Raw genomic sequence first — 131,540 nt, forward strand, 5'->3', positions numbered from 1 at the left:
ATCAGTTTCAAGTTAAAGTTTGAGAACTAATGCGATGAATGCTGTGATGCTTCATATGTGCAGTTTTGATACTGTGTTACAGTGATACATCATCATCATCATCCCCCCCCCCCCTTTTCCCCACCCTCTTTTGGTGTGAGGTGAGGTCCAGAAAAAAAAAAAAGCAAGGTAGCTTGTGGGAGAAATAGTCAACAGTATGCATATTGATAATGACCACACACTCATTTACTCATAGAAAGACCCCAAGATCCTGATTTAACCTCAAAGGCATACCTTTCTTCTTTCTGCTTAAATGCTCTTCATAATTTTGTTTCAGACAGAGTTATCCAGTTACTGTCAGATTAAGAAAAGGGTGCCAGACCTGTGTCATGCACTTGTCATTCATCCAACAAGCTGGATCCCTTATCAGTTCCCTAGTGTACTGTTTTGAGTTTATTTTGTTGTGGAATTCTTAATTGTTACATTGATTTGCGGAACAGTAAAGCTAGCTTCATCAAGCTCTTCATATTAATTGATTGCTTTCTCATACACTCACCTGCCACATATATCCACTTTCTTGACCTACCACACGTTCTACCTACAAATTCATTCATACAAACCCTTTCCACCATAGTTCATATCCAAGCTTTCCACACATCTGTATCATCTAACCACATGCTCTTTGACTGTAGTGTCCTCATACTCCACATCTTTCACAGACTCTGTTAATCCTTATCCAGTCCACTCTGTGCACTCTACACACACTCCACAACAACCCCATTTCCACTGCTCCTACTTTTGATTTTATTTTCATGCCTCATGAAAGTCTTACACTCTTATGTTGATGTAGACACAGAAACTTCTTCATGCAAGCCTCTCACAGCTGTTACACCCAGACATCTGTTTCATATCAAGTTCTTCATAGCAGCAGCCACTTTCCTTTCCTGTGATATTGTATTTTCATCCTCATTTTGCATATATGCCTCTCTCTTTCACTGCATCCAGGTACTAAAATTCACCCAGCAACTCGTCTCTCTCTATCCACCATCATACCGGTATCACATTGTAGGTTACCTTCTCGCTCAGCAGCCATCACTTTCTTCTTATCTTTATTTACTTTCAAAGTATGACATTCACAGACCTCGGCACAACTCTGTACCTGTCTGCAAAGTTTATGTTCAGTGTTAGCAAGTAGCACCTTCATATATCAGATTTGAAATACTCCAGCCTTTGCCATGCAAAAGCAGTAATAGAGAAAGATGTTCACAGATATGAGAAATGAAGTAAGAAAGTGATGAATGTGTAGGATATATTGTGGGACAGAACACTACAGATGTAAGAGGGTGTGTGGGGAATGAATGTTTTTTTAGGCGATGTACACAGATAGGCTAAGGTGATTTAGACATCGTATGAGAACATGAGAGAGTAAATGGGTGAAAAATTGTACTGACCTTACTGGAAGGGGCAACCTCTGAGGGGAAACTGATGGAAATATAAGATGAGTACTAAGAAGGGACCTCAGGGTTAGGGGACTTGACCAGAATGCTGCAGATCATGCGCCTTATAAAGTAGCTATAATGTGAGGAAAAAAAGCTGACCCATTCAAACATGATGCAGTGCCTTATAAACTGTATGTATGTGTATGTACTATACTGTACCTATACAGTATGTGGGATGGGTAGGTAAGATGCAAGTTTCCATTTCAGGCAAGTCTTTGAGAAGCTGAAAGAGACCTACCCAGCTGTCTTCAAGAATCATGCGTTTGCCTTTGACTCTGACCGCAATGCCTATAGTGTTGGTGTTATTCCAGGCATGGAAGGAGACCCATACTTTGAGGTATTGAAGTGCTGTACTTGTACCATGCACTGTATGTAGCTATTTGTACATTACCTAATCTTTCCTCATGGAACTTGATGCACATTGTGGACTGTAATATCGATTCACTTCAATATGAAAAATAGCAAGTCTGTGAACAATGACTTTTGAAACTTAGTGATTTTATCTGTGAAGCACTACAAACTTTTCAGAGTACTGTATTGTATAAATGATTTACAATTCTTTTACCAAAAAATGGAATAATACTCTTGACTGCAACTGTACATTAGGTTGTCATTCATTAAGGAGCATGCCGTGAACAGATGTTTGCTAGGGTATAATCCTTGTTTCATTCTGTTTGTCTTTATTTGGTTGCTAAGTCAGGTAAGTCAAGACAAAGAATAGTCATGGTATGTATATTTGGAAGGTATAGTGTACTGGAAAAAGAAAAATGATTTTGGTAAGTCAGCAACAGATGTATGAAAATCATTCATAGTTTACAGTGTTGGTTCATTGATTATGTGTAACTTAATTAGGCTACTTCTGCTTACTTTTAAATATTGATGTAGAAGATTAGTAGTAGTTTGCATAAAAGTTCACTGTAGACAGATCAGCAGCTGTCACTCATTGATGGCACCATTCAGCTGGGTATTGTGCGATGACTTCTTGTATCATTGCATTTCATAGGTGTTTCAGTTTTTTTTTTTTTTTTTTTTTTTTAAATGCCAATTTTTACATAATCATGCAAGTCATGTTTATGTCATTATATATGTGCCAGACTGATATTACTGCAGACCACCCCAGTGATGTAGTGTTCTTTATACTGATCTGTAGGTGCATAAGTTTGTCATCCCCATTGATATTTAGCAGCAGTTGACCACTTCTCTATTTTATTAACATGGGTGTGAAACACCGCTATGATCTGAGTTTTTTTTCAGGGTGAGATGATTGGAAATGGGTTTATTAAAGGCAAATGTGTGGATTTTGTATAGAAGTTTATGAAAGATGTAATAAAAGGATCTTATTGGCTAAGTTTATAGAAGAAATTGAATGCCCTGGATGACTAGAGTGGCTAGAAATGGTTTATATGAGTTTGAGAATGGGAGGATATGTAGAAAGCCAAGCAGAAGATAGTCTGATATGTACAGTGAATGTGATATAGGGAAACTGATGAATTGAAAGAACTGATAAAATGAATAAATGAAGCAAGTATGGAGATTCATATTAAAAAGTTTCCACATCTTTTATGTAGGTTTGAACATTGACAGCCTATAATCCAGGAAGTTAAATGATGAGTGAGTGAATGTGTGGGCTACTTCATTAGGTATGCTGTTGATTAGAGTCTCTCTCTCTCTCTCTCTCTCTCTCTCTCTCTGTGTATGTGTACATGTACACATTCAAATAACAGTGGTGGGAAGGTTCACTTTGGTGACCTCAATCAGCATTTCTTTGGCTTGTTGGGGTCGTCATAATTTGGTGAAGAGCTGTCCAGTAGAAATACAGCGGACATCAAAAGATTTCCATCGAAAGTCAAAGAAACAGCCGCAGAAGGATAGAGTTCCTTTCTCAGAAACTGTTGGAGACTCCACCACTCAAGGTGGAAATAATTCTATCACTCAAAGATGACCATCAGTTTACGTTTACTGCCTTAAGACATACTTGACAGCACCCCAGTAAGTCTTGCCTTTTCATGTCCAGTGGTCTTGGTGTGCACAGTTACAAGATCTTTTCCACTTTTTAATTGTTCTGTATATCAAACAAGGAGGTTCATTTCATGTTCTGCAGAGATGTTGTAACTCACCCCCTTTCAAATGTTTTGTGCTAGAATTTATAGATTTAGATTGAAACTTGTACCATTCCTTATACTTTAGTTATCTTTTGCTCTGTTATACAGTACTTTGTGGATATGGTACTTATGTGAAATTTATAGGTAGGGTTCTTTTATGCCTGTGGCTTAAATCTTAGAATATAGAAGCCTTGAATGATAAGTCAAAGGATGTGTGGCCAGTTTAATTGAACACTTTTAGTAATTCTACATATGGTTTTTCATTGTTTTTTGATCTAGTCCACCCTGTTGACTAGTGGGAAGAAGGTTTAAATCCCCCCCCTCCAGAAGAAGGAACCAAAGACCAGGGGCCTGCAAATTGTGTCCTCCAAGAAAAAACAAAAACGAGGTAACAGAGAGCCAAATTCAAGATCCGTTCATTTCAAGATGCCTGGACACACTGCATTTGAAAGACTGGAGATCGTAGGCAATAGGAAACACTGTACAGACAGGGAGACAGTTCCAGAGTTGACCTGTTGCATAGCTACATGAAGGACTGGGAGTAATGGTTAACTCTTGCATTAGAGAGTTGGACAGAAAAGAGATGAGAGTTTGTTGGTAGATGGGTGTTATGTGTGTTTAGATGTGTGTGTATTTTATTAATTTAAAAAATGTTTATTTTACCACAGTTGGAGTTTGAAGGCCTTAGGAAATCAGAGAACTTCACATTGCATTTTCAAGAAAAAAGTCGAGCTTACTTAAGTGACCTGTTTAAAGCTTTGAGTGCCACCACGGGCTCCTGTGTGCCCTTACCGACAAATGCCTTCCAGGTATGTATAATGATTTAATGCCAGTACTGTATTCTGTAGATGGCTTGCTGTTCATGGGATTTTGCCCTTGGAACATATGTTCACATTTCATGGGAAAATTTGAGTTGGGTAATGATGTATATAAAGCTCAGTGGGGAAGATGATGTATGATTCAGCCTCAGTACTTGGGAAACATGTCAACCACTTGGTAGACCAGGACAGAAGAACAGTTTTAGTACTTAATTAGATCAAGTGTAAGATCAGTTAAGAACAGAGTCAGCAGGGGAACTTGACATTGAGTAGGGCTAGAACTACTGCATGACAGATTGTAAGTTAGGCTCTCTTCACACAAGCATGTTTTCACAAGGCAGGAAAATATACTTGGTTTAGAAATGCATGGAGTTCAGTGGAGACCCATCATGCAAAGTGTAAAAAAAAAAAAAAAAAAGAAAAAAAAAAGAAAATCGTGTAGCTTGGCCATCATCACACATCTGCTGTCCCATTAGACTGCTACAGTATAAAAAAAAAAAAAAAAAAAAAAAAAAAAAAAAAAAAAGCCAGATGTGCTGACATTATTCATGTGGTAATGGTTCCCTTTTCCCTTGTTTATCACCCCACTTCAGAACTTTCCTACATATTAATAGCCAGTGACCTCAGTGCAAAGATCCCTTCTGGTTCAGTGTGCGCACACACACACACACACACACACACACACACACACACACTAGTTATGAAAATTATGTGGGGGAGAGTGAGTGTAATCTTGTGGGCCCCGAACCAAATAAATTTGTTCCTGTTTATTGTTTTATTTGGTTGTTGTGGGCCTTCATTATTGTGATAGAGTGGGGACCAGTTAACTGTGATCACAGAGGGTTGACAGGAATAGACTGATGTGAATAAATAAAAGAAAAGGGGAGCTAGAAGGAAGGAGTACAAGTCAGTAAAAAAAAAGAAAGAAAGGAAGTAACATATGATGCAAGTCTGGTTAAATTTAAGTAACTAAAATGCCTTGAAAGGCTTAAGACAGTTTTTAGAGGACTGAAGCACTGTTAAAGAGAGTTAGGAAGCTAAATTATAAAGATTTAGATGAGGCTGTGTATAAATGGTATATACCTACAACATCATTGAGTGGCTGTTGGAGTTAGAGGCATTGAAATTCGAGCTGCTGATGATCATCTGGCAAATCATATGAAATATAGGGGTATCAAGGCCAGTGCTGGAGAGCTATTTTGATATAGAAAACATTATGATTTGAAATTTAAACAACCCAATACATTGTGAGGTTGTTCAAAAATTATTTGCTATAAATCAACTAACCTTCTTCTCCCCCCAGTAGTTAAAGGGGTACCACTGTGTGTGTATGTGTGTATATATAAATATATATATATATATATATATATATATATAGATAGATAGATATATATATATATATGTACACACTTAGTATATACTGTATATATATGCATACAGTAATCCCTTTACGACCCAGACACCCCAATTCCCGGACATTTTGGGCTTGGGATCTGGGACACCAAAAATGGCCAAAAAACATCATAATGCAAAATATAATGTATATATATGTTCATCCCTACTCTAAATTTGCCACGCGATGAAGAACAGCTGTGTTTTGGCACGAAGTTCCAGTAACCTCCACTAGAGTGCCCCTGCATCCTCCCCATTTCCCCTGTACCTACCGTTGTGACTGCATGCTCATTGCCATGGCTGCCCACATTCTCGCTTTTGTGAATAAACTTTAATACCTCGCCACTAGACCACATGGGAATTTACAGTGTTGTGCAGTGTTAAGAAATTAGAATTCGGAGTGCAAAATATTAAGTACAGAGTGCAACACTGGCATGTTGCAACTGGCATGACGCAAGTAAAAACAGTGTGTGCAGCGTTAAACAGTTATAATTCACAGTGCAAAGGATTAAGTGCAGTGCAACACTGGATTACTATACATACTTCAAGTGCACCTTCACCACTGTTAGAGCCATAGAGGAGGCAGGTTAATCTTCGCGATGGCCATAGACGTGTTGTAAGTACCCTGTACACTGCTAAATATTTTCCATACTCACTTCATGTTTCTCATTCTTTAGTTCCATTTCATTTATTTAATGGTTTCTGTTCCTTATTTGTGTGAATAGGGTCTTAAATAGATGCTGTGCATGTCCAGTAGGGAGTTATTTAGGTGGCTTACAAGGTTAGGTTGGGTTGGGGTCTATTAGTACCTGTCCAGGGGCATTTTTCCCAAGTCCCGGACAAGACCAAGTCCCGGACGTTGCTTGGGATCTATTACGTCAGATCTTGGAGGGATTACGTATATGTATGTATGTATACACTAGCAGGGGTACCCGGCATTGCCCAGGCCAAAAAGGTGAATATTCTAATCCTATTTGTTCTAGTTCAGTCTTTCATTCTACTACAAAAATGCCATGTACCTCCTATACTTTTGAAGAGAGATTATAAGAAGTCCAGGAACTTTCTGTTCAGCTTTCTTAGACTTACACACAGTATTTCTGCGCACATGTTTACTATTATCGGTGACCTCAAATGACCTTGGAGGTTAGCCTCACTTAGCATGTGTCCGAACTGGAGGTCATGTGAGTCTCCATGCCAAGAATTGGGCAGCTGGGTCCAGTTGTTCAAGTGAGGGTTACTGGTGACCTCAAATGACCTCGGAGGTCAACCTCACACAGCCTGTGTCCACTCTGGAGGTCATGTAGGTCTCCATGCCAAAAATTGGGCTGCAGGGGTACCCGGCATTGCCCGGGCCAAAAAGGCAAACACTCAACTTGTGACCCCAGGTGACCCAGATCTTAATTTTGACCTCCCTAAAACCATGCTTGGGTCACCTTGATTCAGAATATATGTGGGTTTGGGGGTCTCTGGCCCTTGGTTTGGGTGTGATTGAAGGACAGACAAACATTGTGGCTTTCTTATATACAGTGTACAGATACTGTATACTGAATACTGTACACATATATATATATATATATATATATATGTACACACAGTACCCCTGCATCTAGTACGAGTTTGTCCAGTACTATTATTGTCTAGTACGGTCAGCAAGAAAATAAAATAATTTATTACTGAAGTATAGATTTGTTGGGCTAGTACGGATTTGCTGCGCAATGTGGGCCAAATCCGAGGAGTTCTTCTCTAGTACTGACGTGCTGTGTCCAATACTATTACCTGCGCGCACGGGGAAAGTTGGCCAACACCGAGGAACGTTTCCCTAGTATTGCTGCGCCAGTCCAGTACACCTTCCTCGTGACTTGTGACAAGTGCCAGTCAAATGGCAGTATTGCACTGCCCTCTGATGACAAAGACGACAATGTGTCAGTGTGTGACTATGAGGGATTTATGAGGGAGGGTGAGGCAGAGAGGCTTCCTCAGGATCCTGAAGGCCCTCCTCCAGGGAGTCAGTAGGATCTCCTATAGCCTCAGAAACCCCTCCCCCTTCCCCCTCCAAACCCATCATCACTCACCTTAAAGGCTGGTAAAATCTTAGTTGTGTCAAAATGTACTTCAGTTGAATTTTAGGGGGACTTTTTCAAGGCTTGTCCGACATTATTCATTTTTCTCACAAGGTATGTTGTTTGTCCAGTACAGATTTAGTCCAGTATGGTAGTACTGTCTGACAAAAATATCTTACTGGATATGAGGGTACGGTATATATATGCACTTGCATATATATATATATATATATATATATACAGTAGAACCTCTCTCATTCGGACTGTATGGGGGGAAGGGTTGTCCGAATTAGCAGATTGTCCGGACCATCAGGGTAATCTCCAGTTCATACCAAAAACTATCTACATATGGTATGTTGTTTGTTAATTATTAACATATGTGGCATATGTCAACCCTACGTAATTGCAAAGGATGAAAGGATACTAAAATAACCAAACTAATCATGTACGATAGTTTTGTATTGCATAATTTACATGTAAGCCCATGACAAGAAACTAGCCTCCATTTTAAATTGTAGTAAGTGACTAAGGCCCGTGTAGACAAAAAAATAAATTAATTAACTGTAATATTTGGAATAAAAATAAAACTTATGTAGGCAAAAAATACATTGTCATCTTTGGCATATTGATAACACCCATATGGGCAAGAAGCTAATGTTTGATGTACAAGTAAAGCACATTTAAGTACAAAAAACAACCTACAGTAATCACTAAACCCTGCAGAATATTCTGACCCATTTTTATGTAAGCAAACTCCTCCTTTTAACACCTTTATTCATTGCAGAAGCTACACTTGCATTAAGGGGGATGGTAAGGAGGATTAACTTTTGAAATACAGCCTAAAAATATAAATGGTTGGTGAACTAGTTGATGGAACGAATGCTAGCATGTGTTTAAACAGGCACCCATGTTGCGGCCTAGCGTGATCCGAGACCAAATGAATGACGATCGCTTTCCACGCCGATACTGAAAATGACTTTAGAATTACTTTCAACATATTTTTGGAGCTTATTATTTTTAAATTTTGTCCGAATTAACAGAAATCCGGATTAAAGGGGTCCGGACCAAAGAGGTTCTACTGTATATATATATATATATATATATATATATATAAAACTTCAATAGACCGGAATTTGCTTTTATTGGACTCGAGGAGCTACTGGACTAAATTCCTATATATTGGAAAAAGTCCAGTAAAGCCAGCAGCAGTCCGGACTGCCTGACTACTTCAGCTATGTTCACCACAATAAGGTAAATAAAAGACATGCTTATCAGTGTACAGTACAGTATTCTTATATATATTGTACCATTTGATTAATGTAGTGAAGTTATAACACTACAGTACTGGAATAATAGTCAAAACAGTTTGAAAACCGTTCATGTGATCTGGACTAATGTCTTATATACTGGAAAAAGTCTGGATTAGCAGGAGGAAGTCTGGATGTCGCTTTTATCAGAATTTCGCATTTTTCGGAATGGCTTGGGCCCGAATTAGGGTAGTCCATTATAGTGAGATCTTACTGTATATATATATATATATATATATATATATATATATATATATATATATATATATACAGTATATCATCATCATCATCATCATCAGCTGTTTGAGTATCCACTGAAGGACCGGCCTATCCCAACTGAAGTTGGGACAATACAGCCAATGTATCTCTACCAAGTGGCTTAGGCTGTCTGGTAGAGATTGTATGTAGGGTGAGAAGTGCTTGTAAGTGTAGCTGTAGTGTTGGAGTGGTTTTGGATATGTGTGTGTAGTCTGTGAACCAAGTGTAATCGGCCCGCACAAGCCGACTGGGTGCAAGCATACCTTATAGTAAGTGACACTGGTTCAACCACAGCACCCTTTGTGTCCGCCAATGCAGTACGTGGCCGGGTGAATACTCCCAAAGTTTATTACCCTGGCGGGGCGCGAACCCTGGCTCACCCGTGTACGAAACACACACTCTACCACTGTACTACAGAGGCTCCATATATATATATATATATATATATATATATATATATATATATATATATAGATAGATAGATATATATATATGTATATATATATATATATATATATATATATATATATATATATATATATATATATATATATATGTTTTGTTATATTATAAAGAGAAGGAAGTTCTGTGATCTGAAGCACCAGTCATTGATTTGAATCTTCAAGAGGAAGCTTGAGACTTCAACACGCATGCACGTAGTGTTACGGGTTTATGCACTTGGTCAAGTTTGTAAGCAACACTATAGAAAAATTGTTAGATGGAATTGCACCATATTTATAGTAATGATTGAAAACCATAATAAAAAAAAAAAAAATCATAGGTTGAAGACAAGATCATCTCAGTTTTGATCTGGTTTTGACCAAACATGGTTGAGGGTCAGAAAGGATGGAGTGATTGAGCATTGGAAACAGTTGGGCATTGGTAACGGTCACAGGACAAGAACAAAAGTACAGCCCTTTTAATTGTGTCATTTTTGTTTGATTTGATGCAAATGTTGTAGATAGGTTCTAGTTCAGCCAGTGAAGTGATTCTCTTGTAGTAATAAGAGGTGGCAAGTCATGATCAAAATAAACACTCTGTGTTCGACTGTGGCCAAAGTTGATGGAAGGATTGAAGGTCAGGCATAATGAAGTACAGTAATCCAACTTTGAGAGGAGTTGGTCAGAGGGCAAAATCAGAGGTGTGGCCCTAGACTGGTTGTAGGGTGGAGGTGTTGCATTGTCAAGAGTGCACTTTCTTGTATTTCATTTCATGGCACCAGGGATGTAGCCAGTTACATGCCCATAATTGATCTGGACTGTCAGCCTAGACAGGGATCAGCTGTTACTGTACCCACCTCATCACTTAGTGGTTGTTAGGTTTAGATAATGATGTTAGAAATTATTATTATTTTTTTTTACAATGGATGCATGGATTTTTTTTTTTTTTTTTTTTTAATGAGATGCTGTTTTTTTTCCTGTAGTGCATCAACTTATGAAGCACTGGAAAATTAACTTAGTAAATTGAAGGTCTAATGTCCACGTTTCATAGAAAGTCCCAATTGTATTCCATTTTTAATTTTCCCTTAGATGTTGGAGGTAATGTTTCGCCACTATCGCTCATTGAAGTATGAGTTGGTTGGTCGACGTAGCTTCTACTCAGTGAGTGGAGAGTTTGGTGCGTGCTGTCCCATTAGCCATGACAAAGAAGGAGTTGTTGGTTTCTTTGGATCCATGCGCCCTGCTGCGTGGAAAGATGGCTCTCTTCTTCTTAACATAGATGGTAAGCAAAAATGTTAATGTTTCCCAACAGTACTGCATAAAGAAATTTAGATTTCTATAATAATAAAGGTGAGTGTTTGTATGTTTGTTACCTATAAGCTCGCCTCCCTTAGGGTCTGCCCCACATATGATACATATTCTGAATCAGCATGATCCAGGGAGTGTTTTGGTTTATAATTTATCGGGATTAATTGTATGTTGAAAAGTAACTTTAGGTTTATTGGCCGAAGGCCCAATCAGCCCTCCATAGGAGCTAGCTGAAAAAGACCGCCTGGAGGGTGGACCTTTTCGGCTAGTCATTCATTTAGTTTATGAGGGCACTAACATGCTTTTATGCATCAGCCTACTGTAGAGTAGTTTAGATATTTGTATGCATATTATTTTTTTAGATTCTATACCGGTAGTCAAAATTGCCTTTTTGTTACACTCCTACAAAACTTGAGTGGCACTATGAATTTTGATGTGTTATATAGATTTAGAAAAAAAGTCATTGCATAATAATACTTGATAACAATTCTAACGTATAGAAGTGAAGCTTGGACCTTGTTGGAAGGACACAAGTCAAGAGTGACAGCAGTGGAAGTGAATTATTTGAGGAAGCATGTGGAGTTACAGGCAAACCCTGATTTAACAGTGCAACTAGTTAAGTAAAAACCCATCGCTAGGCGGGGTATTGTATCTCAGGGTAGATATAACATGTAGAGAGATGCGTTTTTGAGCCTTGGGTTTTGTCCCCCTTCCTCCCCACCAAGTCCCAAACCCACCCAGATGAGTCCAAAAACAAGTTTATAGGCAATTTAAATGGCCCAACAACTGTAAAGGAAGCTAGCCTAAGCCTAAAACCAGTGCCTGTCTTGCTTGTACCCGGTTGAGGTCACTGGAAAATGTGATCTCCGACTCGTAGTCAAACTCGGTAGAGAAGCAGCAGGATTGTTTACAGTCCCACCATCAGACTGTCCCGGGACAATGTAATAAACATGTTATGCACAATAATAATGTATGAATGATGCAGAATCTTCCAAGGTGCAAAGTGTTGTGATGGGGAATGTGATCGATGATGCAATCAGGATAGCCTTTACAGTGGCCCCTATTCATATCGTTTTAGTTGCTGTTCTGGTTGCAGGGCTCCTTTATTTTTTTCTCTCTTATTTTCCAACATTTATTTAGAAATTTCATTCAAATCATTTTGCCTTGAACAGCCCAAATGTAAACACATAATTATCGATCGATGATGCAATTCAGATAGCCATTTCAACGGCCCCTCTTTATGTAGTTTTAGTTGCTGTTCTGGTTGCTGAGCTCCTTTAGTTTCTTCTCTCATATTTTCCAACATTTATTTAGAAGTTCCTTTGTATTTTCAAAACATTTTTGCATGAACAGCTGGAATATAAAAGTGATTTATCGATGTCACAGTTTTCATCAATGCATGAAGTATATATTTACTCTTTAAGGCTTTCATAATTTTTGATATTTATATAAAATTGTTATTAGTTATTCCATGATAGGTTAGATTTTTAGTAGTCAAACACGAAATATTCTTTTTTAAGTCGCTTAGTTGTCAACACTGTTTTGTACTTCATAAGATGGGCGAGAATCCATATCCAAAATGACAGTGTTCACTCCACCCATGACTAAAACACATTAATTTACCAGTACAGTAAGTCTAAAAACAGTTTATAAATCAACCTAAACACAAAATTTAAGTCTAAAATATCATCAATTGGTAAAAAAAAAAAAAATAGAAACCCATCACAAAACCAGGGGTAGCCCTACGATAGGTGGGGTGGGGTGGTATTTCTACCCCCATCACTATTCAGGGGTATTGCATCTTGGAGCATCATAAATTAGGGTTTGCCTGTACATAGAGAGACAGACTGACAAATGAGGAAGTGAATGGAGCATTGTGGTGTGGATGTGGATGTTACAGAAAACGTTAGGAGAAATACACTAAGGTGGTTTGGCCATGTGGAGAAGATGGAGAGCGAGAGACTAACAAGGGGAGTGTATGTGAGTGAGTTGGAGGGAGGGGAGAGGGAGGGGGAGGCTGAGCGGGAGATAGAGGGATGGAGTGAGAGGTGTATGAGAGAGGGTGATGAGAGCTGGGAGGAGGACAATGAAGTGGCGAGAGACAGGGAGACATGGAGGTGATCTGTTTGTGGCCACCCTTTATGGGATTAAGGCATCTGGCAATAGATAGATACTGTATAGATTTCCCCCAAGGTCTGCAGAAAAGGTCTGCTAGTGCACACTTTAACATATGGGTGTGTGACTTTGATGTAGCATGAGAATGATAGAATGATTGGTTAGGGGCAAGAGGGGTGGAAATGGGATCATTGAGGAATGTGTGTGGGGTGTACTGAGTACCATATATAGGATGAGGTATGATTTAGATGTGTTTACAACAAGGTTGAAGAGAATATTGTTAGATGATTTAATCAGTGAAGAGACTGAATGCAAATAGGATGGTGAAAAAGCCATGTCTGAAAGAATTTGAAAGCTGGAGGAAGTGTTGTTGGTAAATGTGGATGAATGTGGCCATTGAGTGGGTAAGAGAGATATGGAAGTTGATTGATGGGGTTTGGAGATTGATGGGATTGAGTTGGTTGAAGGAGTCATTTACAAAAAAAAAAAAAAAAACACAACAAGGGTTTGGTATCCTTTATATAACTTTAATCGACATATCAGCTCTGTTTGGCAGAAAATGTGAAATGTGTGTACAGTATACAGAAAAATACTTCTCCAAAATATTTGCACATGGTTCGTCCTGTGAGGTAAACCCAAGATTCCAGGGGCTTGCATGGTGCTTGAATGAGTGTCTGGTCCATTTGCATTGGCATGTTGTTGATAGTTTTCCTCTTATGCTCTCTCTTTCCTTGATTTCTGGTCACTACCTCACCTCATATTTAGGTGGGAAAAGAGGTTATTCTTAATTGCTTGTACTGTAATTATGATTTACTAATGCATAGCCTAACCTCTTTTCCTGGGATATCCTTAAGTCATCCTCCGTTATTGTTGTTGTCAGATATTCAGCAATGACCCAGTGCATAAATAACAGGATTGGTGTCAGTTCTCATGTTCATTTTACCCACCTCAAACACTCCTGGGCATCCATTACCTCATCTGGTCCCCAAAACATATTTCTTTTCCTCACTGTCCCATGTAATTTTGGTTAAGCAAGTATGTGTCTCTTTTTCTCTTTGCTTTTACTAGGTTTTATGTTTTAATTTTTCAGTGGATTCTCCTGCTGAGTTAATTATTAATGTTTGCCTTAATGTCTCGTTTGGTTATAGTTTCCCACACTGCATTTTACAAGGAGCAGCAACTTCTGGATTTTGTTTTGAACCTGCTGAACCTGCAGCCACGAGATCTAGATAAACCCCTGCAGCCAAAGCTGCGACTCAAGTTGCAGCGAGAGATGGTAGGCCTACAGGTAAGAACAGGAGCTTATTCAAAAAGTTTGCATTTCCTGTTTAAATTATTTGTAAATACAAAAGTGAGTATTTAACTTTTTTAGATATTAGCTTTTAATTAATTTCCATCCAAAATTGATGCTAAGGCGTGCTTCCTTATGGTATCACGGTGGTATATACCACCGGGATTAGCCTTTCCCATCTGCCACTGTGCATCTAACAGAGATCACAAACCACAAGTCAGATGAAAGCACCCATTCGCCTCTGCACTGAATGCCCAAAGTTGCCTGGCTACCGGGAGTTGTTTCCCAACAGCCAACGTGCATGTAAGACAGACTACAAGCCACAAGTCAGGTGAAAGCGCCCGTCCACCTCATGACAGCAGGGTGAAAATCCTGCGCAGAGCCTCGCTTCTCCCCCCTTCCTGTCCCACCTCCATACCCTCCCATGCTCCCCGCCTTGCCAGCCAGGCCTCCTGGCTCCCCCCTCACTCCCTCAATCCCTTCCCTCCTTTGCACTGAAAGCACTGACCCTCGACTATTCAAAGTTTTTGGCAATTTATTCGAATACTACTGGACTCATCAAAACTCCACGAAATCCATGAGAAACTTCATGAATTCTGCATCTAGACATAAGCTCAACTCTTGCAAGGTGCAGTCAAAATTTTGTGCTAGGATGGTGGGAAGATATATGAAAAGTTTTACTCTTGGACACCATTTATTCTCACTGTAGTTTTGTTATTTTACTCATCAGTTCTCTGTGTTTTATTAGCTTATCTTATAAACACTAGTGAAGATGACAGTATACCATTTATACCAATATAACCAATTTCTGGTGGCATATCTGGCCGTGGATTTGTGTGTTTGTGTGTATTTACCCAGTTGTATTTACCTAGTTGTGATATACAGGAAGTGAGCTATGCTCGTGAGGTCCCGTCTCTTTTTCTCATTAAGTCAAATTTTGTTTTGAACTCGTTTAAGTTTTTAGACTGGACGATCTCTTTGTCCAGGCTGTTCCACAGGTCTATGCATCTATATGGAAAGCTATATTTCTTGATATCCTTCAAACAACTTGGCTTTTTCAGTTTCATTCCATGTCCTCTTGTTACTCTCCCATCCCATACAAACAGATTCATTCATTCATTCATTGCCAGACACCATGTATCCCAAACGGGGTGGCCAAGGGCTTAGAGTTAATTGTTTTACAGGGAGGGGCACTAATCCTTCACCAACCCCACTTGACACGTAGGGATGCCAACAGCATCTGGTGTTCCCAGGCGGTCACCCATCCAAGTACTAACCAGACCCAACGTTACTTAATTATTATAAATTTTATCTAGTCCCATCATGGCCCTGAACACTGTATTCATGACACCCATCTCTCTCCATTCTTCTAGGGAAGGCAGGTCCATCTTTTCCAGCCTCTCTGTAAGACAGATCTGCCAGGCTGGGGACCATCTTGGTTGCTGTTCTTTGTTTTCTCTTGATCTTAATTATATCATTCTTCTTGTGTGGGGACCATGCTACTGCTGCATATGCCAACCTGGGGCGGATCATGGCCTCTATCAATATTTTCTTCATTTCCTCATCCATGTAATGGAATGCCACTCATATGTTAGACAAGAGATTGTACGTCTCTCTAATTGTCTTATTAATGTGTTTTTCCGGTGACAAACTATCCTGGACCAGCACTCCCAAATCTTTCTCTTCTCTCATTTTCTTGATTGGTTCATTACCCATCATATAATTCAGTGATAGCCTCTTGGCATTCTTACCCATTTCCAATATTTTACATTTTTTTGCGTTAAATTTCATTTCCCACATCTGACTCCAATTTTGGATCCTATTCAGGTCTTCTTGCAGCATTTTATAGTCTTCCTCGACTTCTACTCTCCTCAAGAGCTTTGCATCATCAGCAAACAAACTTGCATAAGTGTTCATTCCATCTACCCCATCATTTACGTAAATCAGGAACATTACTGGCGCTAACACCGAGCCCTGTGGGACTCCACTTGTTACATCCCTCCATCTGGATGTCTTGTCCTTTATTACTGTCCTCATTTGTCTGTCACTCAAAAAGTCTGTCATCCACTCTAAGAGGTTCCCCTTCAGTCCTCGTACGTGTTCCAGGTTTCACATTAGTTGCTTGTGGGGTACCTTGTCAAAGGCTTCTCCAGATCTAAATACACACAATCCACCCAACTATCTCTCTCCTTTCACACGTCTATCACTCATCCATGCCTTCTTACATATCTCCAGCAAGCACTTCATTCTGCTTTCTCCACTACACTTAATCATCTCTGCATGCACCTCATCAACCCCAGCTGCATTCCCATTTTTCAGCCACTTCACAGCACTCTTCACTTGTGCAAGTGTCACGTTTCCTGGCACTGCATTCCATCTCTGCACACCCCCAAAGCCAATCATATTTACAGTGGCTCTGTTCTCTCTATGCCACTCATCAGGCTTTCAAAATATTCATTCCTTCTGGTCCTTACTTCATCCCCATGAGTTAATAATCTACCACCTACATCCTTCACACCTTTGCATTTTCTTCCGGTGTCACTTCTACATTTCTGCACCACTATCCACAGTTACTTCCTATTTTCAGAGTAATTTGCATTAATTTTTCTTCCTAGATCATCATTTACCTCCTTGTTTTTCCTCTTCACTAGTCTCTGTGTGATTCTTTGCTTTCAATATTTTTAGTTCTTATCTCAATTGAACCTCTGTTCTTTAATCACTCTAGCCACTTCTTCCACTTTTCCTCCATTGCTCTTTTAACCTCTTCATGCTACTGTACCATGCCATACCTTTCATTGTTGTTACTCTTGCCACACCACACACTGTTTTAGCATTCCTAACTAAGCATTCCCTGTATGCATTCCACAGGCTGTCCAAATCCATTTCATTCCAATTCACTGATTCCAACTCTTTCCCTACTATAGTCCTGTATTCATCTGCCATTTCTTTGATCCTCGGCTTCTCGACTTCAGTCTTTCTCCCTGACTGCTCCTTTCTCTCCTGGTCCACCTCACTCCTCTCAGTTTGATCTTGCTTACCACAGTCATGTGATCTGACAGAGCTCCACATCGTCCTCTCATGGCCCTCGTATCAGCAACCATTCCCATTATTGACCTCCCTACAAGCACATAATCAGCCAGGCTCCTTTCAACACGATCCCCATTCCCTCTATACCACGTATACTGTATTTATGTGCATTTTTTTGTTTGAAATACGAGTTACAAATGCACAACCTGCTTTCCTGACGCATATCCTTCTGTCCCTTCCCATTATCAATTCCTCCTGTTACGCCATTACAACCCATTACATTATCTTCAGGACCAGTGCCTACTCGTCCATTCATATTGCCCATTGTGATTACTCTATAGCTTGTGGGCATTTCTCCCACTCTTTCGTCTAGCTCATCCCAAAACCTGTCTTTCCCTCGCTCCTGTCCTCACGTGATGCATATGCTACAATCACAGCCACTTTCATCTTCTCAGACTTGAACTTCACATACATACACCTCGAGCTGACACAGTTATAATCTCTCATTCCACTCTGCTACACCTAGTTCATTCATCAACAAAGCAACACCTTCCTTGGGGGAAGCGGTGGCTGAATCGGTAGAGAGGCAGCCTGCAGTCCTGATGGGCCCAGGTTCGAATCCTGGCTGGGGCAGGGAACAGTTTAAGGATTTGAATTTCATAAAAGGCAGACTTTCCTGATCTACCAGATGACCTGCCGACATGTTGTAAAAATACCCCCGCTAATACCAATACACCAGTCCTGTATGAGACAGCCCTTGCATGTATTCAGTATGGACGGTGGGTGTTAGCACCGGAGTGGTGACATGTGGAGGTGTAGGAGGACTACTGGGCCTTGGGATAGGCAACTGCCCCCAAGATATAGGCCCTGAAGCCTATTCCCAGAGTCGGACACATTTAAAAAAAAAAAAAAAAAAAAAAATCTTCGTCCATTCATGCCCGATCTTACACATTTCACTAGGGTTGGCATTGATTGAATCAAATTGATTTAATCATGTGATTAAATCATTGATTTTTCTGCAAAAAAATTATGATTCTTTTTTTTTTAACTAAAAGTTAACAAAAATAAAATCTGAAGGTTTATAAAAGTTGTGTAGTGTATAACTTTGTGTTGGCATTCATTTATTCAGATACTGAAGCATTAAGTTAGCAGATTTTGGAGAATGGTGCCATTACACTTTACTACATGTATGACAGAAATTTTTTTTTTACATTTGTGTAACTATGTATTGAGACTATTTGTACATATGAAATAATGAGCCATAAATCATTCATTCATTCATTCATTGCCAGACGCCATGTATCCCAGATGGGGTGGACAAGGGCTTAGAGAAAATTGTTTTACAGGGAGGGGCACTAATCCTCCACCAACCCCACTTGACACGTAGGGATGCCAACAGCATCTGGTGTTCCCAGGCGGTCACCAATCCAAGTACTAACCAGACCCAATGTTGCTTAACTTCGCTGATCGGACGGGAAGCGGTGTACTCAACGTGGTCTATCTATCTATCTATCTATTGCCAGACGCCTCAATCCCGTTTGGGGTGGCCACAAACAAATTGCCTCCAAGTCGTCCTGTCCCCCTCCATTTCACTCCCCTGCTCCCAACTCACACCCCCCTCTCTCATATACCTCTCCACCCCATCCCTCCATCTCATCCTCGGCCTCCCCCTCCCTCTTCCCCCCTCCACCTCACTCACATACACTCTCTTCGTCAGTCTTTCACCCTCCATCCTCTCCACATGGCCAAACCACCTCAGTGTGTTCCTCATAATGCGTCCTATCACATCCACATCCACACCACAACGCTCCTTTATATCCTCATTCGTCAGCCTGTCTCTCCACGTGACTCCACAGGCACCTCTTAAATAACCCATTTCCACTGCTCTCACTCTTGACTTGTGTCCTTCCAACAATGTCCAAGCTTCACTTCTGTACGTTAGAGTTGGTATCACAATACTATCATGTAGTAACTTTTTCACTTCCATGCTCACTTCCCTGTTTCTTATCACTGCTTTCAAGGAACCAGCAACCTTTCTTCCCTGCTGTACCCTTTCAAGCACTTCACCCTCCAAACCTCCATCAAAGACCATCACTTTACTCTTCCCTACATTCACCTTTAGGTTCCGTTTCTTACACACTCTCTCAAACTCATCCACCAAGCCTTGCAGCTCCCCTTCGTCTTCACTCAACAACACAGTATCATCTGCAAACAACAGTACAGGGAGTTTCCAAACACTATCCTCTCTCACCAGGGCCACTCCAACATCCACTACCCTACCTTGTACCTCTTTTATTACCCCATCCATGTACAGATTGAACAACCATGGAGACATGACACATCCCTGTTTCAACCCAACTTTCAAAGAGAAAAATTCACTTAGTTCACCATCCACACGCACTGCAGCCTTCGCACCATCGTACATACTCTTCACAGCATTCAACAACTTCCCATCTACTCCATATATTCTTAACACTTTCCACAATCCTTGTCTATCCACCCTGTCATATGCTTTCTCCAAATCCATGAAAGCTGCATACAACAACTTTCCCTTCTCTAGAAACTTTTCCACTAAAGATCTAAGAATGAATATCTGATCTACACAACCTCTTCCCTTCCTAAAGCCTCCCTGTTCTTCTCCAACTAATTTCTCTGTTCTTTCTCTAACTCTGTCTATAAGTATCCTACCATACACTTTTCCTATTATACTAAGAAGACAAATGCCCCTATGATTACCACACATCTCTTTTTCCCCTTTTCCTTTGTACAAGGGAATAATTATACCTGACTTCCAATCCTCCGGGACTCTACCTTCCTCCCAGGCCAATCTGCACATCTTCCACATCCATTCTACTACTATCTATCCCACATGCTTCAGCATTTCACCACACACTCCATCAATTCTTGAGGCTTTCCCCGATTTAACTTTCTTCATTGCATCCACAACTTCTATCCTACTGATTTCTTCCTGTCTTCTCACCTCCCTCCTTCTCCCAGCCATTCCCCAGCCACTTATACTCACATTACTTCCATCCTCTACGTTCAACAATTCCTTAAAGTGTTCTCTCCATCTGCTCACTTTTTCTCCCTTCTCCACTAGTAATCTACCATTTTTATCTTTCACTCCCCTGCTAACTTCACTTCCACCCTGTCTTACTCTTTTCACTTCTCTCCAGAACATTTTCTTACAGTCCCTCCACTTTACACTCAAATTCCTTCCAAATTCCTCATCCACTCTCTTCTTACTCTCTCTTACTAATCTTTTCACCTCTCTCTTTCTTTCCACTTATAACTCTCTCTTTCGCCTCTCAACTTCTTCCACGCCCCTATTTCTCATCCATTCATTGTATGCTTTCTTCTTTTGTGCCACAGCCTGTTTCACCTCTTCAGTCCACCACGCTGTTCCTTGCACCCCCCTCCGTCTTCTCTTCCTTCCACACACCACATGGTATGGCCAATATATCAATATATTGTAGCTAATACAATGACTAGTGTGGTTCAGGCCAAAACTTTCTCCAGTTTCTCAGGAGTTTGTCCTAACTTTGCAGTCAATATTTCAAAAACCAAAGCTTTAAGACTAGGTTACTTAACGCCATGTCATAATATCGGCTAAAGATTTTTCTGTGTGGTAATATAATCAGCTTTGGAATATGCTGTCTTGATTACCACTGGCAACTCAGCCTTAACCAGGAGTGTACAGAGAGGACTTGGACAGGTATGTATCTGGAATCTGGGCAGTGGCTTGCTGCCTGAACCATCAGTGGATAGACAGGACATGAAGTTAACAGTATTCAGTATACTGCTTTTGAAATACCAGCTGTATAATAAACAGAAAATCAAATAAATTTAAAAATCAAATAAATCAAATAAATTAAAAAAAAAAATGATTTTTTATTATTTTATTAAAAAAAAAAAAAAAAAGTCAGTTATTTTTTTATTTAGTCAATCCTCGTAAATCACGTGTTCATAAATCACGGCTAAGTGGCTGTCAGACTGCTGGCACCCTTAAATCACTGTTAAGTCACGAATATCGTGGACCTAGGCACCCAAGTGGGCCTTTTCTGAGGAGAATCATAAACCGCGGCATTCAAATTGAAATCGTGACCCAACAACCAATCACCACGCATCCCTGGTGGCAAGTGTGCATACCAATGCGGCCATGTTGTTGTTGTTCTTATCCCGCCAGTCCGCACACTACAGACTGTCGCCATGGAGTACGAGAGTTACCTGCCTTTTTTGTGCAATTTCCCCCCCGCCTCCAACCTGCCATGGCCCCTCCCGACCCCCCAATGAAGCGCTATAAGCAGTATGGCGTCAAGAAGCTGCCGCAGTTGTCGTACAGTCAACGTCTGGAGCTCATTTGTCGTGTTGAGAGAGGAGAGAAGTTTTCAGAGCTGATGAAAGAGTTTGGGAAGAACAAGTGCTGAGAGGTTCTAAGTTCTTCCCAACACCACCCCACTCCATTCACTTAAGCAATATCGTCTTAGGATTAAGGTGAGATCCCTTAATACATGCACTGAATATTCCCAAATTTGTATGATTGTGTTTGATGGTGCCTAGATAGGTGTAGGTAGGGTGCTGTGGGGGCGAGTTGGCCAAAGTCCAGACCCAAATTAATTTTTCACACGAGTTATAATTCATGAAGCACGGAATTCATAAATCACGGCAGTGGTCCAGACCCAAATTGCCGCGATTTACGAGGATTGAGTGTATTTGATTTTTTTATTTATTTGATTTTTCTCTGTTTTATAACAAATATTTCAAAAGCAGTATACTGAATACTAAAAAAAATCACCAACCTTGCATTTCACACCCTCACACTCCTCCATTTCACACCCTTTCATCTTTGTTTCACACAATGCTATCATGGCATATCTCACACTCTTGAACACATGCACCACTTCCACCCTCTTGCTCTCCACACTCACACCTCTCACATTCCACATGGCCATGCCAATCTGCCTATTTGGCTGGGGCCCTGGACAGGTATTGGGACCTACGAGGCTCTTAGAAACAATTGCCATGAATAATGATTTCAGATAAGGGAATCTGGGGGACACTTAACCCGGCCAAAAACCCCGGATATATGGTCACCACTCACCGTAGTAAATGGTTTCCAGGTACAGGAAACCATTTGGCTTGTCATTCAGTGCAGAGACCATAACGCATCCCTACACTGAGTGAGTGAATGATGGGCACCCCTAATATCTATCTGTCTATCTGTCTATGTATAGATAGATAGATAGATATACTGTATTGTGGTAGGTGGTGTTGCCAACCATCCATTCACTTGATGTAGTGCTACTTTGGGTGTCTGCCCTTTCCTCTCATCCTTCCTTCCTTGAAAACTGGATTACTGTTGTCATCAAGTGTCACCCAGTAGGATTAGTATTTGTACAGTATATTGTAGAAGCTTCTAATCACCTTATTGTTGGAGAATATTGACAACTTTTGAAAATTTCTTTTGCCTGGATAGAAATTTGAGACAGTACTCGTGGTGTTATTATATGTTTTGTGCATATGAAGTTGTGTCTGGATATACTGTAGTACTAGTATGACATGCTGTACAATTTCAGGTGCAGGTGACACATAGTAACATCCCACGCCTATATCGTATCATTGAAGTCTCACCGCTGGGATCTAACAAGCAGCAGGTTCCATACAAGGATGAAAAAACTGGCTGCACTACAAATGTCTCGGTGGAGCACTACTTGAAGGATCGCTATGGCAAGAGGCTCAAATACCCCAATTTCAACTGCATCAGACTTGCTCCCAAGGATAGGAGTGTTTATCTCCCAGTGGAGGTTGGTTCAGTGCTGCTAATTAATGTTCAGTGTTAATCTTTTTTATTATCTCCACTTTGAAATAACTCAGAGATTTATATTGATTATTAATCTTCTTTTCTTATGTCTGTTATTAGTACATTAGCCCTTTGCCTACCAATGACCTTAATTGGTTGAATTGCTGCAGATTTTATTTTGCAGGGTTATTAATAGCTAAAGGGTTGCTGAGGATTGTTTTGTGGCTTCAGAAAAACTACTTTTTCCCATTCTTAAGAAGAATGGTCTTCATGCTCAAAATATCAAATTTTTGTCCTGGCTGTGTTTTATCTTCTTTTTTAAGACATAGAACATGTTGTCCAGAATCAGTTACTTTTTCTGTACCCTGGTCTGTCTGGCCAAGCTAACCCATCGACCACATGCAAGAAGATGCCTTCCTGTGGCAGATAGTGCATCATCAGGGTTGGAACATGGTCCTTCCACTTGGCGAGGTGCAGGGAAAATGGAGAAGACATATTCCTTTGGAGGATGAGCTGTATACACGAGATATGTACAGTAAAACATGAAGATCCAGACCACATGGAGGGGTAGTTGTTCAGATCTTTGCAAAGATCGAGGTTTATCACCCTTAGAGTTCTTTTACTGTCATCCCACTGCTAGCCAGTGGCCTTAAAATTGTCACGAATGTGGTATTATTCTGAAATATGTTATACAAGGTGCTTTTTTACTGAAGAACTTTAAAAGCACCAAATAGAAATACAACATTGAAAATTAAGAAAGGAAGTTTACACATACGGTTATTCACACCCAAAAGTGTAAGGCTCGGGACCCTAGCAGTGACACAAGTGTTAGAGTGTTCAAGTCTTTGATCTTAGGACAGAAGAATGAATCATTGTCTGCCCTTCCATCATATGCTGTGACTGGATAATCATGTACATAAGTACTCTTGTATGCGCATAGAACAGTTCAAACTGTGGTCCACAGGTTTCAGTGAACTGCAGAAGTTGATCACCATAAAACAGTACCAAGGAGAGTTTGAGGGAAGAGGGTCCCTTGCCATAATCACTATCAACATTGTCATTGTAAGACTCTGGCTCCAGTATGGATGCTGTGATCTCTTCTGTTGAAAATAGCTAGTAGCCATGGGTGCCCCCTCACCTGGCAAACCAACTCTGTACAGAATGCTTATATACAATACATCATGGCTTGGATCAAGGTGCATTCCAGATCTTCATGAAATCCAGATCTTTGAGCTTTTACTGTATGAGTAGTAATTGCAGCCCGTACTTTGACGACTCAATAAATGGGGTTGAGTTTTCCAATGGGAGTGTTGTACAAGGCCAGCTACCAGGCCATGACCCCACATCATTCCCATGCTAGTACCTCCTGAGATGATGGTATCCATCCACCTACCTTTTTGGTGGGCCAACTGGAACTGGTGCATCACCTTGCCCAGGGGTGACCCAATACTGTGCAGGGCAGGGGCATCCAACTTCCCTGGGCCAGGCTCATGGTCTGTTCAGCCAGCTTACAGGAAGCACCACTTGACTGAAATGACCTCATGTCAAATCTACAATGACATAATGTTAAAAACCTGCACTGGAAAGTCCTCACATGTAGGCATATCGAATCTCTCTGCTACCTTTAATATAGCTGATAATCACCTGCTGCTAAATGATCTTTGGTCTTTAGTCATCCATGATGATGCACTTACACTTTTTAGTCTTTTTTTTTTTTTTATGTGTTTCTGTGTATGGTAATCGAGAAGCATTTTTAGATCTACTTTCTTAGCAGATTATCATTATTTGAGGAAGCAGAAGAGGTGATGGCACAGATAATGTGAGGTCTGTTGCTCTTGGTGAAATATGGTTGGGTCTCATTATATGTGCTTAACAGGTCTGAGACCCCAGGCATGTTTATCTTGAAGTTTGAATACATAAACTTGTGGGCAAAATTCGGCTTGTTGCACCTTCTGTAATTAACTGTTCTTATATGAGTCTTTGTCTTTGCACCCCCTCCTGATAATTTTTGACATTTAGAAGATACCACAGTATTACACCATCTGTGATTAGCTACTCTTATATGAGTCTTTGTCTTTGCACCCCCTCCTGATAATTTTTGACATTTAAAAGATACCACAGTATTACAAAAGATTACATAATGTTATATGCATACAAATTTGGCAAATTTGAACTTGGGGTGGCATCACAACCAAACAAAGATGGCTGAGTGTGTGCAAGCAGCTTATCATGTTTCCATTGGTTGGTGGAGTAATGTGTATGTAAGGTAAAGTTTGGATGTTTTGTGGTTGTTGCTGATAATATAAATGACAAAAGTTGAGTACACCCACAAGAAGACAGTACTTCACAGTTTATTCATGTTAATTTTGTTATAAATCTTGGATTGTACATCATCCCAAAACTGAGCTTTAAGCAACATAAAGATACTTTGGTAAAACTTGCAGTTTGCATAGAACAGACCCTTATTATACGATGAACCAGTATGCAATGACAAAAAAGGTAGTACCTTTTTTCAGTATATGATAGACTTTGTGCTTTACTATGATTATAATCCTATATTTAAGAGGAGCCTGTGGAGTCACGTGGAGAGATAGGCTGACAAATGAGGATATAAAGGAGCGTTGTGGTGTGGATGTGGATGTGATAGGAAGCGTTATGAGGAACACACTGAGGTGGTTTGGCCATGTGGAGAGGATGGAGGGTGAAAGACTGACGAAGAGAGTGTATGTGAGTGAGGTGGAGGGAGGAAGAGGGAGGGGGAGGCCGAGGATGAGATGGAGGGATTGGGTGGAGAGGTATATGAGAGAGGGGGGTGTGAGTTGGGAGCAGGGCAGGGCAGTGAAATGGCGGGGGACAGGGCGACTTGGAGGCGATTTGTTTGTGGCCACCCCAAACGGGATTGAGGCGTCTGGCAATAGATAGATAGATAGATAATCCTGTACACAAGCACCTGACCATAAACCTGTATTTGAAGCTATAGGATCAAATACCAAGCCCTTGACATATGACTTCAGACCCTAATATTCCAGCAGCTCAGTGCAGGCCTTAGCTTGTTCCTCACCAGTACTGCAATATACCTTTGGTACATCAAGTAGTTTTTCTGTTTCAAATAGTCATTAATATGGCCACTCTGTCTGGTTGTTCAGATTTGATATCTGTAAATTCAGGTAAGAACTTCCCATCCCAGTGCAGTAGAAGGGATATGGACGAATCTGTGGATGATCTCTCTGTTGAAGCCCTCATTTCCTGATTTTTAAGCCAAGCATGACATATACCACTTCTTGATAATGACAGATCAGTGACATCATGACCCAGAGCACTTGCTTCAGCACTGATGACAAACATTGTCTTATGATCAGGGAGATTAATCTTGTCTAGTGTTGATGCAACATGTGTTGTCACAACATGTGGTGGTGCAGTTGTACTGTATTAAGGTTCTTTTTAGATTTCTTGGACTCTGCTGGTCCATATGGTACATAAAGATCATATGATTCTGAATCTTCATGCCCTTCACTGCTATCACTCACATTTCCAGTATCTTTCCTTTAGAAGTAAATTGCTTCCTTTTTTCTTTCTTCTTCTTGCTTAGTTCCAATTTGCTTTTGTTTTTCCTTTTCTGCTGGGGGCGCGGTGACTCAGAGGTAGAGTGCCGAGCTCGTGGCCAGGAGGTCGTGAGTTCGAGCTCGCCCAGGGCTGCCGTGCCGAGAGTGGTAGCGCACTCCTGTAACCTAGCGGGGCTATATGGCCGTAGTTGCCTAGCTCTGGGATTAAATCCCTTTTCCTTTTCTGCCAAGGTTTTGTTAATAAAACTCATGCTGCAACTACAGTATCTTCATGCTGCATCATAAGGAAGATTTTATCCTCTTCATTTCTCATACTTTGAAGAGCATCTTTGCTGGATGTGTCAAAAAGACTGTGGAGTTCATCAAGAAACATTTGTTTCTATAACCTCTGATTTTCAGATTTTCTTTGACTTTTTTGAGCAGACAATACTCATCATATATTTTTAACAGCATATACTCAGCTGAGTCATGTCTTTGTATTGGTATTCCGGCTTTCTCCCAGTATATTTTGGTAGCCCTAACAGCTAATTTGGCACTTTCTCTGACAGTGTTATTTTCTACATAATGATAGTACAATGAAGTCATTAAAACATGTAATTTTGTTGGAAGCCCACTGCATGTGATTTCTCTCTTTGGCTTTCCAAACAGGTATGCAGATGGAGAACTTTGATTTTCTGACATCATTTTCACATGCTTAGCTGTAATGGACGAAAGCAGTATTAAAATGAGCATTCTCAAAAAGACAAAAGTTTGTGACTGAAGCTTTAAACTTGTCCAAAGTATAAAACTGTACATACCAGTATATGTACTGCAGATTTGAAATGATCCTGATGATTTGTCTTGATTGACCTCCAGTTCAAAGGATTTGAAAGCATGATGCATAGACCACATAAGCAGTCTAAAAGCTGGAAAGGTGGACAGTAGGCAACTTAACACAGCATTTGCAGAGGTTTATTTTAAAATCATTAAAACAGATCTAGTAAGAAAAGCATACAGTCACTGATAAAACTTTCATAGGCTACCCAAATAACTGCACTGGCAGAATATCATACATGTGATACAAAATCTGGCTTTTTATGCATCATCATCATCATCATCATCATCATCATCATCATCCAGACCTCCTTTTCCACCCTAGGGCATTGTGAGCAGTAGCAATGTCCATACAGCCCAAGTTGGCCAGTCCAATAGGCCATGCTTCTATTCACTCATCATTAAGCCCCCGGATTTCTGGCTCTTTCTGATATGCCAAAAAACTTTCACCACATTCTGTAGCCTCACATACACGTATCCGATAGAGTCATTCCAAACGCTGTCATGTTAAAAGGGGTGCCAGATCCCTGATCATGCACTTCTCACAATATTCATCCAGCCAGCTCAATCTCTTGTCAGTCCCCCAGCCATACTGACTTCACACCTACCCCCCTCACACACACACACAACACACACACACACACACGAACAGCCGGAGAGAGAGGACGTCCCAGGCACCGCTCCTAACCTTGAGTAGTTTCAGGAATTTTGTCTGTCCTGTCTCCTAGGGTCTTTCTTTAAATTTAAAATAATGAAAGTTGGTAGACTACCAAAAATGTAAAGATTTGTTGGCAATAGTATACATGAATGTTTGTGGCTTATTCGGTAACAGCTGTTTAGGTACTTTACCGGTACGTTAAACATGGCCGAAAATGTAAACAATGAGGGAATGGAATTTCAAGGATTTGATGCTAATACTAATGTCATGGACCTGGTGAAAACATTAATTATGAGGATTAGTGAACTCGAAAAAAAAGTAGAGAATCTAGTGATAAAGGATGTGTCAGGAAATACAGAAACCACCATACAGAGTCTAATCCAGTCCAACGAAACAGCCAATGAAGAGATTAAGAATTTGAAGAGGGAAAATGTTGAACTGAGGAGGAAACTTGAAGAGAGTACTAATAAAACGGAGAAGGTGAGTAATGTACTAGAAGAACACAAGGCAAAGTGGGCACACGTAGAAGAAGAACAGAAAGAAGTGGTCAGCTTAAGAGAGATCATCCAGGAAGAAAGGGAAATGAACAAGAAAGAAATGGAAGAAAATGTAGTGAAAATACTGAAGAAAAAAGAGAAAATAGTGAGAGAAACTGTAGAAAGGAACAGATGTGTGGTAGTATTTGGAAACAGGGAAGAGGAAGAAAAGGTTAGGTTCGCAAGACTCGAGAGAGACACGAACATGGTGAGAGGAATATTAGGCAAGATTGACCCCGAAGGAGACAAGTGGGTAAAAGAAATTGAGGAAGTAAGGAGGATAGGGCCTTATAAGAAAGGGGAAACAAGACCAATGAGAGTCAAGTTTACATCAGAAAGTGTAATAAATGAGGTACTTAAAGTGACCTGGAAATTAAGCAAAGAGGCGGGGATGGAAAATATTATAATAAGAAAAGATCTGAATGAAGAAGAAAGAGAAGTTTTAAAATCATTAAAGGAAGAAGTAAAGGAAAAAAATGATAAGAGGACAGAGGAAGAACGTAATACTTTTTTTTGGAGAGTATTGGATATGAAAGTAAGGAAATGGTATTTAAGGAAATAGAAGTGAAGGAAACTAGGGGGGATGGTTGTGAAAGATCAGAAGTTGAGGAAGTGGTACGGACAGAGAGTAGGAGAGAAGAGGGTATTAATAATGTCAAAAATAATTTGAAGGTGATATATACTAATGTTGATGGTTTCATATCGACAAGGATCGAAATTAATGATTTCTTGAGAGAACATGAACCTGATGTCATGTGCTTTGTAGAGACCAAATTAAGAGAAGATATTGATGTTCATTTGGGAGATGGTAAATACAAACTGTGGAGAAAAGACAGAAAAGAAAAAAGGGAGGAGGAGTGATGATAGCAGTGAAGAACAACATAAATGTAGATACTGTGGAAATGGGAGAAGGCAGGGCTGAAGTGATATATATGAAATTAGAAACTGGAGAGAATGTTAAGAGAGATATGGCGGTAGTGTATGTTCCCCCAAAGACGAGAGCATGGAAGGATGACGAATACCATGAGATGTTGTCAGATATGGCTAGCTACTTGCAAAAAATAATTGAGAAAAGCAATAATATAATTTTGGTGGGTGACTTTAATTGTAAAGAGGTGAACTGGGAGGAATGGTACTCGGGAGGTGGCGAGGATTCGTGGGGTACTATGTTATTAAATATAATAATGAATAATGTGATGACGCAGTGGGTCAAAGAAGAGACACGGTTTCGAGGTGAGGACACACCAGCAAGGTTAGATTTACTGTTCACCAAAGAACCCGATGTAATAGAATCATTGGAATATCTCTGTCCTTTGGGAAAAAGTGATCACGTGGTCATTGAGTTCCAGATGTTAATAGGAAACGTCGAGCCAAGAGACGAGCTTCATAGACAGGGAAGATACAACTTTGGCAAAGCAAATTTTACAGGATTGAGAAACTTTTTTGAAAATGCGGATTGGAGAAAATTCAGAGAAACAAGAGATACAGAGGAAGTGGGATATCTTTCTAGACCTCTATAATTTGGGAGTGGAAAAATTTGTACCAAGAGTAAGAGGGAAAGAAAACAGGAAAAAGGAGTGGTTTAATAGAAGGTGTATGATAGCCAAAAAAGAGAGAGATAAGGCGTGGAACAATTGGAGAAAGAGAGGTAACGACAGAACAAAGGAAGAATATAAAAGAACAAGAAACGAATACACAAGAATACGTAGGGAAGAAGAAAGGAATTTTGAAAAAGGTATAATTGACAAATGCAAGGATGAACCCAAACTGTTTTATAGATTTGTTAATGGCAAACTGAAACAAAAGGAAGGAATCACCAAGCTGAAAGTAGATGGAGAGGTCTTTAAGGATGCGGCAATGCAAGCAGAAATAATGAACAAACGTTTCCAGTCAGTTTTCACTAAAGAAAAGGAGCTTGTGGAAGGGGAGGGAGTGATTAGAAATGTTCCGGTGATGAAAGATATAAAAGTGGAGGTGCAGGAAGTGTATAAATTACTGGAAACTCAAGATGTAAGGAAAGCCCCAAGACCTGATGGAATTTCTAATTGGGTACTGAAGGAATGCAGAGAACAACTGGCGGATAAAATTCACAGCTTAATTGTATGCTCACTGGAAGAGGGGAAAGTGCCAAAAGAATGGAAGAGGGCAAATGTGGTACCAATTTACAAGGGAGGAAACAGGGAAGAACCCCTGAATTATAGACCAGTGTCTCTAACCAGCATGGTCGCAAAATTGTGTGAGAGAATCCTGAAAGACAGATGGATAAAATATCTGGAAGAGATGAATATTTTGGCTGAATGTCAGTTTGGATTCAGAAGTGGAAGGTCATGTGTTTCAAACTTGTTGAGCTTTTACTCAAGAGCAATTGATGTGGTACAGGAGAGATGGTTGGGTGGATTGTGTGTACTTAGACTTAGAGAAGGCCTTTGACAAGGTACCTCATAAGAGACTAATGTGGAAACTAGAATATATAGGAGGACTAAAGGGGAAACTTCTGGAATGGATGAGAGACTTTTTGAGAGACAGACGAATGAGGACAGTAATAAAGGAAAAGATGTCTGGATGGAGGGAAGTAACAAGTGGAGTCCCTCAAGGCTCAGTGTTGGCGCCAGTAATGTTCCTGATTTACGTAAATGATATGGTAGATGGAGTGAACAGTTATGCGAGTCTGTTTGCTGATGATGTAAAGATCTTGTGGAAGATAGAGGTTGAGGAGGATTGTAAAATACTGCAGGAGGATTTGGATAGGATACACAATTGGAGCCGGATGTGGGAAATGAAATTTAATGTAAAGAAATGTAAAATATTGGAAATGGGTAAAAGTACCAGGAGACCATCACTGAATTATTTTTTGGGTAATGAATTAATCACAAAAAGGAGAGAAGAGAAAGATTTGGGAGTGCTGGTCCAAGATAGTTTGTCACCAGAAAAGCACATTAACAAGATAGTTGGAGAGACTTATAAGCTCTTGACTAACATAAGAGTAGCATTTCATTATATGGATGAGGAAATGATGAAAAAATTGATAGTGGCCATGATCCGCCCCAGGTTAGAATATGCAGCGGTAGTGTGGTCCCCACACAAAAAGAAAGATATAAACAAGATTGAGAGAATACAAAGAACAGCAACCAAGATGGTCCCCAGTCTGACAGACCTGTCATACAGAGAGAGGCTGGAAAAACTGGATTTGCCTTCATTAGAGGAAAGGAGAAAGAGGGGAGACATGATTGCGGTGTTCAGGACCATGGTGGGAGTAGATAAAATTGACAAAGAAGATCTGTTTGTATGGGATAAGAGAGCAACAAGAGGACATGGAATGAAATTGAAAAAGTCAAGCTGCTTGAAGGATATCAAGAAATATAGCTTTCCTTACAGAAGTATAGACTTATGGAATAGCCTGGACAAAGAGATCGTCCAGTCTAAAAACTTAAACGACTTTAAAGTTAAATTCGACTTATTGAGAAACAGCGACGGAAACCCACGAGCATAGTACATTCCATGTATATCACAATTAGGTATATTCTTAAATATTTGGAACGACTTAGACAAAGAGGTGGTGCATGAGAAAAACATTCATGTGTGTAAAGGTAGACTTGATAAATGCGGATATGGAGACAGGACAACACGAGCACTGCTCAATTCCTGTATACTACAAATAGGTAAATACAAATAGGTAAATACACACACACACACACACACACACACACACACACACACACAAAATCAAAAGAAAGAAGAGATTTGTTGTGGAATAGATGCAGAAGACACAATAGTGAAAGGGCGTATAATAATTACAAACAGGCAAGAAACGACTATACAAGAATAAGGAGGGAAGCCCAAAAACAGTTTGAGGAGGATATAATAAATAAAAGTAGTGATCAACCAAAGCTGTTTTACAGCTATATCAGAAGCAAAACCAAAGTAAAAGATATAATACAATCCATCACGGACGAGGGAATCACTTATACACAAGAGAAAGATATTTGTGAAGCACTAAATAAAAATTTCCAATTAGTTTTTACTATCTATCTATCTATCTATATACCTAGGCTGCTTCCCCCAAGGAAAGGGAGGTAGCCGAGACAGGATGACTCACTCTCCATTTACTCATCCATTCAAACACATTCATTCGCATCTTAGCCCCAAAGGGGAGAACGGACAGATCCTCACCGCACCACACCGCACAAGGGTCAACTGGGCAATGCAATCAGTGACATCCGCAGCAGGGCCCGACAGCAGAACTGGTTTACCCCTGCCACATCATAACAGACCCATCCCCTTACCCGCACCTGACCTGACTAGCTGATCAGACCAAATGCGGGAGAATATCCCCTCAGGGCTGCGTCATCACTTATTCATTCACAATTTCTCTCCATTTATTTCTGTCACGCACAGCCACTCTTCCTTGCTCAACAGACATCCCTCTCGCATCCAGCGCTCTCTTCACACTGTCCATCCATCCTATTCGTGGTCTTCCTCTCAGCCTTACACCTCTCACATCAGATCTAGTTATCTTTTTCACCAATCGCTCATTATCCATTCTCTCCATATGCCCAAACCATTGCAACACCCTCTGCTCAACTCTGCCAGCCATCTCCCGAACAACTCCAGTTCTCCTTCGCACTTCATCATTTCGCACCCGATCCATACGCGTCACTCCACACATACTCCTCAGACATCTCATCTCCATTACATTCAAACTTTTCCTCTCTGCTACACCCATATTCCATGTTTCAGCCCCATATAATGCAGTCGGTACCACAACACCCTCATACAGCCTTCTCTTTACATCCATTCTAAGCGACCGACATTTAAACACTTTTTTCATTCCTCCCAGCACCTTTCCTACTTCATTTATTCTAAACTTCACTTCTGCATCTATTCTTCCATCCACAGCAACATGTGACCCTAGATATTTAAAACAATCTACCTCCTCAAGCAACTCACCATTCAAAACTATATTCATCCCCCTACCATCTATCAACCTCGTACACTTCATCACTTTACTCTTATTCTCATTTACTTTCAATTTCCTCCTTTCACACACCCTTCCAAACTCCTCTACCAACTGTCTCAATCTCTCCTCTGAATCAGTCACCAGTGCAGTATCATCTGCAAACAGCAGCTGCTTCAGATTCCACTCTCCTCCATCAACATTTACCAGACTCAGACCACCTAAAACTCTTGCATTCACCTCCCTTACAACACCATCCATGTAAATATTAAACAACCAAGGCGACATCACACATCCCTGTCGCAGCCCCACTCTCACGGGAAACCAATCACTCACAGCATTTCCCACTCTTACACACGCTCTACTATTTACATAAAAACTTTTCACCCCTTTTAGTAACCTACCATCAAGTCCATACAATCTTAAAACAGTCCACAAAGCCTCCCTATCAATTCTATCATACGCTTTCTCTAAATCCATAAATGCCCAAAACACATCCTTGCCTTTCGCTAAATACTTTTCACACACTTGTCTCACAGCAAACACCTGATCAACGCATCCCCTCCCTCTCCTAAAGCCACACTGCTCATCACTAATCACTCCCTCTGTACCCTCTCTAACTCTCATAATTAACACTCTACCATACACCTTACCTACAACACTCAACAGACTTATACCCCTAAAGCTAGTACATTCATACTTATCACCCTTGCCTTTATGCAACGGGACCACACAAGCACTTGCCCAGTCAATTGGCACCATACCTTTCTCAAAGCACAAATTCAACAATCTTACTAACCAGTCAACAATAGTCACTCCACCACCCTTCAGGCATTCCACAGCACACCCATCCATACCTGCAGCTTTCCCTGTTTTCATCTCCTTTACTGCCTTCTCCACTTCCTCCTTCGTGATCAAGGAATCATTCAACTCTCCCAACACATTTATACCTTGCACCCTTCCATCCGCCACAATCTCAGCCACCCTTTCCTCCTCTACATTTAACAATCTTTCAAAATACTCTGCCCATCTCTTCCTTACTGCATCCATCTCAATTAACATCCTTCCATCCTCTGATTTTACTCGTTCTTCCTTCCCAGACTCTCCCTTTCGCACCCTTTTCACCTCCTTCCAAAACATTTTCTTATTCTGCTGAAAATTCTCTGTCAGCCGCCTACCCCACCTCTCATCTGCTGCCACTTTAGCATCACGCACAGCCCTTCTCACTCTATTCCTCTTCTCCTTATACCTTTCATATGACATCTCATCCTTCCTCTGCAGCCACACTTCATATGCACGTCTCTTCTCAGCCACAGCCATACTTACTTCCTCGCACCACCATTCACTTCCTTTTCTTACACCACCACCCACACGTCTCACACCACACACCTCTTCTGCATGCCCCACCACAGCACTCTTAAACAACTGCCATTCCTCCTCCACGCTGCCATTTTCCCGATCTTTCACTGCGTTCCACTCATCTTTCAATTTCTCCTGATACTCTATCTTTTTCTCTCTTTTATCCAACTCACTCACTTTCAAAACCTCCCTGCCACACCTAACCCTCCTAGCTCTCATCCATCTCTTTCCTACTTTTAACTTTCCCTCCACCAGGTAGTGGTCAGACATACCTCCACCCTCCCCTCTCAGAACTCTCACATCCAACAATCTTCCTATTACATTCCTAGACACAACCACATAGTCCATCAAGGCTCTATCAACAACCCTTCCACCCTCCTGTCTCACCCATGTATACTTATAAATATCTTTCTTCTCAAACAGCGTATTCCCAATCACCATCTCTCGCTCAACACACATCGCTATCATTCGTTCCCCATTTTCATTTCTTCCAGGCACACCATGCATACCAACTACACCTTCAACTGCTACATTTCCCACTCTAGCATTCAGATCTCCCATCATTACCACATTCACATTCGCTTCAAAACTCTGCAGACACTCATCAACATCATTCCAGAAAGACTCCCTCTCTTGTTCATCCCTTTCACTACCAGGCCCATATGCACTCACAAACACCCACAACTCACGTTCAAATTTCGCTTTCACCCACATCAGTCTCGATGACACCTCCTTCCATTCAATCACACATTGCTGAACTTCCGGACTCACTAACAAGGCCACACCTTCTCTTGCCCTTCCTCTATCAACACCTGACAATCTTCCATTCACACTTCCAAACATAGATTCCCCCTTCCCTTTCATCTTCGTTTCACTCAAAGCTAACACATCCAACTTTCTTCTCACAAACATTCTCCCAATCTCCTCCCTTTTAGCCTCAATCGTACTACATCCACGCACATTCATAGACCCAATCTTCAGGGTACGAGGATAACTCCATCCCCCATCCCTTTCTCTGGCCTGTCTCTCTTTAGGAACTACAAAACAGAGGAGGGGGTCCCTAGTCCCCTCACCCCGCCCCTTTTAGTCGCCTTTTACGACACGCAGGGAATACGGTGGCAGTATTCTTCCTAACATAACCTGGCCGCAGAGTAGTAGTACCACCCCATAGTGCGGCCAGGTTGTGTCCCCCCCGCCACAGGAGGGACTATGTGGAACACGCATGTCCACACATACTACCAGATATACAAATAGCAGAAAAAGTAATACAGGAGGAGTTAAGTAGATTAGACAGAGGAAAAGCAAGTGGTCCTGATGAAATTTCATGTTGGGTATTACGAGAATGTGCAAAGGAGTTAAGTAAACCATTATTTATAATTTTCAAGAAATCCTTGAGTCAAGGTAAACTACCTGATATTTGGAAAAAAGCAAATATTGTCCCCTTATTCAAGAAAGGAAATAGACAAAATCCACTCAACTACCGACCAGTATCACTGACCAGTGTTGTAAGCAAGGTATTAGAAAAACTTATAAGAAAAGCTTGGGTAAATCATCTAGAAGAACACAGTATGATAACAGAAAGACAGTTTGGTTTCAGAAAAGGAAAATCATGTGTTACTAATCTGTTGAGCTACTATGACAGAGTAACAAACACAATACAGGAAAGGGAAGGATGGGTGAACAGTATCTATTTAGATTTCAAGAAAGCTTTTGACACAGTACCACACCAAAGACTTTTATGGAAGCTGTACCATCAAGGAGGAATTCGAGGCAAACTGTTTTGTTGGATGCAAGACTTTCTCATAAAAAGAGAAATGAGGACAGTACTAAGAGGAAACTATTCATCATGGAAAGAAGTGACTAGTGGAGTACCACAGGGTTCAGTGCTGGCACCAATCATGTTTTTAGTGTATATAAATGATATAAACAGTAACACTGGAAATGAGAGCTATCTGAATATGTTTGCAGATGATGCAAAAATACAAAGGAGAATTACTAACACAGACTCTTGTAGGGAGCTACAAGAAGAATTAAATAAACTTCATGAATGGAGTAGTACATGTCAAATGGAATTCAATGTGGACAAGTGTCATGTGATCAAGTTTGGTAAAAGTGGAAAAAGACCTGCTTGGGATTATAAGTTAGGAAGTAAAACCCTATACACATCAGAAAGAGAGAAAGACCTAGGTGTGATTATCAATAACAGACTATCTCCGGCTGACCACATCAGCGAGAAGGTACGGAACATGTATACACTGCTTGCAAATATGAGAATAGCATTCACATACATAAATGAAGACATGCTAAGAAGGATAATAACATCATTCATTAGACCAACCCTGGAATATGCATCAGTAGTCTGGAGTCCTCATCTCAAAAAGCATATAGACAAGATCGAAAAAGTTCAAAGGGCCACTACAAGATGGATACCAAGCTTAAGGGACCTAAGCTACGAAGAAAGACTAAATAAACTGAATCTACCAACTTTACAGGAGAGAAGGAAAAGAGGTGACATGATAATGCTATATAAGTGCATATCAGGAAAGGAGAAAATAGACATAAATGATTACTTAACATATGGAGAAGCATCAGCAAGAGGACACTGCAAAAAACTGCATAAGAAGAGAGGTGATAAAGACGTAAGGAAATTCAGTTTCCCAAACAGAGCAGTTGATGAATGGAATGCATTACCGAATGAAATAGTGTGTGCCAAAACAATTCACAAATTTAAGGATATGTACGATAAATATGGTTTAAGACACGGGACAGTACGAGCTTGACTCATTCCTGTAAAGATACAATTAGGTAAGAACAATTAGGTAAGAACATACACACATTCTTCCAACACATCCCTCCACCCTCCCCTTGGCCTACCTCGCCTCCTCTCTCCTTCAGATTCGTTCAGATAAACCCCTAAAATTTGTTGAAATGATCTAAAATTTTGCCTGTGATGTCTAGTTGCCAAATGGATTGGGCAGCCCTGTGGAGCGGTACATTTCAGTCTTTTATTTTTTACCTATGGATTGTGGACCACCCCATGCTTAAGTCTTCTTTCATATCATTAACCGATTCATGTATCAAAACATAATAGGAGCTAAAACTGAACCTTGTGGCACTCTACTATTCACACTCTTCCATTGGGAATACTTATTTCTTATAACTGTTCTCATTTGTCTGCCCACTAAGTAATTTTCCGTTCACTTTAGCAATTTCCCATTCAGAGCAATCTTTTGTGCAGCATACTATCAAGGAGTAGAGTGCAGCACCAGTCGAACAGGGCAGTACTTCCAAGGTGGATAGAAAGCTGATGACAGGGAGAGCTGGAGCTCCCATTTCATCAGCCCTCAGGACTAGTTCCTGACCATCCCCCTTTGCTGAACTTTTTCAGTGTTTCAGTAACACAGAGAGTAGGTCAGCATGCCCTCCAATACAAGTTTCTCTAATTATCAACACCAAACTACTGTACATGCACAGTACACACAACACTTCCTTTTCAAAATTTAAAAAAAAGAAGAATGGCTCACCACAACAATGTCTCAGAGTCCCCGAGGGGGGGGACCATAAATGCCACCACCATCTGCCCCTTTCCCGGTCACAACTCTTTGAGTTGCCTGGATCCACTGTCTGACTCGCTTCTTCTTAATTTCTGCAACATTCGCAGCCACTTTCTGTCTGTCGAACACCATCTCTCCTCCTCTAAACCTCACCTTCTCTTCCTTACTGAGACTCAGCAACTCAACTGTCTGAGGCAACTGACAGCAAAACTTTTTCTGTATCCTCCTTTTTTTTTTTTTTTTTCTCTATACTCATTTCAAATGGGGGGCGCGGTAGAACAGTGGTAGCGCGCTGGACTCGTAATCGGGGGATTGCGAGTTCGAGCCTCGCCCGGGCTGCCATGCCGGGAGTGGTAGCTCGCTCCTGTAACCCTAGTGGGGCTATATAGTCCAATACAGGGCTTAGCTCGGGGGAACTCCATTTCTCCCATTTTCTCATTTCAAAGCCAAAGGTGGATGTTGCTTATATGTACGCAACGACCTATCTTGCGCTCGTGTTCCTGGACTTCATTCTTCTGAATTTTCTACTCTCTGGCTTCGGCTCTTCAGTCATTCACTGACTAAATATATCTGTGCTGTTTACTTATCTCCTAATTCTACTGACTATCAAAAATTCTTTGACTATCTTACTTCTACGATGAAACACATTCCATCCATTTCTCCTTTCTCTGAAATCTCCATTCTAGATGATTTCAATGTTTACCACCACCTTCGGCTCTCCTCTCCTTTCACTGATCCATCTGGTGAACAAGCCTTCATCTTTTCTATCCTAGATGACCTAGAACAGCTTGTACAGCACCCTACCCGTATCCCAGACCGCCTTGGAGAGAGCTCCAACATGCTTGACCTCTTCCTTACAAGTAATCCTTCTGCCTACACTGTTAATCTTTTCTCTCCGTTGGGCTCCTCCGATCATAACCTTGTTACCTTAACCTGCCCTATCGCTCTGGTACGGCCTGTGGACCCTCCAATGAAACTTCGTTTGGGGCACTTTGGAGCTGCGGACTGGGAGGCCCTTAGGCAGTACTTCTTTGATTTTCCATGGAATGATTATTGCTTCCATGGTCGGGAACCATCTGAGTGTGCCTTGCGCATTATGGAGGTTATTCTCTCGGGCATGGAAGCATACATTCCTTTCTCATATCCTTTGACTAATACAAGAAAGCCTTGGTTTAATCACGCTTGTTCTAATGCTGTCCGCAACAAGGAGAGGGCCTATAAAAGGTACCGGAGCCAACCCACCCCTGAATCACATCTTTTTTATGTTTCTGCCCAGAATCATACTAAGTCTGTTCTGCGCTCTGCTAAAAATAATTTCATAATTACTAAATGCTCTCAATTGTCTAACTCGAATTCTTCCCGCTCCTTCTGGCGCCTTGCCAAAAACCTTTCTAACAACTTTACCTCATCATCCTTCCCTCCTCTTTTCAACTCTGATGGCTCTGTAGCTATTTCTTCTACTGATAAAGCAGATCTGTTTGCTCAGACTTTTTCCTCCAATTCCACCTTAGACGATTCCGGTGCTATTCCTCCATCACTTCCTCCCTCTCACTTCCTCATGACTGACATTAAAATTTCTTCAGCTGATGTATTTTCTGCCATCACAGGCCTCAATACTAATAGGGCATATGGACCTGATGGAGTCCCTCCTGTTGTCCCTAAGAACTGTGCTTCTGTGCCTACACCCTGCCCAAGTAAACTCTTTCACCATTGTCTTTCAACTTGTACCTTTCCTTCTTGCTGGAAGCTTGCTCTCATTCAGCCAGTCCCAAAGAAGGGTGACCATTTCCAATCCTCCAACTATCATCCAGTTTTTTTTAACATCCTGTGTCTCAAAAGTTTTCGAGTCTATTCTTAACAGAAAAATTTTAAAGCATCTTTCTTATCACAACCTTCTTTCTGATCATCAGTATGGGTTCCGTCAGGGACATTCCACTTGCGATCTTCTCACCTGACTTTCAGACTCCTGGTCATCCTCCTTTTGGGACTTTGGCGAAAGCTTTGCCATTGCACTTGACATCTCAAAGGCTTTCGATCAAGTCTGGCATAAATCATTAATTTCCAAACTGCCCTCTTACGGTTTCTATCCATCTATCTGTGCCTTCATCTCTAGCTTCCTTTCTGGTTGTTTTATAGCTGCTGTTATAGACAGCCATCATTCTTCTCTTAGATCTATCAACAGTGGTGTTCCTCAGGGCTGTGTCCTATCACCAACTTTCTTCCTTTTATTCATCAATGATCTTCTAAGCTGCACATCTAATCCTGTCCACTCGTACGCTGATGATTCCACCCTTCACCTTTCCATTCAGTTCCCTCAGTGTCCATCTCAGCAGTTACTTCAACAAACAAGGGACGAGGCTATGGCACACCTAATGTCTGACTTGGCTCGTATCTCTGACTGGGGTAAAAATAATCTTGTTGTTTTTAATGCATAAAAGACTCAGTTTTTACACCTATCAACCCGTCAAAATCTTCCATGGGAATACCCACTAATGTTTAATAATATCCAGCTCAATCCTGCATCATCCTTGAACATGCTTGGGGTTTCATTCACATGGGACTTATCTTGGAAAGATCATATTGCATCTCTTGTAAAATCTTCTTCCAAGAGATTAGGTATGCTAAGCTGACTCCGTACCTTCTTTACCCCTGCACAGTTGTTAACTTTATACACGGGTTTTATTCGCCCCTGTGTAGAGTACAACTCTCGTGTGGGGAGGTTCCCCATGTACTGCTCTTCTCAATGGAGTGGAGTCAAAGGCTATTCGTCTCATCAACTCTCCTCCTCTTACTGGCTTCCTTCAATCTCTGTCTGTTCGCCGCACTGTTGCCTCTTTATCTCTTTTCTGTCGCTGCTTCAATGGTCACTGCTCCTCTGAACTGTCTGCTTGCATCCTCCACCCCTACGATGGGCGCATAGCACCTGTCTAGTAACAAAACTCTCATCCTGTTTCTGTTCATCTCTCTAATGCAAGAATTAACCGTTACTCCCAGTCCTTCATTTATGCAACAGGTCAACTCTGGAACTGTCTTCCTCTGTCTCTGTTTCCCACTTCCTATGATCTCCAGTCTTTCAAACTCAGTGTGTCCAGGCATCTCAAAATGAATGGATCTTGAATTTGGCTTTCTTTTGTATTGTTTTTTCTTGGAAGGAACATTTATGTGGGCTCAGCCTTTGGTTCCTTCTTCTTCATGTAACAAAAAAAAAAAAAAAAAAAAAAAAAAAAGCCTTTTTCAAATCCAGATAGACACAATCTACCAAGCCTCTTTTGTGTATGATGTCCACCACTCTGCTTTAAAAATTCAGCAGGTTTGTGACACATGATGAGCTTTTCCTGAATCCAAACTGTATTGCTTTCATTACTTTGTTTCCTAGGAACTTAATCCATATTTTTCTGATAATTTTTTCAGTTTGCAAGCAGTGCTGGTGAGGGATACCAGTCTGTAATTAAGTGGGTATTCTCTATCGCCACCATTATAAATTGGCACCATATTTGCTCCTTTCCAGTGCATTTGTAACTTCCTTATGTTCTGTGAAGATTTAATATAAACTGGTTGCACCACTTGATCTGCACATTCTTTTAATATCCATCCAGCAGTGCTAACTGGTCCCATGGTCTTTCTCACATCTTCCCTCATCAGTTATAACATTTTAATCCTTTCCGCTGCTATCTCAACCAACCTCTTACCCCTCCCTTCTTCACCTATTCCAAAAATTCACCTTCATGTACACATACTGACTGTAGCCTATTGTTCATTACCTAACTCATATCCTCATCCTTATCATATATAATTTCCCTGTCTGTCAGTCTCACTATGGTATCCCTTACTTTCATTTTGCCATTTACAGATTTGTTGAACAGCTCTGGTTCCATTTTGATTTTAGTCACTATATCCTTCTTATGTTTCATTTCATCTCCTCGTATCTTTAAATGGTCATTTCTTGCCTCCTTGTACTCATCTCATGCTCTCTTACTGTGTCTTTGTAATCTATTCCATGCTGCATTTCTTTTTCCCTGTGCTCTCATACATTTACAATTAAACCATTCCTTGTCCATTTAGGTAGCAGATTTAAGGACATGTCATCCGACACCCACCTCATATATATTCATCGTTATTGCATATTTCTTATGGATATTTTCCGACATTGTCATTTTGCTTCAATCTGCTTTACCAGAATAATGTCTTAGGATTTCAAAGTCTGCTTTTCCATAGTTTCATCTTGTTTGTTTATGTGTTTCTTTTCTCACTCCCATATCTCTCATCAACACCTGCATTTCAATGACCAGATGGTCACCTTTCCCCAAGGGACATTGGTATCTCAAACACATCCTTGGGATCTTTTGTAAATATCAAATCCAGCATCAAAGGCTCATCATCTCCTCTACTTCATGCATTTTCCACAATGTGTTGAGTTATATTTTCAGCCATCTGGTCCATTACTTTGTATCCCTAAGATTCTTCATTTATCCATGCATCCAGTCCTTCCCAATTTTTTTTTTTTTTTTTTTTAATGTGAGGAAGCAGGAACCAAAGGCAACGAGCCCGGAAAACTGTTCTCTCCAAGAGAAAAACAAAATACAAGAGAGGGCCAAATTCAAGATCCGATCATTTCGAGATGCCTGGACACACAGCGTTTGAAAGACTGGAGATCATAGGAAGCAGCAAATACAGACAGAGGGAGACAGTTCCAGAGTTGATCTGTTGCATTTACCTCCTTGCAGTTAAAATCATCACTCACCACCAATCTATTGTTTTTTCTAATCAGTTTTGCTAACACATCCTGAGACTCTCTCATCAGACATTCATATTCCTCTCTTCTCCATGTTCTTGTTTGAGGAGTCATATACACTGTAACTATATCCAGTTTTTTATTGTCATGTCCTTGTATTGCCACTCCTGTCACCTCTTCTTTGTTATTTCCAAGATCTATCCTTCTTGTTATTTTTGTATGAGGCATAATCAACACACCACCAATTTTTTTTTTCCCCTCATACAGTATAGTTTTTCCATCCTGGCCTATTCGTATCAGTGTCATTGTTCAGTCTGTTTCATTTAGACATATAATGTCTTTTTTTTTTTTTTTTTATAATAAAATCACTTGGCTTCATCTTTTTTATTATCAACCCATTCATATTACATGACCTTCAAGTTGCATACCTGATCAACCTTCCCCATTTCCTTTATGGTAATACTTTTTCATTTCTGTTCACTTCCTTTATTCATCTTGCTTCCTTCTGTTTATACAGTATACCACCTCCTGACATTCACCTAAAAAAAAAAAAAAAAAAAAAAAAAAAAAAATGTTGTTCGTGTGTTCTGTCACTTTTCAGCACCCTGGACCCATCAGGGCCTCGTGAGAGGTAATAAAGGACTTTGTGGCCATTTTAAAACATCAGTTACTGTACACATCATTATAGAAACTCATTTCACTGCCTCATTCCATATGTCAAAGCAGATGTACTCATAGTGATCTTCACATTTTAGTTCTTGATCTTGATCAAACCTCTGTAGCTGCTATATTATTTGTTTGTTTTTGCTTATCTTGTGATAACTGCAGTTCTAGATTGTCATAACAAATGTATTGCTTTCAGAGTATGAAAATACCTAAGGGCCAGAGAGTGAGTAAAAAATTATCTGACCGAGAAACTGCTCAGTTCATTAGAACAACTGCTGTTCCACCCGCTGAGAGGAGAAGACAGATTGTACACATATTTCGGAATAATGACTTCACTCAGGATCCAATGCTCAATGATCTTCAGTTCACTGTTCAAGACACAGTAAGTTATTTTCTGGTAATCTTTTCCTGTTCTTCTTCTGTTAACACTTGCTGAGCTCAGTGAGCTGCAAACCTCATATGTGGCACAATGAAGGGCTGCATTGGCCAGGCTGCAGGCCTCATATAAGGTACAGTTTACATTGGATATAAAACAGTAACTCCAGGAAGGTAAAGTACCTTACAGAGAATCAGCCCGGCAGGGATTAAACCCCTTCCACCAACTTTAGACCCCATCCCTTTACACCAACCATTATTGTTGTTTTAGCCTCAGGGTTATCTGGATGTAAACCCAGCGGACCACTGGAAGCAGCCACATCAGCTGGACACTTCCAGAGATCTTTAGTTGAGGTTATTCAGGGCAGTGGGTGTTGAAGTGTCATTAGTGAGAGAGGGTAGGTTTTGAAAATTGCCTCTGCTATTGTTTGCTGATGATACTGTGCTGTATTGTTCAGTGAAAATGAGGGGAAGTTGCAAGGGTTGATGATTGAGTTTGAAAGTGTTTAAGAGACAAAACCTGAAAGTAAATCTAGCTAATAATAAAGTTATGCTAGTGCTGTAATCAATATGATTTGTTGAACCGATATATGACTGATATTTGCATTTCTTCCAATACTGAACCGATACCGATACAGTACTTATTTACGGTCAAGATTGAGATATCGGATATGGACAGAAGAAACATTAAAATGACTTGTATTGAGGACTTAGTTCAGTGTTTTGCCAAATTCCGTGTGAAAGAATGTTGTTACCTTGACAGTGTTTTGCAGCTTAATAGTTTAACTCAGAATCATTCAAGGATCATAATAATAAGTGGGTGAGTGGGAAAGGAGAGAGAGGAAAAAAAAGAAGGCCGAAAGCTGCAAGTTGTGAGGTATACTGTGTACTGGTGGTGCGTAAGTGTGGTAGCTGTGTGGGTTTATGCACGTAAACAGTGTACACATGCTATTAAAATAAGTGCAAATAGTCCGCACCTATTTGTTATTGTATCCTTGATTTAGCTGTAATATTAGTCACTTCTCTCACTGTAGCCTAAATAAAGAAGTGATTTACTGCGTATAATAAGGAAGAAGGCAGCAGATGGGGGCAATAAGAGGGCCATAAGAGGACACTCTGGGACGAGGGGATGAACAACATTTGTCAACATCGTTGAAGCTCAACATATACTCGTACAGTGAAACAATCCTTTAGTTGCTGAAACAACGTTATACAGTATATAGATATTGCCTAAGCTTCTTCATGAGTATGCTATACCTACAAGGTTTGCAATTTGGTACTTGTGTGTGTGTGTGTGTGTTTATATTTACAGTACTATGTAGACATACACATACAGTAGAACCCCGGAATTCGTACACAATTCATTCCTGGAGGCTGTACAAGTTGCAAATTGTTCAAAAACCGAAGCATTTTTTTCCACAAGAAACAATGTACAGTATTTTACGTTAGTCCGTTCTTTAGTATGGATGAAATGGTATATTTAGCCATACTATAATGAATGGCAAGATCGGAGACATGGGTTCCACTTTCAAACTTTGCAATGAGTTCTTTTTTCAGCTCAGTTGTTGTTCTCACTGCTTTACCTTTAGCTCCAGCTGACTCACTAATCTTCTTAGGGCCCATGATTATGTACAATTTTCTAACGAAAATATGTAATTCATCACAAAGTTTAATCGAGCCTGTATGACTGATGGACTGATGCATAGCTGGCGGAAGACAAAGCCGGACTGGCGACCATGTGGTACCTACGATGCTGCTTCTCTTAGTGCGAATAATAGGTCACTGTACGAAAACTGGAGCGGTTTTTGGGTGATAAAGCTGTACAAAAACCGAGTTGTACGAGTAGAGAGGCGTACGAATTCCGGGGTTCCACTGTATATATATATATATATATATATATATATATATATATATACTGTACACAGTAGATACATAGATAGAGAAATATAGATATACCATATACACAAAAGAAATACGATAAATCGAAGTGTGAATGTCTTCTTCTGATGTGTATGTATGGGCGATTGTGTAAGAGTGTTTGTTTGCGTAAATGATGCCCAGATTCAAGCGTCATCTCAGAATGAATATTTAGCATGGCAGAAGACACTGTGGTCAAAAAGCGTTACTCACTTCCACTGCAGAACCTTCAGTGCTAAGCTTTTCAAAGGGAATAAGATCGACTTGACTGAAGACTGTCTTGAAATCTAGAAAGGCATAACAGTATGTGTAATGTAAGCCACTACAGTACTCTATTCTGCGTATGTATGTGGCTGACATGCACTGTGTTTAGACATTCATGCTCCATTTAATGGAAAATGGTTTTATGTATGATGTATATGAGGAACAGTCCTTGACTACTAGTGTGTTAAATTCAATCTGAGGGATTAAAGCAGGTGTTCTGTTTCCACTATGCACTAACTCTCAGCTTGTTTGGCCTAAAGTGGCTAATGATAACATGTTACAGTTAAATGTGAATGTTGTTTCATTTTATGGCTAATAGCCGGCCGGCCAAGATTTTGCATACAGTACTTTCAAGTATAAATGTTGTGCTTTATTTGGGTACCAGTAATGACCAAAAGTGTACGTACATTATTCGTTTCATATATCATTAAATTACCCAGATCTGGCTTAGATATAGAAGGTAAATGTTATGTATTTACCACCTATCTAATGACTGAATGTTGTGTACTTTTAGGGAAGCGCAAAAGTTATGGTATGTGCTCTATGTTTCCTAGTATTTGCCCAGCGGCAAAGACTTTATTTATGAGTATTAATCTGTCTTAATAATATTTTGATAGACAAAGATACTACAACTGTCATTTTATAGCTTCTCCAAAATTAAAATCTGAATATAGAAGCTAAAGGAATTGTTATATTTAGATGTAATTTAATCCATCCTTCCATAAATTGCTCCATGAGGAGCATAGGAGCCCAGGGCTAGGCAGTTGGTCCTGACATTTAAGATGAGAGTAACCAGCCTCACTCATCCCTGAGTGGTATTACATGAGCAATCAACCTCAACCACCCCTTCGATATAAACCTTCACCAGCCCAATCCGACTGGAGTGCAATAATTATCCAGTAAACCACCAGGTGCCAAAATTTGGTTATATGGTTACCACCCAGCATAGTAAATGGTTTCCTGGTGTGCAGGAAACAATTTAGCCTGTCACTCGGTGCAGTGTCCCATAGACAGAAGGAAGAAGAAAGGATGAAGGAAAGAAAGACAGAAAAGGAAAGAAGGAACTAAGAGAGGAAAGGGCAGGCTCCCAGGCAGCACCACATTGGGTGTGTGGATTGTGAGCGTCTGCACCTACCACAACTCTTGCTGGCATGACCCTTTCAGATGAAGCAGGATTCATGAACTGTATGTATATCGTCATATAGACAGATTGAGTACTGATAGGTTGTTGAAAAGTGTATTTGTTAATGAGTTGGCAGATGGGTGATGTGGTAGGACAAGAAGGTGGATGGATATGGTAAATGAGTGGATGAGAAAGTGAGATATGAACTTTATGAGGCTTGGGAAATGACTGGATCAAGGTGGCTGTATGGACTACACAGAGGAGCACATGGTATGGTTTGACACCCTTTTATACACCTGATAATTGAAAGATTGAGTGTATCAGGCAGGTGTAGCTATGTGAAAAAAAATAAATAAATAAAGACAGAAAAGTTAACAATTTCCATATGGTAAATGTATGCAGATGATCAAACTTGCAAAATGGAGCTAGGAGTCCAGGGCGTGAATGGTGAATGAATGATTGGCCTTGTATACTGGCCATGTTATTGATTGTACTCTCACATCTGTCCTTTCATTTTTCTTTGTTTCTGGATCCTAGCTCACCTCATATGTAGGTGGGAAAAATGTTTGGATTATGATGATTTAATTGAAAGTTTTGTTAATAGTTTTTCTCCATATTCTCCAGCCTTTACATATTCACGGCCGGATCCTGCCAACCCCAAAACTGATGATGGACAAGACACTGACTCCTGACAGAGGAGTCTGGGAGGCAAAGCAGAGAAAATTCTATCGAGGAGGTTGTGTTAATACATGGATTGTTATCAACTATGCACCAAACTGGGTTGCAAAGGCTCAAGTCCTGTAAGTGAATTGTGTTTAAGTGTTTGATAATTACTCAGTTTTTGGCTCTCATTTTAAATATACTAACTTCTGTACTCAGAGGTATCCCTTAAACTGAATGAAATTTTCTAGTAGATGTAGTACAAAATACATGTCATTGTGCTCAGAGTTAATTACTGTGATTTCTGACATCCCTTATTAAGAAAAGTAATTTAATGGGTTCAGGGTTATGAAATAATTTGATCAACATTTGTTATTTACAAGTAGTGACTGACGGTTAGTGGTAGGTGGGGGCACTCACCATCCACTCACTCGATGTAGTGCTGCTCTCGGGTGGCTGCCTTTTCCTCTCTTTCTTCCTTTCCCTTATGTCCATCTTTCCTTTTTTCTTTCCTCCTCTTTCTGTTTACGGGTGACTTTACACTGCTTGAGAAACCAAATGGTCTCCTGTACACCAGGAAACCATTTAGTATGCTGGGTAGTAACCATATAACCAAACAATGGCACCTGGTGGTTTAGTGGGTAATTAGGGCCCTCCAGCCAGATTGAGCCTGTGTCGGTTTATATCCAAGGGATGGTCAGGGTTTATTGCTCCCATAATGCCACATAGAGATGAGTGAGGCTGGCCACTCTCATCTTAAGTGTCAGGACCAACTTGCCTAGCACTGGGATCCTATGCTTCTCATGGGGCAACACAGATTAGATGATGTATGAATGTATGACTGACTGTCCCATATTACCCACTATGAGGTATAGAAACCTGAAGCTAGGATACTGTAGTCCAGTACATTTAAGGGTAGGTGACCAATTGAGGGCTAGTATCCCTCCCATAAAATCCTGGAACTAAAACTGCAACAAAGAAGCCTCGCATCCGGACAGACCTACAGGTGAAGACCTCGGACTGGACAAGAGATATGCTAAGAATGATGACTTGAAATGCGAGAGGTGTGAATGAAGAGGTGAAAAAGAGAGAGGTTGTTCAAGTGCTTGAGGATGAAAAAGCTGACGTGTGAAATGACTGAGAACAAATGGGGAGGTGAGTGTGTCAGAGAGTGGGAGTGTGGATTGGGTGTATGTGCTGGAGTAAAAGCAAGTGGAAGGGCAAAGGAGGGTGTATGTATTGCTGTATACAAGAGATGGAAAGGGAATACAAGGGTGGATGGATCAGTAGGATCTCAGATTGTATGGGTAAGAATGAAGGTGGATGACTGTGTGTATGCCCCAATGGAGGACCAAGTAACTGGAGCAAAAGATGAGTTTTGGACAATTTTGAAGCATGTGTAGAAACATTTGAACGGAGTGAGAGTGTTTTTGTTTGGAAGTATGATTGGAAAAGTCGGGAATGTCAGGGTAGATGGGGTGGTTCATGAGTGGGATGTACCTGCTTAAGTGGATGGAAATGGTATTGTTCCTTTGGACGTTTGTACTGGGAAGGGCCTGGCAATAAGCTATACCATCTTTAGGCACAAAATGATCCACAGGTATATATATATGGCAAGTGATAAGGAGCATGTGTTGTGAGTTGGATAAATAGGAGGCCGTTATAGATTGTGTGTGTGTAGATGAATAAAAGAGAAGACCTGCACTGGATATGAAAGTGTATAGAGGTTGGGGCTATCCGACCACTGCATCATAGTGTCTAAGACAGAGGTGCAAACCATTGGTTGAACAGAAGAAGAGAAGGCATGAGGAAACAGTTCCTGTGAATAGAGTAGAAAGGCTTCAAGAAGATGAAAAAAAAAAAAATGCGGAATACATGAGAGAAGTAGAGGAACGACTGGGTTGATATGATTTGGAGTAGGTGGAGGAGCTGGAAGACATGTATAAGTTACAGTAGAAATCTGTGCAGCATGTGAGGTACTGATAGTATGCTCACTTCCCTGCTTCTTATCACTGCTTTCAAAGAACCAGCAACCTTTCTTCCCTGCTGTACTCTTTCAAGCACTTCACCCTCCAAACCTCCATCCTTACTCATCACACTACCCAAGTACTTAAACGTACTCACATTTTCCAATTCCTCACTATCCAACCTCGCTGTACATTCACTGACTTCACCTCTCTCAAAGACCATCACTTTACTCCTCCCTGCATTCACCTTTAGATTCCGTTTCTTGCACACTCTCCCAAACTCATCCACCAAGCCTTGCAGCTCTCCTTTGTCTTCACTCAACACCACAGTATCATCTGCAAACAACAGTACAGGGAGTTTCCAAACACTACCCTCTCTCACCAGGGCCACTCCAACATCCACTACCCTACCTTGTACCTCTTTTATTACCCCATCCATGTACAGATTGAACAGCCATGAAGATATGACACATCCCTGTTTCAACCCAACCTTCAAAGAGAAAAATTCACTCAGTTCACCATCCACATGCACTGCAGCCTTAGCACCATCATACATACTCTTCACAGCATTCAACAACTTCCCATCTACTCCATATATTCTTAATACTTTTCTGACTTAAATGGAGGAAAGGTCGGATGAGAAAACAGAAAATCGGATATTCTAAAGTTAATGGACAATTTTTTTTTTTTCTCTCTCTCTCTCTCTCTCTCTCCCTCTCCCTCTCCCTCTCCCTCTCCCTCTCCCTCTCCCTCCTCCTCCTCCTTCTCCTCCTCCTCCTTCGGTGCAAACAAAGCAATATAAGCACAGTTTAGGATCTGCACAGATAACCCTGAGTTAACGGTCACTACTCTTACTTTCGACCTGTGATGGGCTGTGGATCACTGAGGGTCCATGTTAGTCAAGTGACCACCATCGGGATTTTTTTAATGTACCAGGGGTCACTGCTTCAGGATGAAACTTGTGTACTTGTCCCATATGGGAGAGTTCCCTGTCTCAGTGGAGTGAACGGAGCTAGGGCCTGATTGACTGCTGCCTACCTTAAAAGCGCCAGGCAAGGCTGCCGCACCACCCCTAAACATCCACACTGTGCAGTCCCCTCGTGTCTACAGGATACCCCGTAAACTTAACATAGCGTCACGTCACGTCATTATACGTTTTTCGATTTACCCAAAGCAAATGAGGTAATATACAGTAAGCACAGATTAGGATCTGCACAGATAACCCTGAGTTAACGGTCACTACTTTTACTTTCGACCTGTGATGGGATGTGGATCACTGAGGGTCCCTGTTAGTCAAGTGACCACCATCGGGATTTTTTTAATGTACCAGGGGTTACTGCTTCAGGATGAAACTTGTGTACTGTCCCACATGGGAGAGTTCCTTGTCTCAGTGGAGTGAACGGAGCTATTGCCTGATTGACTGCTGCCTACCTAAAAAGCGCCAGGGAAGGTTGTCGCACCACCCCTAAACATCCACTCTGTGCATTGCACATCCACACTGTGCACTGTGCAGTCCCCTTTTATCTAATACACCCGTCCTATATACTTTTCAATCTCCCCAGCGGAAAGAAAGAAATATAAGCACAGATTAGGATCTGCACAGATAACCCTGAGTTAACGGTCACTACTCTTACTTTCGACCTGTGATGGGCTGTGGATCACTGAGGGTCCCTGTTAGTCAAGTGACCACCATCGGGATTTTTTTAATGTACCAGGGGTCACTGCTTCAGGATGAAACTTGTGTACTTGTCCCACATGGGAGAGTTCCTTGTCTCAGTGGAGCAAACGGAGCTAGGGCCTGATTGACTGCTGCCTACCTTAAAAGCGCCAGGCAAGGCTGCTGTACCACCCCTAAACATCCACACTGTGCAGTGTGTAGCTTCCACGTTATGTCCACAGACTTCCCATTAACTCAATGTAACCGGTTTATAATGTCATGCTGTAACTATTATTTTATTTGTTTACTTTCTCTTTCAGGTTACTCTATCGGGTAGCTCATAGATAAAGTATTATAGAATGTGACTTTTCCTTTCCAGTGTTTCCTATAAAATTTCCATGTCAGTTTTTCCATGCTGCATGGTGGCTTTTCTCACTTTTTCCTGGAGGGTTTGGTGGTGGGGGGAGCCTTCTTGCTTTACTATCCTTATCCTTCAACATGTAGAGTTAGATCTTGTAGTCATAGTTTTCTCTAACAAGCAGCCTCGAAAGGACCATAAGGTCTGTTGCTGTTTGCTTTCCTGTGTATTCCTGTGTATTCCTCCTCCTCCTCCTCCTCCTCCTCCACTGAGCATGCATTTAATAGTTATCCCTTTTCCATGTTTTCTCTGTCCTTTTTTTCTAAACTCAACCACATCACATTCTTTAGTGGAGAAGGGTGATGATGATGAACTGTGAAATGGAACCAGAATTCTGAGTGCATGGGTAATGTGTGACTGTATGGATTTTTTTTTTTTTAAATCTGGTTCCTCTTTATTTTTGAATTCCAAATTGCCTTGGCTCTTAGGTGGGATATGGATTGTGATCCATACTATGGTGGACTTCTTTGAAAGACGTTATGGTTTTATTTTGTTTTTGTTTCATGTGGTATATATATTCCCTAATGTTTTGCAGGAATTTTGTGAAAGCACTGATGTACACTGGTAATGAACGTGGAATCAAGTTTGCAGAACCAGTAGATATTGTGGAACGGCCTAGACCTGTCCCTGAGCAAGACTTCCCAAAAATAGCACGGCAATACAAGGACCTCAGTTTGATTGTGGCAGTTTTAGGGAAGGGAGATGATCTATATGGTAAAGTGTTTAATGTGTTTGATGTTGGTTTTCAGTTTTTTACCTCTAGATGAACCTTCTTTTACCATATTGAAAGTAATACAGTGACCTTCAGTTTTTAGTACAAATGTATCTGGGAATTTTACCGTGCAGTTTGAAACATACAGATTATGATACTGAAACCTGTATTGTATCAATGACTGGTATAGTGAAATTCCCACAAATTTTCTCCAAGTCACCCTCTTTAGCCCTCTTGAAAAAATTTTTACCACCTCCTGATCATACCTTTTACATTCATTGCAATGCAATACAATCCATAGGAACATCTGTCTGTCTCTCTGTAGCCTGATGCCATAATCCCATAAGGGGTGGCCATTTTTCTTTGAGTTACAGGTTTTATGGGAAGGGACACTAACCCTCTGCCAAGCAACTTATTGAAATGTAGGGAGCATGTATGGGTTGATTATATGGTTACCACGCAGCATTGTAAATGCCGTTAGACTAGTCACTCAGTGTGAAGCCACCTGAAAAAGAAAGAAGAATAAAAAGTGACAGGAAAGATGGGAGAAGTAGGAAGAGAGGAGGGCAGACACAGAAAAAGAATTATAAAGATGGAAGAAGAGACTGGATGATGGTCGCCACCACCTACCACCACTGGGTATAAAAGGGTGATGACATATATAAAGTAGTAAGTGAGTAGTGATCACTTACTGTAATGGGATGGGGCAATGTTTAGGTGTCAGGGAAGGGGGTATCTTCAGATGATGACTTACCTACCAAGAGGACGGAGCAGTGTTTAGGTGTCAGGGAAGGGGGTGTCTTCAGATAATGACTTACCTACTAAGAGGTAGGTGAAGAACTGTTTGGATAGCATAAAGTAATGAAAAGCTTAGGGGAAAGAAAAAAATAAATACTTTGTAAGTCGTAGTGATGAGATCAGAGATGAGAGGCAGATGCTGAGCAGTATATGTGTGCTTGAATATGTATGCATGTGTATTTACCTATTTGTATTTACCTATTTGTAGTATACAGGAATTGAGCAATGCTCGTGTTGTCCTGTCTCCATATCCACATTTATCAAGTCTACTTTTACACACATGAATGTTTTTCTCATGCACCACCTCTTTGTCTAAGTCGTTCCAAATATTTAAGTATTTACCTAATATACTTAATTGTGATATACACGGAATGTACTATGCTCGTGGGTTTCCGTCGCTGTTTCTCAATAAGTCGAATTTAGCTTTAAACTCGTTTAAATTTTTAGACTGGACGATCTCTTTGTCCAGGCTGTTCCATAAGTCTATACTTCTGTAAGGAAAGCTATATTTCTTGATATCCTTCAAGCAGCTTGACTTTTTCAATTTCATTCTGTGTCCTCTTGTTGCTCTCTTATCCCATACAAACAGATCTTCTTTGTCAATTTTATCCACTCCCACCATGGTCCTGAACATCGCAATCATGTCTCCCCTCTTTCTCCTTTCCTCTAACGAAGGCAAATCCAGTTTTTCCAGCCTCTCTCTGTATGACAGGTCTGTCAGACTGGGGACCATCTTGGTTGCTGTTCTTTGTATTCTCTTAATCTTGTTTATATCTTTCTTTTTGTGTGGGGACCACACTACTGCTGCATATTCTAACCTGGGGCGGATCATGGCCACTATCAATTTTTTCATCATTTCCTCATCCATATAATGAAATGCTACTCTTATGTTAGTCAAGAATTTATAAGTCTCTCCAACTATCTTGTTAATGTGCCTTTCTGGTGACAAACTATCTTGGACCAGCACTCCCAAATCTTTCTCTTCTCTCCTTTTTGCGATTAATTCATTACCCAATAAATAATTCAGTGATGGTCTCCTGGTACTTTTACCCGTTTCCAATATTTTACATTTCTTTACATTAAATTTCATTTCCCACGTCCGGCTCCAATTGTGTATCCTATCCAAATCCTCCTGCAGTATTTTACAATCCTCCTCAACCTCTATCTTCCTCAAGATCTTTACATCATCAGCAAACAGACTTGCATAACTGTTCACTCCATCTACCATATCATTTACGTAAATCAGGAACATTACTGGCGCCAACACTGAGCCTTGAGGGACTCCACTTGTTACTTCCCTCCATCCAGACATCTTTTCCTTTATTACTGTCCTCATTTGTCTGTCTCTCAAAAAGTCTCTCATCCATTCCAGAAGTTTCCCCTTTAGTCCTCCTATATATTCTAGTTTCCACATTAGTCTCTTATGAGGTACCTTGTCAAAGGCCTTCTCTAAGTCTAAGTACACACAATCCACCCAACCATCTCTCTCCTGTACCACATCAATCACTCTTAAGTAAAAGCTCAACAAGTTAGAAACACATGACCTTCCACTTCTGAATCCAAACTGACATTCAGCCAAAATATTCATCTCTTCCAGATATTTTATCCATCTGTCTTTCAGGATTCTCTCACACAATTTTGCGACCATTCTGGTTAGAGACACTGGTCTATAATTCAGGGGTTCTTCCCTGTTTCCTCCCTTGTAAATTGGTACCACATTTGCCCTCTTCCATTCTTTTGGCACTTTCCCCTCTTCCAGTGAGCATACAATTAAGCTGTGAATTTTATCCGCCAGTTGTTCCCTGCATTCCTTCAGTACCCAATTAGAAATTCCATCAGGTCCTGGGGCTTTCCTTACATCTTGAGTTTCCAGTAATTTATACACTTCCTGTACCTCCACTTTTATATCTTTCATCACCGGAACATTTCTAATCATTCCCTCCCCTTCCACAAGCTCCTTTTCTTTAGTGAAAACTGACTGGAAACGTTTGTTCATTATTTCTGCTTGCATTGCCGCATCCTTAAAGACCTCTCCTTCTACTTTCAGTTTGGTGATTCCTTCCTTTTGTTTCAGTTTGCCATTGACAAATCTATAAAACAGTTTGGGTTCATCCTTGCATTTGTCAATTATACATTTTTCAAAATTCCTTTCTTCTTCTCTACGTATTCTTGTGTATTCATTTCTTGTTCTTTTATATTCTTCCTTTGTTCTGTTGTTACCTCTCTTTCTCCAATTGTTCCACGTCTTATCTCTCTCTTTTTTTTGCTATCATATACCTTCTACTAAACCACTCCTTTTTCCTGTTTTCTTTCCCTCTTACTCTTGGTACAAATTTTTCCACTCCCAAATTATAGAGGTCTAGAAAGATATCCCACTTCCTCTGTATCTCTCTTGTTTCTCTGAATTTTCTCCAATCCACATTTTCAAAAAAGTTTCTCAATCCTGTAAAATTTGCTTTCCCAAAGTTGTATCTTCCCTGTCTATGAAGCTCGTCTCTTGGCTCGATGTTTCCTATTAACATCTGGAACTCAATGACCACGTGATCGCTTTTTCCCAAAGGATAGAGATATTCCAATGATTCTATTACATCGGGTTCTTTAGTGAACAGTAAATCTAACCTTGCTGGTGTGTCCTCACCTCGAAACCGTGTCTCTTCTTTGACCCATTGCGTCATTACATTATTCATTATTATATTTAATAACATAGTGCCCCACGAATCCTCGCCGCCTCCCGAGTACCATCCCTCCCAGTTCACCTCTTTACAATTAAAGTCACCCACCAAAATTATATTATTGCTTTTCTCTATTATTTTTTGCAAGTAGCTAGCCATATCTGACAACATCTCATGGTATTCGTCATCCTTCCATGCTCTCGTCTTTGGGGGAACATACACTACCGCCATATCTCTCTTAACATTCTCTCCAGTTTCTAATTTCATATATATCACTTTAGCCCTGCCTTCTCCCATTTCCACAGTATCTACATTTATGTTGTTCTTCAATGCTATCATCACTCCTCCTCCCTTTTTTTCTTTTCTGTCTTTTCTCCACAGTTTGTATTTACCATCTCCCAAATGAACATCAATATCTTCTCCTAATTTGGTCTCTACAAAGCACATGACGTCAGGTTCATGTTCTCTCAAGAAATCATTAATTTCGATCCTTGGCAATATGAAACCATCAACATTAGTATATATCACCTTCAAATTATTTTTGACATTATTGCATGCATGGGTGTGTGTGTCTGTGGCTAGCTGATCTAGTGTAGACACATTTCACATCCCATACCTTTAGCTGTGTTGACATGACCTTTTTGTGTGTGTTTATATATACAGTATATATATACTGTATATATATATATATATATATATACAGTAATCCCTCTAATATCCGGACGCCCAATAACCGAACATCCCCACTAACCGAACCTTATCGTCCTGGGATCAAACATTCCCAAAATGGTCCGAAAATCCAAAAAAATTGGAAAAAAAATCGATTTTTTGCCGTCCGTAATTTGAACTTGCCGCGCGCGCCGCGTGAGAGCATTGTTTTGGTTCGTCATTCCTCCGACGTCCGATAGAGCGCCGCTGCATCCTCCCCACTTCCCGCCTGTCTCTCACCGCGACAAGACCTACGCTCTTCGTCATGGCTGCCCACGTGCTCGCTTTTGTGGTGGTGCCGTACTTGCTGCAAGGCCTCCTGCTGCTCTCTGCCCTACTCTTAGTGTGTGTGATGATGGCCCCGCCTCCTGAGAAAAGGAAGAGAGTGGTGTTGACTCTGGAGAAGAAAGCGGGAGATATTGGAGAAGGGTTGATGCGGGTTGGTCTTCCTCTCGCATTCTCCGCGAGTTCAACCTGGCCCGGTCGACTTTGTTTGATATCAAGCGTTCCCGAGACAAGCTCATGCAGTACACGGCTGACTTCTCGTCGAGAAGCAAACGCAACGTGGAGAGGAAGGTTATGTTTACTCCCAAGTATGCAGAGATCGACCGCTCCACGTTGATTTGGTATCGACAGCAACGTGCAGCTGGTGTGATGGTACGTGGAACGGAGCTGAAGGCTGCTGCTGAGAAGTTTGCAAGGCTTCACGACGCCCTAGACTTCAAGGCATCCGAGGGTTGGCTCTTTGCGTTCAAGTTGCGACATGGCCTTACTAACCGTAAAGCACATGGCGAAGCATTGGACGCTAACGAGGATGGAGTGGACGAGTTTCGGCACAAGGTGAAAGGCTTGATCGACAGGGAGGGCCTCACTCTCGGTCAAGTCTATAACGCTGACGAAACTGGCCTATTCTATCGCTCGGTGCCAACGAACACTCTCGCCGATGAGACGGAGAAGCGTGTACCTGGCCGCAAGCTTTCTAAGGAACGGATATCTGCTTTGTGTTGTGCCAATGCTAACGGCATGCACCGGCTTAAGCCCGTTATTGTTGGCCGTGCAAAGCAGCCTCGGTGCCATCGTGGGGGTGATGGATGTCCTTCCTGTCGTATGGTACCATTCTTTGAAAGCATGGTTCACAGCTGTGATTTTCAAAGACTGGTTTCACCATCACTTGCCAAGGAGGTCATACATTACCAGACGAAGACACTGGGAATTCCTCGCGACCAGGTAAAGGCTCTCCTTCTCCTCGACAATGCACCTGCCCACCCGTGCGACAAGGACTTGGTTGCTGAGAATGGCCGTATTAGGTGCATGTTTCTGCCACCTAATACGACTGCTCTCATTCAACCAATGGACCAAGGAGTGATCGTGGCAACAAAGCGCCTGTACCGTCGGAAGTTCCTGGACGAGGTGATGGTGGTTCTCGAGGAAGAGGACGAGCGCAGGAAGGACGTGACACTCGAGGCAAGCGGACTTTGGAAAACCTTCGCCGCTACAACATCAAGTCTGCGCTGTACAACTGGGCTAGTGCATGGAAGGAAGTCCCTGTGAAAACTCTTGAAAATGGTTGGTCTCGTCTGCTTCTCGGAACAGATGTGGAGTACGATTTCTAGGGTTTGACGTGGATGACTTCCATGCACGGCTACGTACGCACGGCGACGATGTTGATGTGGACGATGTTCGTGAGTGGTTGGACGACGACGAGGCGATCCTGGGTATCAGACGTTGTCTGATATCGAGATCGCGTCTTGGTTGCTGGTGTCAGTCCCCGAACTTGAAGATTCCGACGACGAAGGCGATGATGATGCAGAGACTCCGCCCAGCAGGACACTACTCCAGCCATCCCCAAGCTGAGCGCACTCCGGGAACATCTAGAGTTCGTCCTAGACTACCTGGAACACCCGGACTGCGACAGGGAGATGGGGCCCTTGGGACTCGTGGAGGAAGTGCGTGCTTTCCGGCAGCGCATCATCAATCGCCAGAATCGTCGGTCCTTGCGTCAGTCAACGATTGACAGTTTTTCAGGCCCGTGACCCCCGCTGTGCCAAGCCCTGGTTCCACTCCGTTGCCTCCCAAGACAGGCCCTCATGCTCCGAGCCACAGCCCAGCACATCAGCTACAGTGGAGTCACCGCTCGACGTGAGTTTGCGGCTGTCTTCAGAGTCTTCTGTAGTCGGTACGCCATCACCACTACCCACCGATGCACCCCTTGGACGCCTGCCAGTGATACTCTCGGGCTCTGACAGTGAATAAACAGCAAGAACTTCTCCACTAGACCACACGGGAATTTTGAGTGTTGTGCAGTGAAAAAAACGGTGTGTTGTGTTAAGGTTTTCAAGTTGGGAGAAAAGACTAAGTAGAAAAGAAATTTAACGTAACTAACCTTCTTTGTTTTGGCTTTGGAAACTTAAAAAAATTGGGAAAAGTTAATGTGCAACACTTAAATTTAATGGAACATTATTTGGACTAAAGTGAACACTGTGAAAAGAACGGACTTCTGTGTGTTAGTGACTAAGTTCAGTGCAAGACTTCAGGAAGAGTGTAGTGCAAGTGCTTCAGGAAATCGTTCTTACTGTCAGAGTCCGAGAGGAGGCGGTTATTCATCGAGGTGGCCAGGGACTTGCTGTAAGTAGCCAAAATGTTTCATGTTGTACTATTTTCCATACTATATTTACCAGAATGTTTCATATTGTATTTTTTCCCATACTATACTTACCAGAAAGTGTCATACTGTACTTCTTTCCATACTAAACTTACCTCATGCATGTGCAGTAGGAATGTGTTTTTCAGAGTTCGGTTAGGTTCGGTTAGGTTAGGTTCGGTTAGAGTCCATAAGTACCAGAATGTTTATTAATGTATGAACATACTTCTAAACCCACATTTTATGTGTCTATTGCATTTATTTCAGTCATTTATGTGCCTTATTGGTGTGATTTGGGTGTTAAATAGGTGCTATGCATGTCCGGGAGTTGTATAGGTGCTTCTCTGTGTTAGGGTCCGTAAGTACAAGTCCATAAGCTGGGGCCCAATATCCGGACAAAACCAATATCCGAACCTACCGATGGCTCTATTGATCCGGATATTGGAGTGATTACTGTATATATATATATATATATATATATATATATATATTTAAATATATATATATATATATATATATATATATATATATATATATATATATATATATATATATATATATATATACATATATATATATATATATATATATATATATATATATATATATATACATATATATATATATATATATATATATATATATATACAGTATATATATATATATATATATATATATATATATATATATATATCATCTCATCGTATCTCATGAGCCGTTTGAGTGTCCATTGCAGGACCGGCCTATCTCATAGAGAGAGAGAGAGAGAGAGCAAAACCCTGCAAAAAACAGATTTTGTTTATTTCAAGTGGGTTGAGTGTGCACTTATGGGGTCTGAGAGTAGAACTTTGAGGGGGATGGCTGCGGATGAGAGCCAGCTAATGGGATTTTTTTTTTTTTTTTCTTAAGTGCATCAGTTAGTGCAAATTGAGGTTTCTGGTTTATTGTATATTATAGTAAGTCTCTGTTAAATGTCTATCTGTCTGTCTATCTATTTATCCATCTATATCTATCTGTCCATAGCCAGACACCTTATTCTCGTAAGGGATGGCCGTTGACACATTGCCTCCATATCACCCTGTCTTCTGCCATCAGGCTGCCCTCTCTCCAACTCACACCCTCTTCTCTCATACATCAGTCTATCCTATCCCACCATCTCATCTTCAGTCTCTTCCTCCATCTCTTTCACATATGTACAGTACACTCTTCTAGCCAGTGTCATTCTCCATCCTCTCCACTGCATCCCTCCATTTCATCCTAGGTCTCTCCCTCCTTCCCTTCACTTCATTCATACACTTAACATAAACACTTCTATTCAGTCTCAGTCTCCATCATCTCCAGATGGTCAGACTGTCTCAGAATGTTAATGCTTTCAATCGCATTCGCATTAACACCACAATGGTCTTCACTTTCTCATTTGTGCACCTGTCTCTCCACCTAACTCCATAGGCTCCTCTCAGATAAATGATTTCCACCATTCTCACTCTTGGCATATCCCTCTGACAAGATGCAAGCTTCACTTCCATACATTAAAGTACAGATCACATTAGTGTCATGCAGTGACTTTAACTTCCATGCTCACTATCCTGTTTCTGGTCACTGCATTATATAGTAAGTGCTGTAGCCTTTTGTATGTTGTGTGTGCCTGTTATTTGTAGCAAAATCCTCTTTTAGAATGAGTGGATCAAAATTTATTTTGTCTCTGGTCTTGGTATGCTGTGTCACAATATTTGAGATACAGTATTTAAATCCCATCAGTACAAGATGTCTTTCCTTATCATCATCATCACCTTTGTGACATCCTTTTCCCATCCAGAGTAGTAGTATATAAAGCCATGTAACAGCCCACATAATCTGATAGTCAAGTGGAATGTTTTGTGGCGAACTGAGATTCATAAGACCCCAGTATGAACTGCGTCTTTGATAGTGATTAATTTGTCAAGTTTTATTTAGGTTATTTCAATTGTAGTGCAACATATTATCTCGTAGGTGATATTGAGGTCCCAGAAGTAAAATGGATTTTGCTCTTGCAAAGCTTATTTTATAATACAAGATGCCTTCCTTATGTAGCTTTAAAAAATCTATATATCTATCTATCTATTGCCAGACGCCTCAATCCCGTTTAGGGTGGCCACAAACAAATCGCCTCCACGTCGTCCTGTCCCCCGCCATTTCACTGCCCTGCTCCCAACTCACACCCCCCTCTCTCATATACCTCTCCACCCCATCCCTCCATCTCATCCTCTGCCTCCCCCTCCCTCTTCCCCCCTCCACCTCACTCACATACACTCTCTTCCTCAGTCTTTCACCCTCCATCCTCTCCACATGTCAAACCACCTCAGTGTGTTCCTCATAACACATCCTATCACATCCACATCCACACCACAACGCTCCTTTATATCCTCATTCGTCAGCCTGTCTCTCCATGTGACTCCACAGGCTCCTCTTAAATAACTCATTTCCACTGCTCTCACTCTTGACTTGTGTCCTTCCAACAATGTCCAAGCTTCACTTCCGTACGTTAGAGTTGGTATCACAATACTGTCATGTAGTAACTTTTTCACTTCCATGCTCACTTCCCTGTTTCATATCACTGCTTTCAAAGAACCAGCAACCTTTCTTCCCTGCTGTACCCTTTCAAGCACTTCACCCTCCAAACCTCCATCCTTACTCATCACACTACCCAAGTACTTAAACGTACAGTACTCACATTTTCCAATTCCTCACCGTCCAACTTCGCTGTTCATTCACTGACTTCACCTCTCTCAAAGACCATCATTTTACCCTTCCCTACATTCACCTTTAGATTCCGTTTCTTGCACACTGTCCCAAACTCATCACCAAGCCTTGCAGCTCCCCTTCGTCTTCACTCAACAACACAGTATCATCTGCAAACAACAGTACAGGGAGTTTCCAAACACTACCCTCTCTCACCAGGGCCACTCCAACATCCACTACCCTACCTTGTACCTCTTTTATTGCCCCATCCATGAACAGATTGAACAACCATGGAGACATGACACATCCCTGTTTCAACCCAACCACCAAAGAGAAAAATTCACTTAGTTCACCATCCACACACACTGCAGCCTTAGCACCATCATACATACTCTTCACAGCATTCAGCAACTTTCCATCTACTCCATATATTCTTAATACTTTCCACAATCCTTGTCTATCCACGCTGTCATGTGCTTTCTCCAAATCCATGAAAGCCGCATACATCTTTCCCTTCTCAAGAAACTTTTCCACTAAAGATCTAAGATTGAATGTCTGATCTACACAACCTCTTCCCTTCCTAAAGCCTCCCTGCTCTTCTCCAACTACACTGTAATTCCTCTGTTCATTCTCTAACTCTGTCAATACGTATCCTACCATACACTTTTCCTATTATACTAAGAAGACAAATGCCCCTATGATTACCACACACTTCTTTTTCCCCTTTCCCTTTGTACAAGGGAATAATTATACCTGACTTCCAATCCTCCGGGACTCTACCTTCCTCCCAGGCCAATCTGCACATCTTCCACATTCATTCTACTACTATCTCTCCCCCATGCTTCAGCATTTCACCACACACTCCATCAATTCCTGGGGCTTTCCCCATTTTGACTTTCTTCATTGCTTCCACAACTTCTGTCCTACTGATTTCTTCCTGTCTTCTCACCTCCCTCCTTCTCCCAACCTTTCCCCAGCCACTTATACTCGCATTACTTCCATCCTGTATGTTCAACAATTCCTTAAAGTGTTCTCTCCATCTGCTCACTTTTTCTCCCTTCTCCACTAGTAATCTACCATTTTTATCTTTCACTCCCCTGCTAACCTCACTTCCACCCTGTCTTACTCTCTTCACCTCTTTCCAGAACATCTTCTTACAGTCCCTCCACTTTACACTCAAATTCCTTCCAAATTCCTCATCCACTCTCTTCTTACTCTCTCTTACTAATCTTTTCACCTCTCTCTTTCTTTCTACATATAACTCTCTCTTCCGCCTCTCAACTTCTTCCACGCCCCTATTTCTCATCCATTCATTGTATGCCTTCTTCTTTTGTGCCACAGCCTGTCTCACCTCTTCAGTCCACCATGCTGTTCCTTGCATCCCCCTCTGTCTTCTCTTCCTCCCACACACCACATCATGTGCTGCACATATTTCTTCTGTAAATATCCTGCACACACCTTCCACGTCCCCCATCTGCTCCAATTCATATTTGCCCAATCATTCCTCCACTTCTCTCATATACGCTGCCTTTTTCTCATCCTCTTGTAACCTTTCCACTGTCCTTGCAACTACTCCTTCCTCTCGTCTTTCCCTTCTTCTATTCCTCCATCTTACTTGTATCCTAATTCTGGCCACCACCAAGTTGTGGTCAGAAAGTCCACTCCCCCAACCTCTATAAGCTCTTACATCCATTACACATCTTCGCATCCTTTCATCCACACACACATAATCAATCATTGCCTTCCTTTCATTCAGTTCACCACCCACCCTTCTCATCACTCGCCATGTATACCTGTGGATCATTTTATGCCTGAAGAGGGTATTGACTATCACCAACCCCCTCCCAGCACAAATGTCCACTAACGCACTGCCATTCTCATCTATCGCATCAGGCACACCCCACTCACCAACTATTCCATCCACCTTCACATTCCCTACTTTACCATTCATATCACCGATCAAAAACACTCTCTCATTCCTTCCAAACTTTTCCATGCACACTTCCACATTTGTCCAGAACTCTTCTCTCACTCTGCTTGCATGATCTTGCTTTGGTGCATACACACACACAATCGCCCACATTTGTATTCCAACTTTCAACTTTACCCACACAATCCTCGACCCAACTGATCCATACTGTCTTATGCTCTTCTTCCATATTTTACTCACAACTATACATACTCCTTCCTTTGCCCTCTCATTCTCACCTACTCCTGCACATATACCCCATCCATACTCCCATTCTCTCACACTTTCTCCTCTCCATTTTGTTTCAGTCATTCCACATACATCCACTTTTGCACCCTCAAGCACCTGGACAATCTCTCTCTCTTTCACCTCATCATTCGCTCCTCTTACATTCCATGTAGCCATTACCAAGTCCTTTGTCCGGTCCTGGGTCGTCATTGTTTGGTCAGTCCTTGTCCGAGGCTTCTTGTTTGGTTTTTAGTTAGTTGTTTTCCGGGGAGGGGCACTAACCCTCCGCCAACCCTTTTAGTCGCCTTTTACGACAAGCAGGGATACTTGGGGAGTATTCTTGAAAAACCCCCCTACCCCTAGAGGGGGTACTATACAGCAGAAACTACAGTATACTGCAACAGTGAGATGGGAAAGGATTAATTATGTCTGAGTCTTTAATGTGTGGAGGAGTTTTGTTATTTGGGGGACATGATGTTTGCTGGAGTATGGGGTGAAGTTAGCTCAGTAGCAGATACAAGGAGTGGTTGGAAAAAGTTTGGAGTGTTGTTGCCCCTCTGACGTTGAGAGGTCTCTATCTATCTATCTATTGCCAGACGCCACAATCCCGTAAGGGGTGGCCATTTGACTCTGAGTTACAGTATTTGTTTTACGGGGAGGGGCACCAACCCTCCACCAACCCACTTGTTGATATGTAGGGAGCATGTATGGTTTGGTTATATGGTTACCACCCAGCTTTGTAAATGGTTTCTCAGCTTACAGGAAACCATTTGGCTTGTCACTCAATGTAAAGCCACCTGTAAAGGAAAGAGAAGCAATAAGAAGTGACAGGAAAGATGGGAGAAATAGGAAGAGAGGAGGGCAGGCACAGAAAAAGAATGATAAAGGCTAAGGAAGAAGTAGGCAGCTCTACATCACGTGAGTGGATGATGGTCGCCACCACCTAGCACAAAGAGGTCTCTCCCTCTGTGTTTAGAAGTCCTTGTATGCAGCATGTTTTAGGAGTGTAATGCTGTATGGTAATGAAGTTTTGGCCATGGAGAAAGAGGATATTTGTAGGCTCAAATGTAGAGATGAGAATGATTGGAGTGCTTTGTAGTGCATCCCTGAATGACTGGCCTGGTGGGGTTTGGATAGCATATAAAGAGTTGAGAGGAAGGAAGGCACTTGACTTTAAAGTATTATTGTTGCAGTGAGAAGGGTAGATTGATATGGTTTGGACATGTGGAGGGGATAGAGGACTGCAACTGGTCGCAGAGCATGAGACATGTCAACATTAAGGATCAATTTGTAAAAGGCAGACCAAAAAATATATGGGATGAGGTCACAGAAAATGACTTCAGGGAGAAGGAGCTGAATAGAGAGGTTGCTAGAGGCTGAGCAGCATGAAGAGCTGCCATTAGGTGATCAAGGCTGACTCATGTAAGCATGTTAGAGCCTTTATAAATGAACCAGTGAACGAACTAGTTAGTGTGTTAACAGCATATCAAATTACTGTATATAGAAATTTGGTCACAGAATGGCTGTTGAACAAGGTAGTCTGAGGATTTGTAAAAATTAATGAATTCTCATTTCTTTGTTGTCTTATATGTAATTTTTACCTATTTATGAAGAACCAAAATCAGTAATGCGTATCTCATTCTTCATCAGCACGAATCAAGAAGAGCGGAGATATGGATGTTGGCATTCTTACACAGTGTGTGCAAGCAAACAATGTGAAAGCCTGCAAGCCACCAACTCTGAATAATTTGATTCTAAAAATCAATGCCAAGCTGGATGGAATCAACAGCATTATTGCTCCTGAAAACAAACTTTTGGTAAGTTCTGTGTTGTACATTTTAGATAGATATTCTCATTATTTAAGTTGTTGTGACCCATGGCTGACAGGAAAATAACCTAGTTGTCTCCAGAAATCTGGTCACTTCATCTGGAACCAGTTGTACTGAAAGATTGTCTGTGTTTTGACAATTAAATGCAGCAAGTGAGCAAATATAGTACAGTACTGTACAGTAAAATCCCAGTTTTATGGATTTGTGATTTTATGAAAATACTGATTCTTCTAAGCGAATGCAAAAATATATTAACAGTAACTAAAAATGTAAGTAAATCTGTTGAATTTGGCAGTGTTTGCTTGCCAGGTTTGGCTAGTACTCATGCAAACATGAGCTGCACTGTTTAATTGGAAATGCTTCCCAGAGGTCAGTGTGGGTCAGTGAACTAAGACTAGTGAGTCCATTGGAATACAGTACAGTGGGGCACCAATTTTCGCGCCTAATTGGGTCCAAAAATAATGAGCGAAAGTGGAATTAGCGAAAGTTGGGGCATTGTCTTTATGGCAAAAAGGCTAATTGGTTCCCGGTTATCCTAAAGTAACATCAGATTTTCATTTTCACTTGCAATACAGTACATCAAATCACTATTGTACATTGCATTGTGAGATACAAACAATAAAAACTGTACAGTACACATTATATGAGGAGAAACATACCACAGAGACCAGGTTGAGGTGTTTAATGGATGTTGGGGGTAAGTATCCGAGGCGCGTGGCAGGCTTATTTAGCCACACCAGACGTATTGGCGCCACCTCTTGCTGCCTCGCTACCACCATGCTGTTTCCTCATACTACGCACTGTCGATTCTGGGATGTTAAATATACGGCAGATTTCACTGTTTTTTGCGCCCTTGTCCATGTGCTCAACTATCTTCCTTTTCATTTCATTATTATACTGCCGTTTCTTCACTCCAACACGATACTCTCTTTTAGCCTTGGCCTTTCCTCCCGACTTTGAATGTCCCGGCCACTTTTTATCACCACCACTGCCTCCCGGCCCTCCCCCCACACCACCAGGCTCTCCCCCCACACCACCAGGCCCTTTCCCCACACTACCAGGTATAGTAGAGGCCATTGAACCGTGAGAATCCAACACAATGGAGCTAGCACGCTCGTACACAATGGCGGGAATGGGTGGACAGTGTTGACATGACGTCATTCAAGATGGCGGTGGGTTGCGGGCGGGCGGTGCAGGAAATTCAGTGTTCAAAATATTGTCCCAAACCCAAAATTTGTGCACGAAAATCGATTTTTTTCAAGCGAAAGTAGAAGTTAGGGAATATTTGGTGCATGCCGCGAAAGTGGATTCCGCGAATCCTGCTGTAGCGAAAGTTGGTGCACTACTGTACCTCATGGGTTAGTCTGCACTGGTAGACAAGCTTTTTCCACCATTAATTTGCGTATGCTTGTTTGAACACTAGTTTCCATGGCTCCTCCCAGAAATATGGCCACTGGATTCATCATCATCATGTATTTCAAGGAAGACAGGTATCTGAACAATTAACATGAAGATGGAAAATTTACAACTTCGATGAAGACGTAGGTGAGGTGAGGGTGGTCCACTGCGATGCTTGTGGTTTATCAGTTACGTAGCAGTGTTGTTCCAGTGCATAAGTTCATTGTTTATATAAACAATGGTATGTATTTTACAGTATTTGACAATTACTGCTCAGCACTGCAGTGATTTGTGGGTAATAAACACTGTATCAAGTCAGTATCACATATGTACTTTTAATATATGCAAAATCTAAAAATATAAAGCTAATAATCATTGGTTTTGGACAAGGATCAACTGTTATTTCATTGGGTGCTGTATTCATAATACTTTTGGAGCATATAATATTGCTTAGTTTTTGCTTCAATCTTACTCAGTAATGCTACCAAACACTTCAGAACCAACCCATATTGAAAAAACATGAAGCACAACAAATAAAGTAACTCTCATTTCCTATCAATCTATCTATCTATTGCCAGACGCCATAATCTCTTAAGGGGTGGCCATTTGACTCTGAGTTATGTGTTTTACGGGATGTGCACTAACCCTTCCATGGTAGGAGTGGCACAGGCTTCTTTTTCATTCAGAATCTGCACATTAAGTTGGGTATTCTAGGGTCGATGATATATGTAATAAATTGTTATAACTTTTTTTTTTTTTCTAAACAGTTGCACATTAGCAGAATTTTTTTTTGTAAGAAATTTGAAGACTAAAGTTATTCTTAAAACTATGTTTCTCTAGTAAGCCAGAGTAGTTATTTTGTACAACTTTTTTATTATTTTGTTATTTTTGTAAACTTTTTCATCATTATTATTTTAAAGAAGTCACCATATTTTTGTCTTTAACAATAAATAATCTCAGAAATGTTTATGAATTATAAATATACCGTACAGGAGGAAAGGTAGAATTTTCTGCAAGTTCATACACATTTTTTCCATTTAAGATCAGCGGTATTTTTAAGGAACTTCATTAACATCTTTGCTTCATTTGCTTTCCCCTTAAATTCTTTGAGCCTCCTCTTGACATCAAATGAGTCTTTCCCTTAAACTGTCAGCCAAGTGACTTCCTTTTCTTTCTAAGCACCAGAAAGTGCAGGTGTCGTCCGCAAGTCCCATTTTTTCTCTTCTGTTGCTCTTTCTACTTTCATATCCAACAGAGCATCCTTATCACCGTGACATGCATCACTTTTACATAAAATGTTAATTTTCCTAACCAACCAGATTGCATATCCCCCCAAAATATTTCAAAAACATTTATTCCCAGCTCATATTATTCAGTTACTGATGAATCTGTTTGTTAGTAATTGGCAAACCATACTTCACTTACATATTTGATATTTGAACTCCTGTCAGGTTTTGGATCGTCCAGTAATGATCATGGGTGCAGACGTAAATCACCCCCCAGCAGGTGATGGGGAATCCCCCTCTTTAGCAGCAGTGGTGGCTTCCTTGGACTGCTATGCCTCAAAGTATGCCACTGAAGTAAGGACTCAGGACCATCGTGTAGAAATCATCCAGGACCTCAAGGCTATGACAAAGTAGGTGATAGACTAGAATGACATTGTTGAGGGAGGGAGGAAATCATTTTGTTTCGTTTCATTTTGGAAGGCTCCAACATGCTTGCTTGCATCTTGGTCGCCTAATGGCTGCTGTCCATGCTGCTCGATCTATGGCAGCCTCCCTGTTTAGTCCTATAACCCCGAGGTCACACTTAGTAACCTCGTTCCACGCCTTTTTCGATCTGCCCCTCCCAACCCCACCCCCAGTATTAACGCATCTCACTTTCTGCACCCAGTTGTCATCCGCCATCCCCTCCAGATGCCCAGACCACCTCAATCTGCCTCTCCCCATCACAACACCAACAAACTTCTGTCCCATCCTACCTCTCAACTCTTCCATCGTAAACCCAGCTTTCTCAGGCTTTGCATGCAGGGACACTCTGCACATCCACCCAATCATTGTCATTTTTGTACGTTTGAGCCTGCGAATATCCTCTTCCTTTACTGCCCAGGCCTCATTACCATACAGTATTACACTCCTAATACATGCTGCATACAAAGATCCCCCAGCACACAGGGAGAGCCCTCTCAGTGTCAGGAGAGGCAACAGCTTCCCGAACCCCCTCCAACCACTTCTCACCCAACCCTCAGAGCTAGCTCCAGCCCCACCTCCAGCACATAACATGTCTCCTAAATAACAAAACTCTTCCATACACTCAAGAGACTCACTAGCAAGTTCAATCCTCCCAAGCCTGACAATCTCCACCTGCTCTCCCCGACACGCTGCACATATAAAATCACCATTATCTTGCAGTCTACCTTTAAAACCACTATGTCTCTTATGCACCCACTTATCACAAACACTGCACAAGATAGAATAACTTCCCACGCCCTTGTGGCAAATCGCACATGGCCACTCTCCCTCTTTAACAGTACTGCCACCAACTCTACATGTCATCACTTTTGTTTTATCTGCATTTACACTTAAGCCCTTGTGTCCCTTACCATCTCTCGACTTCCCAAATCTTTCTTCCCCCTCCCTTTCATTTTCTGCAATCATCAGCATACAACATCTTCCACGGAAGTCCATTTCTGAAGTCACGTGAGAGGGCTTTGAGTACCATGCTAAACAACAAGGGACTCAAAACTGACCCCTGATGCACACCAACATTCGCGGAAAACTCATCACTCATATCTCCATTCACTCTTACCTGGATGCGAGCACCCACGTACATGGCCATAACCACCCAAACAAGCCACTCCTCCATCTCAAGCTTTCTCATTGCCCACTTCACCCCCTCTTTAGGGACTCTGTCAAAGGCCTTCTCCAAATCAACGAAAACAAAGTACAGTTCCCTTTTCTTTCCTAGAGTATACATTGTTCCTGGAGCTGTCGAACAATAAATATGGCATCAGTGGTCACCCTGCCTGGCATAAACCCATACTGCATCTTGTCAATATTCACTCACAAATCATACCTTCTAGAACTGTCTCCATTACCTTTATTATCTGATCTAAAAGCTTTATACCTCAATAATTTCCTATTTCCAGGGCATCACCCATCCCCTTGTACACATTTACAATTACACTCTTTAGCCAATCATCTGGGACAACACACTCATACTGTATATAATGTATAATATTGACAGTAAAGTAACCAATATTTTCAGTTGACATTGTAGCCAATTACATTTATAGTTGGCCGAACTTGTATTTTTAACAACCAGGCCTCTCTATATAAGGTGTGAATCCTGGCAATTCAAGACATTTACAACCGAAGGGGAGAAGGGTGCCGGGGGATGACATGGGCTGATGGATGGTAGGATTATAGAGGTTGAGTAGGGTTTGGATGTCGGAGATGAAACGGGTAGGAGAGGGCCAAGAAGTTACTTTTGTAGGTACAGTGAATAATTTAACAGGAAAGAGCATAAGTACATTAAAATTACTGGCCTCTCCTGATGTAGAGCCTCAAAGCAACATATCCCATGCCTGGGTAAGAAAAGGCTCCATATACTTAAAATTGGTAAGTAGGAGTAAAATATTTGAAAACAACAACAATAATAATAATAATAATAATAATAATAATATAATAATAGTAGTAGTAGTAATTAGTGTTCATTGCAAAACCTGTGAACCATCTCAAGGCTAGTCCTGTAGGCTCAGGCATGGACTACATATTATGTACCACAGGCATCATAAACTATTCATTTGTGCACTTTCATTTTTATCCTAGTCTGAGCACTTCTGCCTGTCTGCCATAGTTTTGCCTTATGTTGTTTGTTTTGGGGTTTTGGTGTCTTTCCACATACATCCTCGCCTCTCTCATACTTTAGAGATTCTTTTGATTTTCCTTTCAACAAGAGTGAGCTTTTTAGGTTCATGATATACAATACTTTGTGGGCAGGCTTCCTGCTTGTTAGCACAGTCCCTGTTCTCACTTTTTTTTTTTTTTTTTTTTTTTTTTTCCCATTGTAGTTTCTTAATATTCCCTGTGTTTTTCTGTGTGCTATTACTATGTTTTACTAGCACCTTGCTCTTGTGGGATGAGAGTTCTGCAACTTTTACCAGGGCTTCAATCTGCCTCTCAAGTTGTTTCTCCTTGCGTGTGTGTACTGAGAAAAGAAACTGGTTCCAGATGCTGGTTCTCCACATCTTACTCGTAACTCTATCCCTTCCTGGTGAATTTCCTGTAGAGTCATGCCTACAGTAATTCATCTTGAATCCAAGGCTTCTTGGACACATAATCTGTGAGACATCTTGAGTTCCTTCATATTGATTCAGAAGCCCCAGACTGGTGTGAGATTCACTGGGCAGGAGGCAGGTCACCATCAAGACTACCACCTTGCCTAACACATAAGCTGCAGCTTAGGGAATCTGCCATGCATCTGGTGTGCAGAAAATGTATCTATCTATCTATCTATTGCCAGACGCCTCAATCCCGTTTGGGGTGGCCACAATCAAATCGCCTCCAAGTCGTCCTGTCCCCCGCCATTTCACTCCCCTGCTCCCAGCTCACACCCCCCTCTCTCATATACCTCTCCACCCCATCTCTCCATCTCATCCTCGGCCTCCCCCTCCCTCTTTCCCCCTCCACCTCACTCACATACACTCTCTTCATCAGTCTTTCACCCTCCATCCTCTCCACATGGCCAAACCACCTCAGTGTGTTCCTCATAACACTTCCTATCACATCCACATCAACACCACAACGCTCCTTTATATCCTCATTCGTCAGCCTGTCTCTCCACGTGACTCCACAGGCTCCTCTTAAATAACTCATTTCCACGGCTCTCACTCTTGACTTGTGTCCTTCCAACAACGTCCAAGCTTCACTTCCGTACGTTAGAGTTGGTATCACAATACTGTCATGTAGTAACTTTTTCACTTCCATGCTCACTTCCCTGTTTCTTATCACTGCTTTCAAAGAACCAGCAACCTTTCTTCCCCTGCTACCCTTTCAAGCACTTCACCCTCCAAACCTCCATCCTTACTCATCACACTACCCAAGTACTTAAACGTACTCACATTTTCCAATTCCTCACCATCCAACCTCGCTGTTCATTCACTGACTTGACCTCTCTCAAAGACCATCACTTTACTCTTCCCTACATTCACCTTTAGATTCCGTTTCTTACACACTCTCTCAAACTCATCCACCAAGCCTTGCAGCTCCCCTTCGTCTTCACTCAACAACACAGTATCATCTGCAAACAACAGTACAGGGAGTTTCCAAACACTATCCTCTCTCACCAGGGCCACTCCAACATCCACTACCCTACCTTGTACCTCTTTTATTACCCCATCCATGTACAGATTGAACAACCATGGAGACATGACACATCCCTGTTTCAACCCAACTTTCAAAGAGAAAAATTCACTTAGTTCACCATCCACACGCACTGCAGCCTTCGCACCATCGTACATACTCTTCACAGCATTCAACAACTTCCCATCTACTCCATATATTCTTAACACTTTCCACAATCCTAGTCTATCCACCCTGTCATATGCTTTCTCCAAATCCATGAAAGCCGCATACAACTTCTTTACCTTCTCTAAAAACTTTTCCACTAAAGATCTAAGAATGAATATCTGATCTACACAACCGCTTCCCTTCCTGAAGCCTCCCTGTTCTTCTCCAACTACTTTCTCTGTTCTTTCTCTAACTCTGTCAATAAGTATCCTATCATACACTTTTCCTATTATACTAGGAAGACAAATGCCCCTATGATTACCACACACTTCTTTTTCCCCTTTTCCTTTGTTGAAGGGAATAATACCTGACTTCCAATCCTCCGGGACTCTACCTTCCTCCCAGGCCAATCTGCACATCTTCCACATCCATTCTACTACTATCTCTCCCCCATGCTTCAGCATTTCACCACACATTCCATCAATTCCTGGGGCTTTCCCTGATTTAACTTTCTTCATTGCTTCCACAACTTCTATCCTGCTGATTTCTTCCTGTCTTCTCAACTCCCTCCTTCTCCCAGCCATTCCCCAGCCACTTATACTCGCATTACTTCCATCCTCCACGTTCAACAATTCCTTAAAGTGTTCTCTCCATCTGCTCACTTTTTCTCCCTTCTCCACTAGTAATCTACCATTTTTATCTTTCACTCCCCTGCTAACTTCACTTCCACCCTGTCTTACTCTTTTCACCTCTTTCCAGAACATTTTCTTACAGTCCCTCCACTTTACACTCAAATTCCTTCCAAATTCCTCATCCACTCTCTTCTTACTCTTTCTTACTAATCTTTTCACCTCTCTCTTTCTTTCTACATATAACTCTCTCTTCCGCCTCTCAACTTCTTCCACGCCCCTATTTCTCATCCATTCATTGTATGCTTTCTTCTTTTGTGCCACAGCCCGTTTCACCTCTTCAGTCCACCACGCTGTTCCTTGCACCCCCCTCCGTCTTCTCTTCCTTCCACACACCACATCACATGCTGCACATATTTCTTATGCATGATCATAGAAAATGTGATCAGATATACTTCTACAAATATTTAAATTCATACGTGCCTTAGTTTGCGCTACAGTTTTATGAAATCGAGCTTATATATACAGTGTTTCACAATTATATAGACAAATCTTGACTATAGACAGAATATTGGAGACTAATAATAAAAATGCCACTGAATCCGGATAAACATAATTAGAGATAAAGGCGTTTTAGGAGTGGAGTTATAAACTATGTGATTTATGATAAGTGTACAAGCAACATAATCAGCTGAGTCCCGGACCTAATCATGCTGTGACACTGACATAACACATCCATCCAGGAGTATTTTGTACAGTCTTATGGTGAGCAGCGTTTAGCTCCTACACGTCCAAAATGTAACAAACAACAGTGGTAACTGAACATGGTATGCCAACATACGTAGCTTGAGCCAGCTGTCTGAACACATAAACTCCTGTCCTGATGTCCTGATGGCTGCCACAGAAAAATGCAGTGTATGTGAAGCACCATGGCATGCCAGTGGAGTAGTGAATAATTATCACACTGGACGGGTTAACAAACTGTTCAACATATGAGAAACTCTGCTATCCCCTCCACCACCTCACAGAGGGTACGGAGTAAGGGGGAGAGCGGGTGATAGTGTTTGGATGACAGCATGAACTTACTGTATTATCCACTGGCTGAGCTCTGACAGATACAGCATCGTCACTGATGCCTGTCCAGGATGCAACACAGCACCCCATACTATTAAGCACATTATGGAAGACTGCATTGCACACAATCACCTACACCAACAACACAACATACACTCTTTGAGAGCTCTGTGGGAAAGCCCGGTCTCGGCCATGGCCTTCCTAAGGGACTCGAGGCTGTTCGCCCAGACTGCCTAGGGAACAACTACTACTACTACTACTACGTTAATCTTTTTTACCATATCTCATTTCACTCACTTTAGGAACACAATTCATAGACATGAGTATACTGTATAATGAAAAAGCAACAGGTAAGTACCAAGATGCAGTCACCGGTAAGCACGGGGGAGTGAGGGGGTTGATGTGTTGGGACAATGGTTCAGGAAAGTGGCCATTATTGTCTTCCTTCTCCTTCACACAGTATTACCAATACTGAAAATGTTTGTTGGTAATTTGCCATTATCTGTTTAATTATGTGTATCTGGATTCACTGGATATTATATATTGTATGTTTATAGGTTCACATTTTCTGTCCATAGTCACGATTTTATGCTTCAGTTTGAAACACCCCATGTGTGTGAGTGTGTGTGTACAGTATGTGTGTGAATATGGAATATTTATACTGTATATATATATATATATATATATATATATATATATATATATATATATATATATATATATATATATACAGTATATACACACACACAGACACACTTAGGTTATTCTTTCCTTTATTCTTTCCTCTTCCTTCTGTCTATGGGTGACTCTACACTGAGTGACAAGCCAAATTCATTTACTAGGTTAGGTGGTAACCATATAACCAAACTATGGCACCTGGTGGTTTAGTGGGTAATTAAGGTGCTTCAACCAGATTGAGCCTGTGTCGGTTCATATCCATGGGATGATTGGGGTTTATTGCTCACATAATGCCACTCGAGGATGAGTGAAGTTTGTCACTTTCATCTTAAATGTCAAGACCCACTGGCCTAGTCCCAGGCTACTACACTCCTCATGGGGCACCACAGATTTAGATGACGTATGTATGTACCGCATATACATATATACAGTGTGTGTGTGTGTATCTATCTATATCTATCTATCTATCTATCTTTATCTATCTATCTATCTATCTATATATTGTAGTATAAACACCAGCAAAGAGAATGGTATACCATTTATACCACTACTGTATAACCAATTTGTGGTGGCAAATTTGGCTGTGGATTTTTGTTTATTTATTTATTTATTTTATTTTGTGCCCTAGGAGCTGCTATCACTTCTGTCCCAGAAAGATAACCAATTTTCCAACTCTTCACGTTTTTTGTGGATTTTTGTTGTTAATTCGTTGATTTCTGGTGTTTAGCATTAATATGGATATTCCTGTGTGTGTTTTGATGCCTCAACATGGCAGAGTGACCAAAAAACACTGCCAAAATTTGAAGGGGTACTGTATATATATATATATATATATATATATTTATATATATATATATATATATATTCACTGCAGGGCAGTGAAATGGCGGGGGACAGGGCGACTTGAAGGAGATTAGTTTGTGGCCACCCCAAACGGGATTGAGGCATCTGGCAATAGATATATATATATATATATATTTTAATTATTATTTATTTATCCTTTTTTTTTAACATTACTTGGCTATTCCTATGTGTGTTTTGATGTCCAAATATGCTTGAATGACTGGAAAACTGCCAAAATAAACACAGGTACTGTACAAATAGGCTAGGTATAGGTTGGAGGTTGAGTATAGGTAGAGTCTGGGTATAGTAGGGGGGATATTGTTCATTATCCAGATATTGCCACTACCCGGACATGCCTTTGGCTCTGTTACGTTGGACGATCGAGGAAGTACTGTATTGCATCCATTATTGGTATCATATCCTGGGGTACAAGAAACCATTTGTCTTGTCACTCGGTGTAGGGTCACCCTAAGTGACAAGCAAGATGGTTTCCTATACTGTACACCAGGAAACCATTTACTATGTATGCTGGGTGGTAACGATATAACCAAATTATGGTACCTGGTTGTTTAGTGGGTAATTAAGGCACTCCAGTTGGATGGTTTCTGTGCAGGTTTATATCCAAGGGATGGTTGGGGTTTATTGCTCATGTAATGCCACTCATGGGTGAGTCACTCTCATCTTAAATTTCAGGACCAGCTTGCCTAACCCCGGGCTCCTACGCTTCTCATGGAGCAACACAGGATTAGATGATGATGATTATCCATCATCCATCGTTCAATTCTATGTTTCCCCATGAGAAGCAGAGGAGCCCAGGGCTAGGCAACTTGGTCCTGACATTTAAGAAAAGAGTGACCAAGCTCACTCATCCCTGAATGGCATTACATGTGCAATAAACCCCAACCATCCCATAGATATAAACCTACACAGGCTCAATTCGATTGGAGCACCTTAATTAAACGCTAAACCACCAGGTGCCATAATTTGGTTATATGGTTACCACCCAGTGCAGTAAATGGTTTCCTGGTGAACAGGAAACCATTTGGCTTGTATATTGTTAACCACTTGATATGAGAGAGGGGTGTGTGAGTTAGGGGGAGGGCAGTGAAATGGCAAGGGACAGGATGACATGGAAGTGATTTGTTTGTGGCCACCCCTTATGGGACTAAGCCATTGGCTATAGATGAATAGATAGGTTAACCACTCCCACCATCACTGCCAGTAATATATTTAATTTTAATGTCTTACCGTTCCGTAAATTATTACTGAAATAAAGTTTGCAATGACATATTGTGTATATGTATCTATGCAAAATGCATCAAGTCTGTGGCCCTTCTCGCTGGGCATGCTGTTGAGTAGTTCTCTCTTTCATTGCTTTCTGGACCATACCTTACCTCATCCTTAGATGGAAAAAAAAGAGGTTGGGATGATGATAGTGCAGTATTGTGTTGTATAGCACTGTATTGTGTAACAAACTTGGGTAGCCTTATAATGAACATGGAGTAGTAATTTAGGATGATTGATGAACATTGAATAAAGTGACACACATATCCCACCATTTAGGTTGTTTGAGAGGGTTTGTTTTGTTTTCTTTGAATATAGTTTTCCTTGGCAAATTTGTCATGATTGGTGTGGATGTCAAGCTGAATTATTGTTTTCTCTGAAGTATTACTTGGTATTTTAAGCATACAAACTTTTGAGTACCTGTAGCAGCATCTAAAGCGATGTGAGTTTAACTGATCATAGCATCTTACAAGTCACAAAACACAGTAGATTTGAAATTAATTCTACTTATCGTCAGTGGCCGTGGCAGCCCAGAGATGAGTGGAGGAAGGGAGTAGGAAGAGAACCAGATGGGTATGAAGTACGAAGTTACTGAGCTGAGATGAAGCAGGCTAATAATGAGTAGCTTAGAATGGAGAAAGTTTGGGAAGGCTTTTGCCATGCACTGGCCTGTTGCTTGTTCCTGAAGATGAGTGTGTGTTGGGTTACTTGAAAAATTTTATTCATAGCTTTTTTTTTAATTTCCCCACAGAAACCTGCTGCTCACATTCTTCATAGAAAACAAGAAATTGAAACCCCAGCGACTGATCATGTTCCGTGATGGTGTTAGTGAATCACAGTTCCAAGAGGTGCTGGCATATGAAATGATGGCCATGCGTGGTGCATGCAAGGCTCTTCAGGAGGGTTATGAGCCTGGCATCACTTTTATTGTGGTCCAAAAGAGACATCATACCAGGTGAGATTTATTAATGCTAGGTTGAAGCAGGGTTTGTTATGTTGTGATTGTGACTTTGACCCCATGTGACTGTCCTAGTGTCCTTCCTTCAGTATTTAGCCCTGATTTAGGTACAGCTGGAATTTTTAAAATCTCACAGTTGATAATTGGAAAACCTAGTACAGGCATACCCTGATAATCAGCTGATTGAAGACTGATGATTCGCACTTTTGATGATACAGAATATTGGGCATACCCTGATAGTTAATTGATGAATAAAAAATCGATGATTCACTCAATGATACAGAATAGGGGATGTACCCTGGACAACCATCATGTTGTACTGTCTTCACTTACTTTGCTGTTCCAGCTATCCAGCCATCGACAGCTTGAAATGCACAGGGTTCAGTTCGTGTATTATTGAACACTGCAAAAAGAAACATTGTATTTATCTTTACGCAGGGGATCAGCATGCACAGATTCTCCTTACATCATCATTTAAAAAAAAAAAAAAAAAAAAAAAAAAAAAAAAAGGGGCCCACATTTACGCAGAAATATTCCACTTGCACCTCCACTGCTGGATTGAGAGAGAGAGAGAGAGAGAGCAAAATTATGTAGCCCTTATGAGTGCCCCACAGAGGCCAAAATTGCTGGCGTACACTTTTGCAGACACTGTCTTAGCAAGTGATAAGAGGGCGAAGAATGCCAATTTCTTGTGTACTGAATTTACTTTAATTATCTTCTTTTATAACCTTTGGATGTGATGCAAAAATGAACAAGAGAGTGGGATAGAAGTAGCAGGAGGAGGAAAGAAAAGGAAAAAAGTGAAAAAAGAAAGAAGAAAAGTGGGAGAAAAATAGAGAGGGGAAGAGAAGGGAGGGATAAGATTGCCATCTGTCAGTATGAGGTTTTATAAGAGAGAGAGATATCAAAATTACAATAAGTCTCAGAGAGAGAGAGAGAGAGAGAACAAAACTACGGTAAGTCTGAAAGAGAGAGAGAGCAAAACTAAGGTAAGTCTGAGAGAGGGAAAGAGCAAAACTAGGTAGTCCTTACAAGAGCTGAACAGATGCTGAAATTGTCTGCATTCACTTGTGTAAACATTGTCTCAGCAAGTGAGAAGAAGGTGAAGGACACAAATTACTGTACTTGTGTACTTCCTCATTTACTGAATTTTCTTTTATTGTTTTCTTTTATAACCTTTGGATGTGACTTGAAAATGAATAAGAGAGAGGGATAGAAGTAACAGGAGGAGAAGGAGGAAAAGTGAAATGTGGAAGAGGAAAAGTGGGAGAATAAAATAGAGAGGGGAGAGAAGAGAGGGATAAAGTCATGGTCTGCCAGTGTGAGGCTTTATAAGAGAGAGAGACAAGAGAAGGATAAAGTCATGGTCTGCCAGTGTGAGGCTTTATAAGAGAGAGAGACAGAGCAAAACTCTCAAAACCATTAAAGCCAGTTGAAAACAGTCCTTGTCACTGTTTCGTCTCCATACATCGTTATAAGCATCACCGGATATTGCATTGGGCTGGATATTGCGACGATGGATGATTGAGTTTACTATAGATATATATATATATATATATATATATATATATATATATATATATGTATGTATGTATGTATATATGAATCAGTATTGCTTCCATAATTTTCTAAGAATAAAGAAGATATATGATAGCTAAAAACAAAAATGTCATGAAAGTTAGTATATATATATATATATATATATATATATATATATATATCATTGGTGTAAAAAGTTTTGCTTCAGCTCATTATCAGTACTCTCACCCAGACTCATCTCATACCTGTTTGTCAGTATGGATACTGTACCAGCATGTACTAATGCAGTCATTTTGCATCCTCTCTATTTGTTGTATTAATATTTGTGACAGGTTCTTCTGTGATCAGAGGCAGGGTGTGGGGAAATGTTTGAATGTACCCCCTGGCACAGTGGTAGATTCCAGCATCACCCACCCCAAAGAGCGTGACTTCTATCTGTGTTCTCATCAGGTATGTCTTATTTTAGCATGAAGCCTGTTTAGAGGTGTGAGTTATGAATTATTGTGTTGGAATGTCATGTGTGAAGATGCAGAACCATATACGGTATAACCACTATAATCTCTTATTCATATTTACAACCAATGCAGATATGCCCAGTCTGAATTTATTATCTTTTAATCTGTAATCTGTACTGTTTAGTAAATGGATCAAGTGGTGTCTTATAGCATTGAGGGTCATAAGATTTTTCCTTGTTTGGAGCTTCTAACATTAGGGGAAAAAAAAAAATCTGTACACAGTAATGTTCAACCAGTACTTATACAGGAAGTGTATTTTCTGTATAGAACCTTTGGCAGCTGGGGCAGTAGCATTTGTGTCTACCAGTCCTCATGCTCTGAGTTCAGCCCCATTCAGGGGCAGACATTAACCATTTGGAGCTGGTTATGCATTCTTGCTACGGTATCTGTAGATTAATTTATTTACCATATATCATGCCATATAATGCACACTTTTCCTTTAAAAATTTTGCTTCAGAAGTCACCCTGTGCATTGTGTCTTAAATGTCATGGGTTGGGGTTGCCCTTTAGGTAAAGGTGACTGGTACCAGTGCCACCAACAGACAGAAGTAAATCACTCAGTGGCCATATCAGTTGTAAGATTTCAATAATGTAGATGTAGCTGAGTGTGCATTATCATAAATATATCATAAATAAACTTTAACTAAGCATTCTGTGGGTTAGATATGTGCACACATGGAACATGGAATGATTGCTTCATGCCAAGCACACTGTATATGGTAGATTGTAAACAAAAGCTCATTGATTACCTGCTAGCAAATGCAAGGTGGCAGTGAAAGATTTGTATATTCATGTATTTCCACTGCAAATAAATAATCTAATGCAAAACTATTTACCCTCACAACTTACTGGAGGATGTTGAATATGAATAATTAGTAAAAAGATTTTCCCCCAAATATTCCTTGCCAAATAATGGGTGTGTATTATGCACTGGGGTGCATTATATGGCAGGAAAAATGCTAACATGGAAAAGATGTCTGGTAGTGATGAGATTAGAAGGAAATTCTATTGACTCCTGTTGCTTTGAGAAATTTCAAGCTAAATAACCTAATCAGGTGGTAGCAAATAAGATTGATGGGGTTAAAGAGGTTGTAGTAGTATGTCCTACATCTTTACACTGAACTGAAGTTTCCTTGACGATATATACGAACTCCATAACTTATACACACAGTCTCTCTAACACAACTTTCCACATGTGCATTTCACATTACACTAAATTCCAAAAGTTTTCAACACTTATACCTATGCATGAAGCATTGCATGGGAGCAAGTTAATTCTTCTGTGGCAGATATGGTGTTCTTCACTCCTTTTGATCAAATGTCTTCCAGGACTTGAAAAACAGAGGAGTATCTTTAGCCTTTTCAGTCCAGTGATGTATTTTTCATTTTACTGTACTCTTATCTCCAGACAGGTGTATTGATTCTAGGAGAGACTTTCCTACCTGGAGGGTTGAGCTGTGGCCATTATTAAGTTCTTCACTACTTTGGGTCCCTTCTAAACTGAGTAAATTGTCTGGGGGTAGCAAGAATGCACAGTATCAGTGAGATATGTCTTTTGATTGAAGAGGTTACTTGTGTGGTGCAGAGAAATAAGACCACATGCATTATGTATTGGTTAGTCATATGTCTGTAGTGGAGTATGTACTTGATGGTTTAAGCACTTTTTTTTTTTTTTCTTTCAAAACTTTATTCATGTTAAATACATCCAGATTTGTCTGTTCATATGTTTTTTCTGTTACCATAATCTTAAGAACATGACAGGGTTGTGGAATTGTTGGATTTTTAAAGTGCAGTTTTCTTTTATGGTACAGAATTACCTTAAACAGTATTTGCATAATTAGGGGGAAACCCAGTTTAGTATAAGTGATCTTTGATCTTTAGCCATACTGGAATTTATCACGATATATTGCTCTACAGTCCAGTAAACAGCATTATCCCCTAATGGACCACTGGAGAGTTTTGGGCTACAAGGAAGTTCAAAATATCAACACAAATCATCTTCAAAGTATTAACAAAATTTTCATTTTAAATAGTTATACATCATGTGAAAATACATGTGACATTATATCCAGTACCTGTACTTGCTGAACAGTGTTGTTTCACATGAGCCATAAATCTCTATCTATCTATTGCCAGACGCCTCAATCCCGTTTGGGGTGGCCACAAACAAATTGCCTCCAAGTCGCCCTGTCCCCCGCCATTTCACTGCCCTGCTCCCAACTCACACCCCCCTCTCTCATATACCTCTCCACCCCATCCCTCCATCTCATCCTCGGCCTCCCCCTCCCTCTTCCCCCCTCCACCTCACTCACATACACTCTCTTCGTCTGTCTTTCACCCTCCATCCTCTCCACATGGCCAAACCACCTCAGTGTGTTCCTCATAACGCTTCCTATCACATCCACATCCACACCACAACGCTCCTTTATATCCTCATTCGTCAGCCTGTCTCTCCACGTGACTCCACAGGCTCCTCTTAAATAACTCATTTCCACTGCTCTCACTCTTGACTTGTGTCCTTCCAACAATGTCCAAGCTTCACTTCCGTACGTTAGAGTTGGTATCACAATACTGTCATGTAGTAACTTTTTCACTTCCATGCTCACTTCCCTGTTTCTTATCACTGCTTTCAAGGAACCAGCAACCTTTCTTCCCTGCTGTACCCTTTCAAGCACTTCACCCTCCAAACCTCCATCCTTACTCATCACACTACCCAAATACTTAAACGTACTCACATTTTCCAATTCCTCACCATCCAACCTCTCTGTACATTCACTAACTTCACCTCTCTCAAAGACCATTACTTTACTCTTCCCTAAATTCACCTTTAGATTCCGTTTCTTACACACTCTCTCAAACTCATCCACCAAACCTTGCAGCTCCCCTTCGTCTTCACTCAACAACACAGTATCATCTGCAAACAACAGTACAGGGAGTTTTCAAACACTATCCTCTCTCACCAGGGCCACTCCAACATCCACTACCCTACCTTGTACCTCTTTTATTACCCCATCCATGTACAGATTGAACAACCATGGAGACATGACACATCCCTGTTTCAAACCAACTCTCAAAGAGAAAAATTCACTTAGTTCACCATCCACACGCACTGCAGCCTTCACACCATCATACATACTCTTCACAGCATTCAACAACTTCCCATCTACTCCATATATTCTTAACACTTTCCACAATCCTTGTCTATCCACCCTGTCATATGCTTTCTCCAAATCCATGAAAGCCGCATACAACTTCTTTTCCCTTCTCTAGAAACTTTTCCACTAAAGATCTAAGAATGAATATCTGATCTACACAACCTCTTCCCTTCCTAAAGCCTCCCTGTTCTTCTCCAACTAATTTCTCTGTTCTTTCTCTAACTCTGTCTATAAGTATCCTACCATACACTTTTCCTATTATACTAAGAAGACAAATGCCCCTATGATTACCACACACTTCTTTTTCCCCTTTCCTTTGTACAAGGGAATAATTATACCTGACTTCCAATCCTCCGGGACTCTACCTTCCTCCCAGGCCAATCTGCACATCTTCCATATCCATTCTACTACTATCTCTCCCCCATGCTTCAGCATTTCGCCACACACTCCATCAATTCCTGGGGCTTTCCCCGATTTAACATTCTTCATTGCTTCCACAACTTCTCTCCTACTGATTTCTTCCTGTCTTCTCACCTCCCTCCTTCTCCCAGCCATTCCCCAGCCACTTATACTCGCATTACTTCCATCCTCTACGTTCAACAATTCCTTAAAGTGCTCTCTCCATCTGCTCACTTTTTCTCCCTTCTCCACTAGTAATCTACCATTTTTATCTTTCACTCCCCTGCTAACTTCACTTCCACCCTGTCTTACTCTTTTCACTTCTCTCCAGAACATTTTCTTACAGTCCCTCCACTTTACACTCAAATTCCTTCCAAATTCCTCATCCACTCTCTTCTTACTCTCTCTTACTAATCTTTTCACCTCTCTCTTCCTTTCCACATATAACTCTCTCTTCCGCCTCTCAACTTCTTCCACGCCCCTATTTCTCATCCATTCATTGTATGCTTTCTTCTTTTGTGCCACTGCCTGTTTCACCTCTTCAGTCCACCACGCTGTTCCTTGCACCCCCCTCCGTCTTCTCTTCCTTCCACACACCACATCACATGCTGCACATATTTCTTCTGTAAATATCTTACACACACCTTCCACGTCTCCCATCTGCTCCAATTCATATTTGCCCAATCGTTCCTCCACTTCTCTCTTATACTCTGCCTTTTTCTCATCCTCTTGTAACCTTTCCACTGTCCTTGCAACTACTCCTTCCTCTCGTCTTTCCCTTCTTCTATTCTTCCATCTTACTTGGATCCTAATTCTGGCCACCACCAAGTATTGGTCAGAAAGTCTACTCCCCCAACCTCTATACACTCTTGCATCCTTTACACATCTTCGCATCCTTTCATCCACACACACATAATCAATCATTGCCTTCCTTTCATTCAGTTCACCACCCACCCTTCTCATCACTCGCCATGTATACCTGTGGATCATTTTATGCCTGAAGAGGGTATTGGCTATCACCAACCCCCTCCCAGCACAAATGTCCACTAACGCACTCCCATTCTCATCTATCTCAGCAGGCACACCCCACTCACCAACTATTCCATCCACCTTCACATTACCAACTTTACCATTCATATCACCAATCAAAAACACTCTCTCATTCCTTCCAAACTTTTCCATGCACACTTCCACATTTGTCCAGAACTCTTCTCTCACTCTTCTAGCACGATCTTGCGTTGGCGCATATACACACACAATCGCCCACATTTGTATTCCAACTTTCAACTTTACCCACACAATCCTTGACCCAACTGATCCATACTGTCTTATGCTCTTCTTCCATCTTTTACTCACAACTATACACACTCCTTCCTTTGCCCTCTCATTCTCATCTACTTCTGCACATATACCCCATCCATACTCCCATTCTCTCACACTTTCTCCTCTCCATTTTGTTTCAGTTATTCCACATACATCCACTTTCGCACCCTCAAGCACCTGGACAATCTCTCTCTCTTTCACCTCATCATTCGCTCCTCTTACATTCCATGTACTCATTACCAAGTCCTTTGTCCGGTCCTGGGTCGTCATCGTTTGGTCAGTCCTTGTCCGAGGCTTCTTGTTTGTTTTTTTAGTTAGTTGTTTTCCGGGGAGGGGCACTAACCCTCCGCCAACCCTTTTAGTCGCCTTTTACGACAAGCAGGGAAATAATAAGCAATGTCTCAAACACTGGAAAGATTGACAGTCATTTATATTGTGCTCTGCTTATGTACATCAAAATTGCAGCAAAATACTGTTAAGTAAGTACAGTACTTGATATTATGTCAAAGCTGAATCACATGATGTGCCCCTATCGGGAATGTGATTTATGCTAATACTACAAAAATTATGTGTGGTGATATTTTGAACATCCTTTTCACCCAAAGCTCATAAGGGACCAATTCCACAATGGTAGGAAACAAGAGGGTTAAAAAAAAAAAAAAAATCAGAATATGATAAAATTTCATTACCATCAATTATTAAGGCATCTGGCAATATATAGATGGATAGACCATCAGTTATATCAGTACCATATGTATATACATCCACCTGTCTCATGTCATTCTCTTCAGCAGTCACTGTAATTGCATTACAATTTAATACCTCATAATTGTGACTTTAATTAGTTATAGCTTTGCCAGCAGAATATCTTTTAATAACCCATAACAAACCTGTGTGACTAATCTCCTCCAGACACTCCCACCATCACACTGACTATGTGGACATGTGAAAATATTTTTTTATCTTAATTTTGGGGGTGCTTACCATCCACTTACTCGATGTAGTGCTGCTCTCCGGTGTCTGCCCTTTCTTCCCCTCCATCCTTCTTTCCTTCCATCCTCTTCTGTCTTCCTTTCCTTCATTCTTTCCTTGTCCGTCGCCTACGGGTAACTTTACACTTCCTCTTCTGTCTTTCTTTCCTTCATTCTTTCCTCTTCCTTCTGCCTGTGGGTGACTCTACACTGAGTGACAAGCCAAATGGTTTCCTGTACACCAGGAAACCATTTCCTACGCTGGGTGGTAACCATACAACCAAATTTTGGCGCCTCGTGGTTTAGTGGGTAAATATTGCGTTCCAATATGAGCCCCCACAAACTAGAAAAAGATGCCACCGCTCGCCAGATAACTTAATGTAAAATGCAAAAGTGGGGTCAACATGAATTACCCTCAGTAATACAATTTTTGTGTTACTTTACTGATAATAGGATACTTTTTTATTTATCTACACATAATACTGGAGAAAAAATGGCTTCTTTATCAAAATATAATAGAAATGGAAGGTTGCGATCATCTCAGTTTAGGGATAGTCTACAAGCGATTATTATGTTGCCTGAGTATTGATCACAGTCATTTTTTTAGGTGGTGAATGTACATCTGTAAGGAAAAATTGTAAATTAGTATAAAGAAATTGTATCTTACAGAAGAAATGAAGGAAATGTGGTACTTAAACAATCGAAGATTGTATGAACCCACTGAACTCATATGGAGGCACTTTCTTATAGATAGCGTGGCGTAGTTTGTGCGGCCGCCGCCGGGGGCCCAGGGTGGCACTGATGGTGTGTATACACCACACCTAACTCCCACGCCTTTTGAAATTACCCGATGATTCCGGAAAATATAGTGTCATGGTCCACTGCGCAGGTAAAATATATGTGGAAAAATAGACTGTAACAGAACTGGGACATTTTCTCAAAGCAAGAGGAATATCATGCCTTTAATAATTCGGGTCGGCTGTTCTCGGCCCCGTAAGATTTCGGCTGTGCAGTTCTTACTATTATTAAGTGTATAATGGATAGAATCATGTCAGGATTTGCCAGATGAAAGATTACGATCTTTGGAAACTGTATGATATACAGTATTTTTCCAACAACTGAGATTCATAACACGTGGTAAAATGTGCTGAATGCAAAAACACACAATAAGCTTTCATGCTTTTTAGTAAACTCCATGGAGAGCTTTTCAGCGCAAATCTCATGTAAAGCATCAGTAAAATATCTACGATGAATATAACACTGATATAATGCTTTATGCATGAGTATTAATCCCGATAGAAAATTTTTTAAAGGAAGGCCAACGGCCATACCACGTTGAGTACACCGCTTCCCGTCCGATCAGCAAAGTTAAGCAACGTTGGGTCTGGTTAGTACTTGGATGGGTGACCGCCTGGGAACACTAGATGCTGTTGACATCCCTACGTGTCAAGTGGGGTTGGTGGAGGATTAGTGCCCCTCCCTGTAAAACAATTAACTCTAAGCCCTTGGCCACCCCGTTTGGGATACATGGCGTCTGGCAGTGAATGAATGAATGTATACCAGCTCTGAGTGGGTAGTGCCCCACGCAATTTAGTGATCCGGCGAACACTGGCAACTTTAAGGAGTTTGTGGGGGCTCCTATTGGATTAAGCCTGTGAAGGTTTATATCCAAGGGGTGGTTGGGGTTGATTGCTCATGTAATGCCACTTAGGGATGAGTAAGGCTGGTCACCCTCATCTTAAATGTTGGGACCAACTGCCTAGCCCTGGGCTGCTATGCTTCTCATGGGGCAATGTAGGATTGGATGATGTGGATGGATGGATCTTAATTTTGGAGAGTAATAAAGATAATAAAAGCAGCCATCTATTAAGCTGTACCTTCAAATGATGAAAGGGCATATCAGTTAGCACTGGGCACCATTGTGCTGGTCCAGCTGGGTGATGACGCCAAGATCAGCTGAGCCAGACTGAGGGCTGCCAGACACACTTAGCATCAGATCTCAAAATACTTTTGGCCTTTACATGCTGGATATGTTAGAGATTTAGGCAGTATTCTTCGTTCACTGTGTTCCCCAACATTATTCTCAGTATGAGGGAGGGGGATGTGAGCTGGAAGCAGAACAGTGAAATGGCAGGGAACAGGGCGACATGGAGGCGATTTGTTTGTGGCCTCCCCTTATGGGATTAAGGCATCTGACAATAGATAGATAGGTTCTCAATATGATTGTTATGCTGCACTTTAGTGGTAAACAGTCTAGTGGTAAGTGCTAGCATGGAGTCATCATTATCATATGCCATTTCCTTCAATAAACGCTGTGTCTCTGCCATAATTTATTGCCTGCCAATCATTTAGTAGGATATAGCTGACTGTCACTGAATATATTAGTTATTAACCTTACAATAGCTTCCTTATTCCTCTCATCTGGAGTTAGTGGTCAACAAAAACCCACATAATCCCTCCTTTTTTACTACAGTACTTTTAAGGCATCGGTTATTCAAAGCTATATTCAAGATAAATATGCCCAGCATCATTTCATTGGTTTTTATACATTACAGGTAAACTGTGGCAGCTCTGCACACTCTGAAATCCTACCATTTGCCTTTGTTCCTCACATGCTGTTTTGACGTTCATTATTTTTACCACTTTGAAGCTTGCCTTAACTTTCCTAATGGAGAGGACAATACAACATTAATGCCATTTTGTCTGATATGACTTGAAAAAATATATCTGTCTATCTATCTATCTATAGCCCGACGCCCTAATCCCGCAAATATATACAGTATTAATTATGCAAGTACTGTAGACACATATTACAGACCTTTGCATTGTAAGTTAATGATGTCCTTCATTCTCTAGACCATTCGTGTACAGTAGTAGTTTGTCACCAGCGACCCATTTATTTCATGTTAAAAAAATATATGTATATTTTATTATCAATTAGGTATATAATATTATGAACCTGTGCATTGTAAATTAATGACTTTATTAATCCTGTAAACCATTCGTGTAGTAGTTTGTCACCGGTAACCCATCTAGGTTCACTGACTGGTAATTTTTCCTGCGTATTATTTATTCAGTATTTTCACTGTATAATGAAACTTGCTGTAAGAAAAGAAATGTGATGTAAGAGAAGAAAGTTCACTTGGCATACGGTATCAGATGAAGCAGAGTTTGATATACTGTAATGATTTTCAGTATCCTGTTGTTGGGTTTAATGTGCGTCATATATTAACTCATAAACTGACAAACTGCCTGAGCTGCACTGAGGGGGATTGCAACTGACATCTAAGTCCACCCCAAGTCAGTGGACAGGTGGTTTGCTGTTGTAATGAATGTGAATTAAATTCCTTGCTGGGGCAGGGAACAGTTCAAGAGCTTGAATTTTGTTAAAACAAACTTTACTGATCAACTATGACTCTCTGACATTTCCTAAAAACACCTTCACTAATGCATATACTGTACAATAGTCCCCCCTATCTCTGTCTGCAGTAATCAGTCTACATCATTAGCAGTCAGAGCAAAAAATCTGGCCAAATTAAAGTAACATCCATATTCAGCTGTATTATCTCTCAGCATGCATGGAAACCAAATTCAGACTGCCTACCACTCCCAGTAATCCCTGCAGCACCCCAGCCACCCATGATTCCCACCAAAACAAAGTTTCATCTACCACCTGTCACAGAGTAAGCTGTCTGGAGTTGGCTTGAGTTGCATTCATTAAGGAGTTTGTGGCCTTTCTTGTCTTACTTCTGCTTTTAGAGGGGCTTAATGTAAGTAATGTAATAAGCTCAGAGCCTGTAAAGCTACCTTCGCTTTTTTTAATTGCCTAATACTGTACCTAAATATTAACCCCCTAAAGGACTAAAGAGACCAGTTGAGCAATTTTTACACCAGTTCATCTAATCTTGATTGTAAACCAGATGACTTTTCTTACATGTATCTCATATAACTAGTGGGTCAACATTCTTAACAATCGATTTTTGTATGGATATGAAATTTTTATGGTTAACCATTCCCAGCCATCAAAACAGTTCTCATCATCCAGGCAGTTTTTCTCATTATTTAGCTTAGCTAACCCTAAAATAATCCTGTCAACACTTAGCTTTATTCTGAATTATTATGACGAATCAGAAGCGTATTTCTATTACTGAGGTCTACTGAGGCATTTTATAAGTGAGATTGGAGTATGTAAAACAAATGCATTTCTGGGTTGTTGGTGGGACTGGAGGCTAATCACTCTGAGGCACGCTGTTACCACAGTAACTGATACATACTCAGTGGCCTACTGCATTGCCAGCCCATAGCTTCATATATACTGTATTTTTACTCTCGTGTCAGGTCAGAGTGATGCATTAATAGCTGTGTGGGGCATATAATGCAGGAAAAATTTACTGTATTGTTATTCTAAAAACAAAAACAATAAAGCAGTTTAACTTCATAGGTGTTTGGGGGCAGTACGGCATTACCCATCAGGATGCAATATCTGGCAGGGCTGTGGCTGAAGCAAGACTGCTGAATGCCGGATTACTGTACGGCAATTCTGTATGAGACAGTCCTAGTGTGTATTCAATATGGATAATGGATGTTAGCACTGAAATGGTGACTTGTGATGGTGTGCACTATGTAGGACTGCTGGGCCCTAGGGAATGGGCTATTAAGCTTATGTTTAGTGTCAGAAACATTAAAGAGAGAGAGGGAGAGAGAGACCCACTCCCCAACCTCATCCCCACCCTCTCTCCTTACCTCCATTTCCATCCCTGCCTTCCATTACCCTACCACCTCTCCCCCAGTACCCTCCCACCTTCCCACTGCCTCTTCCCAGCACCTTACCACCCCATTACATCCGTAGTACTTATTGCCCCCCTACCCCCTTGGCACCACAGCATACCAAAGTTCAAAATGCTGCAGCTGCTAAACTGTGACATATATTGACCTAAAAATACACACAGTACATAATTATACCCTCATGACTTTGTCTGCAGGTGAACAAGAGCAAAAAAGTATTTTGTAAAACTTGTTTTTGCACAGTAGGTGCTTATCAGATTTTTCCTCCCCTATAGTTTATAGTTTAATTTTTCATTCTCCTTTATAAAGCATGTTATTGATATATATGTGACTAATTTTTGCTTTCTGTGTACAGGGTATCCAGGGCACCAGCAAGCCTACACACTATCATGTTCTCTGGGATGACAATGATATGACTATGGATGAGCTGCAGAACCTTACGTATGGCATGTGCCACCTGTACAACCGCTGCACACGTTCAGTCTCCCTTCCTAATGCAGCATACTATGCTCATCTAGCTGCTTATAGGTGGGTACTTGTAGTTTTTTACGTTTGTCATGTTTAACAGTGTTACAGTATTTCAAGAATATAGGGCTCATATTCATCAACAGACTTGATAAACAACACGTGACTCATTACGGGCATGTATGCTTAGAAGGTATCTTTGTGTGTGTGTGTGTGTGTGTGTGTGTGTGTGTGTACAGTATTGACTTAGTTGTATTTACCTAGTTGTGATATAAAGGAAATGAGCTACGCTCGTGGAGTCCCATCTCTGTTTCTCAACGAGTCAAATTTTACTTTGAACTCTTTCAAGTTTTTAGACTGGATGATCTCTTTGTCCAGCTTATTCCACAAGTCTATGGATCTATATGGAAAACTATATTTCTTTATATCCTTCAAGCAACTTGGCTTTTCTGTTTCATTCCGTGTCCCCTAGTTACTGACCCATCCCATGCAAACAGATCTTCTCTGTCAGTTTTTTCTACTCCTATCCTGGCCCTGAACACTGCAATCACGTTGCCCCTCTCTCCTATCTTCTAAGGAAGACAGATCTAGCTTTTCCAGCCTTTCCCTGTATGACAGATTTTGCCAGGCTAGGGACCATCTTGGTTGCTGTTCTTTGTATTCTCTCAGTTTTGTTTATACCTTTCATTTTATATGGAGACCACACTACTGCTGCATATTCCAACCTGGGGCAGGTCATGGCCACTATCAATTTTTTCATCATCTCATCCATCTGATGAAATGCTACTCTTATGTTAATCAAGAGATTATACAGTATGTCTCTCTAACTATCTCGTTAATGTGTTTTTCAGGTGACAAATTATCTTGGACCAGCACTCCTAACTTAAGAGTGTTGGTCCAGGATAATAAAAGCAAGAGAAGAGAAGGACTTAGGAGTCCTAAGACCTTCCCTTCCCTCGCTTTTGTGTTTAGTTCACCACCCATCAGATACTTCAGTGATGGTCTCTTGGTACTTTTATCCATTTCCAATATTTTACATTTTTTTGTGTTGAATTTCATTTCCCACATCCAGCTTCAATCACGAATCCTATCCAGGTCTTCCTGCAGCATTTTACAGTCTTCTTCAACTTCTGCTCCCCTCATGATCTTTGCAGCATCAGCAAACAGACTTGCATAACTATTCATTCCAACTACAATATCGTTTACGGAAATCAGGAACATTACGGGCGCCAACACCGAGCCCTGTGGGACTCCACTTGTTACTTCCCTTCATCCAGACATCCTGTCTTTTATTACTGCCCTTATTTGTCTGTCTCTCAAGAAGTCTCTCATCCACTCTAAGAGGTTCCCCTTCAGTCCTCATATGTGTTCCAGTTTCCACATTAGTCGCCTGTGGGGTACCTTGTCAAAGGCTTCTCCAGATCTAAATACACACAATCCACCCAACTCTCTCTCTCTCTCCTGTCGCACGTCTCTTGCCCTTGAGTAGAAGCTCAACAAGTTGGAAACACATGACCTTCCACTTCTGAATCCAAACTGACTTTCTACCAAAATGTCCATCTCCTCCAGATATATTATCCATCTGTCTTTCAGGATTCTCTTGCACAGTTCTGTCACCATGCTGGTTAGGGACACTGGTCTATAATTCAGGGGTTCTTCCCTGTTCCCATCCTTATAAATTGGTACCACATTGGTCCTCTTCCATTTCCAAGGCACTTTCTTTTCTTCCAGAGAACACACAATTAAACCATGAATCTTATCCGCCAGTTGTTCTCTGCATTCCTTTAGTATCCAGTTAGAGATTCAGTCTGGTCCTTGGTCCTTCTCACATCTTCTGTTTCCAGTAATTTGTATACTTCTTGCGCTTCAACTTTTGCATCTTTTGACAGTACATTTCTAGTCACTCCCACCTCCTCCACAAAATCACTCTTTCTAGTGAAGACTGATTGGAAGCATTTGTTCATTATTTCAGCTTGCACAATGGCATCATTGTAGACATTTCCTTCTACTCTCAGCCTATTGATTCCTTCCTTTTGTTTCAGTTTGCCATTAACAAACCTGTAAAACAATTTAGGTTTTCATTACATTTGTCAACTACACCTTTTTCAAAGTTTCTTTCTTCCTCTCTACGTATTCTTGTATATTTATTTCTAGCTCTTTTATATTCTTCCTTTTCTATCATTACCTCTATTTCTCCATTTACTCCATGCCTTATCCTTTTTTTTGCTATCATACACCTTTTGTTTAACCAGTCATTTCTCCAGTTCTCTTTCCCACTAACTTTTGGCACATACCTTTCCACACCCGTATTGTAGAAGTCTAGAAAGATATCCCACTTCTTTATCTCTCTTGTTTCCCTGAATTCTTGCCAATCCGCATCTTCGAAAAATTTTCTTAGTCCCGTAAAGTTTGCTTTCCCAAAGTTGTATCTTTCATGCCTGTAAAGCTCATCTTTTGTCACCCCATTTCCTTCTGTCATTTGGAACTCTATCACCACATGATCACTTTTTCCTATAGTACACAGTTATTTCAGAGATTCACTTGCATCAGATTCTTTGGTTAGAATTAAATCTAGCCTTGCTGGTGTCATCACTTTTAAATCTTGTCTCTTCTTTGACCCACTGGGTCATTACATTGTCCATTGCTATATTTAACAGTATACTGCCCCATGAATCTTCACTACTTCCTGAGTCCCATCCCTCCCAGTTTACCTCTTTACAATTAAAGTCACCCATCAGGAGTATGTTGTTGCATTTCTCAGTCACTAGGTATCTAGCCATGTCCAACAACATCTGAGATTCCTCCTCATTCCATACGTCTGTCCTGGGGGGACATATGTTACTGCGATGTCTCTCTTGTCTTTCCCTCTGTTTTCCATTACCATGTTTATCACTGCAGCTATACCTTCTCCCAGTTCCACAGTATCCACATTTAGGCTGTTTTTCACTGCTATCATCACTCCTTCTTCTGTTTTTTCTATCTCTTCTTCATAGTTTGGATTTACCATCTCCCATTTGGATTTCAGTATTTTCTCTTAGCTTGGTCTGTACCAAGCACATAATGTCTGGCTCATTTACCCTCAAGAAATCATCTATTTCAAGCATTGCTGAGATTAGACCATCTACAGTAGCTATGACACTTTAAGTCTTTTTGCATTGTTTTTTATTCTGTCGTTCTCTCTCCCTCTCTCCTTCGGTACCACTTCCTCAGTTTCTGATCCATAACACTCCAGTAGAACTCTGTCTTCTCTTCCTCCGTTCTCTGGTCGTTTTTTTCCCTAGTTTCCATAACAATTTCCATTATTTTAGCTCTCTTTTCCTCATGTGCCTCACTCCTTATCCAGATATTTTTGAGTCCCTCCTTATCTGATAGTTTCCAAGGCATGTTATTTCATTTACTGTGACCTGGGATTGAAAATTTGCTTTAAGTGGCATTGCCCCTGCCTCCATATACAATACAGTCAAGTCGCCTGTGGTGCGGGTAAGTGGTTCTGGAACAATCCTGCGCCATAGAAAACCGTGCCATAGAATTAACTAAACTTATGGGAAAAATGGAATTTGGTTCTGGACGTTCACCCAAAGTCCCCCTTCTCACCCCACTTTTCCCCATTTGCCCCCACTATACACAGGCAGACAATGAAGCAGTCAGTCAGTGCATGTATTACACACAAATTAAACACTAAACAATAAATAATAAAGGGATTTAGGGCCATAAAATACTGTACTGAACGTACCTAACTTCAACGACAATAGTGCTAAGGTGGAAGGGGGAGGGTTGGGGGTTCCGAGGCAAGAGGCAGGCTACTGCCTGCCAGCTTGAGGCAAGCTTGGTGGTGCCTCATGCCGCTGCTGGGTAAGGCTGTCTTCCTTCATTTCAGCCTCCTGAAAGAACCCCTCAAAGTCTGCCTCTGACATCATTGAGAACGAGTTGTCGTCATATGCGTGGGATGGACCAGCCTGTGGCTAGGGGTCTCGTGGTGCCAGTTGTTGTGAGACTCGGGAAAAGTAGCATGTGATAACCTGCTGTCGGAACTCATTGAATCTCCTGTTATGGAGGTCCTTGTAGGGTGCCGCTGCCTTTTCAATTAAGTTAACAAAATTACAACACCTCCCCACATCTCCATCCCATTCCTGGACTTGTCCCTTGAGCATGTCCACTGTCACTAACAAATCACTCAGGTTTTTCATTGTTGGTTCCCACCTCACTGCCACAGTCTCACTGTCATCCTGTCACTCTCACTTTCACCTGGAGCATCTCCCTCGATGACTTCATCCACCACAGCTTGAAAAGAGTCGGTTCCACAGCTAACCATGTCCATCACGTCATCTGCTGTTACCTCAGAACAACCAGGAACTTGACGGGCAGTGTTTACAACCTCCTGCAGTTATTGCACCACGTCCTGTGGGCTGCCAGGTGCAACAGAGGCACTGAGGTTAGGCAGAAGAAGGCGCCAAGTGTGGATGATGGTGGCCTGGCTTAGCTTGTCCCAAGCCCTAAGCAGACCGTCGATGGAGTCCTTAATAGTGTACCAGTGCCAGAATTCCACAACAGTTTGCATGTTCCTTGGTGTGGTGGGGCCTGGCTGAAAAGCGTCGTTTTCGTCTTCACTACCTGCATCTTCCTCAGTTTCACTGCCAGGTGTATGAGCAGACCCCCCAATCTTCTGCAGCTCCTGAACCTCAGGTGCATCACTGGTAACTGCACGCAGGAACTTGTGGTACGTGTACTGGCTGTACATGAGCTTGGTGTTGGCGATAATTTCCTGGTCTAGCGTCTGCAGGAGTGAGGTGGTGTTGGGTGGGAAGAAAACAACCTTCACATGTGGGTGACAGGATGCCAGGTGCTGGGGGTGGCAAGGGGCATTGTCCAGCAAGAGAAGCACTTTGAAAGGGACACCGTGCTTCTTACAGTGCTGCTCTGCATCCTTCACAAACAAATCAAACTGCTCAACCACCTGGTTTGACGTTGCCCATGCCTTTGCCTGCTGCCTCCAGTACACACCTGACTCCAACATATCATGAAGGTTTTGAAGGGCCGGGGCTTCTTAGCTGGGTGAATGATGAAGTTTCATTTTAAAATAACCGGCAGCATTGGTGCACAAAATAATTTATCAGCCTTCTCTCCCCTTGCCTGCTGCTTCTGCTTCGAGATGTAGGTAGTAGATGGCAGACGTTTCCTCTATATCCCAGTTTCATCCATATTGAAGATTGTCAGGCTGCTGTAACCTTTCACTGTGACCTCATCTTGAAGGAAAGCAGGGAAACTGGCAGCAGTGGTGGTGTCTGCTGAGGCACGTTCACCAGTGAGGTGAACATTCTTCAGGTTTTTCCTTTTCAGAAAACTCTGGAACCATCCTGGGCTTGCTTAGAATGACTTTGACGGGTTCAGGCCTAGGTGGTGACAGGTGACACTATGAAATTTCCTAGCCTTCTCTCTAAGCATAGGTCCGTCGATGAGTATGTTATTCCTCCCCTGCTGCACACTGAGCGGGTGTTGACTGGCGGGAGAGGACTGAGGTTTGCTCTCTGGCTGCCAGGGGAATTTGCCCGGGCGTTTCAAGCCTAGCCGTGCCGCCACACCGTAGGTATTTTATGCGGGTGGTTCGTTTTTTTTTTGTTCTGCCACCTTGCCGTGTCATAGAAAACCGCAGCATGGAATTCCCGCCATAGGTGACTTGACTGTACTGTCCCAGCCTAAACACTTCTTCAGCCTCCTCTTGGGCATTGTCATTTCTTTCCATAACTATTGACACTATTTCCTTTGCCCTTCTCAGTTCTGTTTCTCTTTCTGACCTCACTGACATCGGTTTTTCTTTCAAACCTGAGATAATCAAGCATTTTTTCTTGTCTGCTACATCTCTGGCAAGTGATTCTTTACTTTTTAGTACCTTCACCACTTCTTTCTCCATCTTTTCCTGGTTTTCCTTTCTCTGTTGTTCTAAAATCACCTGAAGACTTATTTTATCTTCCTGTTGAGTTTTCTTCCTCCCCACATGGTGTTATTGGATTTCCTTGATATGTTCCTCGTTTATCTTAGTTTTAGATTCAAGCTCGTCAAGCTTACATTTCATATTGTTCCATTCCTCCTCTAGCCTCTTCTTTTCCCATTAGAAACCTTAGGGAGGTGTCTTCTACCATTTCGATACTTACCATAACATAGCTGTGAACATTGTAACCTCAGTATTTATGGTCTGAGATGAGTCTCCAACCACAGTATGTACCAGTGGTGGGTCATCAGTAAAAAAAAGCTTAATTATATGAATATATATATACAGTATATATATATATATATATATATATATATATATATATATATATATATATATGGTTAGATAATCAGTTGCAGAGGATCCTGTAATGTGCGCTAAAGGAGTTTTTGAAACTGGCTATAAAGCTTTGATTCTTGGAGCAAATTTTTACCCATAATTTTTTCTGCCAGGGCTAAGGTTCACATAACTGATACTGATCATGATGCTGACAAGCCAACTAAGGAAGAGATAAAGAAAGCTGCCACAATTGATGTCAAGAACCCTATAGCCAGGAAGTTTTACTATGTATAGGAGCATGCAAAGAAGGAAGAATCTTGTCAGTTTGATGGAATGCAGAGAGTGGATCAAAGTTGTTAATTTACTTATATTTCACCTAGACCTCTAGCAAAGAAAACATTATACTGTATTGTAATATATGATAGATTATTTGTTAATTATGTTTGATTTTTATAATATGATTGTATGAATGTTTTATGTTACTGTTTCACCTAGACCTCTAGCAAAAAAAGCATTATACTGTATTGTAATATATGATAGATTATATGTTCATTATGATTGATTTTTATTATATGATTGTATGAATGTATTATGTTATGCACAGGAAATGCAGAATATTTACTCAGTATTTATTTATTTTATTTATTTTATTTTTTTCTAATACAGTACTGGAAAGCTTTAACAAAAAATTTACTGGATTAAAAGTGAATATTATTTCTTGACCTGTTGCAAAGGAGAGTGAAACTACACTTCATGCTTGGATATCTGTTAATTGATAGAGCTTGTCATGAGTTCATTGATGATGGTGATTGTGCTGATGTTTGAATTATTACAAAGGCTGTGTGATTGTGTTTATTACTAAGTTGGATACTTAGCAGGTGCTCTCAGCTGAATCAGACTGGTATTCTTGGTTGAGTAACTTGATATTCGAACTGGTTGCCCTCCATCATCATCATCATCATCATCATCATCATCATCATCATCTGGTTGTCCTCCAAGTGTTATAAACTGATAGGATGATCATCTATCATATGGTTCTGTGATTGTTTATATTATGCATATGAAATAGGGAGTAGTGTTAGTACTTGTTTTGAAGGAGGTAATGTTTTCCAGATTAAGAAACTTTGTGAAGAACTTTACTGTATTTTTAATATTCATTCATTCATTGGTCATCTAATCCAGTGTTGCCCCATGAGGAGCATAGGAGCCCGGGGCTAGGCAAGTTAGTCCTGACATTTGAGATGAGAGTGACCAGCCTCACCCATCCCTGAGTGGCATTACATGATCAGTAAACCCCAACCATCCCTTGGATATAAACCTACATCGGCTCAGTCCGAATAGAGCGCCTTAATTACCCACTAAACCACCAGACGCAATAATTTGGTTGTATAGTTACCACCCAGCATAGTAAATGGTTTCCTGCTGTACAGGAAACCATTTGGCTTGTCATTCAGTGTAGGGTCACCCATAGACAGAAGGAAGAGGAAAGAATGAAGGAAAGAAAGATGGAAGAGGAAGGAAGGAAGAGAGGAAAGGGCAGGCACCCAAGAGCAGCACTACATCAAGTGAGTGGATGGTGAGCACCCCCACCTTAAAGATATATAAAAAAAAAAGATATCTTTACTAAGAGCAAAGGAGAGTTAAGCAGCACATCCAGCCTGATTGTTTATATTTGAGAGCTTCCTGCGAGTTTCTAGTTGATGGTGATTGTGTTAATCTTTCATTTATCACAAGGAAGGGGCTATACTGCATTTTCTGCTAAATTGATTCTTTAACAAATACTCAGCTTCATATCTTGTTAATCAGACAGTATTCCTAACTCTCTTATAATTAGACCAGTTATTTGGTCGTTATGGTGTGGTTTTTTGTTTTGCACATGAAATTGTTTTGATTTTTTTTTTTTTTCACTACAGACAATGGACAGACTCAACCAGAAGTTTGCTGTATTTTTGTGATAAATATAGAGGATATATACACAGTACATAAACTGTTTTCTTGGCTTGCAGCAAAGACAAGTGAATCAGCACATCAAGTCTGAGTATTTTGGTGAAAGGCTGTTGAATGTTGTTAGGAGTTTTTATGATGGTAGTGAAGTATGATTAAGGTTATATGGTTGTGTACGCAAGTAGGTGTAATATCAATGTTAGAGTGAGACAAGGCTGTGAGATATACTCTAAATTATTCAATATATATATATATATATATATGTAGAGAGAGAGAGAGAGAGAGAGCACAGTAAAACCTCCATAAATCAGGACCCTTTTAGTCAGGATTGCACTGAAGTCGTCTTGGCATATGATATTTGTTGATGAGAGCAATTTAAATTTTTCAAAAAAAATCATCATAAAAATCCTGCAAAAAACTCTCCTAAGTTGTAAAATGTTGCCTAATGGAAACCCAATCTCAACATGATGCACTAAGTTCACTGTGTTTTAGCCTTTGAGGGCCCAGTGAATCAAAATGCAGCCTCCTAAGCAGTGTGTCCTCAGAGTTACCTGGACAAATATTCTGCAATGACTGAGAGTGATTAATTTTTCATACAATAGTGCTTTGCAGTAGAGATTAAGGCCTGTATATAAAGCGTTAGGTGGTGCAATTGTGATTATAATCAGAAAATTGCACAGAAGTGACCATCTGTTCCCCTAATGCCTTGAAGTACCAAAAGGCCCTCCTTATGCTTGGATTACACCCTCTGTAAATGTGGTAACTGATTTTTTTCTGGTTAGTCAGGAGGCCTCAGCCCTAGTATTCCGACTTGAAGAGGTTTACTATATGTACATATATATACAGGTCCTCCACAACTTGCAAATGGGTTACGTTCTGAGCAACTGCTTGAAAGTTGATTTTTTTTTTAGTCGAAAATGCATTTAATATTCATAACCAGCTGAACATCATAGCCAAGCCAAGCATATCAAGCCTTTTAAACATGCTTCGAACACTTGCATCAGCTTACAGTTGCACAAAATCATTATTACAAAGCCTGTTTTATAATAAAGTGTTGAATACCTCATATAATTCCTTATCTATCTATCTATCTATTGCCAGACGCCTCAATCCCGTTTGGGGTGGCCACAAACAAATCGCCTCCACGTCGCCCTGTCCCCCGCCATTTCACTGCCCTGCTCCCAACTCACACCACCCTCTCTCATATACCTCTCCACCCCATCCCTCCATCTCATCCTTGGCCTCCCCCTCCCTCTTCCCCCCTCCACCTCACTCACATACACTCTCTTCGTCAGTCTTTCACCCTCCATCCTCTCCACATGGCCAAACCACCTCAGTGTGTTCCTCATAACGCTTCCTATCATCCATATCCACACCACAACGCTCCTTTATATCCTCATTCGTCAGCCTGTCTCTCCATGTGACTCCACAGGCTCCTCTTAAATAACTCATTTCCACTGCTCTCACTCTTGACTTGTGTCCTTCCAACAACGTCCAAGCTTCACTTCCGTACGTTAGAGTTGGTATCACAATACTGTCATGTAGTAACTTTTTCACTTCCATGCTCACTTCCCTGTTTCTTATCACTGCTTTCAAAGAACCAGCAACCTTTCTTCCCTGCTGTACCCGTTCACGCACTTCACCCTCCAAACCTCCATCCTTACTCATCACACTACCCAAGTACTTAAACGTACTCACATTTTCCAATTCCTCACCATCCAACCTCGCTGTACATTCACTGACTTCACCTCTCTCAATATTTTACTAAAAGCACAAATTTGTCAGTGTGAAAATTTGTATGTCAACCTTTTGTAAGTGCGGGATTACTTGTATGTGTATGCCTGTATATAAATATATATATAGGGCAGTGGATGTGGGGGTGGCTCTAATGAATGAGGGTGAGATTTGGAAGTTTCCGGTGTTGCTGTTTGCTGATGATACAGTACTGTTGAGTGAAGATGAATGGGAGTTGCAAGGTTTGGTGAATGAATTTGGGACAGTGTGTAGGAGGAGGAATCTGAAAGTTAATGTAAACAAAAGTAAAGTTATGGTGTTTGAGAGGAATGAAGTCACAGAGTGTGCAGTGAGGTTGGATGGTGAGGATATGGAGAATGTGAGTGCATTCAAGTACTTGGGTAGTGTGATGAGTAAGGATGGAACTTTGGGGGATGAAGTGCGTGAAAGGGTACAGCAGGGAAGGAAGGTTGTTGGTACACTGAAAGCAGTGATGAGAAATAGGAAGGTGAGTATGGAAGTTAAGAAGTCACTGCATGATAGTATTGTGATCCCTACCCTGACGTATGGAAGCGAGGCATGGACCTTGCAAGAGGGGAACAAGTCAAGAGTGAGAGCAGTGGAAATGAGTTACTTGAGAGGAGCATGTGGAGTGACGTGGAGGGACAGGTTGACGAATGAAGAAGTGAAGGAACGCTGTGGGGTGGATGTGGATGTGGTTGAGAAGATTAGGAGAAATACACTGAGGTGGTTTGGACATGTGAAGAGAATGGAGAATGAAAGACTGACTAAGAGGGTGTATGTAGGTGAGGTGGAGGGAGGGAGAGGGAGAGGTAGACCGAGGATGAGGTGGAGGGATGGAGTTGAGAGGTATATGAGGGAGGGGGGGGTGAGTTGGGGGGAGGGTAGTCAAATGGTGGGTGACAGAGCGACTTGGAGGCGTTTTGTCTGCGGCCACCCTTTGCGGGATTAGGGCGTCGGGCTATAGATAGATAGATATATATATATATATATATATATATATATACTGTATGTGGGTGTATGTGAGTGGGTGTGTGTGTTTGGAGAGAATTATCTATCTATCTATCTATTGCCAGTCGCCCCAATCCTGTAAGGGGTGGCCTCAAACAAATTGCCTCCATGTCGCCCTGTCCCCTGCCATTTTACTGCCCTCCCCAGCGCACACCTCTCTCTCTCATATACCTTTCCACTCCATCCTTCCTCAGCTTCCCCTTCCTTCTCCCCCGTACCACGTCACTCTCATACTCTCTCCTCGTTAGTCCCTCGCTCTCCATCCTCTCCACATGGACAAACCACGGTGTATTTCTCCTAATGCCCGTTTTTTTTTTATCCACATTGACACCACAATGTTCCTTCGCATCTTCGTTTGTCAGTCTGTTTCTCAACATAAGTCCACATGCTCTTCTCACATAACTCATTTCCACTGCTGTCACTCTTGACTTGTGTCCTTCCAACAGGGTCCAAGCTTTACTTCCATACATTTGAGGTGGTATCACAATACCATCATGCAGTGACTTTTTTACTTCCATGCTCACTTTCTCCTTTTGTGTGGTGGTTAAGGAACGAGAATGAGAGAGAGTGCAGCTGTAATAAGTGATGATGAAAATAGTCCATTTAAAAGATAACACACTCCTGAATACTGTATATGTCAAGGCCAAGTTTCCTTTTTAGATAAGAATCATATTTCCTTTTAAATTCACACACTCCTACTTGTAATGTCACTCATTTCAATGCTTTGGTAACAACCTTCCTAAACCATTCATTTTGCCACAGCTTAATAATATGATATGTATAAAACTGTTCATATTAACACAATATACTGTATCGTACAAGAAGATATGAGAGGTGTAAGATCCATGATAATGTTACGGTATGTGATAGCCCTTGAGGAAACCTGTTGTTTTTGAGAACACTAGGTCAAAGTTCAAGAGATCAAGGTTAGGTCAGATATTGATGTTGCAAAATCAACTTAGTTTTTATTCAGTTTGAGCCAGACTTGGAAGGACGGACGGTAAGTCAAGATTGAAATATGGTTATTAAATTTTTTTAACTACGGTATCTCAAAGGTCAAGGTCATAGGGCAAGGTCAGAATTCAACCAATGTATGTGCTTCTTAACAAAATACTTTGAACAGTTTTGTCTCCCTGGGGAGATGGAGGGGGAAGAATACCCCCCAAGTATTCCTGCTTTTCATAAGAGACAGCTAAATGAGACTTCTATTCTTCAGCCTTTCTCTCTTTACTGTCTTCATTTCTTCTACCCTACCTCTCTTCTTGATATTTGTGTTTCTTCCTGCCTTTATTTTCCCTCTGCTTCTATCAGTTAAAACACTTGGTTTCATAGCATGAATTGTTTAAGGACCTCCCATTGACATCAACCCTTCCTCCTTAGCTGTGTCAAGTTTTTCAGCCAAATGACCAGTTAAACCACTTCATCACCAAGCCACTTCAATGCCAAGCCATGTCATCATCAAGCCATTGTAATGCCAAGATCACTTCAACACCAATGCCACTTTATGCCAAGACCACTTAAACACCAAGACCACTTCAACACCAAGGCCACTTGCAACACCAAGGCTGCATCAACACCAAGACTGCTTTAACACCAAGACTATTTCTATGCCCCTTTTTGAGTTGGAACCGCAGTAGATCTTTTGACCAGTCGTGTTGGGGCCCTGGGTATTTTACCACCCCTGCCGTCTTGTTGCCATGTCCTTGTGACAGGAGGTCAAATATTTGCTCTTGGCTGGTGACGGTGATTGGTTTGAGCTTGTGGAGGAGGCGGTAACAGGAACGGGATTGCTCATCTGGTTCTCTGGTGGGGTCTTTGACGAGGATCAAGTAGCTGGGGTGGGGATAGCTGTCTAACAACCGAGGCAAGTGTTGAGGCTTCTGGATTCTTCTTTGTTGCCCGTCCTCTGAGACCAAGAAGGCATATCGGACGAACATGCTGACTTGGTTCGGCTGTGGTTGGAACAAAAGGAGGTGGCAGCTATGGTAGTGGCAGTAGTCATGGCAAGGAGTCGGATGGTGACCTTTGACCTGGAGAATGACTTGTCATCCGTGGAAGCGGACACAAAAGTACTGCTGTGAGGAGGGGAGGTATTTGAGTAGTAGGGTGGTTGTATGTGTTTGTGATGGACTGGATTCCAGGGGGTTGTGGCGTTGTGCCGGGTGGGGGAGTGGCGGCGGGGGTTGCTGGGGATGCTGTGGGTGGGATTGCAGAGTGTGGTGCTGTTGTAGGGCTGTATCTATCTGGAGGTCACGATTGCTGGCCCAATCTGGTGAAGATTGGAACGCGACTCTGTCAGTGGATCAAGCGGGAGAGGGAGAACGTGGAGCTGGAAGTTGAGTTGGGGCTATGAGGGGAGGGAGGTGGGATTGAGGAAGGCCATGGTGGGGGTGAGGAGGCAGGTGAGGTGGAACTTGTGGTGAGGGAGGGGGAAGAATCCCTGGACGGAAGCACAGTGGGGTGGAGTGGTGGTGAGTTGGGACGGGGATGAGGCGGAGGTGGAGGGGTTAAGGCTATGAGGGGGTGGAGATGGGATTAAGAAAGGTAGTGAAGGCTGTTACGCAGCGTAATCTGACCCCGACTCCTCTGGTTCAGATACGGTGTGGGCCTTGGGTTCTTTATTCTCGACCTGGCCAGAGTATGCAGACAAGGAGGGGAAGCCCAAACACCAACTGATCAAAGGTACACGTGTATTAAACAAAGAACAAATTACAAGGACTGCTGACAACGATATACACTACAGTACGTGACCAAGCCTATTCAGTATAAATACATTAACCAATACAGAGTAATACAGTTCACACTTATATTAAATATTGCTGTAATGCTGGGTAGAATTTGGCTCGACTTCTCGTTCCTATTTCACCCAACGTGGAGCGGGGTCCTCTTTCGAGACCGGAGCTAGTGCAATAAAGAGAGGCAGGACATAAAAACTTTCGGCAACACCATACACATATATTACCACAGTCAGACACAGGACATTTCAGCAGATATTACAACACAATATTGAGCAATATAAAACCTTATCTAAGATATGTGTATCTCGCAGGATACTTGCTTTCTAGATACTAATGACAACACAACAAATCCTAGAGTATTAGGAGTGCAGTAAATACAGGTGCGCGCTGAGCGCGGAAGTGTGTGGGGGGGGGGGTGACTCACTAGGAGGAGATAGGGGAGGCGCGGAGAGTGACTTAAAACGGCGAGGAGATAGTTATAGTAATATTGGAAGACGACAGATATTAGCAGGGGAGTTTATATGGTGTCTGCTAGGGAAAGTACTTTGACAAATAATTCTGGTTCTTGCTTGACACTTACTTTAGCTTTAACCCCTTAACCGCGGGTATTGTTTTGGTCTGACTGTCCTCTCCCGCGGGGGTTTCAGCCAAATGTAAACAAACCTTTAAACCTTAATAACTCTGCACAGAATAAAGCTAGAGGAAAAAAATAAGGTACCATTAGAAAGTACAAACCTTCAGCTTTCCATTGATGTTGGTTTCATGACTTCGTTGACTTTCACAGGACGGGGAGAGCCGTTAGAAGTGAGGGGTGTGAAATAACTATTTTACGCCCCACACACCAGTACCAAATGCCAACCACTCTCTCATAATAGTAATATAAACATATATGAACACTGTACATACGATAAACACCCACTCTGTGTTCACTGAGGTAGGTAAAAGGCACTTCCCTGCGGCTGCGCCCGCTCTTCACTGCGCTTGCGCCTCACTTCACTGCGGCGGCACCCGCTCACTGACGTTTCCTGCGATCTTTTCATTCTTTCTAACTTCTAATATTATTTTACATATAATATGGGCAATGTACATTATATTTACAATGCACTTATTACTATATTGCGTCACTGGCGCATCACAGAATTACATAAGTGCCGCAGAATTCCACAAGTGCCGCAGATTCTCTTATTACAATATCACTTATTATACTGGCCAATATTTCCTTTATTTTCTAGGCAAAATATCCCTTATTACTACATTATCCATTATACAATTATTGGCAAAGCACGTCACTGTCGCATCACTACTGTATATATCACTGTCACGTTCAGTATTTACTCAGAGAGTGGTACTCGGCAAAGCACGGAGTTACACATAGAGCGACTTGGCATTCAAGGCACTGGTGTGTGCTCATTTTTCTCGTCGTAGGCCTTCGTGTGGTGGTTGAACATACTCTGCAGCGGCCCTGTGACAACCTGCCGCCTGCTTTAGGAGGCAATTTCACAAGCTGGTGCCGGCTCATGTAATTGCGGCACTCAAGACGGTCAGGTTGTGTGTCAGAGTGTCGCCTCGGGATCAATGCCGTCACCTGACCAAATCGTTCAAGTAGCTGCTGCACGACAGTCTTGGAAAACTGTCTCAGTGATGGTTGCCTTATGCCCCCGACTTGTGTCTTGTAAAGAATGAAGGCATTGAGCATGCACATATCGAGCATGTGCAGGCAAGCCTTCCTGTACCATCGGGTGTTTCTCCTGAGACAGTCTATTTCGCCAATCATCATATCAGACTTATCAACGAGTCTCATATTTACATTATAATCAATGACGGCATCAGGCTTCATGATTGGCTCTCCCGTCCTGTAGCTGACCTTCCCAGTTCTCTTCATTTCCCCCTTGTGGATGGTGCTGATCATATTGACAACCTTCTTGTCATGCCACCTGATCGCAAGAAGCTTGTCTGACTTCTTCAGGTGAACATCTCCCCTGGATGATGATGATGCTTCGGGGAAACTAGGCCACTCTTTCCTATAGCTCCGTACAGTGCCAACAGTGCCAATGCCGTGTTCAGCAAGGTATTTGGAGAGTTTCGGTGCTGTGTAATAATTGTCTGTGTACAGCACATGATTACCACCAAAATACCTCTCCATCAGCACTTTTACAACGGAGCCAGAGAAGCCAAGGGGGTCTTTCCTGTTCACATCCATTGTGCTAGCCGAGTAAATGACAAAATCCATTATATACCCCGTCTCACAGTCACACAGCACAAAGAACTTTATCCCAAAGCGGTGGCGTTTGCTGGGGATGTACTGCCTGAATTTGAGACGTCCTCTGAACAATACCAGGGACTCGTCTATGACGACTTTCTGCATAGGCCTGAAAATCGCATAAATCGATCCCTAATCTTGTTGAGGAAATCCCTCACTTTCCACAAAGGGTCAGTTTGGGACGGGTTGTCATTATCAGCGAAGTGCAGGTATCCAAGCAGCTGTCGGAACCGATCCCGTGACATATACTTCCCGAATATGGGGATAGTAGTTATGTCATCCACGAGCCAGTACTCCTCCAACTCATGTCTCTTTATATGGGGCATCAAAAACATGAGTGCAAAAAACATACAGCTCTCTGATCCCGACAGGCAACCACGACACTTGCTTTGGCGAGCCAATAGGTCCCAGCCCTTGTGCTGCACACTGAGTTGCATACCTATTGGTCTCATCGCTGACATGCTGCACAATTTCATCATCAAGGAAGGCCAGGAAGTAATCAACAAACTCATCACCTGCGTTGCATGGGAAGGCAGGCTGTATTCCAGCATTTGTCATATCAAACGGTGGATTGTGTGGCTGGAAATCTCCACCGTCAGTCCAAACAAATGCATCAACTTGCCCTGTGCGTGGTTCAGTGGCAGGGGCAGGTTGCATTCCACTCGTTTCCCCCTGAGAAGGAGCTGATGTAGAGGCAATGGGAGAGGCAGGAGCTGAGGCAGGAGGCAAGCGGGAGGGGGGTGCGGCAGCAGGCACCGGGGACGGGGGAGAGGGCGGGGGCGGTGAGGGGAGCGGGTGGCGCGGGTGAGGGAACTGAGCGGGGGCAGGCGGGGGGTTTCTGACCTGGTGCGTGGTGAAACTTGACCCTTTCTACCCCGCTTATCACCTCGCTTATCGCCTTGCTTATCGCCCAGCTTTGCCCTCCAACTGCCACGCATCCCCTTTGTTCTAGGCCTGCCTGCACGGCCTGCACGGCCTGCCTTCCCTCGCTTTGCAGGCTTTGGTAATTCGTACTCCTCAGATGATGTAGACTGAGGAGAGGGCACGACAGATGATGATGATGATGATGTGAGGGCAATTGGGCTAGGGGAACGGGAAATTGATGGGAAATGCGTACTAGGGCCTGGTGTGGGAGACGTGAGCCTGCGCTTCACTCCCTTCCCACGTGCAATACCAGATTTGCCCATAGGAGCCTTTCCTTTCCCAGAGTAAGTTGGGGGTGGTGGGGAATCAACACGATCACTTTCATCACTGTCACTATCAATGGAAAATGGTTCACCACCAATCACTGCCAAATCATCACTGCTTGCTGTGAGTGTGTCACTTTCACTGCCACAATCAAGAGTAGTACTTACTGTTTTGTCCAGCTCAGTTCTAATTTCAGGAGTGCTCAACCCCTTCTGCCTCGCCGTCGGCAGTTCCTTTACCGGTGTAGAGGTAGAGGGAACACTAGCACTAAACATTGTAGAGGAGGAAGCGAGCGACGATGAGTCGGGACGGAGCGCCATTATCACACACAGAGCTGGACAGATACTGACTGACGCGGGTCAGGGCAGGGGTGGGGGGGGTCCCCTCGGGGTTGGAGGAGGGAGGTGTGGGATGGCTGGCGTGAAAGAACTCGACAGCTACTCTTGCGTGAGAATATTTGCGCGCCGGGAAAACGCGCGGTGTTCAAAATATTCACGATCATTCCAGAATGCCACCCGCGGTTTGGTCCAGTTTTGTCGCCGTCATTCTGGAATGACACCCGCGGTTAAGGGGTTAAGGGCGTGAGCGAGTAATGAAGGGGGTAGCGTGGGGAGGGAGAGAGTATGATTAATACTTCCTTTCTTGATATTTTCTTGTCAGGGTGGGGGGGATGTCTCCTTAGGAACAGGCTTACTAATTACACTTCCGTCAGAGAGGTCCTCCAGGTGTGATATATAGAATCTCGCTTCACAACGCGTAACAAGATCGAAATACTCGTAATACTACTTTCACAATATTACTTCGCGGCTAGCCAATAGAACATTAATGATATTTCTTCCTCACAGTCTTTCTTCCAGCAATGGGGATATGTCTTTATAGATATCCGGGGTGGCACTCGCACGTATTTTCACTCAGATCTTAGTCCACATTCTCGACCTCTAACTTCTCATTGTGATCTGATTTACCCCAATATACATCACATAAATTCACCGCACAATACTTGTTCTAGGAGTGAGTCACACTTAACCTAATTCATTATCGTCACATTATCACCCGTATTTTCTCAGGGAAGAAAACAGGGGCATGACATCAGTGATCCGGCTGGACTGGGGGCGCCGTCAAGACGGGGCGAGCCGGGAGGGCACGGGGCGGCTCGCAAGGGCGTCCTCTCGTGTCCGGGTCTCCCGGTGGCTTCCGGACTTGGCTCCGGCGCTAGGCCCTTAGGACTGGGGCCGAATAGGTCCCGGAACCTCTGGGTCAGGTCCCGGTGTCGTGGGGGCGTGGCGAGGTCTCGCCCGGGTGTCCTAGGGAGGGCCGAGAGAGGCGACGGGCTGCGGTCTCCCACGTCCAGAGGCGCTGTCAGGGGAGGACTGCGGCAGCGACTGTCACTGGGGCCCGACAGGTGTGTCTGCTCTAGGGCCAGGCGTAAAGAACAGAGGCCGGGGGAGGCAGGGAGGTCTGTCCGGGATGTTCTGGAACAGGACACCTGGAGTTCAATCTCCGGTTGTGGAGACGTCCCTCTCCTAGCTACGCCCTGGGAGCGACCATAGATCGTCTCTACCTGGACACTGGGGGAGCGACCATTGATCGTCTCTACCCGAACACTGTGGGAGCGACCATTGATCGTCTCTACCGGGACACTAAGGGAGCGACCATTGATCGTCTCTACCTGGACACTGTGGGAGCGACCATTGATCGTCTCGACCGGAACACTAAGGGAGCGACCATTGATCGTCTCTACCTGGACACTGTGGGAGCGACCATTGATCGTCTCGACTGGAGCACTAAGGGAGCGACCATTGATCGTCTCTACCTGGACACTGTGGGAGCGACCATTGATCGTCTCGACCGGAGCACTAAGGGAGCGACCATTGATCGTCTCTACCTGGACACTGTGGGAGCGACCATTGATCGTCTCAACCGGAGCACTAAGGGAGCAACCATTGATCGTCTCTACCTGGACACTGTGGGAGCGACCATTGATCGTCTCAACCGGAACACTAAGGGAGCGACCATTGATTGTCTCTACCTGGACATTGTGGGAGCGACCATTGATCGTCTCGACCGGAACACCAAGGGAGCGACCATTGATCGTCTCAACCTGAACACTACAGGAGCGACCATTGATCGTCTCTACCGAAACACTGTGGGAGCGACCATAGATCGTCTCTACCAGAGGGGCGCTGTCTGGAGTACTGTTTCTGACTCCACCCCTAGCTAACTCAGTGATTCCGCCACGCGAAGGTAGTGTCTTTCGCCTACGGTGGCAGCGGCGTGGTGGCTGAATGTCACAGGGGCACACGGCCCGGGCTGACATGCGTCGTTGTTGCCCGGAGTGGTGGTGGCTGGTGGCGGCTACCCCGTGGGGTCCGTGTGGGGGTGTCGGCATTCTTGTGGGCGAACTCTGTTGTTCCTGGTTCTCCCTGTCGTCGGGGATACTACGGTATTCTCCGGGAGTTTCCTCGGGAGTACTGTTAAAGCCACGCATTTCAATTTCCATAATACAGTACACATAATACACTGGATATGTCTCACTAGAATACACACACAGAGGTGAGGGCACAATAGAACCTCTAGCACAGTCTATCTTGGTATGAACACACACACGTAACAGGGACGGAGGTATTACTTCACTTCACAATACACTCGCGTAACATAGACGCAGCGTTAAACCACCTATAATACATTCACATGACATAGACGGGATATAGGCTGTCTTATGCTACACTCGCATGACAGGGACGTGGGGATATATCACTTGTTATACACTCACGTGACATGGACGGGAGGCGACACAATTTCACAGTGTTTCTCGCGTGACATGGACGCACAGAATATTACCCTTAGTGTACTCGTGTAACATAGACGGGATATCACCCTGGGGTTGTATTGCACACAACGACCTGTGGGGCGGGAACACAACACTTATATGCCTACAGAGTTAACTGTGTATTGCACGGGGGGGGGGGAACACACGTGACAGTCGGGGTCGGCGCCCCAGTACCAATGTTAGCACTCAATCTGGACTCTCTACTGGGTTCACAATTTACTATATGTTGGGGCCGGGATATCACTTGGGGTAATGGGGGGGAATCACTTTCCACAAGGGCGTATACTGTCACACGGGGGGGGAGGGGAACACTGACAGGGGATATGGTAACAGTCTAGAGTACTTCTACTCACAGGTACAGGTGGTGAGTGGCACTAGGGCGCACCTGGCCCCACTATGCTGGCAGCCGCTGGTAGTGGCCGGGAGTAGGGTGCGGGCCGTCAGGAGTGCGCTCCCAGTGGAAGTCACTGTTGGGGTCACCTGGGGTCCAGGTCGAGCTGAAGGGCAGAGTGGAGGGCAGCCTTTTTCTGGCGGGGGCTCTGGGAGAGGAGTGGCCCTCAGGACTAGGGCCGAACAGGGCCATGAGGCGCGCAGCACGGCACCTGCTCTTAATCATAGTGGGTGTCCTGGGGGCGAACCTGATCAGGTCCAGGCCAAGGGTCAACTGCAGAACTATAGGTGCCGCTCCGGAGCTGCGGTCTCACCTATGGGAGGCGGCCATCAGGGGAAGGCTGCGGCCACCTGCGCTAGGGGAAGTCCGGCAGCTGTGGCAGGTGGCAGGGGCGGCTTGCCAGCACTGGGAGCTGCAGTCTCGCCTAGGGGAGGAGGCCGTCAGAGGTGGTCTGCGACTGCTCACTCTGGGGGAGTCTGTCAGCGGCTGTCAACGATGAGGGTGGTGCCGCAGTGACAGGATGCCTGGCCTTGGGGTGGTCTCATCCTGTCTGGTCTCTGGCGGGGTACCTGCGGGGAAGAAGTCTCCACTCTCCGTATAGGAGGGGTGCCTCGCTCTGTCACGGGAGAGGTGGGCTGAGCAAGAGGCGTCGCCATCACCAGGAACCTCCAGAGTCACAGAGAGGGAGTGACTGGTGGTCTGCTCCTCAACTTGGTGGGCCTGATGGTCCCAGCTGGAGCTCCATGCTGGGGCATGAGAGGGAGGCCCGGAGGACGCCCCTTCGGCCAGGCAGATCCAGCGGACACTGCCTAGGCTCCTGCCCGGGGTAGCAGCTGAAGGAGATCTGGTGGATACTCCTTCAGGCAACCACTCGTCCCAGGGACGACCGGAGGGGGAGGCCCGTAGGGTCTCCTGGCGGGTGCCGCAGGTCTGGTGGACTCTGCCTTCCTGCCATCAGGGGATGATGCAGCTGGGGGACGACCGGTGGCCTGCCCCCTGGTGGTAGATATGGTGGATACTATCCCTTGGCCCACGGCCTTCCTGGGGTGTTCCAGTGAAGGTCATCTGGAGGATGTGCCAACGTTCTGGCTTGTGGAGGTAGGTGGCAGAAGGAGGAGAACCGGTGGTTGTTCCTTCTACAGTAGATCCGGAGGACACTACTGTGCCGCTGCTCCCCTGGGGTATAGCAGGACATGAGGCTCTGGTGGAGTCCCCTCCTCTTCTACAGGCAGATCTGGTGGACACTGCATCCGAGGGCCTGCTTGGGACTTGGCTGTTGCAAGTCCCATCCCAATTCTGGCGAGTGCTCTCTCCGTCGGAGTGTAGTGCACTCAAACTGAATACTGCTTGGTGGTCTGGCTTTGTGGAAGAGGGGCGTCGGGTCACGGGGGATGTATGTCGTTTCCGCACGGAGCACGGAAATATCTCTCCATTGTCTCCTTGTGGGGTGGGGGTTACCTCCCTGTACCCTCCTCCTAGGTTGGTGGTGCCGGGCTTGCTCCGCCGAGCAGATATTTCAAAGGCAGTGGGAAGGTGGCCAAGGGGAGGGGGCACAGGGGGTGGTGGTGGGGAGCGTGGGGCTGATGATCTGAGTAGTAATGGTGTGGATGACGGTGGTGGGCTAGGGGTTCGTGAGACAGGAGAGCTGGTTGGTGATGAGGTGGAGGAGGGATGTGAGTCAGGTGATGGTGGGGAAATGTCTTTGCCTTGGGCGCAGGCCCAGGAGGCTTCAATCACCCATCTGGTGACGGCTGATGGGTGTGGTGTCAAGTAGACATCTCTGAATGTTTGGAGTAGCTTCTGTTGTCCAAGGTGAACACCATTCCCGTGGTGCAGATGGGCCATGACGCTCTCGACCTCTGCGGGGTCGATGACGATGTGGCCAGAAGGGGTGTAGAGGTGGTCCCCTATTGCTCTTGCTTGTTGAAGATGTTGAGAGGCATCCACTCCGGTTTAAGTTTAGTTCCCATTGCCATGATAGGGTGTTCTCTGGTGTGTTGCACCCCATTTTCTGTAGTTTGGTGAGCAACATGAAGGGAAGCCTTGACCAGGCATCTGCATTGGTGTGAGTGGGGACATTTGCTGGGGAGGCTAGGCAATTTGCGACAAATGGTTGGTCCATTTGCGGGGCTAAAAGTAGTGAATGCTGGGCCGAGGTTCTTTGTGGTACCCAGGCTTGGTGGTGGGGTTGGAAGGTGGTTCTCTTGTGACGGCCTGCACAGTGCGCAGGGCAACAGCGTGATTGTGGGCCCCAAATTGGACGCATTGTTGCTGGCAGTCAGGTGTAGCTCCCAGCTTTTGTAGTAGGTCCAACCCAAGATAACCGTCATACTCTGTACACCTTGAGTCAAACACAGTGAGGGGGTGGCTAGTGTAGACTGACGGCTCTGGGGTGGTAACTTAGAGTGGAAGGGTTTCACTCTTCAGGGCCAAGGGGCTCGTCCCCTGCCCTAATGAGGTCAGTGGACAAGGCCTGGAGGCTGTTGAAGGCTGCCAGATTCTGTTGGTAGAACTGCATGTACAGGCAGGAACGTGCGGCACCAGCATCCACTAGAATATGCATTAGGACTCCCTGGAGTTTGATTTTCGTGTAGACTGGCGTTTTGAGTTTGGTGCTACTTGCCCCCTCAAGGGCCAGAGCTGATGGGAGGGGATCCTAAAAAATCCAGCCCAGCTTCTGAGGATTCCATGGTTTTTAGTTGTTCTTCCATGCTGTAAAAGGTGGCTGCTGGATACACCTCATCTTCGGGCTGTCTGTTTGGGTTTACTTATTGGCTACACAGTGTTGGACGGGGCGGGGTTGTGATGGTGCGCCCTGTTGGTTAGACCTGTTATGCTGAGCCTTAATTTGTCCCTGTATATCATGCAGGGCACAGGAAGCACTACAGGCTTTGAACTCCCATGGGTTGATCAAGATTAGGTTGTTTTGCCGCAGCAGTTTGTCCTGTGGAGATGGGGAGATACGAGGATAGAAGGGGTGATTTGCACCTTGCCACTCTTCAGTCTTTCGATTTGGCTGGGTCAGGATGCGGCACATGGCCCCGATTGGTCTCTGCCTCCCCGCGTTTGTTGCTAACAGCCATTGGATTGTTACTATGTCTTTATCAAACCCTTGGGTGTCATGGATGGTGAAATGTTCCCAGACAGCAGTGGGTAGGACACATATTAGGTGGGCGAAGATGTGCTGGTTACATTGTTCCTCCGTGAGTTGGGCCTATGCAGACATTGTGAATTTCCACAAATCCGCTAGGGTAGCGTCCAGGTCTCCCTTAAACTTTACGTAGTTGAGTTGCAACAGCGCGATGACCACCCCGAGGGATGATTGGACAGCGTCAATAACTATATGTCGGAGTTGTGCCCATGTTAGGGCCGCGCTAACTTCCCTGGCTGCCAGGGGAACTGAAATACCCACCGTGGCAAGCCACCACCCAGATGTTGCAATCCCCACCCCAGGAGGAGACTACGGAGGGGCTGGTAAGGAGCGTGGGTCGTCCCGGCTAGAGGGACATGCGTCCCCTATGGTCCCACGCCCGTATTGCCTGCAACAGACCCAGCAGGAAAATTTCAGTCCAGGAGAACTACCTCCCAACCGGACTAGCCCTCGACAGGTTCGGGGTGGGACTAAACCTTCAGCCCCTAGCAGCACCCCTGTGACGGCCTCAGCCGCACACCAAAAAGAGACCTCGTCTGCCACTCACAAGTAGAGACGGCCTCAGCTGCTCATTAAAAGGAGATGGCCTCAGCCGCTCCAAACCAGAGATGGCCTCCAGCCACTCAGGTGCTGCTCCACCCCCCTCCCCTCCTACAGGAACCAGCGACAGCCTCCAGCTGCGTCTGGGGAGTCCCGGGTACGTCCCCTCTCCTCCTGTAGCTGCCCACAAGAGTAAGACACTGGTGATGGCCTCAACCCGCACCTCGCCTGCACGTTACTCCCCCTGCAGGGCACTGGCGATGGCCTCCAGCTATGCCTGCAGGAGAGGAATGGCTTCTAGCTGCCCTCCCCCTGCTCTCCTCCCCTAAGGCATCCTTCAGAAGGATCACCTCGGCCTGGAGACAGTGTGGCACGGCCCTGCGCTGCCCCTAGGAGTGTGTGCCATTCAGCCGGTGCCCAAGGACGACGACCCCCTGACAGACTCCTGCCCGAGGCGATGCCGCAGTCCTAACCTGATGGCGGCCCAGCAGAAGGGAGACTGCAGATGCCGGACTCCCTGCAGCACCCCCACTCCCCAGGGGTGCACCCTCTCCAACTCCAGGCAACCCTCTCCCCGGAGTAGGCGCAGGCAAGAATGCCTGCTCAGCCTGTTTGGTTCCAGCCCGGAGGACCGGACCACTCCGACAGGTCCCTCGAGTAAAGGGCCCCTCTCCACGCCTGACCATAGCCCCCGACCGACATCACCACTGAGGGTCGTCCCGTGGCCCTCGAGTGAAGGGACACCTGACAAGGATCCACCAACACCTGGCCGACACGTGGGACTCACCTGGTCCCCATAACGCAACCAGAATCCCTCGCCCTGCTCAGTGTAACAGTGACTGCTCCTTAAAGTGACTATAGTATAATTCTCGTGGCCAGGCGTAAGACAGTGTTATATTAGTACCTGGGTCACTGTGATGTACCTAATAAGACACTCAAACTGATACTCCGACCTAACCAACCCATTATATATAGTGACTCTCCTGTGCTATACAGTGTCCGTCCAGTATCCTGCGTGATACTCATTAACCAGTCAGGACCCTATAGTCTATCCAGCCCAAACAGTTATATAAATAATGTATTGTGTGTTCATAGACGTGTAAGGTTGTTGCCTAGCTTTGTTGTGTCCTGCTCTTCTCGTTGTGTATTGTAGCTCCGGTCTAGAAAGAGGACCCCGGCTTTATCTCCAGGTGCTTTAGGGACGAGAAGTCGACCTTAAAACACCTAGCATAACAGCAACCAACTTCCCTAAGCGGGGTAGTAATACTGCGATCATTTGCGTCCTCCTCATTGACCAAGTCCGACACCGGTTTGACCATTTCCATATAGTTAGTGAAATCGTACAGTTTGGGGTCATACTTGGGGATGGGGATGTTTGGCCTCAGTGCTGCCATGTTGGCGTCTGTTTACCGTGTACCTTGGTGACCGAAACTCCGCTTTGCCTTCCTTCCGTAGTTAGAACCACCGCTAGCTGCCAGCGTTATACTAGGATTTTCCTAGTCCAGTGGGGTTCTTCTAAACAGGGAGGAACACCAAAGCAGGACTCGATACACCTTAAGAGTACAGGGTAAACACAGAAGATTTATAATTTATTTCACTTGTCTTTATGCACAGCGTTACATCCACTGAGATCTTTAAATAGACTATATAATGGAGAGACTTTCTCATGGGCAGCACCGCATAACTTATGTAGCCGCCGCCAGGCCGGCGCTGGTGTAGAGGCAGCCATGTTACATCAAGCCTGATGCCCGCGTTTTTGTACTGAGCTGCTCTGTTGGTTTTTGAAAGCAGCTGATGATTCCGGAAAATATAGTGCCATGGTCCACTATGCAGCTTACGAATACAAAAATGGGTCGATTGCACGTTCATACCATGACCTGCCTTAGTGCCATAAAGGGTAAGTTCTGCACTGCAGCAACATATGGCGTTGTTTTATACTCATTGGCTAAATGTACCCGATATAATTCGTTGAACTAGGCAGAAAAAATCATATTCCATTAATGCTTTTGTATTATAAGCGACGAGCGTATCTTTATTAATAACCTCTGCTTAGTGGAAATAAAGTATTTGAATATGAGTGCTGGTGTTCCAATATCGCGGCCAAAATCACATGCTCGCGGCGGAGATAGCCTCTCTATCTGAGATCGTGAGATCTATCTGTAGGAAATGGTCAGTTGGGGCGAAGGGGTATTCTCTGGGAAAGGAAGGGGGCGGGGTTAACCTCTACGTCTGTATGGGTGTTGTAGTGTGGTGAATTAGTGGCGACAAGGCTAAGGGGGAGATAGGCTACCACCCTGGCTCCGGAAAAGTGGAGGCCCGATGTCTGGCTCTTTCTTCTATCTTAGTCTGACGATAGGGTTGTGTGATTTGTGCCCACAGTGGATCTAGCAGCTAAGTTAGAAGGGACCCAAGACAGTTGGGACAACAAGTTTATGTTACCAAGGCCGGGATTCCTTTTCCAGGGGTAGAAGGGCACTCTCTACCTGTGGGAGGGGATGTGTGTGTGTGTGGTGGGGACTTGCTCCAGCCTTTGTGTCACACTGGGGAAGCCTGCCGGATTCCGGGGAGTGTGTGGTTTGGAACTCCTGCGTTGCCAAGCCGCCTCTAGCAAGCTCGGGGATGCTGCATCTGGCAAGCACACAGGAACACAGGAACTCCTTCTGCATCACCAAGCCACCTCTAGCAACCTCGGGGATGCCATAGCTAACAAGCACACCGGAACTCAGGAACTCCTTCTGCATTGCCAAGCCTCCTCAAGCAAGCTCGGGAGTGCTGCATCTAGCAAGCACACTGGAACACTGAAACTCTTTCTACGTCGCCAAGTAGCATCTAGCAAGCGCGGTTGTGCTGCTTCTAGCAAGCACTAAGTTGACGAGCCCTTATCGCTGCTGGTACTGGTGGCTTGATTGGCGATATGGGCGGTGTGGCGGTTCCGGGCTAGAGGGACTTCCGGCCGCGGGGTGCACTGGCCCCCTGTGTCGATCCTTCTTAGGCGTACACTCGTATCCCCGTGACTCAGGGATGGCTGCATCATCTGCATGTATTTTCTCCTGCCCCCTTTTGAGCCGGATCTGCGGTAGATCTTTCGACCTGTCGTGTTGGGGCCCTTGGTATTTTGGTGATATACTGAGCCCATCGACCAGTTGGTGGGCGCGGATGTTACGATCATATATATATATTTTTTTTTTTTCCTTTCTCCGTTCATTGGGGGTCACGATAATTTTTTCATGTGACCTAAAATTGCCGCATCTCCTTGAATAATGGGTTGTAACAAGATATTGACATTAAAACATAGTGATACTTTTGAAGAAGTGTTATGTAAAGGACGTAGGGTATATCTTTTTTGCCGTTGATCTACGTGCAATAAGTCACAGAGAAACGAAAATCTGGGCTTCATTGAGGTGAACGACCTTTACAGTCTATTATGCGGATTTTTCTGCCCTTAACCATAGCATTTTTTCGTGACCAACCGTATTCCAGTGCGAGTCTCTCAACTCAGCATTGAAGATGTTGACACGACAATTTTACCTCAGGTGAAAGTAAACTGGTCGTATGCTAATATCTACGGCTGCGAGACACCTATTTTGCATTTTATTTCGGCCAACACCACACAATATTGTATATACTTTATTTAAGAGAATCCTCTGGCTCAAAATCCCGCAAACTGCTGGTATAAATTTCTCCACTAAAGAATCAACAGCTTTTGGTATTTATACGATGGACGATTTTATGCATCTGATACAGAATCAATCTAAAAGTGGTTTAGGGGAATTTCCCAGCATCTTTTCTTGCGATTCACTGAACATATCTCACCTAAATATCCCCTTGTGTGCATTGATGCAAACCATTTTGATACGCATAACGTGCAAGATAATGTTAAGCTACAATATGCAAAATAAATCGGTCAGAAAGAGGCGCTACAAAGCCTCCTATGGCATTTAGAAGCCCTCATTTCGATGAAGTACAGTACTTTTCGGTTTATTCTTGCTACCTTAAGACAAGTAGCTGTATCCAACTTAGGTACAGATTTTTTTTTTTTTTTTTCCCCGAACAGAATGAGTTAGATGCAGCCCACTGCAGCCTTCATTGACCCACTCAGTACGAGAGGTCTTAAGTTGAATAAAATCGTCGGGAGACAGCAAGAATATACTGTAATAATACGTCACTGTACTGATGAGAGTTGTAATTGGCATTGATTTCGCAACATCTTCATTATCTATTTGTTCTTCTTATTACACCTTAATATTCTCTTATATGTCACTGATTCGTCACAAGCTTTGGAAATTTCTCTCTCTCTCTCTCTCTCTCTCTCTCTCTCTCTCTCTCTCTCTCATGTCAGCTATATCGTTTTAATGTCGACATCGTTTACATCAGTGACATATCTCTATAGCCAGAATAACCCCGTAAGGGGTGTCCGTTTGACTTTTAGTTTTATGGAGAGGGGCACTAACCCTCCGCCAACCCACTTATTGACACGTAGGGGACACGTACGGGTTGGTTATATGATCATGCACCCAGTGCTATAAAATTAATGGTTTCTTGGCTTATAGGAAACCATAAGGCTTGTCACTCAGTGTAAAGTGCACCTGATAACGAAAGAAGAGCAATAAAAAGTGACAGGAAAGACGGGAGGGAGACAGGGGAAGAGAAAAGGGTAGGCACAGAAAAAGAATTATAAAGTTTAAGGAAGAAGTAGGCAGCACTACATTAAGTTGCGATCATCATCCACTCACTTGATGTTGAGCTGCCCATTTCTGCGGGTTCATTACATAATAGGTATTCCATTAAAAAATAAGGGCTGTCTTACGTCTTGGCGCCTTCACTTTTACTAATACGGTCGATAAACGTAAATATATATACTCTTCATTATGATATCTTTGGGTCTTACAATATTGTCTGGTGTTAGCCTATAAAAAACTAAGGTATACCAAAAACGTAAAAATAGCTACTTTATATAGTATTTCAGACATTCTGGTGCTAGAATTTCTATTTTTAAAATTTTCTCTTCTGTTGCCCTAACCTGGCCTAAATTTCCTTCTCCGCGCATTGAATACTGAGTTGTTCCATGCACTACAGAAACACTATACGAATGAAATATGATGTTAGTCTCGAAGTGCTGTGGAAAGGATGTAGAGCCGTAGCATTGTTTTTTACCACTGTGTTACGTGAAACATGATGCAAAAGAACGAAGATTTGGGCCAAGTTGAGGTGAGAGAGGTACAGCATCAGCGTCAATAATTTTCTCTGGTGCACCTGCCGGAGGGAAGGATCAGCGCCTTGAATCCGGTGAATTTTTTTTTTTCTCCTGTTGACCAAACTATTACTACTTATTTATTATTATTATTATTTTTTTTTTTTATCGAGGCGAAGATGTGCTTGACAGGTTGGTGATGTTTGGCTGAATGCAATATCATAGTCTTTCTACTCGTTTGCATTATTAATTGACAACATATACCTGAGGGGGAAATTTGGGTTAGTAAACGTTATTCGGACATGTTGCATTCAGCCAATCATCACCAACCTATCAAGTGCATCTTCGCCTCGATAAAAGAAAAAAAAATGAGTATAGACAATGTTATTCCACTTAAGAGGGTCCCCTCGTAACAGGGTTACCAGATTGGTGTTTTTCAAGCCAAATTTCCCAGATTTGGTCTTTGTAAAAGTAATTGCCTTGAAAACTTCACCGGCTGGTGTTTTTCAAGAGTCTCCCCCTTTTTAAAATTTTTATGCGTATATTTGTTTGAAACAAATATATAATGTAATTTGGCCATTTTGTTACTATTAGCTTAAGACCTCAGCTCTTCAAGCAAACGGTGTCCCATACATATTAGAAACCCACATGCATATAGAATAGGAGGGGGGCCTTCCGTCCCGAGTCCCTTCCTCCTCCCCTCCTCCCCCAGATGGGCTTGTTTTACAGTCTCCCAGCTTGCCGGGAAATAAATCTCTTACCTCAACATACGTAGTCAGTAAAGCTGAAATTAAGAATTCCATCATTTGAGAATTATTAAATTAAATAATCATTACAACTAGTCTTTGTCATTAATATTATATTAGTTATTAATATAACTAGTCTGTTCGTCATTAATATTATGTAGTTCACCTACTTTGTTTCTCATCAGCGCCCTCTCGTCTTGCTAAGCTACAGTAGTTTTATGCCTGACAGGATATGATGTTAATTATGTAAGCAGTTTGAAGGGATAATATTTTCTTTCAGGCCATCACATTGTACATTGTTTTCTTTGTTTACATCACGCAGGTTTACAATGCTTTTACAGTCACCATGCATTGTATTCCTACCACTGTGTATTTAGTTTTTTTTTTTTTTTTTTTTTTTTAGCACAATCGTGCTAGTACGCGTTTTACAGATGCCATTGATTTTGAGTGGGCTTGTGGACCAGCTATACTTTTTTTTTTTACTCAAACTTGACCTGTATTTGGCATCTCTTCATTGTGAATGCTGAGCTGTAGCAGTAGAATAACGCTAGAATATTCAAGTTATCAAGCAGTGCTCTGGAGAGAATGATGAGTCACAGCAGTCTTTTTGCAATTGAGCTACATGAAATAAGCTACAAAAGGACGAAAGTCCAGGCCAAGTTAAGTGAAGGGAATATATAGTGACTACAAAAATACTGGCCAGCTCCAGTCGCGTTTTCATTCTTGTATTCATGTATTCTTTCTTGCTTAATTGTGGGAGGCACTTCTGCCCTTCAGAATTAACCGATTCCGACCAAACTTGGGCACAGTGACCAGCCAGTGATCTATACGTTGTGTCCGTAAGGTCTTGGTTGCTGGGCAACTACTCGTTGCCTGGCATCGGCCGAAAACCCGATTTTCTCGTACTTTTCACGTTTTGAGCTGTAGAAGCATCACTACAGTAGTGGGCGTAGTAAGCTCTAACTTAGGTAGACGTAATCTTGAGATCATTCCCTATTGGAAGTGTGTCATCCATTTTTCTCCTCTCTTCTAGTTTTCGTGTGGCAGCCCTGCGAAGGTTGGCCTCAACGTCCCTAGCAACCAGTACCGGTTTTCAAAAATGCCCCCCTAGTTCCCCAGCGGCTCGATGGAATTGAAAGAAAGTTTGTATGCTTATAGACACTGACTAGTACTACAACTTTCAATCGTACACCTACATGCTACATCGGCCAGGCCAGGGATCAAAGGTCATCAAATGCGAAAACGGTGAAAATAGCTATAACCACGACTATGCTCACGCGAAATGCTAAGGCTCCGAAGATTATTAAGCCAGGGCCATGATTCTTGGGTGGAATGTTGCGCTAGAGTACCTCTATACTAAAGTGAGTGACGAAACTCACTTCCAGTTACTGGCAGCGCCACCCAGAAGTTGTACAGTACCTCTGGTATGGTCCATTCTGCGAATTTCAAGTTCCCTAGCTCCACAGTGGATGGATGGATTCAAATTGAAGCTTTGCATGCCTATAGACGTTAATGAGTGCCACAAGTGTGCTTCGTACATGCATGACTTGTATCTACTAGATCGGGAGTCAATGGTCAGGTGCAGAAAATATGAAATGCGCTAAAATTACGACCTTGCTCCCGCGGACTGCTAAGGCCCCGAAGATGATTAAGTCAGGGCCATGATTTTTGGGTGGAATGTTGCACTGGAGCACCTCCATATAGAAATGACTTTGTGTTGAAACTCACTTCCGGTCGCTGACAAAGCTTGGTCCGTTTCTTCTTCGTTGCCTACCGGCTTGTTAATGTAATTATTTAAATTACATCCATTGTTTCCTTCGGTATTCATATAGATTCAGATATACCAGTGTTTCCATATAGTTTTTCAGGAACAAGTATTTCCAGTGTATATTTTATTCTCTTTTTCGGGGGGAGGTGTTTGTTTGATGAAAGTGGTTGACTTATTTTAGCGTCATAAGCTGGCTTTTTCTATACAGAAAACTTGTCAGCCCTGCTTGTTAGTGACGGAGCTAATGGAGGCCGAATCTAACCTCTCCTTGTCAAAAGTCGCTCCAAAGACAATAAAACAGCCTGGGAAGAGCAAAAGAATATAGTCAGAAGTAGCTGTTAAGCTTACGAACATTTGTTGTGCTAACTATTTCTTTGATCAACAATTTTTTTTCTATTTACGGCATTATATGTAATAATGGTACTAGTGACCGGTAGTCGAACTCGGTGTGGTATGTGGTGATTATGATTGTGGTGGTAGTGATGACATTAGTGGATGTGGTAGTTGTGGTGTTGGTAACGGTAATGGTGACAGTGAATATTACAGATAAAACGAGATGTTGGAAGTTAGACAGGGTGGCTGATACGTAGGTAGTGAGAGAGAGAGAGCGAGAGAGGATATTGAGGTAGAATGAAGACTGATAAGGAAGGAGAGTCAGATGGGGAGGTCGACAAGGCAGTAAGGAGGTAGGGAAGGAAGGGGAGGCAATGAAGGAGTAAGGAGGTAGAGGGGAAGCTAGTACAGGAAGGGAGGCAGGCAGCTGAGGTGGCGAGGTAGGAGGGCCAAGGCACAATACAGACCCATACCTGCCAGCGTTCTCTCATGAAGAATGGGATTTTTGGAATTTAATCCTTGATTATATATATTAAGAAATTACCTCACAACACCAGCAAAGAACCGAATCTGTCAGCTACGAAATCAGAATAATTTTGTGGCGCGAAGTTACCATGGTTACCATGACGCTCGTGAGTCAAGACAACTTCCATGCGAATTCTTGTACAGCGACTTCAGACAGGTATTTGCTGGGTATTCTCGGATATGTTTACTTGTAAGATAATAGGCATAGTAAAACCCATAATCCGTACATGTAGTAATATATTAATGCTGATAAATTACTGAGCTTAGACAAATTTGTGAGAGAAAGGAAGTGAAAGGGACGGCATGGGATCGGACACATCGTTCATCCAATCAAGTAAGGGCGCGGACTGGAGTTCACGGCCCTGCAATAGACGACAGTGTGGAAGGAACATCGGTAAAATTCCATTAACATTCGCTTTTCATAGCCAGAATTAAATTTTTCGCTTGCCATGATTTCACTTAGATGAACAAAATTGCCTGGTTATCGTCTGAACAAAGAACTTGTGTGTCTATAGATACAAAACGATATATCGAATGAGTTATCTTCTACCTTTACCTGGCGGAGATTTTCGTTCTTTTGCAGCTAATTTTCGGTAGCTCAGTGTGAGAAAATGATAATACTACGACTGCACATCCTTTCCAAAGCACTTCATGAGACTAGCACTAAATTCTGGTGTTAATATTTTGTTGCAGTTCAGCATTTAAGATGGAACGATAGCAACATTAGGCCAAGTTAAAGTAAGAAGTGTATAGTATTTCTCCCAACTAAATGGACTGTGTGGCTTTAGTCTTCATAGAGCACAAAATGCACCACATAACGAAAAAACGGTTTACCGAAATGTACCATAACCCAGTGATGCTAATATTTTTGATAGCTTAAAAAAAAATAATAATAATAATAAAGTTTGAATTCACCTGCATAAAACGATGGCCTGTGTTTAGCTTGAATATAGTAGTCATTAGAATTAAACTTGCATATCCATTTTCGGCGTTGGAGAGGGACACCTTCACGCGGTGGCACCGATATAACCGAGCGGTTCCACTGCTCGGTTATATAAGCGTCACTCGCCTGCCTCACTGCCTGCTTATCCCCACAAAGGAGGATGGTGGACTGCGGTAGGACAGTTTCAGAGTACGCTGCAGTAGGACTACAACTACATTACCCCTTTCATAATGAGAGGTCAGTCTTCGTTTAGAAGGATAAATCGTTTGGCGGCAGTTTACTTAACTCCTTGAATGCTGTGACTTATTCTTGGTAACTCGAGGCCATTTTTTTTAACGGCAATAATGCATGTCTAACTGAAGGGGTACTAACTATCCCAATGAAACTCCAGTATCAGTGTGACTAAAGTTAAATACAGGATGGTCTATAAATAACGTAATCCAAGTCTCATGTGTTACGGGGACGGCTCAGTCAGATTTAACCAGTCAGCTATACGTGAGTGTATATTTCACAAGCCTTTTGTCAGTTTATAATGTCTGGTTTTTATGTCCATTTATTGCATGATTGATTAGCAGTTCCATGAAGCAGCCAAAATACCCGCGCTCCTCACACCAAGAGACCGAGCCGTCCCTGCAACACATGACTGAAGAGTACAATTGATGGTCAGGTGGTAGCACAATAAAATATACATGACACGCCCTGGTTGGAGTAAAAATAAACAAATAAATAAATGGCGGGCTTCAAGTTCACAAAAATTCACCCCTTCATATATTTCAGCTTGGGCGTGAGGGCGTACGGACGTGATGGACCAGGGCGGCGTACGTATGATCGGGCTGCGTGGGCGTGGGCGGCCTCACACGGCTCCTAGGCTGGGGGACACGCTCGCGGAGCCTGTAGGCGTGGCGGGCGGGAGGCTGGTGGGCAGGAGAGGCAGGGACCAGGAGAGGGTGAGTCGCAAGGGTGAATGACACGTTATGAGCAAACTGAATACGGTAACACCATTTTTATCTTTTTCCCTTTCGTGGTTCTCATTAATAATAATAATAATAATAATAATAATAATAATAATAACAACAAAAGCAACAACCATCATCATCAACAGCAGCAACAGCGGCCTAACCTAATTTTCTCAACAACAACAACAATAAGTCATATTCTCATAATCACCATTTTCAGCAGCAGCAGTCCGACTTCTTTTTCCCAGCAACATCACAATCATCACCATCATCATCATCATTATCACCATTATCAGCATCAGCAACCATCATCATCATCATTTCACCTGTATTATCATCATAAGGGCAGCAGCATCCCAGCCTCTCTCTCTTGCATAAAAATTGGATAAGGAAGGTTCAGAAATTGAGGAAAAAGAGTACACGATAGAGAGAGCCGTAATCAGCAGCATACCCAGTTAAACAGGACAGTCATTCACGTGCACAGCTGGCCACACATGAAGCTAGAATATGTATGTGTGAAATGGAGGTCTTGCTGCACTTCCCGGAGTTCATGCATCACCTAATATTTGACACCTCTGTTCACTCCTATCAGTGCCACCAACAAACATGTGATTATGTCAAGGGTATCAAGTGTACCAAATGCCAGACCTCTGCTACATACTGATGCTGTCCCAGGTTCATAAGTTGCCATCTGTATCATTCAAACCCCCGGAATCCTGACTATATCGTACAGGCCTAACTATGTACACATATTGTGGGTATTATTATTATTATTATTATTATTATTATTATCATTACTTCCGCCAACGAAGTTGGAGGAGGTTATGTATTCACCTATGTTTGTCTGTCTGTTTGTCCAGACAATGTCTCCAAAAGTTCTCAGTGAATTTCAATGAAATTTGGTGGAAGGTTGGGCCATGGGCCAAGAAAGAATTGATTAAATTTAGGGGCGGATCCGGATCCTATGTATAATATCTCCAAAAGTACTCAGTCAGTTTTAATAAAATTTTGTGGCGGAGTGGGTCATGGGTCAAGGAACAATTGATTAAATCTGGAGGCGGATCCGGATCCTATGTATTCTACATATCTCCACGGATCCGGATCCTTTTTATTGGCAATGGCGTTGGCGGAGGTATGCGTTCTCTGAGTGCTTTCTGTGTACTGGTTGTGTTAAGTAGTTGAGGTGTCCCAGTGCTGAGGGCGAAAGGGTATATGGGAACCTGAGAGTGGTACTACCTTCCCCTCCAGCCAGTGGCAGGTGGATGAGACGGGTTAAGGTGTGGTTCAGGGCCGGTATTCTCGTCGGTAAAGGACGCTTACTAACACCGCTTCCTAAACGATTTATTCTGTATATTACACCCAACTGTCCTCTCCTGCGTAACTTGAAGCCTTCCAAGTTCGTCATACTCAGCATAAATAACGTAAAAAATGATATTAATCACACATATTGCCGTCGGCTAAAGAAACTCCCAAACACCTCATCCTGAGCTATTTATTTTGTTTATTACACCATGCTGACCTGTGTAACATGAATCCTTCCAGTTTCGACATACTGTACTCTGCATAAATAACGTACAAAATGATATAGTAACCAGACTTATCCAAAATTCAGTCGCTAAGGAAGAGGTGTTTGGGAGCTTCCTTAACAAACTTCGATGATGGTTTTCTCGTAACTCAGATTTTTTAATTTCCGGAAGAATGAAATGTGGGAAGTTTGTGTGTGTGTGTGTTTTTTTTTCTTGCCTTTCCTGCAGTTATTAAGAAAATAGTAATGATAATTTAAGTATAAGACTTGTTTTTACTGAAAGAGCAAGAGAAATGGCTAACTTCTACACCATTCTTGCTCTGCTTGAAGAGAAGAAAAAAGACAGGAAAAAAAAAAAAAAAACAGAAACGAGTAAGAAAAAGAAAGTAGAAAGTTACAGCCTGAAATCCACAGCAGTTATGTCTGTTATTTCTTGCCCTGTTCTCTCTCACACATCATCTGGTGGCAGGAAAAAGGAAATACAGAAAGGAATTACTTCTTTCTCTCTACTCATTTCTGTATTCCCCAGGTGGTGGTGGTTGGTCGAGACAGTGTGAGACAGTTGAGGTGTCGCAGTGCCGCCCCCTCGCCTCCCGCCATCCTCCTCTCCCACGCACAGCTGGACGCCATCAGACAGGCAGCCGCTCAGGTAGATGGCGGTATTTATTGCCTGCCATTCCTCTTACCTGTATCTACGTGTGTGCCTGTCTTCTGTTGCCTGCCTTCCCACTAGCCTTATTTACCTGTCAGATTCATGTCTTACTCACATCTCTTATTCACCTTTCTTTGTCACCGTTCACCTGTCTTATTCACCTGTCTGATTCACCTCAGTGGTAAATGTATTTAACGTGACACCAGGGGAAGTAACTGTGGTGACTTGGATGATGCAGTGGCTTTGTATCCCAGGATTTTGGGTACACAACCCGCCACAGGCTCAAAGCCCTAAGTTATGGAGATGCAAACGTCTAAGTGCCTGATGGCACCTGCCTCTTTTATCTTTACGTTGTAACTTGATATTTTTCTTTTAAAATGAAACCAGCCATTCATAATGTATATAGCCTGTCCCCAGCCGTACTGCTGGGTAATAGGAAGGACACCAATCCAACAATCTTGGCAGGTGAGTGAGGAGGCCCTGGTGAGGCGGGTGGAGGCAGCGAGGGAGGAGGCGAAGAAGGCAGTGGAGGCAAAGGAGGAGAGGCGGAGGAGGCACAGGGAGGTGGAGGAGAGGCACAGGAGGCGGCAGAGAAGGGAGGAGATGGACAGAGTGGAGGACAAACAGGTGAGGACGGAGAAAGTCAGTTACTGTATGCTCTTTTTACTTTTACTTGGCATCTGGTGGTGCGTGGTGGTTACCGTCGTCCACTCACTTGATGTAGTGTCATGCCTAACTCTTCCTTCACTGGTGGTTACCGTCATCCACTCACTTGATGTAGTGTCATGCCTAACTCTTCCTTCACCGGTGGTTACCGTCGTCCACTCACTTGATGTAGTGTCATGCCTAACTCTTCCTTCACTGGTGGTTACCGTCATCCACTCACTTGATGTAGTGTCATGCCTAACTCTTCCTTCATGGTGGTTACCGTCGTCCACTCATTTGATGTAGTGTCATGCCTAACTCTTCCTTCACTGGTGGTTACCGTCGTCCATTCACTTGATGTAGTGTCATGCCTAACTCTTCCTTCACCGGTGGTTACCGTCGTGCACTCACTTGACGTAGTGTCATGCCTAACTCTTCCTTCACCGGTGGTTACCGTCGTCCACTCACTTGACGTAGTGTCATGCCTAACTCTTCCTTCATGGTGGTTACCGTCGTCCACTCACTTGATGTAGTGTCATGCCTAACTCTTCCTTCACTGGTGGTTACCGTCGTCCACTCACTTGATGTAGTGTCATGCCTAACTCTTCCTTCACTGGTGGTTACCGTCGTCCACTCACTTGATGTAGTGTCATGCCTAACTCTTCCTTCACCGGTGGTTACCGTCGTGCACTCACTTGACGTAGTGTCATGCCTAACTCTTCCTTCACCGGTGGTTACCGTCGTGCACTCACTTGACGTAGTGTCATGCCTAACTCTTCCTTCACCGGTGGTTACCGTCATCCACACACTTGATGTTGTGTCATCCTCACTCTTCCTTCACCGGTGGTTACCGTCATCCACTCACTTGATGTAGTGTCATCCTTACTCTTCCTTCACCGGTGTTACCGTCATCCACTCACTTGATGTAGTGTCATGCCTAATTCTTCCTTCACCGGTGGTTACCGTCGTCCACTCACTTGATGTAGTGTCATGCCTCACTCTTCCTTCACCGGTGGTTACCGTCGTCCACTCACTTGAAGTAGTGCTGCCTACTTCTTCCTTCACCGTTATCATCATTTTTCTGCGTCTGCTCTCCTCATTTCCTATATCTCCCATCTTTTCTACCACTTTTTATTACTCTTCTTTCTAGTAAAGGTGGCTCTGCGTTGAGTGGCAAGCCTAATGGTTTCCTATAAGCCAGGAAACCATTTTCAGAGGTGGGTGGTAACCATATAACCAAATAAAAGGCTGACGATGAGCCTATTTCGGTGCCCCCGTTAACTGGGTGGAGAGACGCAACTGCTGCGTCCATCAAAACACCAAACCTCCACACTTTTCCCCGCGCCTCGTCGGCGCAGGGGAACATCGTCCAACGTACTGGAGGACCCTGGAGGGGCGCTTGCTTGCCTCCGATTGATGGGTCTACTTGGCCAGACAGACCAACTAGAGCTGCACAACATCAACAACTTGCCATCCAGTGGTTTCCAACCTGTGGGGCGCGCCCCCCTAGGGGGACACGAAGGGCTGACTGGGGGGGGAGGCGCGAAGGCTTGATCAAGAGGGTAATTATATTTAAAAACTATGAATTATGATGGAATTCAGTAAAATAGTTCAGATATGAATAAAAAATCTAGTTATCTGAATATATAAACAGTTTCAAAGATTAAGAATCTCTGATATTTACTGACGTGCCAACCATGCCAGTACAATACAGTATTGGAGGAAGGGAGGCGCAGGCAACGTGTCATTCAGTGAGGGGGGGGGGGCGAG

At 42.5% G+C, this 131,540-nt stretch overlaps 2 protein-coding genes, 1 non-coding gene and 1 pseudogene across 3 annotated transcripts in view; 3 read left to right on the forward strand and 1 right to left on the reverse strand.

Moving 5' to 3' along the window:
• Nucleotides 1-10,944: 10,944 nt before the first annotated feature.
• Nucleotides 10,945-98,972, forward strand: LOC145394680 (protein argonaute-2-like). Its single transcript, XM_080268456.1, has 12 exons — nt 10,945-11,137; nt 14,427-14,566; nt 23,173-23,400; nt 44,428-44,613; nt 48,535-48,710; nt 53,148-53,326; nt 66,709-66,875; nt 69,737-69,921; nt 79,055-79,258; nt 81,133-81,250; nt 92,304-92,476; nt 98,852-98,972. The coding sequence occupies exons 1-12, from the start codon at nt 10,945-10,947 to the stop codon at nt 98,970-98,972; spliced, it is 2,070 nt and encodes a 689-aa protein (XP_080124582.1).
• LOC145394888 (5S ribosomal RNA) lies at nt 18,987-19,105 on the reverse strand (annotated as a pseudogene).
• LOC145394856 (5S ribosomal RNA) lies at nt 88,481-88,599 on the forward strand. The gene has a single exon (XR_013896501.1). It is a non-coding gene; the product is annotated as a 5S ribosomal RNA (ribosomal RNA).
• A 27,823-nt stretch (nt 98,973-126,795) lies between the features above and the next one.
• LOC145394681 (uncharacterized) overlaps nt 126,796-131,540 on the forward strand; it is a 10,544-nt gene continuing 5,799 nt past the window's right edge. Inside the window, exons 1-3 of the mRNA XM_080268457.1 lie at nt 126,796-126,939; nt 129,003-129,122; nt 129,591-129,752. Coding sequence (XP_080124583.1) covers nt 126,796-126,939; nt 129,003-129,122; nt 129,591-129,752 — 426 coding nt within the window. The remainder of the gene's footprint in view (nt 126,940-129,002; nt 129,123-129,590; nt 129,753-131,540) is intronic.

This window comes from Coenobita brevimanus, chromosome 28, assembly GCF_032717465.1.
Source record: "Coenobita brevimanus isolate Jiangsu-jjx chromosome 28, ASM3271746v2, whole genome shotgun sequence".
NCBI lineage: Eukaryota > Metazoa > Arthropoda > Malacostraca > Decapoda > Coenobitidae > Coenobita > Coenobita brevimanus.

Bases quoted from the DNA above. Each gene is read 5' to 3' on its own strand.
- LOC145394680 (XM_080268456.1), top strand. From the start codon at position 10,945: ATGTTGGAGGTAATGTTTCGCCACTATCGCTCATTGAAGTATGAGTTG. The intron at 44,614-48,534 runs GTAAGTTATTTT...CATATTCTCCAG, and splicing joins AGTTCACTGTTCAAGACACA to CCTTTACATATTCACGGCCG. The intron at 79,259-81,132 runs GTGAGATTTATT...TATTTGTGACAG, and splicing joins CAAAAGAGACATCATACCAG to GTTCTTCTGTGATCAGAGGC.